At 43.1% G+C, this 144,179-nt stretch overlaps 1 protein-coding gene across 6 annotated transcripts; it reads right to left on the bottom strand.

The window, feature by feature from the left end:
* Positions 1-71,153: 71,153 nt before the first annotated feature.
* rad18 (RAD18 E3 ubiquitin protein ligase) lies at positions 71,154-141,377 on the bottom strand. 6 transcript variants are annotated; one of them, XM_021569200.3, is made up of 14 exons: positions 141,284-141,366; positions 141,128-141,190; positions 140,778-140,856; positions 140,567-140,628; positions 140,368-140,438; positions 133,736-134,112; positions 129,877-129,976; positions 128,305-128,492; positions 119,746-119,816; positions 119,491-119,551; positions 109,666-109,806; positions 102,504-102,669; positions 87,676-87,711; positions 71,154-71,503 (listed from the first exon to the last, which is right to left on the bottom strand). In XM_021569200.3, the coding sequence occupies exons 2-14, from the start codon at positions 141,176-141,178 to the stop codon at positions 71,404-71,406; spliced, it is 1,503 nt and encodes a 500-aa protein (XP_021424875.3). In that variant the 5' UTR covers positions 141,179-141,190; positions 141,284-141,366; the 3' UTR covers positions 71,154-71,403. The 6 variants fall into 6 exon arrangements, with proteins under 6 accessions (XP_021424875.3, XP_090061813.1, XP_036806250.2 ...); XM_090205688.1 differs by lacking the exon at positions 71,154-71,503 and adding an exon at positions 77,106-77,699; XM_090205687.1 differs by having other exon boundaries at positions 141,128-141,377.
* Positions 141,378-144,179: the final 2,802 nt, after the last annotated feature.

Genomic DNA, 144,179 nt, shown 5'->3' with positions numbered 1-144,179 from the left:
TGTATGTACATATATATTTAATATATGGGGGATTGGAAATGATGCAATTACATTGATTGAAAAAAATAATCTTTCTGCAATATTAAAGCTGATCCACCCCTTAAAAAAATGACTTAATAAAAAAATATTTATATCAAACGTTTTAGGGTCAAACGTTTTAGGGTCCAAACACATATTGGCTACATCCATAGGCATACAGGTATTTTTATCCTCCACTACACAATAAGCAAAAATATAGTTAGCTAGCTACATTACTTCAGCTGCATTGCATGGCAAATATCAGCAAGGCACGCTTACAAAATTGTACATGAATTTTGCAGTAAATGCTTTAGCTAGCTAGATTCTGTACATCCACTGTTTCACACGACGGCATTAAACAACACAAATTACAATGTCATACTCATGTCACAACACTCATAAAGCTAACTTGCTAAATAGCAATTTTCGTAAATGTACATGATGACAAAAACTATGCATAATCGCTTGCCTCTACATTAACTAACATATTCCTCTCAACTGTACATTTTTTTTGCATGATTCGTTCTGACTTTATAATTTCTTACATTTGCTTCCATCCTAGTATTTTTGTCAACCATCTTTGCTGAAGAATGTCTCCAGCGTTGGGTAGGATAGTGTCAAATTCGTCATGGGAACCACTCGATATGATTGGTCATCGCCCATCGGTCGCCGCTGGTGATTTGTATAAAGTTGGAAAACGCTAAACTTTTTCACCGCCTCCCAAGCCAAGTTTGCACCGCCCAACGCTCTCCCCGCCCACTCCAGTTCTCATCGCTTTCCTTCCATTGAAAATGAATGGGAAGCGGTGTTTCACTGCGCCGCACCTCGTACTAGTGTACATGAAGGGTCAGCCACTCAACGGAATGGGCCCGTCTGCATCCGAGTCCCCCGGACTGGAGGACTGACGTCTGAATTCTGAAAGACAACAAGTTTTGCATTTCATGTCACTCACGTCAGTTTGAAACATGTCAAAGGTTCAAGGGCTTGTTTTCCTAAATAGACAATTAATGGTGTAAATTGTAGAACAGAACAAAATTAGGAGATCCCCTTTGTAGTTCGCACATTTAAGTTGACTCTTAAAACAATTATTTTTCTGTAAAGTAATCATGTTTTCCACCCCCTCAAACATACATTTTTTCATTAACTCCATATAGCTCACATTTTTTAAGATTCTTAACCTACCGGTTTAGAGCGTTGGACCAGTAACCAAAAGGTTGCTCGTTCGAATCACAGAGCCACCTCGGTGACAAATCTGTCAATGTGTCCTTGAGCAAGGCACTTAACCCTAATTGCTCCTGTAAGTAGCTCTGGATAAGAGCATCTGCTAAATGACTAAAATGTAAATGTTCAAATGTTTATTATAGTAATAATAGTATAGTGGTAATGAATTATGGTGGACCTTACATAAACCCTCTACTTGGATCTCCCGACCTCACACCCCACTGTAGAATCCTCATTGAGTCTCCAGGCGTCAGAAGGTAGACTTCAAGAACACTTGACTGTGACATACAGTGCCTTCAGAAAGTATTCACACCCCTTCCCTTTTTCCTCATTTTGTTGTGTTACAACCTGCATTTAAAATGTATTTTAGATTTTGTGTCACTGATTTACACACAATACCCTATAATGCCAAAGTGGAATTCATAAAAAATGAAAAGCTGAAATGTCTTAAGTTGATAAGTATTCAACCCTTTTGTAATGGCAAGCCTAATTAAGTTCAGGAGTAAAAATGTGCTTAACAAGTCACATAATAAGTTGCATGGACTCACTCTGTGAAATAATAGTGTTTAACACTATTTTTAAATTACTACCACACCTCTGTACCCCACACATACAATTATCTGTAAGGTCCCTCAGTCGAGCAATACATTTCAAGCACAGATTCAACCACAAAGACCAGGGAGGTTTTCCAATGGTTCACAAAGATGGGCAGCTATTGGTAGATGGGTAAAAAAAAAAAAAAAAACATGGTTTGCGAAGTAAATCCAGCACAACACGTCACTGAGTACCACTCTTCATATTTTAAAGAACGTTGATGGGTGCACTTGTTATGGGTATGCTTGTCATCGGCAAGGACTGGGGAGATTTTAGGATAAAAAGACACAGAATAGAGCAAAATTCTAGAGGAAACGTGTTTCAGTCTGCTTTTCAACAGACAGTGGGAGATAAATGCACCTTTCAGCAGGAGAATTACCTAAAACACAAGGCCAAATTTACACTGGAGTTGCTTACCAAGAAGACATTGAATGTTCCTGATTGCCTAGTTACAGTTTTGAATTAAATCTGCTTGAAAATCTATGACAAAATCTATGACAAGACTAGCAATGATTAACAACCAATTTAATCATTTTTTAAAGAATAATGTGCAAATATTGTACAATTCAGGTGTGCAAAGCTTTTAGAGACTTACCTTGAAAGACTCTAACATGTATTAACTAATCAAGATTATTGTTTTTTTCCATTAATAAAAAAAATAGCATTTTTCTTTTCCTTTGACATTACAGAGTATTTTGTGTAAATTGTTGACAAAAAAATTACAATTGAATCCATTTTAATTCCAATTTGCAACACATCAAAATGTGGACTACTTTCTGAAGGCACTGTAAATCACTCCCAACATCTACATCCCACATCCCCCTAACCCATCCAAAGCTGATCCTCACTCCAGTCACTTCTCCATTCTCCCACAGATTCCAGGGGCTGTGGAATTCCCACTGGCCCTGATGATGAGGATAGTGATATATGTATCTATAGGCTATATGTACAGTGCATTCGGAAAGTATTCAGACCACTTCACTTTTTCCATATTTTGTTATGTTACAGCCTTATTCTGAAATTGATTAAATTCATTTTTTCCTCATGATTCTCTACACAACACCTCATAATGACAAAGCAAAAACAGATTTTTAGAATGTTTTGCGAATTTATTAAACATAAAAAAGAGAAATACCTTATTTACATAAGTATTCAGACCCTTTGCTATGAGGCTCGACATTTAGCTCAGATGCATTCTGTTTCCATTGATGATCCTTGAAATGTTTTTACAACTTGATTGGAGTCCACCTGGCGTAAAATCAATTGATTGGACATGATTTGGAAATGCAGATACCTGTCTATATAAGGTCCCACAGGTGACAGTGCATGTCTGAGCAAAAACCAAGCCATGAGGTCAAAGGAATTGTCAGTAGAGCTCCGAGACAGAATTGTGTCGAGGCACAGATCTGAGGTAGGGTACCAAAACATTTCGGCAGCATTGAAGGTTCCCAAGAACACAGTGGCCTCCATCATTCTTAAATGTAAGAAGTTTGTAACCACCAAGACTCTTCTTAGAGCTGGCACTCCCTGTATATAGTTATGTTATATTTTACTCGTTTTTGTTATTGTTATTCATTATTCACTGTGTATTTATTCCTCATCTCAGTATTTCAATTATTATTTAATTGTTTATCTTTAATTCTGCATTGTTGAAAACGAACCATAAGTAATGATTTCACTGTTAGTCTACACCTGTTGTTTACGAAGTATATGACAAATCACAGACAAAAGGATCACCGGTTGCATAAGCACACCCTGAGGCTCAGACTATTCTCTTCTCCTCCTCCACTCTGTTCTAGTGGAGGCAGCTGGGGTAATATGAGGCACATGGCCATTAGACACAGGTTACACTCTAACAGGGAGTGTACTGTGATTCTACCCTTTTGAACCACACTGGGACACCTTCCGTTTCCCCAATTATTTATGCAGGTACAAGCATTTGGCCTTGGGCACAAACCAACCAGCCCATTTAGCTCAAAGTAAGGGCTGGTATCAGTTGATTCTCTGATGAAGGCTGTGGGTGTCAGAGGTCTGCCAGCCCACTGATTTAGGAGTGGGTTAGCAAGCGAAGTGAAGTAACAGTCACATCAGTCCGGGACATATCCCACCCAGGCCTCAAAGAGCTATAAATTACAAGTGTCTAGGGCGGGTTGTTGGGACATGTAACATCCAGACACCTGGATAGTAGAACTAAGGCTTAGAGGCTACTGACCTGCCTGACCTCCCATCCTGCAGAGGTTTAGCTGGTCCTTTCAGAGAGTATCCCACTCAGACCAGGCTCCTTTCCCAGAGCTTCCTCATGACTCAGTCTGTTTGTAAAGTCAGGACCCCAGCCCTCTCTCTCCTAAACAATAGCAGGATTGGGCCTCCCACAGTGTCTGTGCGGTGCCTCTGGCAGAGGTGTTTATTTGGGCTAGCCCAGTCTGAGGGTCACAGCTTGGGCAAGGGTGGTCAACCCTGGTAAGTCCTCAGAGGAAAATGAAACAAAGTATGTCCAACAATATCCGTCTCTCATTCAAGAGGATATGTCCTGTTCGGAACACAATACAAGAAAGAGTGCTGCTGTACTGTAGTTGGATCCAGTGTTAACTGAACAACTGGTAATTCACCTTTTGTCTGTCTTCTTGATGAAAACAAACCATTATCATAATAGGTGGATGAGTCATGCATGCTTCTCCATTTTTTAGGAAGAGTAAAGATTGGAAGCAGTTAAAACACAGTGATTAAAGATGTGTTATTATCATCCACTTTACATTATAAGCCGAGACAATGTCAGACCGGAAAAAAAAAAAAATCTGAATTCACAAATCTAACTATTGTTTTTTTCTGCCCCCCATTAGTGTGACCAGAGAATACACAGAGGCATGCCTGTTCTCGTTTCAATAATATTCAAGAAACAGCACATGTAGGCCAGTCCCTTTCTTCTTGCAGCAGTGCTTCAGCTTCTTTATGGGTATTTTACTAACTTTGTTATATTATATTTAAAGGGGCAATCCACAGTTGAAAAAAATAACACAGACTGTACCCACCACTGTTTCAGTAAAAAGCTCAGGGATGGGGCTTGAAAAATGTAACCACTCTCAAATTCTTACAGAGCTATGGATGCAAGGACTGACCATCCCATGATATCAACATTATAGCTGAAACCATGTTTTTACGCTATACATTGTTTGTTTACATTTACTTTGTTAAAAAAAAGCGTATATTTTGGTTTCTGATGTGGTATGACAGTTGAACACAGCCCATGAGACATTTATAAGTTATATTCTCCAAGAATTAATGGATACATATCAAACACTTAAATGTCCAAAAGGGTCTGCAGCAACTGCAGACTGCCCCTTTAAAAAATATGTATACTTTTATTCTTAAGAAGAAAATATATATATTTGAGATTGAAAATGCATCCTTACAGTGTAAAATATCTAGAACTGAGCCTAAACAGACCCCTGCAATAAAGGTCTCATCTCCTGTCCTAAATCTTACCATTAACCAAACACCACTCATGTGTAGGACTAGGACCTATAGAGATGAGATGAAAGCACACATGATTCAGCCCCTGTTCCTAGCACTTGTTTAAACATCCTGCTTCATTGTCCAGACAATATGGATCTGCACGAGAGGGACATTTTATTGTCTAGTTACACCTAGAAAGTCAACCAGCCGACAAGCCGTCCCGTGGAAACCAGGTTACAACTGATGACTGTTCCTGTTTCTGCACTGCTGATGTCCCCTCGATTAACTGCACATGTCTCAGCAACTGGTCGTCTACCAGTCTAGGATCAACATTAGCCAGGGAACATGCTATCAAAACCTGGCAGGTCAATGTTGTTTGTCTTTATCGACAACCACACGCAGCTCTATTTGTCTGCTTCCACAATAATTCCTCAACTGAATTCTTTCCCATTGCCACTATGAGATTATACATTTAAATTAATGAATTAAATTAATTGTTTCCGTTAGAGCGACGTATACTCTCAAACTTTTACTTCAGAGAGATTGTAGTTTTTTTCCTGGAATGGACCGGCGATCAAAATTTAGAATCCATCCAGTGCAATAAAAAATTGAAAATCAATGAAGTGCGGGTTGACCTTGAAGCCAAAGCTGATGCAAGGACAGGCTGGGAGCTGGGAGGGAGATGCCAGAGCAATGAAGGGCTGTAATGCTGGCTAATGGACAGAGAGTGGGCCTGAGAGGGCTGGGGAGACCGGAAACTCCTGGCTGAGCCAAGGCCACTGTGGTCCTGATGGAGAGTGGAAGACTGGACACCCTTCTAAAGTCACAGAATACAGTGTCTGACTCACCACCAGTGGGTTGTCAATGTCACACTCACAGCAAACTGACAGGCAGCAGAGGGAAACGCACTGGGAACAACTGATGGAGATTTCACGTTCACTCACGTTTAATGATAAAAAACCAAGGTTTCTTAAATAGAAATAAATGGTTATGAAAATTAACCAGTCAAAAACATAATCATCATAGCAATAATTGCTATGTGTTGTTCATTGATGTGGAAAAAAAAAAAAGAATTATGATTACTGAATTTTGTTTACATTTTTCGGACTAATTTAGAGATTCCCGATTGGCTGACTGATCTCCTTGCTCTCACCTCAACTGAACTGAGATGGGGACCAATGTGATGCTGCAGTGTCCATGTAACCAAGGTAGGATTGCTCTCCATCACCTCTCAGGTAATGTAGAGAGGATGACAAGAAACGGGGTATTGGATTCAGACCTAACGAAGAAGTGTGTGTGTGTGTGCATGGGAGGATAATCATCCTTCCCAGAAGTATTATGATTTCCCTGACCATTACTTCCGATACAGCTGGTACCTGATCTTGGTTGGCTGTTGGCTATCCACTATTGACTGTGGTGTGAGGTTAGGAGTGTGTCTGGACTGGGGGGGTTATTTGGGGCTCTCATATTTCACACCAGAGGAACGGCTTACAAGGCCCTGATCTTTGCTGGGCCGGGGTTGCGCTTCTGGCTCTCATTTCAGATGTAGTTTATGTCAGACCACCTCTATCAGTCACAATGTCATAGTGACATTGTGTGACATAGGCGGCAGGGTAGCCTAGTGGTTAGAGCGTTGGACTAGTAACCGAAAGGCTGCAAGTTCAAATCCCCAAGCTGACAAGGTACAAATCTGTCGTTCTGCCCCTGAACAGGCAGTTATTGAAAATAAGAATTTGTTCTTAACTGACTTGTCTGATTAATTAAATAGTGATTAAATACCACAAGGAAGCTCATGGTCAGGAAAACAACTCCAGTCGTGTTTATTTTTGAGTAGATGGGAGTGATGTTGGTCACAATGTCAGTTAGTGTTAGTCACCCAGCAGTCGTATCCCAGCAGGCAACATTTGGTATGAGGCATCGTCATGGGGTAAAGACATTTCTCACTTCACTGACTTTGGAGGCAAAATCAAATAACAGAGAGAACATAAGAAACACAGTACACTCTATTCTCTCTTTTCAACCAAACTAAAAGCCATTGGATTGTTGACAGATTCTGATTGTTCAGCCATACCGTAGATGGATTGAATAGACTAAGACAGTGTTTCCAACCCTGGTCCTCGAGTACTCCCAACAGTACACATTTCTATTGTAACCCTGGACAAGCACACTTGATTCAACTTGTCAACTAATCATCAATCCTTTAATGAGTTGAATGAAGTGTGTTTGACAAGGGCTACAACGAAAATGTGTACTGTTGGGGGTACTCGAGGACAAGGGTTGGGAAACTCTGGACTAAGAGATAAGAGACAAATAGCCTCAGGATTGTTGATACATGTCAGATAAGGGGAAATATGAAGATGTATAGGCCCAAATAAAACATTTTTCTCTCCAGATTGTAATGTTATGAATGAGACTGAACAATAAAGCTGCATCCAAAAAAAGCTATTTCGAATAAACCATGGGCTCTTGTGGATTAATGATGTCTGCCTAGCATAGGTGAGAACAAAAGACAAGTGAGGGATTGTGGGGAGATTGTGGAAGCTTGCGTAACACTCATACAGTTGCAGAAAGTCATAGTGTGCAGGCTCTTTCTAGCTTTAAAGGGCAATTCCGCCACTTTTTACGCTCCAGCACCAAACCAGTGTCCACATATGTGAAAACAGCGTGCTAAAAAATATAAAAAGAAAGGTCCTAAAAAATGCTTCTCTATGACATCACAGGGTAGGATTAAAACTTAAAGAAAACCTGTAATGAGTTTCTAGCCAGAGGGAAGATATTTTCTTGCTCCCCACGTCACTGTGAATCTCATAGTGTTTGAAAATCCTTGTTTTTTTTAAAGTTTTAACTTTCGATGATGTCATCGGGTAGAACTTTCTAACTTTATATTTTTTTCAACAAAACTTGCAAATGCATCGTTTTCATATGTTGACACTAGTATTGTGCTGGAGATAATGAAAATGAAGTTGAAAAGTGGTGGAATTGCACTTTAAGAAAGTACCTTAGCTCCCAACCTCATGTGTCAGAAGTCATAAGAGTTTAATTATGTTATTGTTGGGCAGAGGGTGGGAATTACTCAAGTGAACTTTTGCCCCACTCATCCCCATCTCAGCACCAAAGAGCATGAAATCATAGTCTGGTAAATCTCATTTGCTTGAAACAAAACATAATCCTCTCAGATCATGAAATGTAGCTTTCCCATGTTTTATATATATTTCCACACTATGATGTTGGAATAATAAAGTGAATTTGTAAAAGTGATGTTAATGCCATTTTAGTGTAAGAGCTGTTTGAAAGACCACCTTACATTTCAGACTGTTTTTGTGGGATGGAGTTTTGGCCTGCCAGGTGACATGACCAATAAAAAAGAGAGATCCCAACCTAGTTTTTAAGTTTTCCCTTTTCCACTCAGACCACAGTCCTAGCTAAATTATTGCTTGAGGACTTGCTCTTTGCTAAGAAGCTATTTTTGTTTCTTTTTGACCATTTTAATTGAAAACAATCAGATTTCAATGTTACCCAGAATTTTGTTTATATTAAGAAAAACAGCTGCATTGGACCTTTAGCGAACAGGGTGAGGGTTAAAACTCACCCTGCTCTTTTGTTCACTATTGACTGGTTGTTGGTCAGCCTACAAACATTTGTCGGGATAGTTTGACTTTCTCACTTAATTCACAGTTTATAGGTGAGAGAAAATAATAATACACATTGCAAAACATTTTTTTTAAATTGCCTGCTGCTGAATGACCACATAGTGAGAGAGAATCAGTGGTTTATTACATGCCTGAAGCTGACTGAACCTCAAAGACAATGTTCTAGATGGACAGTCATCTGACTAGAGCACAACAGGGAAGGCAACTCCAGTCAGTCCATTTTCACCTCAGCTCCTCCTTCAAGCTTTACAAAGAGTCATGAGGTAATTGATTCTGGATAAGGAGAGGATACTTCAGGTGAAGAAGATAGCTGACGGTTTGGCACGTAGTCCCAGCCAAGGTGATGCTTTAAATTAGTCTGTATTTAATCCTTTACAGATTCTTCTCTTCATCTTCAGTTTCACCCCACATTCCTGGCTGGTTTACTAATCTCGTCTCGCTTCCCTCTCCTCCTATTATTACTCTGTTTCGTTTGTTTCTTCATTCCTTCTCTACACCGGGTCTCATCAGAGGCCATGTTTGTTATCGTACAGTACTTGTCTTGGTTGCTTAGCCCGTCGGTCACCATAGAAATAACCTCGATTGAGCGCCTCTCCAATTACTGGACACGATATCAGTTCAAGGAAGAGGGTCCCATCAAATAAAAATGCAATAAAGCGCATGCACTGATGTTAGAGATTAACAAATTAACTTTCTGTAATATCCTGCTTGGATGGAATACGGGTCAGGGACTCAAATAAAGTAATTGGAGGAATTAGCAGGAGAAAATGCTGATACTCTAGAGTCCCTCCTTTAATTTATCACTGAATTCCATCAAATACTATGAAAGTCAGCTATTGAGCTAACATCTGACGGAAATTAAAGTAAGAAAATATTGGCCATGAAATGAATATCTTATTGCTACTCATGTTGTACTGTACTGAACTGTGTGTGCTGTGTCACGATAATACTATTCCTGAAAGGTCCTAATATATGTTCCCTGCTGCATTGTGATCACCATTGCTAAGGTCAGATAAATAATTTCCAGTTACAACTCCTAGGTATCTAAGAGGTAACAAGTAAATTACCCCTGAGTCAATACATGTTAGCAATACATGTTAGGATCACCTTTGGCAGCGATTACAGCTGAGTCTTTCTGAGCAAGTCTCTAAGAGATTTGCACATCTGGATTGTAAAATATTTGCACATTATTCTTTAAAAAAAATTCAAGCTCTGTCAAGTTGGTTGTTGATCATTGCTAAACAGACATTTTCAAGTCTTGCCTTAGATTTTTAAGACGATTTAAGTCAAAACTGTAACTAGGCCACTCAGGAACTTTCAATGTTGTCTTGGTAAGCAACTCCAGTGTATATTTGGCTTTGTGTTTTAGGTAATTGTCCTGCTGTTAGGTGCATTTGTCTCTCAATGTCTGTTGGAAAGCAAACTGAATCAGGTTTTATCAAGGCACAAGGTGAGCCCCAAATGCAGACACAGGGGAGGCAGATGGTTGGAGTCTTACAATGTTTATTAATCCGAAGGGGTAGGCAAGAGAATGGTCGTGGACAGGCAAAAAGGTCAAAACCAGATCAGAGTTCAGGAGGTACAGACAGGCTCGTGGTCATAGCAGGCAGAATGGTCAGGCAGGTGGGTACAAAGTCCAGAAACAGGCAAGGGTCAAAACCGGGAGGATTAGAAAAAGGAGAATGCAAAAAGCAGGTAAATAGGAAAAATGCTAGTTGACTTGGAAACATACAAGACAAACTGGCACAGGGAGACAGGAAACACAGGGATAAATACACTGGGGAAAATAAGCGACACCTGTAGGAGATGGAGACAATCACAAGAGCAGGTGAAACAGATCAGGGGGTGACAGGTTTTCCTGGTTTTAATCCTAAAAACCTCACTAGGCATTGCCAATGACAAGCATAACCATAACATGATGCAGCCACCACCATGCTTGAAAATATGAACACAAAAAAGTGTCATTAATAACTTTACCATGCTTAAAAGAATATTAAATGTCTGCTTTTTTACCCATCTACCATTTTTGCGAGGCATTGGAAAGCCTCCCTGGTCTATGTGATGGAATCTGTGTTGAATTTCAGCTTTCAACTTTTCATGTTTAATTAATTTGTAAACATTTCTAAAAGCATAAGTCCACTTTGACATTATGGGCTATTGTGCCTAGGTCAGTGACACAAAATGTAAATGTAAATTATTTTAAATTCAGGCTATAACACAACAAAATGTGAAAAAAGTAAAGTGGTGGGAATACTTTCCGAAGGCACTGTAAGAGCTACAGTACAGTAGGTAGTATCTAAGAATCTAAGAGTTAGATATCTAAGAGCCCAGAGGAGATCTAAAAGTATATTTCAGTGTAATTGTGATTTTATAAAACAAATCTTTGTTCCTGTATCTGATTTGCGGCTTACCAGATCATTTTAATTCATTGTAGAATCTATCAAATGGATAAGATTATACTAGATTGGATAAGGTGTAGAGGGGTTCATGTTTTTTTTAAAGATGAAAAAAAAAGATTATACGAGATTAGATTATTTGGGATTAATTCCAGGCAAACCAAACGTAGTGGTTTACCTGAAACATAAAGCAAGCATTACCTTGAAAGTTAGTATTGTTGATAATAACTGAACTGTTAGAATACCTCACCAACATGTAGAAAACAGCTAAGCGTGGTGCATTGCATACTCAAATATGAAGGGTATTCAGTGTATCATCTACATTGATACTGTTTACACAATGGGGAATTGTTGTTAATGGACTTTCAGTGCAGAATTTGGCTTTATGTCATGCCAGGGTTACGAAGAGCACTTAATTAAATCAATTAGACTTGGTGTTCTTTAATTTCTCAGGCCCTATTTTTAATGGAATATCTGGTTTATAAGTGAGTTATCAAAAATTGTTTTGACACATACAGTGCCTTGCGAAAGTATTCGGGCCCCTTGAACTTTGCGACCATTTGCCACATTTCAGGCTTCAAACATAAAGATATAAAACTGTATTTTTTTGTGAAGAATCAACAACAAGTGGGACACAATCATGAAGTGGAACGACATTTATTGGATATTTCAAACTTTTTTAACAAATCAAAAACTGAGAAATTGGGCATGCAAAATTATTCAGCCCCTTTATTTTCAGTGCAGCAAACTCTCTCCAGAAGTTCAGTGAGGATCTCTGAATGATCCAATGTTGACCTAAATGACTAATGATGATAAATACAATCCACCTGTGTGTAATCAAGTCTCCGTATAAATGCACCTGCACTGTGATAGTCTCAGAGGTCCGTTAAAAGCGCAGAGAGCATCATGAAGAACAAGGAACACACCAGGCAGGTCCGAGATACTGTTGTGAAGAAGTTTAAAGTCGGATTTGGATACAAAAATATTTCCCAAGCTTTAAACATCCCAAGGAGCACTGTGCAAGCGATAATATTGAAATGGAAGGAGTATCAGACCACTGCAAATCTACCAAGACCTGGCCGTCCCTCTAAACTTTCAGCTCATACAAGGAGAAGACTGATCAGAGATGCAGCCAAGAGGCCCATGATCACTCTGGATGAACTGCCCGAATACTTTCGCAAGGCACTGTAAATAAGCATAAACAAGTGATATAGTAGTAAAGTGAAATTCACCTAAAGATGTGCGATAACCCTTGATAGAGAACATTATGGATCCCAATCAACTACATGCAATCTCTAGAGGACAAGATAGAACAGAACAAGTGTCAGACTCAGAACAAGGTCTATTACTGTAGTTTAAAAGTGGTTAACATAATACTGTGTGACAACTGGATGGATGGCAAAATCTCTCTTCCATTGATACTTGAATGACCAGGCAGAGGATAGGAAGTTCAAAACCAGTGTTAATATTCTGCCGACATAAAATACATCTCTGACATGGAAAGCAATGTCTTGAGAAATTGATGGAAAGAACAGATACATTTCTGTTCTGCAGGAAATTTGTTTTTCAAAACCTCCTGCTTTCTAACCCATGACATTTCCATTATATGGGAGAATTCAACATATTTCAAGACACACTACACATTTAATTATTTACAACAGTTGAGTCAAAATTTAATTGGGCTTGGCTTGAAAATGATAGCTTTCTAAAAATCACTAAAATGCTTAGAACAGTAATACCGCTCTTGAATTCACTACACTGCTAATCTGATAGAAATCAGGTTGTTGTCAAATAAAAATAAAAATTTGAATGTTATCTGTGATTAATGGAAACGTCTTGCTGCATAAAGGAATACAAGAAAGTGAGACATCTTTGGCATATTGGATTTCAGGCGTTAAATGTTTGCATTTAGAAAGACTTCATGCCAGTTCCGTTCATTTTGATGTTTTGTGCCAATGTGGTGCTGCTTGTCCTATTGAAATTTGCACATACCTGTACTTCATCCCATGTGGTTCAGATCATGGATATTATCCCTGCTATTCTCTCACACTGTGTGTTCTCTGTCCCATTCTGCCTGTGAGAATGGGATGATATAGCACTAGGATGACAAATGTCATCACCTGGCACCCTCAGTACAAATGAGAGAGGAGGATGGAATCTTTACCTATATACTCCCGTAGGAGATAAGAAAAGCATTTACGGTACATCATTAGAACCAGTCGTGATGGATGAAGAAGCTTCATTTCTGGAGCCATTACAGTGCTGTGTCTCTATACTGTTCCCTCCTCTCCTCAGTGGTGGTGGGGTCCTGAGGATGTCACAGTCTGACATCCTCCACACTCAGTAACCAGAGAGCCATGTCGACAGTCAGAGTACCCCTGCATAGTCGGCTAGTCTAGCACAGAGCTGGCTGCAGGTACGGAATACGCAGCCCCAGGGGCAGAGAGGGAGGTGATATGTATCCTATCAGAAAGAGACAGGGAGAGAGGGAGAGCAAGGGAGATAGACAGACAAAAAGAGTTGTGTGACACTAGAGAGTCCCTGAGGGAGAGAGAAAATGTGTATGTGTGTACGAGATAGAGAAAGAGAAAGATAGAGTTTTGTGTGAGTCCCAGTTTTGTGAGAGACCCACATATACCCACATTAACATGCTGCACATTTCCATAGAGGGGACCACTCCACAGGGTTGACACTCTTGCATAATCACCTCTATCCAGCCATGACTCACAGCAGGACCCAATCATGCAGTCTAGTCTGCACTCTGAGTAAATATCAATCCCACCAGACAGGGCAGGGGGGGGGGTTCTGTTTAGTATTTGTGTTTAAGGTGACTTTGGCACAGCTGCGCCAGGTCTGTCTATCTCCGTGGTGACGCAGCAGAGGGTGATTGACAGGGTGGTCCTAGCTCCCAGGCAATGGAGCTCATTTGATAGGTGCTAATGAGGGCCTTTTTAAGGATATGCCCTTTTTTTTCAACTTTTGCCTAAAATGACATACCCAAATCTAACTGCCTGTAGCTCAGGCCCTGAAGCAAGGATATGCATATTCTTGGTACCATTTGAAAGGAAACACTTTGAACTGTGTGGAAATGTGAAGGGAATGTAGGAGAATATAACAGAAAATATCTGGTTAAAGATAATACAAAGAAAAAAACAACCGTTCTTTTGTATTTTTTTGTACCATCTTTGAAATGCAAGAGAAAGTCCATAATGTATTATGCCAGCCCAGGTGCAATTTTGATTTTGTCCACTAGATGTCAGCAGTGTATGTGCAACGTTTTAGACTGATCCAATGAACCATTACATTTCTGTAAAAATGTTGTGTCAAGACTGCCCAAATGTGCCTAATATGTTTATTAATAACTTTTCATGTTCAAAATTATGCACTCTCCTCAAACAATAGCATGGTATTCTTTCACTGTAATAGCTACTATAAATTGGACAGCGCAGTTAGATTAACAAGAATTTAAGCTTTCTGCCAATATCAGATATGTCTATGTCCTGGGAAATGTTCTTGTTACTTACAACCTCATACTAATTGCATTAGCCTACGTTAGCTCAACCGTCCAGTGAAAGGGACACCAATCCTGAAGAAGTTTTAAAAAAACGTGGCCACAGAAATTACGTCAAATCGCGTTATATGTACAGTAGCCCTGCACTAATCATGTCAACATCTTACCTTCACAATCTTAGCTAGCAGTCATCATCATGAATCAAATCTAATGGGAAATCCTTTTTAATCCTTGCATATGAAGAGAAATAATGAAGAGAAAATATAGATAAAATGTATCGGTGTTCATCGGCCATTGGACAATTTGGAGATCGCAAATTCAACAATGAGTGGTTTGTAAGGAATCAGTGACAGTGGCTAACTGCAAGCATTGCAACAGGCAAGTCGGGAATAATACCTTTTGAACGGACATTCAACTCGGAATTGTAAATCTGGCATCTTCCTCTTTGATTACAAAATTTGCCCACCAAGGACCACCGCGACACTTTTCTGTTCAAGCACATCACAGCAACGTGAGTCCAAACATTTCTTATGCTGCTTCATACATTTTGTAGGATGCCAGAGAGATATGTATACTGCAGCTAAGAAAGTAATACTAAGCTCCCTAGTGGCACAGCGGTCTAAGGCACTGCATCTCAGTGCAAGAGCTGTCACAACAGTTCCTGGTTTGAATCCAGGCTGTATCACAGCCGACCGTGATTGCTAGTCCCATAAGGCGGCGCACAATTGCCCCAGCGTCGTCCGGGTTTGGCTGGGGTATGTCGTCATTGTAAATAAGAATTTGTTCTTAACTGACTTGCCTAGTTAAATAAAGGTTAAATACATTTTCAAAATTGTGTAGCCCATGTGCCTCACCCTAATAATTTAGTCTATTTTAATTGTAATTTTCACCAACGCGGGATTGTTAACACATCGTTTGTGGCCGGTGTGTGCTTGTTTGCAAACTTTTTGTGTGTAGCTTTGACAGTGCTAATGATAGTAGTACACTGTAAGAACGGCCAATGTTCTGAATTCTGTCACTGTGCATTTCAAAAGTGCTGAACAAATAGTTATATTGACTACGTCCGTCCTAGCTCCTCATTGATGTCTTAATCGAAATTAAGGATTGCCTCTTATCCACTCGTCGTCCCCTTATGCCACAGTTTGTACATCTCAATTGTTAGTAGAAACTACATTTGTTTAAGCAAGTCATCCATATTAGCTAGGTTTTTTTTAAAGGCAGTAAATGAGGCTGAATGAACTGTTTCACTGCCAGACAAGGCTCACTGAAAGCCAGGTGTAACAGTGGTAAGGTGTTGGGACTGTTGTTGGGACTCTGCTGTTGGGATAGCTTTATGTATAGCTGTTGGGATAGCTTTACCCCTCCTGTCTCAGCCTCCAGTATTTATGCTGCAGTAGTTTATGTGTCGGGGGGCTAGGGTCAGTTTGTTATATTTGGAATTATATTGTATTGTTATATTTGAAATATTTCTCCTGTCCTATTCGGTGTCCTGTGTCAATTTAAGTGTGCTCTCTCTAATTATCTCTTTCTCTCTTTCTTTCTCTCTCTCGGAGGACCTGAGCCCTAGGACCATGCCTCAGGACTACCTGACATGATGACTCCTTGCTGTCCCCAGTCCACCTGGCCGTGCTGCTGCTCCAGTTTCAACTGTTCTGCCTTATTATTATTGGACCATGCTGGTCATTTATGAACATTTGAACATCTTGGCCATGTTCTGTTATAATCTCCACCCGGCACAGCCAGAAGAGGACTGGCCACCCCACATAGCCTGGTTCCTCTCTAGGTTTCTCCCTAGCTTTTGGCCTTTCTAGGGAGTTTTTCCTAGCCACCGTGCTTCTACACCTGCATTGCTTGCTGTTTGGGGTTTTAGGCTGGGTTTCTGTACAGCACTTTGAGATATCAGCTGATGTACGAAGGGCTATATAAATACATTTGATGTAGGCCCTAACAGTTGGTGGGCACCGTTTGTCACCATTATAGTTATAGTGTAAATCATGTATTGTTTTGTGTTGTGTTGTGTAGTGGCTTTGCTGGCATTCATCCCACATTTTCTTTTTTGGGCCCCACCAAGATTTACATGCTAAAAACATGCTCCAAGCATTCCTCAGAGTTCTGATTGGAATATTGTTTGAATATTGGAACCTCCCACAAGAGGACAGATCCCAGTGTGCAACCTGCTTGGTGGAATGGATGATTTGTTCTGAAATATTCAGTGGAAAATGTGACGCAATGCCGAAGAGAGGGCCAAAGTTAAATATAACTATGTAAGCAAAGGGGAAGGAGATCACATAGTGAAGGTTTGGGGTCTGTGAATTACATGCTTTGAATGGGTCTGTGTTGATGCATCGGCATGTTGGTAGATGCATATGGTTCAGAGGATTTATGGATGTGACCACACCATATTATGTTATAGGTAGGAAGATATAGTAGTCATTTGCAGTTGGAAATTATACCTCTGCCACATGCATGACTGTCAGTAAATGCAGACTTGGGAATTCAATCTCCCCTGGGCCATCTCTTTCCCTCGTCTGGCATAAAATAATTATGGCAACCAATCCAGTAAATAACATGTTAAGGAGCCTAAGTGGTTGTGAACAATTACATAGTCACAACACACAGCATTATAAGAGCATGTCTTTGGTGAGCTGAGCAGCCTTCCAGTTAAACAGCTTCGACATTGTGAACATAATTTGCTGTCGCTACGGACCCATTTCATTTCCCAAACATTGGAATCATTAAAGACTCGATGTTCTGAACTGATTAACAATAGTTCTGATGGCTTCTTTTCTACCCTCATCTTATTATGCTCCTTTACAATCCCCATGACAACTGGGGGTGATTCAGAGAGGTCCTCAGCTTAGCGCTCAGCTATTCCAACAAGCAGAACAGACAAGCACGCCACTTGACAGATTTTTATTGCATCCATCTCACACTCATAAACCTTATTAAACCTCGACCTAATCACTATGTACATCTCAGTCTGACTATAGGAACATAGCAGTACACAAATTAATACTTTCACTCTGGACAGATGTGCATATAGGATCTGTGTTTCTCCAAATGAAGTTGTGGTTGCGTGATCTCCAAACCCTAGAGAGAAATGTGAACCTCAATGTTCCGTGCACTTGAATCATCTAGTAAATCTCCCCACACTGTTTAATAGCAGTGGAGAGGGATCAGCGCCGACTGCCCCTCAATACACAAAAGATAAACATAATAACATGTAAATGTAATTCTATATGGTCTGGAAGTCCTGTTGATACATTCCTGCCCTTTGAACCTATGGGAGGGTCTGTGTGTTCCTCTTTGAATGTAACGTAGACGCAGGGAGTTAGAAAGCAGGTGCAGTTAGTTAGTGAGTTTAATAACAATGAACATGGAACAATACAAAACAAGAGTTGCGTCTGACATGGAAACAAACAATACTACCTGATGACTGATAACAAAAGAATGCTGTATAAAGGGTAGGTAATCAAAGGAGTAATGAAGTCCAGGTATGACTGATAATGAGACACAGGTGTGAGAAATAAAGGTTGCCAGGTATGCGTAAAGATGGGTTGCCAGGACCAAACAGAAGTGAATGTGACAGTGGTGGCAATCCGCCTGCTCTTGGAGTCTCAAATGGGAATCGTTTCATATCTGTGTGCCTGAACAGCTCGTCCACCACAGGAGTTTCGGTCTGGCTCGGAGTCCATGGAGCCAGGGCTCCATGACCCAGAACACACTGGAATGGAGTCAACCCGGCGGAGGAGTGTTGCAATGAATTCTGGAAATATTCAGCCCGATGAAGGAATTGGGTCCACTCTCCCTGCCGGACCTGGCAGTGGCCCCTCAGGAACCTCCCCAGCTCCTGGTTCATCCTCTCCACCTGCCCATTAGACTGACACAGAACCCAAACCGGCTGTGCGCGTGCGCCATCGTGCATACATGTATTTTGTTCCCCACACCAAACGCGATCACGCAGGTTAAAATATCAAAACAAACTCTGAACCAATTATATTAAATTGGGGACAGGTCGAAAAGCATTAAACATTTATGGCAATTTAGCTAGCTAGCTTGCACTTGCTAGCTAATTTGTCCTATTTAGCTAGCGTGCTGTTGCTAGCTAATTTGTCCTGGGATATAAACATTGAGTTGATATTTTACCTGAAAGGCACAAGGTCCTCTACTCCGACAATTAATCCACACATAAATCGGTCAACCGGTCAGAAGAGGGGAGATCAATGACAAAGTCAATGGACAGATGAGACCAGGGACGCTGAGGCACGGGAAGGGGAAGGTGTTTTACCTGCTGGAGCATTCCAGGGGGATTTGGATTGAGCACATAAGGAACAGGAGATGACATAACGAGTGTTGTCCTGCGCCAAGGTAGGCCACCAATACTTTCCAGAGATAGACTGAATGGTGCGGGTGATACCTGGATGTCCAGCGACAACAGCTGTGTGCGCCCTGGTCAATAGCTAATCCCTTATCCCCGTGGGAAAGTACAATTGAAGTCGAAAGTTTAAATACACTTAGGTTGGAGTCATTAAAACTAGTTTTTCAACCACTCCACAAATTTCATGTTAACAAACTATAGTTTTGGCAAGTCGGTTAGGACATCTACTGTGTGCATAGCACAAGTAATTATTCCAACAAATGTTTACAGACAGATGATTTCACTTATAATTCACTGTATCCCAATTCCTGTGGGTCGGAAGTTTACATACACTAAGTTGACTGTGCCTTTAAACAACTTGGAAAATTTCAGAAAATGATGTCATGGCTTTAGAAGCTTCTGATAGGCTAATTGACATAATTTGAGTCAATTGGAGGTGTACCTGTGGATGTATTTCAAGGCCTACCTTCAAACTCAGTGCCTCTGCTTGACATCATGGGAATATCAAAATAAATCAGCCAATACCTCAGAAAATAATTGTAGACCTCCACAAGTCTGGTTCATCCTTGGGAGCAATTTCCAAACGCCTGAAGGTACCACATTCATCTGTACAAACAATAGTACGCAAGTAGGAACACCATGGGACCACGCAGCCGTCATACCGCTCAGGAAGGAGACTCATTCTGACATGTTCTGTCTGCGGGCAGAACTGAAAAACCGTGTGCAAGCAAGGAGGCCTACAAACCTGACCCAGCTACACCAGCTGTCAGGAGGAATGGGCCAATATTCACCCAAGTTATTGTGGAAAGCTTGTGGAAGGCTACCCGAAATGTTTCACCCAAGTTAAACAATTTAAAGGCAATGCTACCAAATACTAATTGAGTGTATGTAAACTTCTGACCCACTGGGAATGTGATGAAAGAAATAAAAACTGAAATAAATCATTCTCTCTACTATGATTCTGACATTTCAGGTTCTTAAAATTAAGTGGTGATCCTAACTGACCTAAGACGTAATTTGTACTAGGATTAAATGTCAGGAATTCTGAAAAACAAATGTTTTTTTTTATTTTTACCCCTTTTTCGTGGCGTCCAATTGTTGTAGTAGCTACTATCTTGTCTCATTGCTGCAACTCCCGTACTGGCTCGGGAGAGACGAAGGCTGAATGTCATGCGTCCTCCGATACATAACCTAACCAGCCGTACTGCTTCTTAACACAGCGCGCATCCAACCCGGAAGCCAGCCGCACCAATGTGTCGGAGGCTACACCGTGCACCTGGCAACCAATCCCTCCCTAACCCGGACAACGCTAGGCCAATTGTGCGTCGCCCCACGGACCTCCCGGTCGCAGCCGGTTACGACAGAGCCTGGGCGCGAACCCAGGGACTCTGATGGCACAGCTGGCGCTGCAGTACAGCGCCCTTAACCACTGCGCCACCCGGGAGGCCCTGAAAAACTAATTTAAATGTATTTTGCTAAGGTGTATATAAACTTCAGACTCAGGAGGACAAGTGATACAGTAGGTGCAGGTTCCCTCTCCCGGGCCTGGCAAATGTCCACATCTAAGTCCCAGAACACGGGGGCTACGACTCAAAAGGGTGGAATTATGGGTTTACTCAAGACAAGAACCTCTCCCGAATCATAAAGATGGGACAGGGCATCGGCTTTGATGTTTTTTGAACCTGGGCGATATGTCAGCTTGAAATTAAATCTGGTGAAGAAAAGGGCTCACCTGGCTTGGTGCGGGTTCAGTCACCTCGCTGTCCGTATGTATTCCAGGTTCCGATGGTCAGTGAGGATGAGAAATGGTCATCGGTGCACTCCAGCCAGTGCCTCCACTCCTCTAATGCCAACTTCTCCGTAAGATGCTCCCGGTCGTCAACATCATAGTTCCTTTCTGCAGGAGACAGCTTTTTTGAGTAATATGCACATGGATACAATTTCTGTGGATTACCTTTACGTTGGGACAGAACAGTCCTTACACCTACTTCTAATGCGTCCACCTCCACCATGAAGGGCAGCATAGGATCTGGATGTGTAAGCAATGGGGTGGAGGTGTAACAACCCTTCAGCAGTTGGAAGGCTTGAGGAGAGAAGTGAGAAGAGAGACGATCGAGCTAAAGTTCTTAATCAATCGGGGGTAGAAGTTGGAAAATGTCAAAAAACAGTGTAACCCCATTATAGTGGTTGGGACTGGCCATGACCTGACAACATCAACCTTCATCTCATCCATCATGACTACTTGCCCCACCAAGTATTCGTATTGACCAGATATTGTGCTGAAGGCCATCTTCCATTCATCCCCTTCCCGGATGCGGATCAAATTGTAGGCGCGCTGCTGATCCAACTTGGTGAAAAACCGAGCCCCGCAGAGTTGTTCAATCGCGGCCGGCACCAACGGGAGAGGGAAGTATATAGGAGATGTTGTACCCACTGTGACAATTTAAACCTACCCTAACCAGAAACCATGGATAGATGGCAGCATTAGCACAAAACTGAAACCCACCACATTTAACAATGGCAAGGTGACTGAATACCAACAGTGTAGTTATTTATTCCGTAAGGCAATCAAACAGGCAAAACATCAGCATAGAGAAAACCAGCCACGTCGCGAACACCGACGTCTTGCTTCCGGACAAGCTAAACACCTTCTTCGCCTCCTTTGAGGATAACCCAGTGCCACCGACGCGGCTCGCTACAAAGGACTGTGGGAACTCCTTCTCCGTGGCCGATGTTGAGTAAGACATTTAAGCGTGTTAACCCTCGCAAGGCTGCCAGCCCAGACTGCATTCCTAGCTGCACAGACCAGCTGGCTGGAGTGTTTTCGGACATATTCACTTCATGATGTTGACCATTGTTCCTGTAGCCAAAATCTCTAAGGTAACTGAACTAAATGACCTTCGGAGCACTCACTTCTGTCATCATGAAGTGCTTTGGGTGTCACGTTTTATCAAGGTGGGTGGAATCAGGCGCAGGGAGCAGGTTTCAGTGATTCGACAGTTTATTCTCCGGTCAACCCAACATACAGGGTGAATAATCCAACACAGGATCAAAAATAGACCGGAGAATAAAACACAAGTACTACACCAAATGACATGAATACAAAACAATCCCGCACAAAACAAGGGCGGGACAACCTACTACATATAAGGACGTTAATTAAACTAAAATACACACAGGTGAAACTAATAAGACAAAACCAACAGACAAACGAAAAAGGGATCGGTAGTGGCTAGTAGGACGGTGACGACGACCGCCGAGCACCGCCCGAACAGGCAGGAGAGCCAACTTCGGCGGAAGTCGTGACATTGGGAGACTAGTCAAGGAATATATCACCTCTACCTTACCTGATACCCTAGACCCACTTCAATTTGCTTACCGCCCCAAGACGATGCAATAGCCATCGCACTGCACACTTCCCTATCCCATCTGGACAAGAGGAATACCTATGTAAGAATGCTGTTCAGTGACTATAGCTCAGCATTCAACACCATAGTACCCTCAAAGCTCATCATTAAGCTTGGGGCCTTGGGTCTGAACCCCGCCCTGCACAACTGGGTCCTCGACTTCCTGATGGTCCTCTCCCAGGTGGTGAAGGTAGGAAACAGCACCTCCACTTTGCTGAAGTGGAGAAAGTGGAAAGCTTCAAGTTCCTTGGAGTACACATCACAGACAAACTGAAATGGTCCACCCACACAGACAGTGTAGTGAAGAAGGCGCAAAAGTGCCTATTCAACCTAAGGAGGCTGAAGAAATTGAGCTTGGCACCTAAAATCCTTACAAACTTTTACAGATGCACAACTGAGAGCATCCTGTCGGTCTGTATCACCGCCTTGTACGGCAAATGCACCACCCTCAAATGCAGGGCTCTCCAGAGGGTGGTGCGGTCTTCCCAACACATCACCGGGGGCAAACTACCCTCTGAGACACCTACAGCACCCAATGTCACAGGAAGGCCAAAAATATCATCAAGGACAACAACCACCGAGCCACTGCCTGTTCACCCCGCTATCATCCAGAAGTCGAGGTCAGTACAGATACATCAAAGCTGGGACTGAGAGACTGAAAAACAGCTTATATCTCAAGGCCATCAGACTGTTAAATAGCCATCAGTAGAACCTTAGAGGCTGCTGCCATATATACATACACTTGAAATCACTGGCCACTTTAATAATAATCTGAACGGTTACAACCTTATTGGATGCGCAAAACCCCAGCCGTGAGCATTTTTCAGTACTACACAAATTGGTTGAATTATTTATTTACTAGCTAACTAAATAATAACACAGAATACACATACCCACTTACAAGTCGAGTGCAGGACTGTGGCAGGACTGTCAGTGCTGACTCTCTATTCAGCTGGCAGGATTCTCCTTGCACATATTTACACAAACCGTTTCACATTGTAAACATAAGTAGGGAGAGGTGGCTTCCGTATGATTATCACATCACACTGTGGCAGTAGCACAATAGAGGTCCAATGATGCTGCCAGTGAACGTATTTTAGCATAGTCTCACTTTCTTGGGTCATAAAAATCATAAAATCATCCAGCTTTTTCCATTACTAGTCTATAAATAGCACTCGGTTTAAATTCCTATATTCAGACTATTGAAGAAAATAACTATTACTTTATAGTTTAAGTCTACAGATGACCCCAATTATACCTCTGTTTAATTAGCTCCTCGTAATGAAAATACTGCAAAAAATACCTCCATTTCGCCAACAAGAAGGCTAAAGACAAACTTTTGCATTCAATAGAATATTTCAGCTCGTCCAAACAATTGTGTTTTCGTAATGCCTGGAATTTTCTAAATCCACCTTTCCATCCTCAAGGAAGCAGAGGTACGTGCTGCCAGGGCTTCATGATGCCACCGTGGATAATCAAAGAGCCAGGGTGGAAATCAATCATCCACTGAGCAAGCTCCAGACATGCCAACATAAAACACCGTGCACTGGAGCACATATTTACAGATTTGTCCTGCTGGTGGTAACAGGCTGCTACATTCTACATGCCCCCCAGCCCCCCAAATTAGCATGGCAAACACAGATGTGCCATCAGGGTGACAATATCTACAATAGAATGCACACTCAAGTGCTAAAGAAAAAATATTAATGAAATAGCAAAATACATTTCACATACTGTAAATCTTGTTGTGTTTCAATCTACGATATTTTCAGGCTTTACTCTGTTTTTCTTCTCTTTGAAAGGTACATTGCACTTGTATTGGTGTAATGTACAAGTAACCAAAATAAAGGAAACATCAACATGTTGGTTCCCCTAGAGCCGCCAGAACAGCTTCAGTGTACATGGATTCTACAAGTGTCTGGTTATTTTTATGGAAAGCGCTGGCACTGCTCCAGAATCTCCCATAAGTGTTCAATTGGGTTGAGATCTGGTGACACACACACACACACACACACACACACACACACACACACACACACACTCACACACAGACACATTAAACCCCCTATGCTCCTTTGAGACCCCTCTTTCAAAGTCACTGAGATTTCTTCTAACCATGGTAGACAAAATAATGGGCAACTGGGCATTTTATACATGACCCTAAGGATACTGGGATGTTAATGCTTAATTAACCCAGGAACCACACCTGTGTAGAAACACCTGCTTTCAATATACTTTGTATCCCTCACTTACTCAAATGTTTCCTTTATTTTGTCAGGTAGTTGAATATGTAGTATTTCATTTTAATAAATGAAATAACATTGTGTTGGCATCAAATTACCTGATATAAAATAAAGTCACTGACATAATCTGATTACATAATTGCTATCCACTGAAGGTCCAGCTTACTTACACGGCAAATGATCCAGTGTTAAATCAACACTGCGAGCGTTTAAATGTAACACTGGGCCAGTATCTACAGCGCCTTGCGAAAGTATTCGGCCCCCTTGAACTTTGCGACCTTTTGCCACATTTCAGGCTTCAAACATAAAGATATAAAACTGTATTTTTTTGTGAAAAATCAACAACAAGTGGGACACAATCATGAAGTGGAACGACATTTATTGGATATTTCAAACTTTTTTAACAAATCAAAAACGGAAAAATTGGGCGTGCAAAATTATTCAGCCCCTTTACTTTCAGTGCAGCAAACTCTCTCCAGAAGTTCAGTGAGGATCTCTGAATGATCCAATGTTGACCTAAATGACTAATGATGATAAATACAATCCACCTGTGTGTAATCAAGTCTCCGTATAAATGCACCTGCACTGTGATAGTCTCAGAGGTCCGTTAAAAGCGCAGAGAGCATCATGAAGAACAAGGAACACACCAGGCAGGTCCGAGATACTGTTGTGAAGAAGTTTAAAGCCGGATTTGGATACAAAAATATTTCCCAAGCTTTAAACATCCCAAGGAGCACTGTGCAAGCGATAATATTGAATTGGAAGGAGTATCAGACCACTGCAAATCTACCAAGACCTGGCCGTCCCTCTAAACTTTCAGCTCATACAAGGAGAAGACTGATCAGAGATGCAGCCAAGAGGCCCATGATCACTCTGGATGAACTGCAGAGATCTACAGCTGAGGTGGGAGACTCTGTCCATAGGACAACAATCAGTTGTATATTGCACAAATCTGGCCTTTATGGAAGAGTGGCAAGAAGAAAGCCATTTCTTAAAGATATCCATAAAAAGTGTTGTTTAAAGTTTGCCACAAGCCACCTGGGAGACACACCAAACATGTGGAAGAAGGTGCTCTGGTCAGATGAAACCAAAATTGAACTTTTTGGCAACAATGCAAAACGTTATGTTTGGCGTAAAAGCAACACAGCTGAACACACCATCCCCACTGTCAAACATGGTGGTGGCAGCATCATGGTTTGGGCCTGCTTTTCTTCAGCAGGGACAGGGAAGATGGTTCAAATTGATGGGAAGATGGATGGAGCCAAATACAGGACCATTCTGGAAGAAAACCTGATGGAGTCTGCAAAAGACCTGAGACTGGGACGGAGATTTGTCTTCCAACAAGACAATGATCCAAAACATAAAGCAAAATCTACAATGGAATGGTTCAAAAATAAACATATCCAGGTGTTAGAATGGCCAAGTCAAAGTCCAGACCTGAATCCAATCGAGAATCTGTGGAAAGAACTGAAAACTGCTGTTCACAAATGCTCTCCATCCAACCTCACTGAGCTCGAGCTGTTTTGCAAGGAGGAATGGGAAAAAATGTCAGTCTCTCGATGTGCAAAACTGATAGAGACATACCCCGAGTGACTTACAGCTGTAATCGCAGCAAAAGGTGGCGCTACAAAGTATTAACTTAAGGGGGCTGAATTATTTTGCACGCCCAATTTTTCAGTTTTTGATTTGTTAAAAAAGTTTGAAATATCCAATAAATGTCGTTCCACTTCATGATTGTGTCCCACTTGTTGTTGATTCTTCACAAAAAAATACGGTTTTATATCTTTATGTTTGAAGCCTGAAATGTGGCAAAAGGTCGCAAAGTTCAAGGGGGCCGAATACTTTCGCAAGGCACTGTATATGGGTCCATGGGTTGAAATTCACATGGCATTTAATTAGTTCCCCCTCCACTGGCTCTCCTCCTCTGGTCTGCCTACCTGCCTCACTCCCAGAGATATATGATTAGTGCAACAAAAAACAACATGTTGGAGAGGAGAGTCCCCACTGTCTTCTATGGTTCTGTATGTACTAGTCTCTATAATGACCACCACAAAACATATACACTACCTGTATGTCATCTTTGACGGGCTCAGATGAGTCTATTGGTTGTCTTGGCCTAGAACATTTAATGATATGAATTCAACATTCTATATTGATGAAGGATTTCTGCTACATTCTAAAGATATAAAATATGAGAGTGAATACATTGATAGAGGAACTAGTTAATGAAACAAATACATGAAACGTGGGAAGAACGTGGGAAAAGTCCTGGGAAAATGTCCTATGATGCTGAAAGCTTAATTTAAAAGAAAAAGTTTTGCTGCTACAAGATGTACAGTGCATTCCGAAAGTATTCAGACCCCTTGACTTTTTCCACATTTTGTAACGTTTCAGCCTTATTCTAACATAGATACAAAAATAAAAATAAATATCATCAATCTACACACAATACCTCATAATAAAAAAGTAACAACAGGTTTTTAGAAATGTTTGGAAATGTATTTAAAATTAACAACAGAAATACATTATTTACATTACTGTCCAGCTTACTTACACGGCAAATGATCCAGTGTTAAATCAACACTGCGAGCGTTTAAATGTAACACTGGGCCAGTGTCTATATGGGTCCATGGGTTAAAATTCACATAGCATTTAATTAGTTCCCCCTCCACTGGCTCTCCTCCTCTGGTCTGCCTACCTGCCTCACTCCCAGAGATATATGATTAGTACAACAAAAAACAACATGTTGGAGAGGCACAGCCAGAAGAGGATTGGCCACCCCACATAGCCTGGTTCCTCTCTAGGTTTCTTCCTAGGTTTTGGCCTTTCTAGGGAGTTTTTCCTAGCCACCGTGCTTCTACACCTGCATTGCTTGCTGTTTGGGGTTTTAGGCTGGGTTTCTGTACAGCACTTTGAGATATCAGCTGATGTACGAAGGGCTATATAAATACATTTGATTTGATTTGATTTGATCCTCTGTGCTAGTGGCAGACTCCACTTAGCCAGCCTGCTCCCTGGCCTGCACCCTATTTCATTGTGGAGCTAGAGGAGTTAGAGCCCTGTCTATGTTGGTAGATAAGATGAGAGCACCCCTCCAGCTAGGATGCAGTCCGTCACTCCTCAGCAGGCCAGGCTTGGTCCTGTTTGTGGGTGAGTCCCAGAAAGAGTGCCAATTATCTACAAATTCTATCTTTTGGGAGGGGCAGAAAACAGTTTTCAACCAGCGAATGAGTTGTGAGACTCTGCTGTAGAGCTCATCACTCCCCCTAACTGGGAGGGGGCCAGAGACAATTACTCGATGCCGACACATCTTTCCAGCTGATTTACACGCTGACGCTATGTTGCGCTTGGTGACTTCTGACAGTTTCATCCTAACATCGCACTATCTTCAGATTAGCCTTAACGTCCGTAGCCCTGCCCCCTGGTAAACAGTGTATGATCGCTGGATGATTTGTTTTAAGTCTAATACTGCGGGTAATGGAGTCGCCAATGACTCGGGTTTTCAATTTGTCAGAGCTAATGGTGGGAAGCTTCGGAGTCTCAGACCCCGTAACGGGAGGAGTAGAGACAAGAGAAGGCTCAGCCTCAGACTCCGACTCTCTGCTTAATGGGGGAAAACGGTTGAATGTTTCTGTCGGCTGAATGAGCGACACCGGTTGAGCATTCCTACAGCATTTCCCTCCAGAAGCCATGAGAAAGTTGTCCGGCTGTGGGGACCATGCGAGGGGATTTATACTAATGTTACTATCTGTACTTACTGGTGGCACAGATGCTGTTTCATCCTTTCCTACACTGAAATTACCCTTGCCTAACGCTATCCTCGCCATATCGGCGATCGTTCTCCTGTATATTATGAGTACAGCGACTGCAATTAGAAGGCATCATGTTAATGTTACTACTTAGCTTCGGCTGTTGGAAGTCCTGACGAACCATGCCCAGATAAAGCGTCCGGAGTGAATAGGATGAATGAAAAAAAAGTTGAGTGAGGGAAAAACAAAAAATATAAACGGTAATTAAAAAGTAAAAAACGTAAAGCTGTCAGGTAGCAAAGTAAAGTTGGCAACAAAACGCACAGCCACACGTAAATAAGTCTCCAAGAGGTGTCAAAATACCCATAAAACCTAGCGGTCAGACAGGTGAAGCTGGTTGAGAGCATCCTGTTTCCATTGATCATCCTTGAGATGTTTCTACAACTTGATTGGAGTCCACCAGTGGCAAATTAAATTGATTTGACATGAGTTGGAAAGGCACACACCTATCTATAGAAGGTTCCAAAGTTGACAGTGCATGTCAGCACAAAAACCAAGCCATGAGGTCAAAGGAATTATCTGTAGAGCTCCTTAGACAGGATTGTGTCAAGGTAGAGGTCTGGGGAAGGGTACCAAAACATTTTTACAGCATTGAAGGTCGCAAAGAACACAGTGGCCTCCATCATTCTTAAATGGAATAAGTTTAGAATCACCAAGACTCTTCATAGAGCTGGCCGTCCGGCCAATCTGAGCAATTGGGGGAGAATGACCTTGGTCAGTGAGATGACCAAGAGCCCAATGGTCACTCTGACAGAGCTCCAAAGTTTCTCTGTGGAGATGGGAGAACCTTCCAGAAGGACAACCATCTCTGTAGCACTCCACCAATCAGGCCTTCATGGTAGAGTGGCCAGACGGAAGCCACTCCTCTGTAAAAGGCACACGACAGAGTGCTTAGGACCTCAGACTGGGGTGAAGGTTCACCTTCCAATAGGACAACAAACCTAAGCACACAGCCTAGACAACGCAGTCCTATCACCCAATCGAACATCTCTGGTTGGACTTGAAGATAGCTGTGCAGCGATGCTCCTCATCCAACCTGACAGAGTGTGAGAGGATCTGAAGAATGGGAGAAACTCCCCAAATACAGGTGTGCCAAGCTTGTAGTGTCATACCTAAGCAGACTCGAGGCTGTAATTGCTACCAAAGGAGCTTCAACAAAGTACTGAGTAAAGGGTCTAAATACATATGCAAATGTGATATTCTAAAAACCTGTTTTGTTTGGTAATTATGGGGTATTATTGTGTGTAGATTGATGAAGGAGAAAAAAATGATTTAATGCATTTTAGAATACGGCTGTAACATAACAAAATGTGGAAAAAAGTCAAGGGGTCTGAATACTTTCCGAATGCACTGTATGTTCTTGCATTTCTAGGAAAGTAGGCTCAATCAATACTTCTTAAGTGGCCAGTTCTAATGGTTAGTTGAACCTCACAAATGAATGCATTTGAAGAGCAGATCACCCAACCAATTGCATTGAGTCAGCAGATAGCATGGTCTGAATGTATAGCTAGGCTATATAAGGTGTGCAGTCAATACCTAAAAAGGCTCCCCTCTCCTAATCAAAATGCAGTATAGAAGGTCACAGTTTACTTTTGCTAGGCACAAAGCTTACATTAGATATGATTTACTTAAAACAGCAATGACTGGTGAGTGTCACCCACTTGATAATTTACATGTCCATGTAAGGTTTTATATTCGTCATCTGGCTTTCTTTGTTGCCATTGTCTAACAAAAACAGAACATGAATTAATTTGAAGTGTGATGATTGCAGGAATGAAAATAGACAGACGGGTCTAGGATGGAAAGGACGGTGGGTGCGCTTCCCTGCTTCCTCCAAATAAAACGATCATTATGTACAAAAGGAGGAAAAAGTAGAGTATGTTCAGATGTGTGAGCTAGGGAGAGCAGAGTGGGGAGGCTCAGAATGATCACCCCATGATGGCTGTCTCTGTTTATCAAAACGCTTCTCAGACACTCGCTCTCTCTCCACTTCCTAATTGAATTTCCTCTCCAACCGGAGAAGAAAAGATGAGCTGCACTGTATTTCATTATGCACTTAGGTAATATCTGTATTATCGAAGCAATACACATGCAGAGACCTCACCTGGCGTAACTGGTCCCACCAGAGACGAAACCTCGCTCATCGTCACTCAACGTCTAGGTTTACCTCTACTATACTCACATCCAACCATAACCTTGTCTGTACATTATGCCCTGAATCTATTCTACCACACCCTGAAATCTGCTCCTTTAATTCTCTGCTCCCAACACACTAGATTACCAGTTCTTATAGCCTTTACCCGTACCCTTATCCTACTCATCCTCTGTTCCTCTGGTGATGTAGAGGTTAACCCAGGCCCTATAGACCCCAGTACCACACCTATTCCCCAGGCGCTCTCATTTGTTGACTTCTGTAACTGTAAAAGCTTTGGTTTCATGCATGTTAACATCAGAAGCCTCCTCCCTAAGTTTGTTTAATTCACCACTTTAGCACACTCCGCCAACCCTGATGTCCTAGCCGTGTCTGAATACTGGCTTAGGAAGGTCACCAAAAATTCTTAAATTTCCATCGCCAAATACAACATTTTCCGCCAAGATAGAACTGCCAAAGGGGGCTGGGTCGCAACCTAATGCAGAGATAGTCGGCAGAGTTCTGTCATACTATCCAGGTCTGTGCCCAAAGAGTTTGAGCTTCTACTCTTAAAAATCCACATTTCCAGAAATATGTTTTTCACTGTTGCCGCTTGTTATAGACCCCCCCAACCTCCAGTTGTGCCCTGGACTGCATATGAGAATTGATTGCCCCACATTTATCTTTAGAGTTCATGCTGTTAGGTGACCTAAACTGGGATATGCTTAACACCCCGGCCGTCCTACAATCTAAGCTAGATGCCTTCAATCTCACACAAATTATCAAGGAACCTACCAGGTACAACCCCAAATCCGTAAACACGGGCATCCTCATAGATATAATCCTGACCAACCTGCCCTCTAAATACACCTCTGCTGTCTTCAACCTGGATCTCAGCCATCCCTGCCTCATTGCCTGCGTCTGTAATAGGTCCGCGGTCAAACGACCACCTCTCATCACTGTCAAATGCTCCCTAAAACACTTCAGAGAGCAGGCATTTCACATTGACCTGGCCCAAGTATCCTGGAAGGATATTGACCTCATCCCGTCAGTAGAGGATGCCTGGTTATTCTTTAAAAATGATTTAAATAAGCGCCCCATTCAAAAAATGTAGAACTAAGAACAGATATCGTCCTTGGTTCACTCCAGACTTGACTGCCCTTGACCAGCACAAAAACATCCTGTGGCGTACTGCATTAGCATCGAATAGCCCCCGCAATATGCAACTTTTCAGGGAAGTTAGGAAAGCAAAGGCTAGCTTTTTCAAACAGAAATTTGCATCCTGTAGCACAAATTCCAAAAAGTTTGGGACACTGTAAAGTCCATGGAGAACAAGACCACCTCCTCCCTGCTGCCCACTGCACTGACGCTAGGAAACACTGTCACCACAGGTAAATCCACGACAATCGAGAATTTCAATAAGTATTTTTCTACAGCTGGCCATGCTTTCCACCAGGCTACCCCTACTCCGGCCAGCAGCTCTGCACCACCCACAGCAACTTGCCCAAGCAGAAATGACCCGACACTCCCTCCCCCATTTCTCCTTCACCCAAATCCAGATAGCTGATGTTCTGAAAGAGCTGACCCCTACAAATCAACTGGGCTAGACAATCTGGACCCTCTCTTTCTAAAATGATCCGCCAAAATTGTTGCAACCCCTATTACCAGCATGTTTAACCCCTCTTTCGTAATGTCTGAGATCCCTAAAGATTGGAAAGCTGTGAAGGTCATCCCCCTCTTCAAAGGGGGAGACACTCTAGACCCAAACGGTTATAGACCTACAGTATACCCATCCTGCCCTGCCTTTCTAAAGTGTTCGAAAGCCAAGTTATCAAACAGATCACAGACCATTTCAAATCCAGCCGTACCTTCTCCGCTATGCAATCTGGTTTCTGAGCTGGTCATGGGTCCACCACCAAGGTCATAAACAACATCATAACCGCCATCAATAAAAGACAGTACTCTGCAGCCGTCTCTATCGACCTGGCCAAGGCTTTCAATCACCACATTCTTATTGGCAGACTCAACAGCCTTGGTTTCTCAAATGACTGCCTCGCCTGGTTCACCAACTACTTCTCAGATAGAGTTCAGTGTGTCAAATCGGAGGGCCTGTTGTCCTACGGGGGTGCCACAGGGTTCAATTCTCGGGCCGACTCTTTTCTCTGTATATATCAATGATGTTGCTCTTGCTGCGGGCGATTCCCTGATCCACCTCTACGCAGACGACACCATTCTATATACCTTTGGCCCGCCATTGGACACTGTGCTATCTAACCTCCAAACAAGCTTCAGTGCCATACAACACTCCTTCCATGGCTTCCAACTGCTCTTAAACGCTAGTAAAACTAAATTCATGCCTTTCAACCAATCGCTGCTCGCACCTGCCCGCCTGACTAGCATCACTACTCTGGATGGTTCTGACTTAGAATATGTGGACAACTACAAATACCTAAGTGTCTGGTTAAACTGTAAACTCTCCTTCCAGACTTACATTAAGCATCTCCAATCCAAAATTAAATCTGGAATCGGCTTCCTGTTTCACAACAAAGCCTCCTTCAATCTAGCTGCTAAACATACCCTTGTAAAACTGACTATCCTACCGATCCTTGACATCGGAGATGTCATTTACAAAAACCTCCAACACTCTACTCAGCAAATTAGATGTAGTCTATGACAGTGCCATCCGTTTTGTCACCAAAGCCCCATATACTACCCACCACTGCGACCTGTATGCTCTCATTGGCTGGCCCTCGCTTCATATTCGTCGCCAAACCCACTGGCTCCAGGACATCATATAAGTATTTGCTAGGTAAAGCCCTGCCTTATCTCAGCTCACTGGTCACCATAGCAACACCCACCCGTAGCATGCGCTCCAGCAGGTATATTTCACTGGTCATCCCCAAAACCATCTCCTGTTTTGGCGGCCTTTCCTTCCAGTTCTCTGCTGCCAATGACTGGAACGAAATGCAAAAATCACTGAAGCTGGAGACATATCTCCCTCACTAACTTTAAGCATCAGTTGTCAAAGCAGCTTAGCGATCACTGTACCTGTACACAGCCCGTCTGTAAATAGCCCGTCCAACTACCTCATCCCCATTTTGTTATTTATTTTTGCTATTTTGCACCCCAGTATCTCTATTTGCACATCCTCATCTGCACATCTATCACTCCAGTGTTAATGCTAAATTGTAATTATTTCACCACTATGACCTATTTATTGCTTTACCTACCTAATCTTACTACATTTGCACACACTGTATATATATTTTTCTATTGTGTTATTGACTGTATGTTTGTTTATCCCATGTGTAACTCTGTGTTGTTGTTTTTGTAAGCAGTAAAATAAATAACAATATACACAGGGGGGAGCTGGTACAGAGTCAATGTGCGGGGGCACCAGTTAGTTGAGGTAGTATGTACATTTAGGTAGAGTTAATTAAAGTGACTATGCATAGATGACAAACAGAGAGTGGCAGTGGTGTGAAGAGGGGAGGGGGGGGGGGCAATGTGAAAAGTCTGGGTAGCCATTTGACTAGATGTTCAGGAGTCTTATGGCTTGGGGGTAGAAGCTGTTTAGAAGCCTTTTGGTACTAGACTTGGCGCTCCGGATACCGCTTGCAGTGTGGTAGTAGAGAGAACAGTCTATGGCTGGGGTGGCTGGGGTCTTTGACCATTTTTAGGGCCTTCCTCTGACACCGCCTGGTGTAGAGGTCCTGGATGGCAGGCAGCTTAGCCCCAGTGATGTACTGGGCCGTACGCACTACCCTCTGTAGTGCCTTGAGGTCAGAGGCCGAGCAATTGCCGTACCAGGCAGTGATGCAACCAGTCAGGATGCTCTCGATTTTGCAGCTGTAGAACCTTTTTAGGATCTGACGACCCAAGCCAAATCTTTTTAGTCTCCTGAGTGAGGCTTTGTCGTGACCTCTTCACAACTGTCTTGGTGTGTTTGGACCATTCTAGTTTGTTGTTGATGTGGACACAAAGGAACTTGAAGCTCTCAACCTGCTCCTCTACAGCCCCGTCGATGAGATTGGGGGTGTGCTCGGTCCTCCAGCTACAAAGAACATAGATGAAAACTCTCTCGGTAGGTAATGTGGTCTGCAGCTTATCATGAGAAACTCTACCTCAGGCAAGCAATGGCTCAAAACTTCCTTAGATATCATGCACCAGCTGTTGTTTACAAAAATACATAGACCGCCGCCCCTTGTCTTACCAGACACTGCTGTTCTATCCTGCCGGTACATCGTATAACCAGCCAGCTGTATGTTGATATTGTCGTCGTTCAGCCATGACTCCGTGAAGCATAAGATGTTACAGTTTTTGTACATGTGTAATGTAGAATCCATTGGATTTCATATTTCATATTCAACATGTACATTCAATATGTAATGTCACCAGATATAGGGGCTCCCCTCAAAATTAATTATGATGAAAGTGGATGAAGGGATGATCGTGTTTGTAAAAGAAGGGTTGAAGATGCGTTAAAGGAGTTATTTTATCTGCCAATTAACCTCCTGTCTATTTCATTAGCAGGTGTCTCGCTTTGGTTCCCCAGACCCCTCCCCCCATCTTAGTTAATAAATGGGGATACCTAGTCAGTTGTACAACTGAATGCATTCAACTGAAATGTTTCTTCCGCATTTAACCCAATCCCTCGGAATTAGAGAGGTGCGGGGGGCTGCCTTAATTGACATTCACGTCATTGGCGCCTAGGCAACAGTGGGTTAACTGCCTTGCTCAAGGGCAGCATGACAGATTTTTACCTTGTTGGCTTTGGGATTAGATCCAACATCCTTTCAGTTAATGGCCCAACGCTCCTACCTGCCAGGCCACCTGCTGCCCGCTAACTAGCCATAGGAGGAGAAGGAGGGCTGACAGGGGGGCTGAGTTTAAGTTCTGGAGCAGAGAGGTTCAGTCTTTTTACTGCTCATGTTATCCATCTGAGTTTAGGGACAATGTCTGGCTTCATAATGTCTTCCTGAATCACCTCACTTCCAGCTGTCACATAGCCATTTATAAAGCTTATATCAGCAAAGAAAGTCTTTGAGGGACCCCTATCTATGGGAATCTGCTTATTAATCTATGTTGATGTGTTATTACGCAGTTGTTGTGCTAACAATAAGATAGATCTGGGATTGAGAATACAGGGGTTAAATATTTAATCACCAACTCTAATCATCAACTAGGCCTACTTTAAAGTTTAATCACCAACTGCAATCATCAACTACTTTAATAATCCAGTTTCTTGCTCCCTCGCTGTGCCAAGCAGCCAAAATGAAGTTTCTCTAATGAGGGGAAATAAGTCTTTCTTCTCTATCATTATCACTTCACCCAGTGAACATGGCAACAGTAGAATCGAGCAGAGCTTTGATCTGCTCAGGGGAAATGAGGGAACGCTTCCTGCTTTGTGGCTATTGGGAATCAAAGTCCATTACAGGCTGTCCAGTGGCTGATTGGAGAGGCACTCCAAACATCCCTGGCACTAGACTGCATTCAAAGGGAACAGAAACCATTCACAATGAAATTAACTTTTTGGTTGACATCAATGGTGGCTGTGAGTCAATTCTAAAGCATTTCTGCCAGTTACAAAACCCCTCTAATGAGCGAGACCACATCCCCACAGCATTATCCTGCCACCACCATGCTTCACCGTAGGGATGGTGCCAGGTTTCCTCCAGACGTGACACTTGGCATTCAGACCAAAGAGATCTTGGTTTCATCAGACCAGAGAATCTTGTTTCTCATGGTCTAATAGGCCTTTAGGAGCCTTTTGGCAAACTCCAAGTGGGCTGTCATAGGCCTTTTACTGAGGAGTGCCTCCGTCTGGCCACTCTACCATAAAGGCCTGATTAGTAGAGTGCTGCAGAGACGGTTGTCTTTCTGGAAGGTTTATTGAAGGTTCTCCCATCTCCACAGAGGAACTCTGTCAGAGTGAGCATCGGGTTCTTGGTCGACTCCCTGACCAAGTTCCTTCTCCCGTCGATTGCTCCGATTGGCTGGGCGGCTAGCTCTAGGAAGAGTCTTGGTGGTTCCAAACTTCTTCCATTTAAGAATGATGGAGACCGCTGTGTTCTTGGGAACCTTCAATGCTGCAGACATTTTTTGGTACCCTTCCCCAGATCTATGCCTCAACATAATCCTGTCTCTGTGCTCCACAGACTATTCCTTCAACCTTATGGCTTGGTTTTTTCTCTAACATGCACTGTAAATTGTGGGACCTTATATAGACAGGTGTGTGTGCCTTTTAAAATCATGTATAATCAATTGAATTTGCCACAGGTGGACTACAATCAAGTTGTAAAAACATCTCAAGGATGATCAATGGAAACAGGATCCACCAGAGCTCCTGTTTTATTTTAGAATAAGGCTATAACATAACAAAATGTGGAAAAAGTCAATGGGGTCTGAATACTTTCCAAATGCACTGTAGATTAGGAACAGAATAGGCCCCAGCACTGACCCCTGTGGGACACCACATGTGACTTTAGACTCTCCAATTGTAATTGATTGCTTCCTATTGGTGTCATGTATTGTCATGTTGTGTCCTGTTCCTGTTCTTTCTCTTCACCCTGTCTCCCTCTGCTGGTCGTATTAGGTTACCTTTTCTTCCCCTCTTTCCCCCAGCTGTTCCTTGTCTTCTCTAACTACCTCGTTCACCCCTTTTCCCACCTGTTCCCTTTTTCCCTCTGATTAGGTCTCTATATCTCTCTCTGTTTCTGCTTCTGTCTTTGTCGGATTCTCGTTTGTGTTACTCATGCCTGAACCAGACTATCGTCGTGTTTGCTGCAACCTTTTACACCTGTTGTTTTGGGCCATCCCTGGCTAGTTTGTCATAATCCTTCTATTAATTGGTCTAGTAATTCTATCCTCTCCTGGAACGTCTCTTGTCATGTGAAATGTTTAATGTCTGCTATCCCTCCTGTTTCCTCTGTCTCTTCTTCACAGGAGGAGCCTGGTGATTTGACAGGGGTGCCGGAGGAATATCACGATCTGCGCACGGTGTTCAGTCGGTCCAGGGACACCTCTCTTCCTCCACACCGGTCGTATGATTGTAGTATTGATCTCCTTCCGGGAACCACTCCCCCCCGGGGTAGACTATACTCTCTGTCGGCTCCCGAACGTAAGGCTCTCGAAGATTATTTGTCTGTAGCTCTTGCCGCCGGTACCATAGTCCCCTCCTCCTCTCCCGCCGGAGCGGGGTTTTTTTTTGTTAAGAAGAAGGACGGGTCCCTGCGCCCCTGCATAGATTATCGAGGGCTGAATGACATAACAGTGAAGAATCGTTATCCGCTTCCTCTTATGTCTTCAGCCTTCGAGATCCTGCAGGGAGCCAGGTTTTTCACTAAGTTGGACCTTCGTAACGCTTACCATCTCGTGCGCATCAGGGAGGGGGACGAGTGGAAGACGGCGTTTAACACTCCGTTAGGGCACTTTGAATACCGGGTTCTTCCTTTCGGCCTCGCTAACGCTCCAGCTGTCTTTCAGGCATTAGTCAATGATGTCCTGAGAGACATGCTGAACATCTTTGTTTTCGTTTACCTTGACGATATCCTGATTTTTTCACCGTCACTCCAGATTCATGTTCAGCACGTTCGACGTGTCCTCCAGCGCCTTTTAGAGAATTGTCTTTTTGTGAAGGCTGAGAAGTGCACTTTTCATGCCTCCTCCGTCACATTTCTCGGTTCTGTTATTTCCGCTGAAGGCATTAAGATGGATCCCGCTAAGGTCCAAGCTGTCATTGATTGGCCCGTCCCTAAGTCACGCGTCGAGCTGCAGCGCTTTCTCGGCTTCGCGAACTTCTATCGTCGTTTCATCCGTAATTTCGGTCAGGTGGCAGCTCCTCTCACAGCCCTTACTTCTGTCAAGACGTGCTTTAAGTGGTCCGTTTCCGCCCAGGGAGCTTTTGATCTCCTCAAGAATTGTTTTACATCCGCACCTATCCTTGTTACACCTGACGTCTCTAGACAGTTCGTTGTCGAGGTTGACGCGTCAGAGGTGGGCGTGGGAGCCATTCTTTCTCAGCGCTCCCTCTTTGACGACAAGGTCCACCCTTGCGCGTATTTTTCTCATCGCCTGTCGCCGTCGGAACGTAACTATGATGTGGGAAACCGCGAACTGCTCGCCATCCGCTTAGCCCTAGGCGAATGGCGACAGTGGTTGGAGGGGGCGACCGTTCCTTTTGTCGTTTGGACTGACCATAGGAACCTTGAGTACATCCGTTCTGCCAAACGACTTAATGCGCGTCAGGCGCGTTGGGCGCTGTTTTTCGCTCGTTTCGAGTTCGTGATTTCTTATCGTCCGGGCTCTAAGAACACCAAGCCTGATGCTTTATCTCGTCTCTTCAGTTCTTCAGTAGCCTCCACTGACCCCGAGGGGATTCTCCCTGAGGGGCGTGTTGTCGGGTTGACTGTCTGGGGAATTGAGAGGCAGGTAAAGCAAGCACTCACTCACACTCCGTCGCCGCGCGCTTGTCCTAGGAACCTTCTTTTCGTTCCCGTTCCTACTCGTCTGGCCGTTCTTCAGTGGGCTCACTCTGCCAAGTTAGCCGGCCACCCTGGCGTTCGGGGTACGCTTGCTTCCATTCGCCAGCGTTTTTGGTGGCCCACCCGGGAGCATGACACGCGTCGTTTCGTGGCTGCTTGTTCGGTCTGCGCGCAGACTAAGTCCGGTAACTCCCCTCCTGCCGGCCGTCTCAGGCCGCTTCCCATTCCCTCTCGACCGTGGTCTCACATCGCCTTAGATTTTGTCACCGGACTGCCTTCGTCAGCGGGGAAGACTGTTATTCTTACGGTTGTCGATAGGTTCTCTAAGGCGGCTCATTTCATTCCCCTTGCTAAGCTTCCTTCTGCTAAAGAGACGGCACAAATCATCATCGAGAATGTTTTCAGAATTCATGGCCTTCCGTCAGACGTCGTTTCGGACAGAGGTCCGCAATTCACGTCTCAATTTTGGAGGGAGTTTTGCCGTTTGATTGGGGCTTCCGTCAGTCTCTCTTCCGGCTTTCACCCCCAGTCTAACGGTCAAGCAGAACGGGCCAATCAGACTATTGGTCGCATCTTACGCAGTCTTTCTTTTCGCAACCCTGCGTCTTGGTCAGAACAACTCCCCTGGGCAGAATACGCCCACAACTCGCTTCCTTCGTCTGCGACCGGGCTATCTCCTTTTCAGAGTAGCCTCGGGTACCAGCCTCCGCTGTTCTCATCTCAGTTCGCCGAGTCCAGCGTCCCCTCCGCTCAGGCTTTTGTCCAACGTTGCGAGCGCACCTGGAAGAGGGTCAGGTCTGCACTTTGCCGTTATAGGGCGCAGACTGTGAGAGCTGCTAATAAGCGTAGAACTAAGAGTCCTAGATATTGTCGCGGTCAGAGAGTTTGGCTCTCCACTCAGAACCTTCCCCTTAAGACAGCTTCTCGCAAGTTGACCCCGCGGTTCATTGGTCCGTTCCGTATTTCTCAGATCATTAATCCTGTCGCAGTGCGACTTCTTCTTCCGCGATATCTTCGTCGCGTCCACCCGGTCTTCCATGTCTCCTGTGTTAAGCCCGTTCTTCGCGCCCCCGCTCGTCTTCCCCCCCCCCCCCCATCCTTGTCGAGGGCGCACCTATCTACAGGGTCTGTAAGATTTTGGACATGCGTCCTCGGGGCCGTGGTCACCAGTACCTAGTGGATTGGGAGGGGTACGGTCCTGAGGAAAGGAGTTGGGTTCCCTCTCGGGACGTGCTGGACCGTTCGCTGATCGATGATTTCCTCCGTTGCCGCCAGGTTTCCTCCTCGAGTGCGCCAGGAGGCGCTCGGTGAGTGGGGGGGTACTGTCATGTATTGTCATGTTGTGTCCTGTTCCTGTTCTTTCTCTTCACCCTGTCTCCCTCTGCTGGTCGTATTAGGTTACCTTTTCTTCCCCTCTTTCCCCCAGCTGTTCCTTGTCTTCTCTAACTACCTCGTTCACCCCTTTTCCCACCTGTTCCCTTTTTCCCTCTGATTAGGTCTCTATATCTCTCTCTGTTTCTGCTTCTGTCTTTGTCGGATTCTCGTTTGTGTTACTCATGCCTGAACCAGACTATCGTCGTGTTTGCTGCAACCTTGTCCTGTCCTGTCGGAATCTGCCTGTTCATCTAACCTTGTCCTGTCCTGTCGGAATCTGCCTGTCCATCTGAGCCTACGTGTGTTTCGTCATTAAAGAAACTCTGTTTTGTTAATTCGCTTTTGGGTCCTCATTCATGCACCTGACAATTGGTGAGGTAGGAGGAGAACAAGTTCAGAGCAGTTCAAGAGACAGCACTGTTCTTTCTGAGACACCCCAGGAGGATGTTGTGGTGTCAAGAGCAGCACTGTGATGTAAGAGGAGGAGGAGGCTAGGGAATCCAGAATCTGCATCCATCAGTAGGTCATTGGTAACTTTCAACAGAGCTGTTTCAGTGCAGTGCAAGGGCCAGAAGCCAGACAGGAAAACTTTGTACAGCTGATTGGAAGACACATGGGATTGGAGCTGGTTTGCAACCACTTTCTGCATCACTTTTGATTAGGAAGGGGAGGATGGAGATGGTGTCAAGAGTAGTAGGCTGAGGCCCAGTTCTCTGTGACATTTTATAGACTAATTTGCATACACCCACGCACACATTTATGAAGAAGCTTCACTTTCACACACAAGGAGCACAAAGAAGAATGAACATTGAGAGAGCATTAACATTGACTAAGGAACATTTTTTAAATAAGTCTAATAAATGAATTGGGACTGGAATTTATTAAAATAATGATTAAAGGTTAAATATGTTAAATGTTAAAGTTTGAAAGCATAGGGACTTGTATAAGGGAAGATGCTATTAAAGAGTGATTAGAGTAATATAGTAAAGGGATAACAATGTGTGATTAAAGTAATTTAGTGAAATAGTTAACAATGTTATAATGTTGTTTGCTTTAAGGTATGATTCATATAGACCAGGTATTCCAAACTGGGGTACGCGCAATGCTGTCGGGGGTACGCCCCAAAAAATGTGATTCACATTTAAAAAAAAATATATATACATGCTTTTTAAAATTCTTCACATCTTCAAACAGTCCATTTATATTTTGCAATGGGGCTACACATTTGGGTGAGGTATTTTTCTCGCCTGAGAAGCCTCGTTTCACTGCCCAAAATAAAATGAAACCATCTAGTGTTCAGCGAAATAACAACACAATGTCAAATACAGTTTGCCTAGTCAAATAATTAGCATCCAATCTCATTAACCGTTACTCTCTCGTGGGAATTCCACTAACGGTCCGTATGTAGCCAAACGCAGCTGCTGCTCATGTTGGTATCTGTACTAATGGAGCAAAAGATGTTACAGGGAGACATAGTGGAGTGGTAATGCGCGTGCAAGCAGTTGCTCCCACTTGGGTATACTGCAGCATCCACCGAGAGGCTCTTGCTGCCAAGGGAATGCCTGACAGCTGTCAGGACACTCCAGTGAAAATGGTCAACGTCAAAGCTCCTGAACTCTTGTGTATTTTCTGCACTATGCAATGATATTGGCAGCGACCATGTAACGCTTTTACAACATCTGTGCGCTGGTTATCAAGGGGCAACATATTGACACGTTTTTTTTAATTGAAAGATGAGCTTAATGTTTTCTTTACTGACCATCATTTTCACTTGTCTGACCACTTGCATGATGACGAGTTTCTCACACGACTGGTGATGTTTTTTCTCACCTGAATGATCTGAATCTAGGATTACAGGGGCTCTCCACAGCTATATTCAATGTGCGGGCCAAAATTGAGGCTATGATTAAGAAGTTGGAGTTCTTCTCTGTTCGCAATAGCAAGGACAATAGACGGGTCTTTCCATCATTGTATGATTTTTTTTGTGTGCAAATGAACTCAAGGTTACGGACAATGTCAAATGTGATAAAGTGAAGCACCTGAGTGAGTTGGATGTGTAATTACCTTCCTGAAACAAATGACACAAACAACTGGAATCGTTATCCCTTTCATGCCCTGCCTCCAGTCCACATACTGATATCTGAACAAGAGAAACTCATTGAAATTGCAACCAACGGTTTGGATTGGGCTGCGCTCAGAGTATTCTGCCTTGGCAAATCGCACTGTTAAGACAACCCACGTGGTTGCCCTTTGCAACCACGTACATATGTGAGAGTGGATTCTCGGCCCTCACTAGCATGAAAACTAAATACAGGCACAGACTGTGTGTGGAAAATGATTTAAGACTGAGACTCTCTCCAACACAACCCAACATTGCAGAGTTATGTGCATTCTTTCAAGCACACCCTTTTCATTAACGTGTGGTGAGTTATTCACCATTTTCGATGAACAAATAACGTTTTATATGTAAGATGGTTAAATAAAAAGCAAAATTATTGATTATTATTATATTATTATTTGTGGCCTGGTTCTATAAGAGCTCTTTATCACTTCCAACGAGCCAGGTTGTGACAAAAACTCACACTCATTCTTATGTTTAATAAATGTATCGTATAGTGTGTGTGTGGCTTACAATGGTGGCAAAAAACAACATTTGAGAGTGCGTTGACCCTGATGCTAGAGGGGGTACGCAGCTGGAGGTTTAATGTTTGAAGGGGTATGGGACTATAAAACGTTTGGGAACCACTGATATAGACTACGCTTGTTAAGCTCAGGGGACCAAGACGTTAGGGCCTGTAGGGGGTTGATAATGTAAGGTGATAATGTTGAAATGTTGTATTGATGAAATGTTGAAGTTGGTGGATGTTTAAGATGTAATGGGAGTGATACATTTGGTTGGAGTAAGATTGTAATTGAGTGGGGTAAGGAAGATGAATCTTTAAGAATGAATGTTTAAAAGTTAAGGTTAATAATAAGGCACATTAATAATGGATCTTAGCTTGATCTGGAAATCCCCAGGATAGAACGGTTAGGGGTGAAGGATGGAAATCCTGCTTAGGTGAGAAAAAGGTGGAGGTTAAGGCAGCTGAAAATGTACCTTTTTGAATGAGGGCCGCATTAGGTGTTAACCACTAGATGCATCATTAGGGTAGGCGTTAACCACAATGAGCTAGCAGAAAGGAAAATGGAGGGTATAAAAGGGCTATGATTTTTGGGAGAAAAAAATCTCTCTTGGAGCTTGCTAGAAGAACCTGTCGACTGCTGGAAGAAGATTTTTTCTGTAGAATATACTTTAAGCTAAAAAGGTACAGCAGAAATCTTCTTTGAGCATTATACTTAGATTTAGATTTGTATTATACTAAAGTCAAATTCTTGGGGGAATCCTTAAGGTTACCTCATTGATAGAAGTGTGAAGTTGTTAGTTTTAGATGCCATCTGAAGGACTGATCATCCTGAGGGGGGAGCACACAAAACAGTTTGTAGAGTTGTAGAAGGTAATAAACCGTATTTTTTGTTATTCAATATTGTGCTTCTCATAAAATTGTAACAGACAAAAAACATTTTATTGGCACACCCCAACATGGGTTTAATTAAGGGTGCTGAAATTTGTCTATCAAATAAATGTACTGTCAATTTTTGCTAATCATTGATTTGTGATTGATTTGTGATTGATTGGTTTGGGATTTTTATGCCTGTTTCTGGAATTTTGAATAATTGCTTTATTGTTCGGAAACCCTATGTCATCATACATGTCGTTTTACTCTAGGTTTCTTAAATAGGCTCTCCAGCTAATTTTCTTGGTAATTCATAAAATCAGGAACCCGAGTAGCTGGTGTAAAGGAACCTAATCTAAGACCCAACTATAGTTACTGAGTGCATTGGTATGAGTGGTATGGAGGTGTGTCTTTGGGCTAAAGCCAAACCAGAGGAGCGCGTCCCTCTCATGGTGTGCCGAGGTTGAAACTCTGGTCCGGACCATCCTGAGAAGGCGCTGGGTTTATAAGGTTCAGGGTGAGGGAGCGTAGGCACTTGACTTCTGGGATAGCACACGTTACTGTAAGGCCCTTACTGTTGAGCTTGAGGGACAGTCCATACCTGTAGACTAACTCAGTGGTATATCAAATCAAATCAAATCGTATTGGTCACATACACATGGTTAGCAGGTGTTAATGCGAGTGTAGTGAAATGCTTGTGCTTCTAGTTCCGACAGTAATGCAGTAATATCTAACAAGTAATCTAACAATTCCCCAACAGCTACCTAATACACACAAGTCTAAAGGGGTGAATGAGAATATGTACATATACTGTAAGCATATGGATAAGCGATGGCCGAGCGGCATAGGCAAAGTGCAATAGATGGCATAAGATACAGTATATACATGTGCTGTGAGTAATGTAAGATATGTAAACATGATTAAAGGGGCATTACTTAAAGTGGAATTGTTTAAAGTGACTAGTGATTGATTATTAAAGTGTCCAGTGATTGGGTCTCAATGTAGGCAGCAGCCTCTCTGAGTTAGATTTGCTGTTTAGGGGTCTGATGGCCTTGAGATAGAAGCTGTTTTTCAGTCTCTTGGTCACAACTTTGATGCACCTGTACTGACCTCGCCTTCTGGATGATAGCGGGGTGAACAGGCAGTGGCTCAGGTGGCTGTTGTCCTTGATGATCTTTTTTGCCTTCCTGTGACATCGGGTGCTGTAGGTGTCATGGAGGGCAGATAGTTTGCCCCCGTTGATGCGTTGTGCAGACCACACCACCCTCTGGTGCAGTTGCAGTACCAGGCTGTGATACAGCCTGACAGGATGCTCTCAATTGTGCATCTGTAAAAGTTTGTCAGGGTTTTCGGTGACAAGCCAAATTTCTTCAGCCTCCTGAAGTTGAAGAGGCACTGTTGCGCCTTCTTCACCACACTGTCTGTGTGGGTGGACCATTTCAGATTGTCTGTGATGTGTACGCCCAGGAACTTAAAACTTTCCACCTTCTCCACTGCTGTCCCTTCGATGTAGATAGAGGGGTGATCTCTCTGCTGTTTCCTGAAGTCCACGATCAACTCCTTTGTTTTGTTGACGTACAGTGAGAGGTTGTTGTCCTGACACCACACTCCGAGTGCCCTCACCTCCTCCCTGTAGGCTCTCTCGTCGTTGTTGGTGATCAGGCCCACTACTGTTGTGTCTTCTGCAAACTTGATGATTGAGTTGGAGGCGTGCATGGCCACGCAGTCGTGGGTGAACAGGGAGTACAGGAGAGGGCTGAGCACACACCCTTGTGGGGCCCCAGTGTTGAGCGTCAGCGAAGTGGAGATGTTGTTTCCTACCTTCACCACCTGGGGGCGGCCTGTCAGAAAGTCCAGGACCCAGTTGTACAGGGCGGGGTTGAGCCTCCAGCTTGATTATGAGTTTGGAGGGTACTATGGTGTTGAATGTTGAGCTGTAGTCAATGAACAGCATTCTTACATTGGCATTATTTTTGTCCAGATGGGATAGGACAGAGTGCAGTGTGATAGCAATTGCATCATCTGTGAACCTGTTGGAGCCGTATGCAAACTGAGGTGGGTCTAGGGTGGCCGGTAATATGATCGATGTCTAGCATCTCAAAGCACTTCTTGATGACAGCCAGCCAGCTGGTCTGCGCATCTCTGAGGACGCGGCTAGGGATGCCGCCTGGGCCAGCAGCCTTGCGAGGGTTAACACGTTTAAATGTTTTACTCACATCAACCACAGAGAAGACGAGGGCCCCCCTCGTCTCAGTCTTTGTTAGCAAGCCGCAACAGTGGCACTGTATTAACCTCAAAGCGGGCAAAGAAGGTGTTTAGTTTGTCTGGAAGCGTGACGTCGGTGTCCGTGAGGTGGCTGTTTTTGTTTTTGTTGTCTTCCACGGTTTCTGGTTAGGGTAGGTTTTAATAGTCACAGTGGGTACATCATCTCCAATGCACTTCTTTATAAACGCATTCACAGAGTCAGCGTATAGGTCAATGTTGTTCTCTGAGGCTGACCGGAACATATTCTATCAGATCTGTAGGGATTAATGAGGACTGATAACTGACCTGGTATTGGGTAGGCAGGGGTGAGTTTAATTGTTAATCCTGCAGAGGTGGTATTTTAGCTTTGACAATGGGCCTGTAGTTGGATAGGATGTGCTGGTCAAGGTTGGGCTTCTTCAGTAAGGGGGTGACTAAGACCTTGTGAGTAAGACCTTTAAACAGGTAAACATTCAAAAGGTCGCAGGACCAGATGTATTACCAGGACGTGCACTGCGAGCATTCACTGACCAACTGGCATGTATCTTCACTGACATTTTCAACCTCTCACAGTCCGAGTCTGTAATACCAACATATTTTAAGCAGACCACGATAGTGCCTGTGGCCAGGAACACTAAGATAACCTGCCTAAATGATTACCGACCCGTAGCACTCACGTCTGTAGCCATGAAGTGCTTTGAAAGGCTGGTCATGACTCACATCAACACCATTATCCCAGAAACGCTAGACCCACTCCAATTTGCATACTTCCCCAACAGATCCACAGATGATGCAATCTCTATTGCACTCCACACTGCCCTTTCCCATCTGGACAAAAGGAACACCTATGTGAGAATGCTATTCATTGACTAGAGCTCAGCATTCAATACCATAGTGCCCTCAAAGCTCATCAATAAGCTAAGGACCCTGGGACTAAACACCTCTCTCTGCAACTGGATCCTGGACTTCCTGACGGGCCGCCCCCAGGTGGTAAGGGTAGGTAACAACACATCCGCCACACTGATCCTCAACATCCTTAGGGATGTGTACTCCCTGTTCACTCATGATTACATCACAACAGTGGTAGGCCTGATCACCAACAACGATGAGACAGCCTATAGGAAGGAGGTCAGAGACCAGGCCGTGATCAAGACAAAGGAGATGATTGTGGACTACAGGAAAAAGAGGACCGAGCACGCCCCCATTGTCATCGACGGGGCTGCAGTGGAGCAGGTTGAGAGCTTCAAGTTCCTTGATGTCCGCATCACCAATAAACTAATATGGTCCAAGCACACCAAGACAGTCGTGAAGAGTGCACAACAAAACCTATTCCCCCTCAGGAGACTGAATATATTTGGCATGGGTCCTCAGATCCTCAAAAGGTTCTACAGCTGCACCATCAAGAGAATCCTGACTGGTTGCATCACTGCCTGGTATGGAAACTGCTCGGCCTCCGACCGCAAGGCACTACAGAGAATAGTGCGAACGGCCCAGTACATGACTGGGGCCAAGCCTCCTGCCATCCAGGACCTCTATACCAGGCGGTGTCAGAGGAAGGCCCTAAAAATTGTCAAAGACTCCAGCCACCCTAGTCATGGACTGTTCTCTCTGCTACCACATGGCAAGAGCCAAGTCTAGGTCCAAGAGGCTTCTGAACAGCTTCTACCCCCAAGCCATAAGACTCCTGAACATCTAATCAAATGGCTACCCATACCCCCCCCCCCCCCCCCCACCACCACCACTCTCTTTACACAGCTGCTACTCTATGTTGTTGTCATCTCTGCATAGTCACTTTAATAACTCTACCTAAATGTACATACTACCTCAACTAAACGGTGCCCCTGCACATTACCACCCTGTATATAGTCTCACTATTGTTGTTTTACTGATGCTTCTTAATTACTTCTTACTTTTATCTCTTATTCTTGTCTGTATTTCTTGAAATTGCATTGTTGGTTGGGGGCTCGTAAGTAAGCATTTCACTGTAAGGTTGTTGTATTCGGCGCATGTGACTAATAACATTTGATTTGACTGCAGCTGTTTTGAAGAGTGATTGTACCTCCCCGGTCAGCAGGGACTTGTTGATGAGAGTGGTGACAAACTGAAGCAAGCTAGAACAGGTTTTGAGTAGAGATGTAGGGATAGGGTCAAAGGAGCAAGTGGTGGCCTTCATTTTTTAAATCTGAGAAGCAATTGCACTGCTCAGATGAGGTTGCAGGAGGTCATGAGTTTGCAGGGTTGAGAAGGCGGTTGATAGTTGATAACAGGGTTCTGGGGTTATCTTTGTGTTGTCAATTGTGGTGTAGTAGAAGGCAGATTGTGCTGCTTTGAGGGCAGCAGAGTAGCTTGATTGGTGATCTTTATACAAGTAACTGGACAGTGAGGCTATCCACCCTCTAATGCCTCTCAAGTTTACAGCCATGAGTCTTCATTCTGCACAGTTCATCGGCAAAAACCAGGGTGAAGAATGTTGGAAAGTTACTTTTCGTGTTTTTTCGGGAGCAAGGATGTACAGCCTGCACTTATACAGATTGACCATGTCATCGAGGGCCAACTCAGACTCAAAGGTAGGATCGATGTGTTCCAGAAAGAGGGATGGGTTGAGTTTCCTTAGGTTGCGGAATTGAATGGTCCTCTTTGGGAGTTGGAGAGGTCAAAGACAGTGTCACAGCCTTGTGGACAGAGATGCCTAGCTCGATGACATCCAAGTCAGAGGGAGGGACAGTGATAATGAGGTCCAATGTGTGTCCACGTTTGTGGATGGGAACATTTACATGTTGCGCAAGGTTTAGTCAGTCCAGCAAGTTAAGTAAGTCAGCAGCCATAGAGTACGTGGGTGAGTCAACATGGATGTTAAAGTCTCCCAAAATTACAATGTTGGAGAGGATGGGGCATACAGAGGTTAATAGTTCTGAAAACTCAGGAATAAAATAAGTGCTTGTCTAGGGGGGTGGTAAACAAGGTTAACAGTGCGAGGATTTGGCTGTTTACATTTCAAAGCAAGGCACTTAAAATACAGAAAATCCGCATCAGTCAGTGGGTTTAAAATAAAGCAGTCACTGTATAAAACAGCAAGGCCTCCACCTCGGCCGTGGCTACGTGCGGAGCTGCCTCATTTAGGTGGTAAAAGTTCCCCTCTTTGTGCCATGTTTCAGTAAGGCAGATCATGTCAAAGTCATTGTCAGATTTAAAAAAAAAGGGAGATTTGTTTGTTAAGGTTTGAAGATTGTATAGTGCAGAACATGTGTAGGCGTTGGTGGATGTAGTAGTTTCATAGCAATAGTCTCATTGCATTTTGGTTGGTCACTGCGCTCTGTACGGACTGTAATGGCATGGAGTGGGTGACGTCAATTGCCTAAGGGTCAGCCTGCAGAAATGGGCAGTGTCCTTTATCATCCACTCCACTGGGCATGTTTTGTTTTGCTCTTATTGCGAGTGCACACAATAGACATTAGTTTGTTAATTAGTCTACCACCTACTTGTTTGCATGTTTTTCATTTCGGAGGAGTCCTTCTGTGTACTGAATGAAGGTTGCTGCCATTACTACATCTTTTGGTCCAGCCTTTGGTCCTGTAGATGGATATTTTAGCACATATTTTACTTCCTGCTTTGCGCCTATAGGTACACTCGCAATGGCCGCTAATCCACCCATTATGCCATCATTAGGGGCTCCTGAGTGGCGCAGCGGTCTAAGGCACTGCATTTCAGTGCTAGAAGCGTCACTACAGACACCCTGGTTCGATTCCAGGCTGAATCACAAACAGCGGTGATTGCGAGTCCCATAGGGTGGCGCGCAATTGGCCCAGCATCGTCCGGGTTTGGCCGGTGTAGGCCGTCATTGTAAATAAGAATTTGTTCTTAACTGACTTGCCTAGTTAAATAAAGGTTTAATGTAAATGTTTAAAAAATTGACATGAATAAGGATGCCCGTTCTATTCATTCTATTTCTATGGCAGCACATGCAGAGAGGAGAAAATTAGGTAAAAAAACAACTAAACAAAAATAATATTTGCTATTCAAACAATTATTACAGTGACCACTGTCATTTGGCTGGCCAATTACAATCATCCAAAATTACATGACTGTCGCAACACTAACTAGGAGTGTATCTCTATTGATGCAGCACTGACTTGCCACCCATAATGACTCTGACCGTTCCTTTGAAATTCCTCAGACTAAACATGACAACCAAACAGCACAACCACACTTATAATTAAAACTAAGTACAGGGACACGCATAGTCCAATTCAACAGCAACAAAAGAAATGCACAGAGCCCTAGGCATAGACACTATGACACCAGCTCTGTGCTCCCAACAAATAGTTTACTGCAGGGCTTCATTTGCATATTGCTACAAGCACTATTATGCTGCTGCAGTCATCCAGCACTGCATAAATTCACCTGGCCTTCCAATCTTTATTTGGCGATGCACAAGGCTGCAATATTTATATATATTCAAAGGCTCCGTGTTCATGCCTGTATGCGCAATGTTAAAGTGGAATCCTGCAGTGTTGATTAACCTTGCATATTTACCCTGTGCCTGACTAGATGAATGACCTGGGCTCTGATAGCACATCGCACAGGCTGCTAACATGCTAACATGAATACTGCATAGAAATGCTGTAGCAATCAAACATGAGAACTTTTCATCACTCTGTAGTCAGTACCACAGCGCACCGCACACATATATTCACCAGTCAGGCAGAGTGCGTCTGAAGTTAAGACAGGCTGTCAAACCTGCCCCTCAACTCAGAATGAAGTTATTACTGAGTTCCAGTTTGGTATTTCACTGCCTGTTTCATGTGTCACTCTGCTTATTGCAGCATTTGCAATATTCCTTAAAAACAAAAACGCAACTGAAAAAGGAGGCAAAGCAATACACCGTAATCTTTATTATTATAGTGAACCTATGCTAAAGCATTCACTGGGTGTTTTGGCAGTTAATACCTGGCGGCATTGCTTTAGAACAAAGAGGCAGAGGTAATTTGGCGGTTGGTGCTATGTCTTATTGGGAGACACTGAGTAGAGCTGGGCCGAGTTGAAGCACATGAACAATACTTTTTCCATCTTAATTTCCCCATAATGGACAGTTTCAGGCTAAGCTGTGGTGTGCTGTGTGAGAAGAAGAGCAGCCCAGCACTAAGACAGACTGGGGCACTAAGGCAGGGATTCAATATAACCTGTCATGCCAATGTTAATACAATGTCTATGTTTACAAAGTACTGGTTGAGCACAAAAACTTGCCACTTCTTATTCTGAGAAGTGGAAGCATCTACCTATGCGGGGAGTAGTGCTGTAGACTCTTACTTATAGTTTACATTTATTTAGCTTTGTGCGAGGGGGGAAAATCACACACAAAACATTGGCCACACAGGCACTCATGAATGACTAACCCTTTTCATTAAAACACATCCTTTCTTTCCTCATTCTTTCAGAAAAATTATACATGTTTTTTATTGAAAGCCAGGGGAGTGAAAGTGTCGTCTCAGGGGATCTCTACTCTGTCTGGCAGCGACAATAACACTCAGTGAATGCTTCCCAAAACCAGGAGGGGATCAGGAGCCACTCATCTCTGGCTTGTGGTTTCAGGAACAGAAGACATCCCTGCTCTTCTTCCAGCCAGGAATGACTGGCTTTCCAGCAGGGAGGGAAACAGGGAGAAAGTGAAGGATCAGTGTGCAGGGATCAGCACGTCACTTTGGTATTAGTCAGTGTCTGTGCCACAGTGAGGTGCTCCTGCCCAGTCCGTGCTCAGTGTCCAGTCAGTCAGTGGGCCCCTACTGTGACTGGGGCACCACCATCCCAAGGTCCTTCCTGGCTCAAGCTAAGCTCTGTTTTTAATTATGTTCAGGTCTCCAAAGTGCTTCTGCTTACTCATCTCTACACACAACATTGGCCAGCCTCCCCCTTACAGTTCTCTCTCTTTGCCTTTTTTTATTTCAGACCTTGAATACATATTGAATTAAACTAAATACATTTGAGAGCTGTTCACGCTGCTCGTTCCATGGGTAAGCGAATGCTCCTTTCACTGTCTCACCCAAGCATCTTTGACCTGTGTTTTGGCTTACTGCCCGCATACCTCCTGTATCCACAGCACTAACTTGCAAGTTGGTAATATCCCGCTAGTTTAGTAAAGTGCAGCCAGGATCCATACAGAGCGCAAGTTCTCCGCTTTCTCTCTGTTTATCATACAGGTGCATGTGTGATCAAGTGTGTGTGTGTTGCTTGTGTGTTTGCCATTTCACTGGTGGAGCTTGTTTTCAGGGGGGGGGGGGGGGGGGGGGTTGTGTTAGCGAACTCATTTTAGCTCACATCAAGCTCGTAGCACGGCTAATACTATACAGAAAAACGCTGCAAAGCTCAATGCAGAAGATTATTACGTATCAAGCACTACACTCCATAAACCACTATAAACTACTAAATACATTTTAAAAAAAGTTAGTTATCTGTCTTCTCTCAATCATGAATTTTCCATTGTTGCCCTTTCAGAAACATGGTTGACTGAAGAGACAACCATGCTTCATGACATGTCTCCTTATAATGCTGTTTACCACTGTAGAACATCAAGAGTGGGAGGAGAGTGTCCATTCATGTTCATAAACATTTTCAAATTTTTGTAAGAGAATAAGGGCACAAGGCGATACCCAAATGCAGACACAGGAGGCAGATGGTTGAGCTCAAATATTTATTATAACAAAAGGGGTAGGCAAAAGGCAGGTCAGAGTTCAAACAGTACCAGGCAATAGGCAGGCTCAAGGTCAGTGGCAGGCAGAGTGGCCAGGCAGGCAGGCAGGCTCAGAGCCAGGACAGGCAGGGGTTCAGTAACCAGGTCAGAGTCCAAACGGTACCAGACGATAGGCAGGTTCGAGGTCAGGGGCAGGCAGAGTGGTCAGGCAGACGGGCTCAGAGTCAGGACAGGCAAGGGTCAAAACCAGGAGGGCGAGAAAAGAGAGACTGGGAAAAGCAGGAGCTGAGACACAAAAATGCTGGTTGACTTGGCACAGAGAGACAGGAAACACAGATATATGGCATCCTACCTGGGCGCATACCTGGTTGACCGGGGTGTCGGCGGTGGAAGTTGGCGATGAGGGCTGGATCCAGGATGTCTCTAGCGAGAACCCAGCACCTCTCCTCCAGGTCGTAACCCTCCCTGTCAACCAGGTACTGGAAACCCCTGCCCCGTGGTCAAACACCCAGGAGGCCTTTTACCGGCTGGCCATCGATGACATGGGGAGGAGGGGTGGGCTTGGAGACGGTGTTGCCATCAGAAGGAAAGAGCCCAGTAACAAAGTCCAGAGAGATATAGGACCAGGGACGATGAGGGACAGGTAGTGGCTGAAGGAGGCCAGAAGGAGCTTTCTGTGGATTCTTGCTTTGAGCACACACAGTGCACGCGGCGACGAAGGCAGAGACGTCATGAACTATTGTGGGCTACCAGAAACGTTGTCAGACAAAGGCTAGGGTTCGACGGGAACCTGGATTACAGGTCAGCCTGGAGGAATGAGCCCATTCCAGGACCCGTTGTGCCTTGCAAACCAAGGTTTCAATACCCCAACCCACTGAAGCCGCAAGGCAGGAGGTAGGGAGAATGGTTTTGGAGACCGAGGGTGTGGCAGAGGAACTATATAGGCAGGAAAGAGCATCAGGCTTCACTTCCTTTCTGCCGGATTGAGCCGATGGGACAGGAAGTAACAGGGATCTTTTGGTCCTGGGCAGATCGCTGGAACTGGATGGCCTCCACTACAACATCAGAAGCATCAACCTCCAGCACAAATTGACGGGACGGTTCCGGATGGATGAGGATGGGTGCTGTGGTGAACCGATGCTTCAAGTCTACAAAGGCTCTGTCAACAGCTGGAGACCATATGAATGGTACTTTCGGAGAGGTGATTGCAGAGAGGGGGGCCGTCAGGGTGCTGTAGCCCAAAATGAAACAGCGGTAGAAGTTAGCAAACCCCAGGAAACATTGTAACTGCACCCTGGACGTAGGTTGAAGCCAATCTACCACTGCTTTCACATTTTCAGGATCTATTTGGACATTTCCGTCTGCGATGACATATCCCAGAATGGAGATTGTAGGGTGGTGGAACTCACACTTCTCAGCTTTCACAAACAACTAGTTCTCTAGGAGGCGCTGAAGGACTTGTATGACATGGAGAACGTGTTCTTGGGCAGACTGGTAAAAAACAGGATGTTGTCAAGGTAGCCGAACACAAACCGATTTAGCACGTTATCTACTTCACATACCCAAACCAGGTGGTAGGCATTCCGAAGGTCTAGCATGGAAAAAATGTTGGCCTCCTGGAGAGGTTCGAAAGCCGAGGAGAGGAGTGGTAGGGGTAACGATTCTATATTATCATATCATTAAGACCCTGGTAGTCAATGTACGGATGCAGGGTCTTAGAAAAACCCAGCGCAGGCAGGAGATGCAGACAGACGGATGCCTCCAGTAGCCAGAGAATCCTCAGTGTACTCCTCCATGGCCTTGGTCTCCGGGCTGGATAGAGAGTATAGCCGACCACGAGGTGGTGTGGTGCTGGGGAGGAGATCAATGGCACAATCATAAGGACGGTGCGGGAGAAGAGAAGTAGCACGTACCGTACTGAATACCTCCAGGAGGTCATGGTACTCAGTGGGAATGGCAGACATCTGAGGCTTTGCTTACGCCCTGAGGAGGGCGTCTCAGGGACGGCTGTGCCGCTTCAAGGCAATGGGAATGACGAAACAGGCTCCAGGTGGTCCAGTCAATAACAGGGTTGTGTTTTTGGAGCCAAGAACATTCCAGAGAAACAGGAACATGGGGTGAATCGATGAGGAGGAACCGTATGGTCTCACTGTGGTTTCCTGAAACCCGTATCTGAACGGGCACTGTGCTATGGGTGACTCTTCCAATTGAGCAGCTGTCCAGTGCATCCATGGGGACAGAGAGAGGTTGAGTGGGAATACCTAATTCAGAAACCATGGTAGCATCCATAAAACTTTCATCAGCCCCAGAGTCAATGAGCCCAGATAGACTTAGACTGGTCTCCCCACAGCAGAATCACAAATGATGGGAATTAGGGGACTCCCAGTCTAGCTCACCAGAGTACTTGTACCCACCAGAGAAGGTTTTCTTAACAGGGCAGGTGGCAATATAATGTCCCATACCTCCACAGTACAGACATCAGTTATAACTCAGCCTATGTGAGCGTTCCCCAACTGATAATCTAGCTCTTCCCAGTTGCATGGGCTCTGGAGTATCCAATCCATCAGTCGCCGATGATTCTCGAGAAACCTTGGGTGTTTTCGGCTCTCCTCGGAAATAAACACTTTGGGATTTCCGGATTCCTTAGGGCATGCGCCAGCATCAACAGATGATTGACTGTTCCCGAGGCCCAACCTCCTTTCACACTGGTGTTCTTGTAGGCGCCCATCAATTGTAATCGGAAGGGCAATAAGGGAATCGAGGTCTAGTGGTATTTCCCAAGCTGCGAGCTCATCCTTTATCTCCTCGACAGTCCATGGAGGAAGGTGTCAAACAGAGCCTCCGGATTCCAGGAACTCTCGGTGGCCAATCTACCACGTAGTCTGCCACACTAGGGAAGTTCTGACGTACCTGCAGTAGTTTTCGAGCCGGGCACTGGAGAATCAAAAACCTTCCTCACCTCTACCATAAATTCCTCCAGGCTATGGCACACAGCGAATTGCTGCTCCCACACAGACGTCGCCCAGGAGAGCGCCTTTCCGGACGTTAGCGTGATTAAATACGCTATCTTCGATTGGCCCGTTGGGAATGAAGAGGGCTGGAGTTCGAAAATCAGGGAGCACTTGGAAAGGAATGCCCGGCAGGTACCTGGATCACCTGCATAACGCTCCGGAGGAGGTCAGCGAGTTCTCGGGGAGCCGGGGTAGGTTGAACCAACCCACCACTAGTATATAGGTTAGTGGGTGGCTGGGAGGTCTCAGATGTGGCGTGCTGCCTATGATCTACTTCATGGATTTTCTCCATTATCGCCTTAAACCCTTGGTCGTGGCATTCCATCAGGGAACGAAGCCCTTCCAAAAGTTCCTGAAATAGCTCCTCATGCCTCCCAATGGTGGCTCCCTGCAGTGAGACAATGTGATGGAGCTGGTCCAAGTCTGTTGGGTCTGTCATGGCCAGTTCGTACTACAAGGGCACAAGGCGAGACCCAAATGCAGACATATGAGGTAGATGGTTGAGCTCCGATATTTATTATAACAAAAGGGGTAGGCAAAAGGCAGGTCAGGGACAGGCGAGAGTTCATAAACCAGGTCAGAGTCCAAACAGTACCATGTGATAGGCAGGAGTTGAGAGGAGCTGAGACACAAAAATGCTGGTTGACTTGACAAACAAGAGGAACTGGCACAGTGTCACGCCCTGGTCGAAGTATTTTGTGTTTATTTTTCATTTATTTGGTCAGGCCAGGGTATGGCATGGGTTTTTGTATGTGGTGTGTTGGGTTTGTAGCTTAGTGGGGTGTTCTAGTGAAGTCTATGGCTGTCTGAAGTGGTTCTCAATCAAAGGCAGGTGTTTATCGTTGTCTCTGATTGGGAACCATATTTAGGCAGCCATATTCTTTGGGTGTTTCGTGGGTGATTGTCCTTAGTGTCCGTATTCTGTGTTTATGTGCACGAGTATTAGGCTGTTTTGGTTTTGGTTACGTTTATTGTTTTGTAGTGTTTGTATTTAGATTCATGTTGCTTCAGTTTAATAAACATGGATCGCAATCTACACGCCGCATTTTGGTCCGACTCTCCTTCTACCGAAGAAAGCCGTTACAGAATCACCCACCACAACAGGACCAAGCGGCGTGGTGACAGGCAGGAGCAGCAGCAGCAGTGGGAGAGGCTGCACTACTTGGAGAAATGGACTTGGGAGTGCTTACCGGGGGGCTAGAGAGACCGGGCAGGCACCGTGTTATGCTGTGGTGCGCACGGTGTCTCCAGTGCGGGTGCATAGCCCGGTGCTGTACATTCCAGCTCAGCGTATCGGCCGGGCTAGAGTGAGCGTCGAGCCAAGTGCCATGAAGCCGGCTCTACGCATCTGGTCCCCAGTGCGTCTCCTTGGGCCGGCTTACATGGCACCAGCCTTGCGCACGGTGTCTCCGGTTCGCCTGCATAGCCCAGTGCGGGCTATTCCACCTCGCCGCACTGGCAGGGCAACCGGGACCATTCTACCGGGTAAGGTTGGGCAGGCTCGGTGCTCAAGAGCTCCAGTGTGCCTGCACGGTCCGGTCTACCCAGTACCACCTCCACACCCCAGCCCTCCGGTAGCAGCTCCCCGCACCAGGCTTCCTGTGCGTGTCCTCGGCCCAGTACCACCAGTGCCAGCACCACGCATCAGGCCAACAGTGCGCCTCGCCTGTCCAGCGCTGCCAGAGCCTTCCTCCTCTTCAGCGCTGCCGGAGTCTCTCGCCTATCTAGCGCTGTCAGAGCCTTCCTCCTCTACAGCGCTGCCGGAGTCTCCCGCCTGTTCAGCGCAGTTGGAGCCTTCCTCCTTTTCAGCGCTGCCGGAGTCTCCCGCCTGTTTAGCGCTGCCAGAGCCTTCCGCCTCTACAGTGCTGCCGGAGTCTCCCGCCTGTTCAGAACTGCCAGTCTGCATAGAGCTGCCAGTCTGCATAGAGCTGCCAGTCTGCAAGGCGCTGCCAGAGCTGCCAGTCTGCAAGGAGCCGCCAGAGCTGCCAGTCTGCAAGGAGCCGCCAGAGCTGCCAGTCTGCAAGGAGCAGCCAGAGCTGCCAGTCTGCATGGAGCTACCAGTCTGCAGGGAGCCGCCAGAGCTGCCAGTCTGCAGGATGCCGCCAGAGCTGCCAGTCTGCAAGGAGCCGCCAGAGCTGCCAGTCTGCAAGGAGCCGCCAGAGCTGCCAGTCTGCATGGAGCAGCCAGAGCCGCGAGTCAGCATGGCGCAGCCAGAGTCGCCAGTCAGCATGGAGCAGCCAGTCAGCATGGAGCAGCCAGAGCAGCCAGTCAGCATGGAGCAGCCAGAGCAGCCAGTCAGCATGGAGCAGCCAGAGCTGCCAGTCAGCATGGAGCAGCCAGACAGCATGGAGCAGCCAGAGCAGCCAGTCAGCCAGACTCTTCCAGATCTGCCAGTCAGCCAGACTCTTCCAGATCTGCCAGTCAGCCAGACTCTTCCAGATCTGCCAGTCAACCAGACTCTTCCAGATCCGCCAGTCAGCCAGGATCTGCCAGAACCACCAGCTAGCCAGGATCTGCCGGATCCAACTACCTGCCTGAGCTTCCTCTCAGTGCTGAGCTTCCTCTCAGTGCTGAGCTTCCTCTCAGTGCTGAGCTACACCACAGTCCCGAGCTACCCCACAGTCCCGAGCTACCCCTCAGTCCCGAGCTACCCCTCAGTCCCGAGCTGCCTCAGTCCCGAGCTGCCCCTCAGTCCCGAGCTGCCCCTCAGTCCAGTGGGGTTCTGGGTGAGGACTACTAGGCCATGGTCGGCGGCGAGGGTGGACTATCCAGGGACGCGAGGAGGAGGGACTAAGACTTTGATAGAGTGGGGTCCACGTCCCGCGCCGGAGCCGCCACCATGGACAGACGCCCACCCGGACCCTCCCCTACGGTTTTTGGTGTGCGTCCGGGAGTCCGCACCTTGGGGGGGGGGGGGGGGGGGGGGTTCTGTCACGCCCTGGTCGAAGTATTTTGTGTTTATTTTCATTTATTTGGTCAGGCCAGGGTGTGGCATGGGTTTTTGTATGTGGTGTGTTGGGTTTGTAGCTTAGTGGGGTGTTCTAGTGAAGTCTATGGCTGTCTGAAGTGGTTCTCAATCAGAGGCAGGTGTTTATCGTTGTCTCTGATTGGGAACCATATTTAGGCAGCCATATTCTTTGGGTGTTTCGTGGGTGATTGTCCTTAGTGTCCGTATTCTGTGTTTATGTGCACGAGTATTAGGCTGTTTTGGTTACGTTTATTGTTTTGTAGTGTTTGTATTTAGATTCATGTTGCTTCAGTTTAATAAACATGGATCGCAATCTACACGCCGCATTTTGGTCCGACTCTCCTTCTACCGAAGAAAGCCGTTACACACAGAGAGACAGGAAACACAGGGATAAATACACCGGGGATAATAAGCGACACCTGGAGAGGGTGGAGACAAGCACAAGGACAGGTAAACAGATCAGTGTGTGACAAAGAGAGGACCTGTCACGCCCTGACCATAGTTTACTTTGTATTTTCTATGTTTTGATTGGTCAGGGTGTGATCTGAGTGGGCATTCTATGTTTCATGTCTTGTTTGTCTATTTCTATGTTCAGCCTGATATGGTTCTCAGTCAGAGGCAGGTGTTCGTCATTGTCTCTGATTGGGAACCATATTTAGGTAGCCTGGGGTTCACTGTGTGTTTGTGGGTGATTGTTCCTGTCCTTAGTGTTAGTTTGCACCAGTTTAGGCTGTTTCGGTTTTATTTACATTTATTATTTTGCACTGTTTGTATTTAGATTCGTGTTGCTATAGTCACAATAAACATGGATCGTAATCTACACGCCGCATTTTGGTCCGACTCTCCTTCTCATAAAGAAAACCGTTACAGAATCACCCACCACCAACGGACCAAGCAGCGTGTCAACAGGCAGCAACAGCAGCGTAAAGAGGAATGGACATGGGAGGACGTTTTAGATGGCAAGGGCTGTTACACTTGGGAGGAGATACTGGCTGGAAGAGATCGCCTCCCATGGGAACAGGTGGAGGCACTTAGGAGAGCAGAGGCAGCCGGAGAGAGGAGCCGGCGATATGAGGGAACACGGCTGGCAAGGAAGCCCGAGAGGCAGCCCCAAAAATTTATTGGGGGGGGGCTAACAGGGAGTATGGCTACGCCAGGTAGGAGACCTGGGCAGACTCCCTGTGCTTACCGGGGGGCTAGAGAGACCGGACAGACACCGTGTTATGCAGTGGTGCGCACGGTGTCTCCAGTGCGGGTGCATAGCCCGGTGCGGTATATTCCAGCTCCGCGTGTCTGCCGGGCTAGATTGAGCGTCGAGCCTAATGCCATGAAGCCGGCTCTACGCAGCTGGTCCCCAGTGCGTCTCCTTGGGCCGGCTTACATGGCACCAGCCTTGCGCTCGGTGTCTCCGGTTCGCCTGCATAGCCCAGTGCGGGCTATTCCACCTCGCCGCACTGGCAGGGCGACCGTGAGCATTCAACCAGGTAAGGTTGGGCAGGCTCGGTGCTCAAGAGCTCCAGTGCGCCTGCACGGTCCGGTTTTTCCAGTACCACCTCCACACCCCAGCCCTCCGGTAGCAGCTCCCCGCACCAGGCTTCCTGTGCGTGTCCTCGGCCCAGTACCACCAGTGCCAGCACCACGCATCAGGCCTACAGTGCGCCTCGCCTGTCCAGCGCTGTCGGAGCCCTCCTCCTCTCCAGCGTTGTCGGAGTCTCCCGCCTGTTTAGCGCTGTTAGAGCCTTCCTTCTCTACAGCTCTGCCGGAGTCTCCCACCTGTTCAGAACTGCCAGTTAGCATAGAGCTGCCAGTTAGCATAGAGCTGCCAGTTAGCATAGAGCTGCCAGTTAGCATAGAGCTGCCAGTTAGCATAGAGCTGCCAGTCTGCAAGGAGCTGCCAGTCTGCATGGAGCTGCCAGTCTGCATAGAGCTGCCAGTCTGCATAGAGCTGCCAGTCTGCAAGGAGCTGCCAGTCTGCAAGGAGCTGCCAGTCTGCAAGGAGCTGCCAGTCTGCATAGAGCTGCCAGTCTGCAAGGAGCTGCCAGTCTGCAAGGAGCCGCCAGAGCTGCCTGTCTGCAGGATGCCGCCAAAGCTGCCAGTCTGCAAGGAGCCGCCAGAGCTGCCAGTCTGCAAGGAGCCGCCAGAGCTGCCAGTCAGCATGGAGCAGCCAGTCAGCATGGAGCAGCCAGGGCCGCCAGTCAGCATGGAGCAGCCAGGGCCGCCAGTCAGCATGGAGCAGCCAGGGCCGCCAGTCAGCATGGAGCAGCCAGTCAGCATGGAGCAGCCAGTCAGCATGGAGCAGCCAGAGCAGCCAGTCAGCATGGAGCAGCCAGAGCTGCCAGTCAGCATGGAGCAGCCAGTCAGCATGGAGCAGCCAGAGCTGCCAGTCAGCATGGAGCAGCCAGTCAGCATGGAGCAGCCAGAGCTGCCAGTCATCATGGAGCAGCCAGTCAGCATGGAGCAGCCAGAGCTGCCAGTCGACCAGACTCTCCCAGATCTGCCAGTCGACCAGACTCTTCCAGATCTGCCAGTCGACCAGACTCTTCCAGATCTGCCAGTCGACCAGACTCTTCCAGATCTGCCAGTCGTCCAGACTCTCTCAGATCTGCCAGTCGTCCAGATTCTCCCAGATCTGCCAGTCGACCAGATTCTCCCAGATCCGCCAGTCGACCAGATTCTCCCAGATCCGCCAGTCGACCAGATTCTCCCAGATCCGCCAGTCGACCAGATTCTCCCAGATCCGCCAGTCGACCAGATTCTTCCAGATCTGCTAGTCGACCAGGATCTGCTGAAACCGCCAGCCAGCCAGGTTCTGGTAGTTTCTACTACCTGCCTGGGCTTCCTCTCAGTGCTGAGCTTCTTCTCAGTGCTGAGCTTCCTCTCAGTGCTGAGCTACCCATCTGTCCCGAGTTACCTCTGTCCCGAGCTGTCCCTCTGTCCCATGTTATCATTGTGGTGGGTAACCTATTTAGGGACGTTTAGGAGGGGGATTAAAACTGTCATGGAGAGGGGTCCACGTCCAGCGCCAGAGCCGCCACCGCGGACAGATGCCCACCCAGACCCTCCCCTATAGGTTCAGGTTTTGCGGCCGGAGTCCGCACCTTGGGGGGGGGGGGTACTGTCACGCCCTGACCATAGTTTACTTTGTATTTTCTATGTTTTGATTGGTCAGGGTGTGATCTGAGTGGGCATTCTATGTTTCATGTCTTGTTTGTCTATTTCTATGTTCAGCCTGATATGGTTCTCAGTCAGAGGCAGGTGTTCGTCATTGTCTCTGATTGGGAACCATATTTAGGTAGCCTGGGGTTCACTGTGTGTTTGTGGGTGATTGTTCCTGTCCTTAGTGTTAGTTTGCACCAGTTTAGGCTGTTTCGGTTTTATTTACATTTATTATTTTGCACTGTTTGTATTTAGATTCGTGTTGCTATAGTCACAATAAACATGGATCGTAATCTACACGCCGCATTTTGGTCCGACTCTCCTTCTCATAAAGAAAACCGTTACAGGACCTCACACTTACATATGATAACATTGATGTTTAATCTCTTTTCCTAGAAATTCCCTCCTGTAAATGTTTTGGTGGTAAAAAAGTGATAATTGGATGCATCTACAGTCTCTGCCATCCAATTCTGTCATTGGTAGTTTCATTGATATCCTTGCACCTTGGATTTGATTAATAATGAAAATGTAAAGAATCTATTGGATTATTACAACATAAACTGATTTAAAAGTGAGAACCACTCTATGACATCTGACTTTTTGAATATTTTATACTCCAGCTATCTGCATCCCTTCATCTATAAGCCCACAAGACTGATCAGTTCATCTGCCACCCTTATTGATCATATTTTATACTCCAGCTATCTGCATCCCTTCATCTATAAGCCCACAAGACTGATCAGTTCATCTGCCACCCTTATTGATCATATTTTATACTCTAGCTATCTGTATCCCTTCATCTGTAAGCCCACAAGACTGATCAGTTCATCTGCCACCCTTATTGATCATATTTTAACCCATTTTTTGAATATTGTGGCTAATACAGGTATACTTTATATTGACATTTCTGACCACTTTCCAAAATTCCACTTCCCTTTGGCAGCTGGAAATGAACGGATGGGAATGATTAGTAGCATTACATGTAGAATATTTAACACAAGTAATTGTGAGCGCTTTTAAGATGTTGATTGATGATATTTCATTGGAAAATGTTTAGAATCAACCCATTGTGGAGCCTGCTTACCAGACTTTTCTCACATCTTTCAATTCTGTATTTCACCACTGCTTTCCCTTAGTAAACCACGTAAGACAGGAGCAGAAGGTTATGTAAACCTTGGTTTACAACCGGTCTCATAAACTCCTCAGTTTAAAAATAAAGTTGTATAAAAATGTCTCACAAATCCCTCTCCCCTGAATTCTGCAAATTACAAAAAGTATAAGAACAAATTTACTCACCTACTTCGGACATCCCCAAAAATACATATTCACTAACAAAATCTAAGAATCCTTAAATAATATAAAGTAATCTTGGAAAATCATCAATCAACTGTTGAATAAGAAAAGGGCATCTACAACTATCCCATCTCAATGTATTGTTAGAATTTTTTTTTTAAAAGAAAGGGGGAGTCTATATACAATGTGTGCAAAAGGCATGAGGAGGTAGGCGAATAATTACAATTTTGCAGATTAACACTGGAGTGATAAATGATCAGATGGTCATGTACAGGTAGAGATATTGGTGTGCAAAAGAGCAGAAAAGTAAATAAATAAAAACAGTATGGGAATGAGGTAGGTGAAAATGGGTGGGCTATTTACCAATAGACTATGTACATCTGCAGCGATCGGTTAGCTGCTCAGATAGCTGATGTTTGAAGTTGGTGAGGGAGATAAAAGTCTCCAACTTCAGCGATTTTTGCAGTTCGTTCCAGTCACAGGCAGCAGAGTACTGAAACGAAAGGCGGCCAAATGAGGTGTTGGCTTTAGGGATGATCAGTGAGATACACCTGCTGGAGCGAGTGCTACGGATGGGTGTTGCCATCGTGACCAGTGAACTGAGATAAGGCGGAGCTTTACCTAGCAAGGACTTGTAGATGACCTGGAGCCAGTGGGTCTGGCGATGAATATGTAGCGAGGGCCAGTCGACTAGAGCATACAAGTCGCAGTGGTGGGTGGTATAAGGTGCTTTAGTGACAAAACGGATGGCACTGTGATAGACTGCATCCAGTTTGCTGAGTAGAGTGTTGGAAGCCATTTTGTAGATGACATCGCCGAAGTCAAGGATCGGTAGGATAGTCAGTTTTACTAGGGTAAGCTTGGCGGCGTGAGTGAAGGAGGCTTTGTTGCGGAATAGAAAGCCGACTCTTGATTTGATTTTCGATTGGAGATGTTTGATATGAGTCTGGAAGGAGAGTTTGCAGTCTAGCCAGACACCTAGGTACTTATAGATGTCCACATATTCAAGGTCGGAACCATCCAGGGTGGTGATGCTAGTTGGGCATGCGGGTGCAGGCAGCGATCGGTTGAAAAGCATGCATTTGGTTTTACTAGCGTTTAAGAGCAGTTGGAGGCCGCGGAAGGAGTGTTGTATGGCATTGAAGCTCGTTTGGAGGTTAGATAGCACAGTGTCCAATGACGGGCCGAAGGTATATAGAATGGTGTCGTCTGCGTAGAGGTGGATCAGGGAATCGCCCGCAGCAAGAGCAACATCATTGATATATACAGAGAAAAGAGTCGGCCCGAGAATTGAACCCTGTGGCACCCCCATAGAGACTGCCAGAGGACCGGACAGCATGCCCTCCGATTTGACACACTGAACTCTGTCTGCAAAGTAATTGGTGAACCAGGCAAGGCAGTCATCCGAAAAACCGAGGCTATTGAGTCTGCCAATAAGAATATGGTGATTGACAGAGTCGAAAGCCTTGGCAAGGTCGATGAAGACGGCTGCACAGTACTGTCTTTTATCGATGGCGGTTATGATATCGTTTAGTACCTTGAGTGTGGCTGAGGTGCACCCGTGACCGGCTCGGAAACCAGATTGCACAGCAGAGAAGGTACGGTGGGATTCGAGATGGTCAGTGATCTGTTTGTTGACTTGGCTTTCGAAGACCTTAGATAGGCAGGGCAGGATGGATATAGGTCTGTAACAGTTTGGGTCCAGGGTGTCTCCCCCTTTGAAGAGGGGGATGACTGCGGCAGCTTTCCAATCCTTGGGGATCTCAGACGATATGAAAGACAGGTTGAACAGGCTGGTAATAGGGGTTGCGACAATGGCGGCGGATAGTTTCAGAAATAGAGGGTCCAGATTGTCAAGCCCAGCTGATTTGTACGGGTCCAGGTTTTGCAGCTCTTTCAGAACATCTGCTATCTGGATTTGGGTAAAGGAGAACCTGGAGAGGCTTGGGCGAGGAGCTGCGGGGGGGGCGGAGCTGTTGGCCGAGGTTGGAGTAGCCAGGCGGAAGGCATGTCCAGCCGTTGAGAAATGCTTATTGAAGTTTTCGATAATCATGGATTTATCAGTGGTGACCGTGTTACCTAGCCTCAGTGCAGTGGGCAGCTGGGAGGAGGCGCTCTTGTTCTCCATGGACTTCACAGTGTCCCAGAACTTTTTGGAGTTGGAGCTACAGGATGCAAACTTCTGCCTGAAGAAGCTGGCCTTAGCTTTCCTGACTGACTGCGTGTATTCGTTCCTGACTTCCCTGAACAGTTGCATATCACGGGGACTATTCGATGCTATTGCAGTCCGCCACAGGATGTTTTTGTGCTGGTCGAGGGCAGTCAGGTCTGGAGTGAACCAAGGGCTGTATCTGTTCTTAGTTCTGCATTTTTTGAACGGAGCATGCTTCCAGGATACCCGGGCCAGGTCGATTAGAAAGGCCTGCTCACAGAAGTGTTTTAGGGAGCGTTTGACAGTGATGAGGGGTGGTCGTTTGACTGCGGCTCCGTGGAGGATACAGGCAATGAGGCAGTGATCGCTGAGATCCTGGTTGAAGACAGTGGAGGTGTATTTGGAGGGCCAGTTGGTCAGGATGACGTCTATGAGGGTGCCCTTGTTTACAGAGTTAGGGTTGTACCTGGTGGGTTCCTTGATGATTTGTGTGAGATTGAGGGCATCTAGCTTAGATTGTAGGACTGCCGGGGTGTTAAGCATATCCCAGTTTAGGTCACCTAACAGAACAAACTCTGAAGCTAGATGGGGGGCGATCAATTCACAAATGGTGTCCAGGGCACAGCTGGGAGCTGAGGGGGGTCGGTAGCAGGCGGCAACAGTGAGAGACTTATTTCTGGAGAGAGTAATTTTCAAAATTAGTAGTTCGAACTGTTTGGGTATGGACCTGGAAAGTATGACATTACTTTGCAGGCTATCTCTGCAGTAGACTGCAACTCCTCCCCCTTTGGCAGTTCTATCTTGACGGAATAAGACCTATAGTGATCCTGATGTTATTTAATGTGAATTTAAAACGTTTTTGTGAATGTGGGTTCCTCTCTGTCAAAGAAAATAGAGAAAGGGAAATCCCTTAGATTACATTAAGGGACATTTCCCTTCTCTGCTTCAGTTTGATCTTCCTGATGTAATGGAGGTGATGGAGGTAATTGGTAACTTAAAGATATCAGCAGAAGGTCATGATGAGATTGGTGCCTCTTTGGTAAAATCAGTGTCTTCCTCGATTACTGAGCCTTTAATTGCCAAAGTTATCCCGCTCTATAAATCTGGGGATCCAAGATATTTTACAAATTATTGCCCAACATCTTTCCTACCATGTTTTACAAAAATCCTGGAAGAATTGGTGCAATGTTGAAACATTTAAATTCTCTGTATTCTATGTGAGCACCAAAATGGTTTTCGTAAAAACTACTCTACAGATATGGCTCTTTTACAAGCTGCGGATAAAATCTTTACAGCCCTGAACAACAATGAATACGCTCTTGGCATGTTTTTAGATTTAACCAAAGCGTTTGACACGGTTGATCATGAAATATTTATTTCTAAATTGCATTATTACAGTTTTCATGATTATACATATAATTGGCTTTATAGTTCTGTTTATGATAGAGAATAATTTGTTTATGTAAACAACTGTGCATCTACCAGGGCCAAGATATCCTGTGCTATTCCACTGGGTTCAATAATTGTACCTTTGTTATTCACCAATTAATGAAGCCAAATCAGGCATGACCAAATGTTCTGAATGGTTCCAGATAAACAAATTATCTTTGAATGTGAAAAAAATCTAACTTTATTGTATTCACAATAAAAAAATATTGAAAGAAAAAGAGCCAGAATCTCAATTGTTGGGAATGAAAAGTCACATCCACTAGATTTCTCTGAATTTTAATTGATGAAAAGTTATCCTGAAAAGATCATATTCAATTTGTATGCAGCAAAGTGATAAAATCTGTTGGTATAAGAAAGATACTATAGCTTAATTTACCAATATCTAATTTACTGTAATATTGTCTGGGCCAGTACCTCCTACCTACACAAATTACTCAACATACAAAATAAATTTGCAAGACTAGCCACCTCCTGGCTTCATCTGCACCTTTGTTTAAGAAACTCAATATCTTGTCTATTTACGACATTAATGTATGCCAATTATGCACTTTCATCTACAAATACTCATACCTACCTGACAGTTTACCTAAAACCTTCAATGGATTCTTCCAGGTTAACACTGAAATCCATCTATATAAAACAAGATACTGCGATAACCTTCACCCTTCCCACTGCCGCACCTCACATAGAGAATTTACTATCAGAAACAGAGGTACCATACTCTAGAATTTTTATCTTCACATTGCCAAAATATCATCATCCCTCAATAACTTCAAGCGAAGACTGGGGGTCAGCCTGATAAACCAAACTACTCAGTAATCTTCTCCATATAGCCTAACTCTCACAAACTCACATTTAAATATATATTTTTTCATGATTACTGATCAATTCATTTCTACATTTATAATTAGTAGGTTTTGTTATCTGTTTTTACAAACCTATTATAATTGACATAATGTTGTGCAAATTTTTACACAGGGACACTCAAAGTCAATCTTAAATGAATCATTGTTTATTGTCACTGTGCTGGAGGGTTTCAACAAACTTAATGCACCATAGTGAAAGTCTGTCAGAAGCTCTAACGGGGCAGTCCCGTTAGTTTCCTTATATACTGACAAGTTATATTTGTATTTAGCTTATTCATCATTTACAATTAATGTTTGCTTCATTCATGTGACGACCAATACTGGGTCATGCATGTGACAGACCAATACCTCAAGAGGCTTCTTCTCTCTAAGCTGAGACCTTGAAACTGAGATATCCCTTTCTCTAAACAAGGTTCTGGGTGTAATGCCAAATTGCAGTTACTGATAGTGAGGATTTGTTCAATCAGTCACTTGCATGAACACAGAAATTGGTTTTAGAAAAGCACAAGCAGAGAACATAGAAATTGGTAAATAGAAAAGCACCAACATTAAATTTTCCATCACAGTAAGAATTCACACCCCTGAGTCAATACAGATTAGAATCACCTTTAGCAGCGATTACAACTGTGAGTCTTCTGGGTAACTCTCTAAGAGCTTTTCACACCTGGATTGTACAATGTTTGCCCATTATTATTTTCAAAATTCTTCAAGCACTGTCAAGTATGATGTCGATCATTGCTAGACAACCATTTTCAAGTCCTGCCATAGATTTTCAAGCAGATTTAAGTCAAAACTGTAACTCAGCCACTCAGGAATATTCACTGTCTTCTTGGTAAGGAACTCCAGTGTAGGTTTGGCCTTGTGTTTTAGGTTATTATCTTGCTGAAAGGTGAATTCATCTTCCAGCGTGTGCTGGAAAGCAGACTGAACCAGCTTTTCCTTTAGCATTTTGCCTGTGCTGAGCTCCATTCTGTTTTTTTTAATCCTGAAAAACTCCCCAGTTCTTAACAATTAAAAGCATACCCATTACATGATGCAGTCACCACTATGCTTGAAAATATTGAGAGTGGTACTCAGTAATGTGTTGTATTGGATTTGCACCAAACATAACACTTTGTATTCAGGACAAAAGTGAATTGCTTCGCAAAATGGTTTGCAGTACCACTTTAGTGCCTTGCTGCAAACATGTTTTTGAATATTTTTATTCTGTACAGGCTTCCTTCTTTTCACTCTGTCAATTAAGTTATTATTGTGGAGTAACTACAATGTTGCTGATCCATCTTCAGTTTTCTCCTATCACAGCCATTAAACTCTGTAAGTGCTTAAAAATCACCATTGGCCTCATGGTGAAATCCCTGAGAGGTTTCCTTCCTCTCCGGCAACTGAGTTAGGAAGGATGCTTGTATATTTGTAGTGACTTGGTGTATTGTATAACTTCACCATGCTCAAAGGGATGTTCAATGTCTGCTTTTGTTTATTTTTTACCCATCTACCAATAGGTGCCCTTCTTTGATTGGCATTGGAAAACCTCCCTGGTCTTTGAGGTTGAATCTTTGTGTGAAATTCACTGCTTGACTGAGGGACCTTGCAGATAATTGTATGTGTGTGGTACAGAGATGGGGTAGTCATTCAAAAATCACGTTAACTACTATTATTGAACACAGAATGAGTCCATGCAATTTATGTGATTTGTTAAGCAAATCTTTACTCCTGAACTGATTTGGGCTTGCCGTAACAAAGGGGTTGAATACTATTTGACACATTTTTTATTAATTTGGAAAATGTTTTACAAACAAAATTCCACTTTGACATTATGGGGTATTGTGTGTAGATCAGTGACACAAAACCAACATTTCATCAATTTTAAATGCAGGCTGTAACACAACAACATTTGGAAAAAGTCAAGGAGTGTGAATACTTTCTGAAGGCACTGTATATTCTTATGGGAGCCAAATTGTTTATGTGATCATCAGAGGGGAAAAGAAAGCACATCCATGCTCCAGTCTCAGCTTTCATGAATGGGTTCATAATAGCTTACAGCCAAAGCGGTTCAAACACTAGAGCCAAATTCATAAGAAGAAAATACATTCAACATTGGCCTCAGAAACCACCAGAAACTAACCGCCAGAAGCTTCCGTTTTACCACAGAGAGCATTAGCTTCAATCTGTTCACCTCTACCTTTCCTGGCTGGCAAAGTACCAGGATGTTGTCTCTGGTTTTTAATCTGAATTTAGAGAATTGAAAACGGAATCTGAATGCATCTGAGAAGTTCAATATATTGAACTTTGATTAACTTGAAATTATGGTTTGTAAATTTGATACACAGACAATATAATCCAATATCTACCCTATTGAAATGTAATATATAAATATAGGATTTGAATATTCAATTCAGTTTTTAAATAACATTTAAATTGAACACAACATTCATTCAATTTCAAATCATGAAATTCAAGTTGTGCATTAGACAAAAATATTAGACAAAAATATTAGAATATTATAATCCTAATATAATATCCTAATACAAATTCAAAATGATACAATTAAAATACAATCTGTTGGCAATGAAATCACTCCATATAGAACTTCTAAGCACCTTAACCCAAACACTGAGTGCATGTATAGTAGTCTCTCATGACAGACTTAATATTAGCTGGCCTGTGCGCACACAAGATTTGGTTCTAGGTGCCAAGATCATATGTACTGTATAGAGACCGCGGAAGAGGCGACGTGAGAGGGTTTACGCCCATCAAAATATATCCACGATAAGCAGACCGCCTGCCATCCCGCTCAGCCTATGGCCTTATAATGAAGCACACAATGAGAGCACAGCATCTCTCACAGGGTCTTAGCATGCAAAGCCTCCTCTATTTGGTTTTTACTATATGTGAATTCTTCTGCATTAGGTGAATCTGTTTCAGCTACAGATGCCATTATCTACTTAATTCTAAAGCGGTGACTGCTAAGTGAGGGGAGAACTATGGGATGATTGGCAGGTTGTTATTGGATTGTGGAATAATAGACATGTTGAATCATAAGGAATCATAGAGATCCAATTATATAATTTCCATGTGTTTAATATGCTAAACTGACATTGTCAAGAATTTAAAAATTGTCAAGAATTTGATGACCAGTTGGTCAATATACACGTGACACAACTAAAAAGTACTGTAAAATGTGAAATATTTATTACAAAGTTAATATGTACACTTGACAGTACATGTCAAGAACAATTAGTGACTAGTCCATGAAAAAAAATGTAATTTCCTATAAAGATATCAATACTTAGAAAAAGACACATATGTATAAAATATATTGCATAACTTGCCATATCCTGAAAATGTGCTTAAAGAAAAGTAAAGGCGTTTAACAGAGTTCAGCTCAGATCTTTCCTGTTCTCTTCCCAGCATTCCTCCTCAGGTTTTCCGTGCTCGTTTTCCCACGACAAAGGGCAGAGCAGAGTCTTCCTCCCTGGAGCAGAAAGCCCGCTTCCCACTCGAGGCGTTCTCTGAAACTCTGGAGAGAGAAATTCTCATAAGTGAGTCTGGGGCTTTTGGTCATGTATCAAGCCCCAGATTAATGGAGCAGAAAGACCAAATCACATTATTAGAAAAAATGACAATTCATGACTTCTATGGAACAATTCTCTCACAGACAAATGGGCAGCAAAAGGTGTCTTTGTTTGCACTGATGAGTCCTGTCTTATGTGGCTGTTCCCTATACAGCCCTGACCAAATCACACCCAGGGCTGCTCTACCACAGATAGTTACAGCATAGCCATCTCTGCATGCATGGGGGGGGGGGGGGGAAATAATAGTAGAACATTTAGGTTATGTCTCCCATCCCTAAATGGTATCCCCACTAATGATATAGCTAGAATAAAACACTCCTTGACAACAGTGTGTTTCCAGGGAATTGGTACAGATATGTTGAAGTGTGAGGCATGGTGGTCTGGATGCAGTACAGGTCCTAATCTACTGTCCACTGTCACAGCATAAGGCTTATAACATAAAGGATTTCTCCCTGCTCTGTTCTCCGCTCACATTCCTCTGTGGCCACATGCCCACTAACACAGACAGAAGGTCAACATGTGGAGGTTAGGTCTCTGCAGGGGGCAGCAGGTCACCGACCGCTCTGCACTGTGGGGTACATGTAAGATATCACAACATGTAGAGCATTGGCCTGGCAGGGTGCTGCAGGTCAAAGGGCATAGTCTCAAGAAGAGCTATGGTGGCCCTTCAGGTCGTTCTCCTAGTATCTAGGCCAGTAATCCCCAGTGGGGTGACTGAAGTGTTATTTTGGAAATGTTGACACAAGGAATTGACTTTATCCATGACATCAAAGGAAATAGTAGTCTGAAACAAAAGGCTTTTGGGGAAAGGGGGATACCTAGTCAGTTGTACAACTGAATGCCTTCAACTGAAATCTGTCTTCCACATTTACACCCAACCCCTCTGAATCAGAGAGGTGCAGAGGGCTGCCTTAATCGTCATTTTGAAAGACTTATCTGTGCTCTAGCTCTGAATGAAATGCCCCACCTGACCTTCCACGGTCTGCTGATTTCCTCTCTGAAATGATAAAATCCCAGAGAATGCTTTCTCCTGAACTTTCCAACCTTTCTCCCTCTCTGTTCCCTCTACTGCTTATCGCCAGTGCGACGCACAGAATCCTGAGAAGTAGTCATATGTTCTTCTCCCTGATTTCTTTTTTCCCACAATTAATTAACACCAAGGGGTAAACAGGTTTTCGGGTTGTTAAAACCTTTTTGGGATAGGGGCCAGCATTTTCACATTTGGAGGAATAGCGTGCCCAGAGTGAACTGCCTCCTACTCTGTCCCAGATGCTAATATATGCTTATTATTATTAGTATTGGATAGAAAACACTCTGAAGTTTCTAAAACTGTTTGAATGATGTCTGTGAGTATAACATAACTCATATGGCAGGCGAAAACCTGAGAAAAATCCAACCAGGAAGTGGGATATCTGAGGTTTGTAGTTTTTCAAAGCTTGGCCTACCGAATACAGTGTCTATGGTGTCAAGTTGCACTTCCTAAGGCTTCCACTAAATGTCAACCATCTTTAGAAACTTGAATGAGGATTCTACTATAAAGGAGGGGCTCATGAGACCTGTTTGAGTCAGTGGTCTGGCAGAGTGTCTCAGGCTCGTGACGCGCACTCCCGGCAGATTTAGCTCTTGTTCCAGTGCTTTTCTTCAGACAAAGGAATTCTCCGGTTGGAACATTATTGAGGTTTTATGTTAAAAACATCCTAACGATTGATTCCATACATCGTTTGGCTTGTTTCTACGACCTGTAACGGAACTTTTCGAGTTGTCGCCTGGACGAAGTGCTCGCGCCTCATGAAGATGGATTACTGGGATGAACACGCTGACAACAAGAGGCTATTTGGACATAAATGATGGACTTTATGGAACAAATCAGTAATTTATTGTCGAACTGGGATTCCTGGGAGTGCCTTCTGATGAAGATCATCAAAGGTAAGTGAATATTTATAGTGTTATTTCTAACTTCTGTTGACTCCAAAATGGAGGATATTTCTCTGGCTGGATTGGGTTCTGAGCGCCGTTCTCAGATTATGCTTTTTCCATAAAGTTTTTTTGAAATCTGACACAGCGGTTGCATTAAGGAGAAGTCTATCTTTAATTCTGTGAGAACACTTTTATCAATGTTTATTATGAGTATTTCTGCAAAATCACCGGATGTTTTGGAATCAAAACATTACTGCACGTAAAGCGCCAATGTAAACTGAGATTTTTGGATATAAATATGCACATTATTGAACAAAACATACAAGTATTGTGTAACATGATGTCCTATGAGTGTCATCTGATGAAGATCATCAAAGGTTAGTGATTAATTTTATCTATATTTCTGCTTTTTGTGACTCCTATCTTTGGCTGGAAAAATGGCTGTGTTTTTTTGACTTGGCGGTGATCTAACATAATTATATGTTGTGCTTTCACTGTAAAGCATTTTTTAAATCGGGCATGATGGGTAGATTAACAAGAAGTTTCTTTCATTTGCTGTATTGGACTTGTTAATATGTGAAAGTTACATATTTCAAAAAATATTTTTGAATTTCGCGCGCTGCCTTCTCAGCGGAATGTTGTCGAGGGGTTCCGCTCGCAGAACGCCTGCGCTAGAAAGGTTAATCTGCCCAAATCATTTTCCACCATCTGTTTCATGTGGAATAACCTGAATAGACTGGATAAGTCAAATTAAATCAAATTGCATTGGTCACGAACACATATTTTGCAGATGTTTCCAGCTCAAACAGTGCAGTAATACCTAATACAAAACAATACACAGAAATCCCTGCAAATAAAAAGAAAGAAATGAAGAAACATCAGAATAGCGCTGAGACATAGGGAAATGAGTGGAGCAGAATAGAAGAATGCTCTGTGACCTGCGGTTCACTCTACCTCGGTTAGCGCATGGCCAACAAGTCACACAGATAATTATCACCCAGAGCTATGCGTGCAAAATTATTAGCCCCCTTAAGTTAATACTTTGTAGCGCCACCTTTTGCTGCGATTACAGCTGTAAGTCGCTTGGGGTATGTCTCTATCAGTTTTGCACATCGAGAGACTGAATTTTTCCCCATTCCTCCTTGCAAAACAGCTCGAGCTCAGTGAGGTTGGATGGAGAGCATTTGTGAACAGCAGTTTTCAGTTCTTTCCACAGATTCTCGATTGGATTCAGGTCTGGACTTTGACTTGGCCATTCTAACACCTGGATATGTTTATTTTTGAACCATTCCATTGTAGATTTTGCTTTATGTTTTGGATCATTGTCTTGTTGGAAGACAAATCTCCGTCCCAGTCTCAGGTCTTTTGCAGACTCCATCAGGTTTTCTTCCAGAATGGTCCTGTATTTGGCTCCATCCATCTTCCCATCAATTTTAACCATCTTCCCTGTCCCTGCTGAAGAAAAGCAGGCCCAAACCATGATGCTGCCACCACCATGTTTGACAGTGGGGATGGTGTGTTCAGGGTGATGAGCTGTTTACTCCAAACATAACATTTTGCAATGTTGCCAAAAAGTTCAATTTTGGTTTCATCTGACCAGAGCACCTTCTTCCACATGTTTGGTGTGTCTCCCAGGTGGCTTGTGGCAAACTTTAAACAACACTTTTTATGGATATCTTTAAGAAATGGCTTTCTTCTTGCCACTCTTCCATAAAGGCCAGATTTGTGCAATATACGACTGATTGTTGTCCTATGGACAGAGTCTCCCACCTCAGCTGTAGATCTCTGTAGTTCATCCAGAGTGATCATGGGCCTCTTGGCTGCATCTCTGATCAGTCTTCTCCTTGTATGAGCTGAAAGTTTAGAGGGACGGCCAGGTCTTGGTAGATTTGCAGTGGTCTGATACTCCTTCCATTTCAATATTATCGCTTGCACAGTGCTCCTTGGGATGTTTAAAGCTTGGGAAATCTTTTTGTATCCAAATCCGGCTTTAAACTTCTTCACAACAGTATCTCGGACCTGCCTGGTGTGTTCCTTGTTCTTCATGATGCTCTCTGCGCTTTTAACGGACCTCTGAGACTATCACAGTGCAGGTGCATTTATACGGAGACTTGATTACACACAGGTGGATTGTATTTATCATCATTAGTCATTTAGGTCAACATTGGATCATTCAGAGATCCTCACTGAACTTCTGGAGAGAGTTTGCTGCACTGAAAGTGAAGGGGCTGAATAATTTTGCACGCCCAATTTTTCAGTTTTTGATTTGTTAAAAAAGTTTGAAATATCCAATAAATGTCGTTCCACTTCATGATTGTGTCCCACTTGTTGTTGATTCTTCACAAAAAAATACAGTTTTATATCTTTATGTTTGAAGCCTGAAATGTGGCAAAAGGTCGCAAAGTTCAAGGGGGCCGAAAACTTTCGCAAGGCACTGTATATACTGTACTCTATATCATCTACTGCATCTTTATGTAATACATGTATCACTAGCCACTAACTATGCCACTTTGTTTACATACTCATCTTATATGTATATACTGCACTCAATACCATCTACTGTATCTTGCCTATGCTGCTCTGTACCATCACTCATTCATATATCTTTATGTACATATTCTTTATCCTCTTCCACTTGTGTCTATAAGGTAGTAGTTTTGGAATTGTTAGCTAGATTACTTGTTGGTTATTACTGCATTGTCGGAACTAGAAGCACAAGCATTTTGCTACGCTCGCATTAACATCTGCTAACCATGTGTATGTGACAAATAAAATTTGATTTGATGTCCTGGGATTTCCTATGATTTTCTATGTAGAAGAACCCATTACCTTCTAACAACTTGTGTAACTTATGAGCGTCATAGAGCAAAATCAGTTGCAACCCAATTCTGATATTTTTTCCACTATTTGGTCTTTTGAACAATCACACCAGTTACTTTCACATTGGCTCTATTTACAATTAGTTAAACAAATGTCACAATTTGGCTGCCTGTAAATGCAGCCAGAGTGGCTCAGATAAATATAAAGGGGTGGCATAGCTCTACATGTGTTCAGAGTTGGATGCAGCACCGTGGGTACCCTCGTATACCACGTTGATGTCTGACAATGATACTTAACTCACAATCCATAAAAAAGCCCTGCTGAAATTGAATCCGTTATGCCATTTAGGTCACAGCAACCGCACACTTTTGTTTGGTGGAAAAACTGTCTAGACAGATACACACACTCAAAACTACATTGCATTCGGAAAGCATTTAGACCCCTTCCCCTTTTCCACATTTTGTTATTCTGAAATGTATTAAATACACATTTTTCCTCATCAATCTACACACAATAACCCATAATACAAAGCGAAAACAGGTTTCTAGAACTGTTTCCAAAAATCTGAAATACCTTATTTACAGAAGTATTCGTACCCTTTGTTATTAGAATCAAAATTGAGCTCAGGTGCATCCATTTTCCACTGATCATCCATGAGATTTTTTCTACAACTTGATCGGAGTCCACCTGTGGTAAATTCAATTGATTGAACATGATTTGGAAAGGCACACACACCTATATAAGGTCCCACAGTTTACAGTGAAGGGTACCAAAAAATATCTGCAGCATTGAAGGACGCCAAGAACACAGTAGCCTCCATCATTCTTTTTATTACCCTGGACCAGATGGAAATAAAAGTGTGGAAAAGTGTGTGTGTGGGTGAAAACAAATAAAATATTAACAAAAAGGTTTGCTGTGTGCCTTCACTCCCCCCTGGGCCTGCTATTTCAACATAGCACCAATAACCTGTCTGTCTGTCTCCCTGCCTGTCTCCCGCTTTTCTGGCACTCTTTACCCTTTGTAGTGTATGAAATTAAACAATGTTTTGCGTGAACCTGCACAATGTTATTACAATACATTATTTTGATACATTGTAAAAAGAAAAATGAGGGGGGGAGGGACACAACAAATAAATAGTTTTGCATGTGTGGCTCCTTACCACAATCGATCAGTATGGCAAAAATAACCTCTGCTCAGAGGGACATAGAAATATGTTTTACAGAGAGAGAAGCTAGTGTGGAAGGAGTCTCTTCCACTTTGGAAGATGAAGAATTTTCTGTGTATGAGGATCATGTCTCTATCAATTCGGAGTCTGACAGTGACTTGGAAGAAGAGGATGAGATTGACCCTCAAGCCAGCCCCAGGACCAGCCCATCAGCAACCAGCTCATCAGCAGCCTGCAGCCTGCAGGAGGAGAAATATGTATGTCAAAAAATTGTGAAATTGAATGGTCTTCTTGACGAAGGAATGAGCCACCCTGCATGGCCGCCAATGTGATAAAGATGAAACCAGAGAAAAACACGAATGGCGGTTACTCATGGGCAGGACATAAAGTATTATTTTTAACTGTTCATCCCAGACACCATCCAGTAAATTATTCTGGACTGCACTAATTTGGAGGCAAGGCATGCTTTTTTGTGTGCAAACTTTGGGTTTTTACCCTTGCTGGTGTTTTCAGATCCAAATAGGGAATCCACAGAATCCCTGTGGGATGCAGAAACTGGCAGATAACTTTTCCGTGCACAATGTCTCTGGAAACCTTCCACATTATTTCCAGGATTATCTGCTTCGATAAATGAGACACCAGACCAGCTCGGCGGCAGAGAGACAAGCTAGCTGCAATCAGTGTGGGACAAGTGGGTGGACCGCCTTCCCCTGTTTTACAACCCTGGGCCCAACGTTACTGTTGATGAGCATCTTATGCTTTTTAGGGTCCGCTGCCCCTTCAGGCAGTACATACCGCAAAATATGGAATCAAGATCTGGGCTGCCTGTGATGCTGCTTAATCATAATCATATGTGTGGAACAGGCAAGTGTTTACAGGGAAGTCAGAAGGAGGAGTCCCTGAGAAGAACCAAGGGATGAGGTTTGCCTGAATGTGACACAGGGACCCAAGTGCCCACAACATCACATGATAACTTAATTACTTTGCACAAGCTGGGACAGGAGCTCCTCAAGAGGAAGCTGACGATGGTAGGAACAGTACAAAAAAAACAAGCCAGAGCTCCTACCTCAGCTGTTGAATACACGTAACCGGCCTATCAATTCCTCTAGGTTTGTCTTCACGGCCGACACGTCCCTAGTGTCCTACGTGCCAAAGAAAGGCAAAAATGTGGTACTTATGAGTACGCTGCATAGGGATGGGTTCATCTGTGTCCAGGAACATAAAAAAAACAGTAATCCATTATGATTTCAATGCCACAAAAGCAGAGGTGGACAATTTAGACAAGATGGTGGCAAAAGAAGAAACCTACGCTGGCCACTTGTGGTATTCTTCGACATCTCGTTTGTCATCTGGATGGCAATGAACCCATATTGGAACAGAGAGAAGCTCCAGACCTCAAATCCAGGGGAGGCAACATATCCCAAGGACCTCAGCTTCTGCAGTCATCGTGAGGATGATTCAAGAGAAGGATGCTGGTGCCCCATCCACTCAACCCACAGAACCAACAACAAGTAAGTGTGAGTGATGTTGTTGCATGTGTGTGTCTGAGTCTCCTACCTTGGCCTGCTGTAACTATATATGTGAATGAGATGTTAGTAAAATTCCAGAACTAAATGTTTTCATCATTCTGGATTACAGCCAGTAGAAACAAGAAGCGATGTGATGCAAAAATTCTAGCTTAATGCTTAGCGCATAGAATTAAAAAGGTTTTGTCAGATATTATTCATCCTAATCAGACAGGTTTTATACATGGACGATACATTGGAGATAATATAAGACAAATACTGGAAACAATAGAACACTATAAATATCTGGGAAACCAGGCCTTTTTTTCATAGCGGACTTTGAGAAGGCTTTTGATAAAGTATGACTGGGGTTTATATTTAAATGCCTGGAATATTTCAATTTTAGAGAATCTCTTATAAAATGGGTTAAAGTTATGTATAGTAACCCTAGGTGTAAAATAGTAAATAATGGCTGCATTTCAGAAAGTTTTAAACTGTCAAGAGGAGTAAAACAAGGTGGTCCATTATAGGCACTATAACTATTTATTATTGGCATCGACATGTTAGCTGTTACAATTAGATCCAACAATAATATTAAAGGATTAGAAATCCATGCCTTAAAAACAAAGGTGTCATTGTAAGCTGATGATTCATGTTTTCTTTTAAATCCACAAGTAGAATCCCTCCACAGCCTCATAGAGGATCTAGAAACTTTTTCTAACCTCTCTGGCTTAAAACCAAATTATGATAAACACCAGTCTCAACATCAACAGTGAAGAGGCGACACTGGGATGCTGGCCTTCTAGGCAGAGTTCCTCTGTCCAGTGTCTGTGTTCTTTCGCCCATCTTAATCTTCTCTTTTTATTGGCCAGTCTGAGATCTGTCTTTTTCTTTGCAACTCTGCCTAGAAGGCCAGCATCCAAGTGTCGCCTCTTCACCATTGATGTTGAGACTGGTGTTTTGCGGGTACTATTTGATGAAGCTGCCAGTTGAGGACTTGTGAGGCATCTGTTTCTCAAACTAGACACTCTAATGTACTTGTCCTTTTGCTCAGTTGCGCAACGGGACCTCCCACTCCTCTTTCTATTCTGGTTAGAACCAGTTTGCACTGTTCTGTGAAGGGAGTAGTACACAGCGTTGTACGAGATTTTCAGTTTCTTGGCAATTTCTCGCATGGAATAGCCTTCATTTCTCAGAACAAGAATAGACTGACGAGTTTCAGAAGAAAGGTCTTTGTTTCTGGCCATTTTAAGCCTGTAATCGAACCCACAAATGCTGATGCTCCAGATACTCAAGTAGTCTAAAGAAGGCCAGTTATATTGCTTTTTTAATCAGGACAACAGTTTTCAGCTGTGCTAACATAATTGCAAAAGGGTTTTCTAATGATCAATTAGCCTTGGATTAGCTAACACAGGAGTGATGGTTGCTGATAATGGGCCTCTGTACGCCTATGTAGATATTCCATTAAAGACCAGCCATTTCCAGATACAATAGTCAGTTACCACATTAACAATGTCTACACTGTATTTCTGATCAATTTGATGTTATTTTAATGGACAAAAATGTGCTTTTCTTTCAAAAACAAGGACATTTCTAAGTGACCCCAAACTTTTGAATGTTAATGTATATTTACCCCCAAAATATATGGGAAATATTGGAAATGATGCAGACAATTACGTTGATACAATATTAAAGATGATCCCTAAGAGAGAGAGAGAAAAAAGAAGCGCTGTGATGTGTGTGGACCCAAGAAGGACAGGAAGACACAGAACACATTCATCAAGTGCAAGAAATACATTTGGAACACACACAGTAAAACTCTGTCCCTCATGTGGTGTGTAGACCTGCCTTAATTTGTGTTCAATGGGGTTAATTTATAATTTCCATAAAATTCTGTATGTAAAAAATTTTTCTTCCAATTTGTTCAGTTCAAAGCAATAAGCATCAATAGTGATAAAAACCTTGTTTCTTTTATATTTGTTCAAGATAAACATGATTTATTCCATCCATGTCTTGATTATAATATATTTCTGTTCACCACAAAAAAATTGCGCTTTTATTGATAAATATGATCCAGCAGAGGTAAATGGCAACTATTAACCATGTATGCTGTCTATATTGCTTGTAATTAATATAGGTCAACATCTAAGAATGAAGTATTTTTACGTAAGCTGTTATGGCTGTATTGTTTTAAAAACCCAATAATGTTGTTGGTCCATCAGACCCGTGAACATTGGATAAATAACACAAACATAAACACCACACAAGGGTTAAAGCCTCAAAGGATAAGACGATCCAACTTTCAAAACAAGTCCTTTTTGGCTAGCCACAGTAGTCAACTAGTTAGCTAGGTAGCCGTTTAGCTTTCTAGCACATTCCCAAAAGTGGTTTGAAATGTGGCTTGAAATCCCCGATTCCATGTGCTTTTTGGCGGTTTATATTGCAGGAAAAAGAACTGATTAGAGTGGATTTGAGTCGCATTAAACTTCCAATGTGAACAATACTTTAGAGCGCATTTGTTTTTTCCTCCCAAAATGTGTAAAATGACTTGTTGTTTAACTTACTTTCACTGCACTTTGAAATGTTGGTGGGAGCCATTAGCATATTTGGGGGCATGGTCTAAAATATGTTGTATTTGTGCCAACTGTTAGTGGAAGTGTTGTACCAGTTTAAGTGGTTTTATCGCTATGTTGATTATTAAAACCTCTTGCGACGAGCAATCCCGGATCCGGGAGCGTAATCATAGCCTCAAACGAATTTGCATGACGCAGCGGACTTATATGCTTTTCCTATTCATGAAAATCGCAAATGAAATAAATATATTCAAACACAAGCTTAGCCTTTTGTTAACAACACTGTCATCTCAGATTTTCAAAATATGCGTTACAGCCAACGCTAGACAAGCATTTGTGTAAGTTTATCATGGCATAATGCTATGCTAGCTCTGCTGGCAGCAGGCAACATTTTCACGAAAATAAGAAAAGCGACCAAATTAAATAATTTACCTTTGAAGAACTTCGGATGCTTTCACTCAGGAGACTCCCAGTTAGATAGCAAATGTTCCTTTTTTCCAAAAATATTATTTTTGTAGGCGAAATAGCTCCCGTTTCTTCATCATGCTTGGCTGAGAAATCAACCGGAAAATGCTGCAACTATAACGCCAAACTTTTTTCAAAATTTGCTCCATAATATCGACAGAAACATGGCAAACGTTGTTTAGGATCCATCCTCAAGGTGTTTTTAACATATATATTTGATAATATATCCGTCGAGGCAATTGGTTTCTCATAAGAAGCGATTGGAAAAATGGCTACCTCAGAATTTTACGCGAGATTTTCTGCGGGAGACACCATGTGACCACATGCTATATATGGTCCCTTACGGCCATTCTTCAATGGAAATGCCTAATAAGACGTCACAATGCTGTAGACACCTTGGGGAATACGTGGAAAACGTAAGCTCATTCGTAGCTCATTCACAGCCATATAAGGAGTCATTGGCATGAGGCGGTTTAAAAAAATGCGGCACTTCCTGGTTGGATTTTTATCTGGGTTTCGCCTGTAACATCAGTTCTGTGGCACTCACAGACAATATCTTTGCAGTTTTGGAAACGTCAGTGTTTTCTTTCCAAAGCTGTCAATTATATGCATAGTCGAGCATCTTTTCGTGACAAAATATCTCGTTTAAAACGGGAACGTTTTTCATCCAAAAATTTTAATAGCGCCCCCTAATGCATAACTGGATAACCGATACCATCTGGGCCACACATTTCTGACAAAACCAAAGGTTACAGATAAGACTTTTACATGCTTTCAGAGGGAAACTCTCCCTGTCTTGCAATCATTACTTTACAATTAAGAACTAAATCATGGCTTCCTGCTCATGAGTTCACCAGTTGTTCCCAGCTCCAGCTCTCAGGGGGAGTTGTGAATGGCTGTATATAGAGCAGAGATGTGAGGCTGTGTATTCAGCCCAGCAGAGGAGGAATGACATCAGGAGCGTACGGTGGCAGCCATAGACATCACTGAAAGGTCATCGAGACAGAGATGAAGAGTGTGACCTTGATTATCCCCAAACACAATGACAGAGACACAACAAGAGAGGAGTCCAATTTATTGCCCTACCATGTTTGATATTCCAGTTGGCTCCCATTAAGGTGACTGAATGCGAACGACCCTTTGTTCTCCTACATTAAAGAGGCAAGGGGAAGCACACAAACAGAAAAGCTTCAAATGATGACAGCCTAACTAGCGTGCACAATGCACACACCAAGTAAGGCACAGGCTTTACATGCCAGCAGCATACCACCCTGCATCCCACTGCTGGCTTGCCTCTGAAGCTAAGCAGGTTTGGTCCTGGTCAGTCCCTGGATGGGAGACCAGATGCTTCTGGAAGTGGTGTTGGGAGGCCAGTAGAGGGCACTCGTCACTCTGGTCTAAGGCGATCCGAGGGCAGTGAAGGGGACATTGCCTTGCATAGGGTGCCGTCTTTTGGATGGGTGCTAGATGGGTGTCCTGACTCTCTGTGGTCATTAAAAAACGCTTGGCACTTATCATAAGATTATTAACCCTGGTGTAATTGCTAAATGGCCATGCAATAGGCATACAGTGCCTTGCTTAAGTATTCGGCCCCCTTGAACTTTGCGACCTTTTGCCACATTTCAGGCTTCAAACATAAAGATATAAAACTGTATTTTTTTGTGACGAATCAACAACAAGCGGGACACAATTATGAAGTGGAACAACATTTATTGGATATTTCAAACTTTTTTAACAAATCAAAAACCTAAAAATTGGGCGTGCAAAATTATTCAGCCCCCTTAAGTTAATACTTTGTAGCGCCACCTTTTGCTGCGATTACAGCTGTAAGTCGCTTGGGGTATTTCTCTATCAGTTTTGCACATCGAGAGACTGACATTTTTTTCCCATTCCTCCTTGCAAAACAGCTCGAGCTCAGTGAGGTTGGAGGTTTGAAATAGGTTTGAAATATCCAATAAATGTCGTTCCACTTCATGATTGTGTCCCACTTGTTGTTGATTCTTCACAAAAAAATACAGTTTTATATCTTTATGTTTGAAACCTGAAATGTGGCAAAAGGTCGCAAAGTTCAAGGGGGCCGAATACTTTCGCAAGGCACTGTATATCACTTATCAAGTTGATCTATGGTAAGAATTCTGCCACGAAAATCGTTGCTGTGCATCACCCAGGTGGGTGCTACACATTGGATGAGGTAAGTTTCCCAAGGGGTGCATGTTTTGGTTTTTGACCTAACACTACACAGCTGATTCAGCTGGGGACAAGGACAGAGTTTAGAAAACCCTGCCCTTCTATGTAAAGCGCTTTAAGTACCTCAGCTAGCAGAAAAGTGCTATGTAAATTCAATCAATTATTAACATGCTATAATTGGTTCTCCATATGAGAGTTGTTCCCTTCAGAGTCAACTCTCAGACTTGTACTTGCCATCCTCGACTTGTACTTGCCATCCTCGAGCGTTGACAAACAGCAGCACCATGAACACCTGGCAATGAGAGGGCTGTCCAAAAACTACTAGAGCGCTTCTGCACACTGATTGTACAACAAGCATTCACGTGACATGGACCAGGTTCCATAGCTGTTTTGAGGACAAGGGAATGCCCAGCGCTATATATCTGGGACTTAACGTAAATGTCTAATTTTCCCAAGTCCATTCATGGGAAATCATTACATTAGCACGGGCACCAACTGGGAAAAGTCATTCAATAGACGCTCCATTGTCAGTTAGGTGCTGTTTTCTTAAATAACTTTCCTCCCACTCTTGAGGGTATTCATTTAAAAGTAGTGTCACATTTGGGAGACAAGCAGGTCTGTGCAGAAAGTAAAATGTCAGGAAGACACACTTCAGTACTCCTGATCGTGGAAAGAATGGGTATGATGAGGTTTAAAGGGAGATGTGACCGCAGCTCATGGAAACTCCACTATGTAACGTCTGCAAAATAAATAGCCACTTGGTTTTGTGGCAACAAACGTGCATTATGAATGGGAGGATCCTTGGCAGGCATCGTCACGGCAGAGCTCCTGTCAAATCTCATGTGATGTGACAAAGTGTCAGGATTTCCGTTATGAAAACATGGCGGCGGACATCTGACCAGCAGCACTTAAATTGAATCGGATCCAAATACATTGGGTGAGTAACCTGATTAGGGCGTCCACACACGGTGCTCAGAATGACAGAAATCCCATTTAGATTATGGTCATTCATTTTAAGAGAACATGCAAGTCGATGTTAGAATAACTGTCCACATTTACTTTCCTTCAGCCAACAAGATGATTAAGGAAGAGCATAATCACTAGCCTATACATAGATGCTGCGTGAGTTTCACTTTACAGTATATGACTGGAGACAGCAGAATCTATTTGAATGTGAAAAATGACAGGGTAGCCTACTCTGCTGACAAACAAATCAATAAAAAAAACGGCATTGTCCATACACACTGTAAGTGGCCTACGAGAAGGGGAGACACAAATAGAATATGACGTCCATTTAAACTGGAGGTGGCAATGACCAAACAATAATAAAGAGTGAATATGCAGTGCACACTGATGCTCTCGGTTGGTGCAAATTGTTCCCTCAATTAAGTTGAGCATTTTTTAAATGTATTTCTGCATAGACAGGAGTAGGCTAATTGGGCTATATAATTCTGACAATTTCATTAAATCTACTATCCCCCATAGTAGAAAAGTTGGTCAGTTTGTTGAGAAAGAAATAGCCCAAACAGACTCTGGGACAGTGTGGGGAGATATATCCCAAATTCATACAACCAGTAGAGGCCTGCATAAAAATGTTTTTAAAGCAATGAATCTGATGCAACAGATCAGAAAGTTTAGCTTAAAATGTTGATAAGATATTATTTATTAACGTTATTATCGCTGCAATGTGCACAAGGCAGCAGGCTACATGCCAATGTACATTTGGCCAACAGACAACTAAAGGAAGTTGAAAACCAACAGAACATGAGAAAAATAGGGTACTGGTTTCAATGGCATTTGGAAGTCTTTGTAAAAACAATTGCCTCCACGGATATGGTCCAATTTGCTTAGGCTACTTTGAAGCAAGGAAAACATGCCTCAGTAAAATGTTCAATTAAGTAGTTAAATGCATACTGCCTCCAGCTCGTTGCAAAGTGGTGAAGCCTGCCTTCCGATGCATTTTAATGGGGAATGGGAAGCACGCCTCAATTACCAGTTGAGAAATAAAGATAATTTTTAAATCGTGGCCCAAAATGATTTTAATAAACTAATTAGCATTTAGAATTGTATGCAATGATTGGGTTTATTAAAGCGCTGTCTGACAGATTTTCTGCTCAAAGGCTCTGTATCTGTACGATGTGCGAATGTGATAAATAAGATACATAACGAATATAAACACCAGCCATGACATGGGAACCAGCTGTGCAACAGGACTGATCATTACTCTGAGGTGGAGGGTGAGACGGAGCTGCACCTTGCCTGACTACACTTCAAACAGTCATAGGCTGTAGGGGGAATAGGTTTATGATACAATGCTGTGAAAAAGTATTTGCTCCTTTTTGCATATTTTTGAAACTGAATGTTATCAGATCTTCAACCAAAACCCCTTATTACATACGGAATCTGAGTTTACAAATAACAATTATTTTTGAAAAAGCAATTGCCCCATTACACTCAATAACTGGTTGTGCCATCTTTAGCTGCAATGACTGCAACCAAATGCTTCCTGTAGTTATTGATCAGTCTCTCACATCGCTGTGGAGGAACTTTGGCCCACTCTTGCATGAGGAACTTCTTTAACTAAGCAACATTTGTGGGTTTTCAAGCATGAACTATGCGTTTCAAGTCCTGCCACAACATCTCAATTGGGATTAGGTCTTGACTTTGACTAGGCAATTCCAAAACTTCTAATTAGTTGCTTTCTAATCATTTTCATGTAGAAACACGCAAACATTGTGTGTTTTGGATCAATGTCTTGCTGCATGACCCAGCTGTGCTTCAGTTTCAGCTCACAGACAGATATCCTGACATTCTCCAGTAGAATTATCTGATACAGAGCATAATTCACAGTTCCTTCTATTAAGGCAAGTCATCCAGGTCCTGAGGCAGCAAAGCATCCCCAAACCATCACACTACCACCACCATGCTTGACCCTTGGTATAAGGTTCTTACTGTGGAATGCATTGTTTGGTGTTCTCCAGGCATAATGGAACCCATGTTGTCCAAAACGTTGACTCAAGTTCTCCAAAAAGCACATGGAAGCACCTGGATAATCATCAATACTCTTGTAATAATGTTATATGGACAGATGAGTCAAAATAATAACTTTTTGGACGATATGGGTCCCATTATGCCTTGTGAAAACCAAACCTGACATTAGCAGATTGTTAGTTGAAAAAGCATTAATCCGTGTCAAGTCAAGCAAGGCAGCTGTCCTAGCAGTTGCATCAGCAATTTCAGATCCAATCTGCCCATCAGTGAGGCCTACAATTACCCGCTATTGGCAATTTCCTCACATCAGCTAACTCCAAATGACAAAAACCCAGCTAGCAGAATTGAGCTGAAGACTGCCCGTCTCCAACAGATGTCCTGATGTGGCAACATGGTTTTAGCTGGACATGATGATGAGGCTGCATGTTTCCAAACATCAGTGTTGTGTGTGAAGGTCTCATTATTAAATTTGTCTGAAGAGCAGAATAACTTACTCATAGCATCTGTCAGCGAAGACGTCGGAGATGGAACTGAGAAAACAGAGAGGAGAAACTTGCTATTAATAGTGTTCAGAGCGTCAACCAGTCATCACAACAGAGCAGCACTTAAGTGGAACAGAGAAGAAAGAGATAGAGAGTTAAGCCTGGCTGCAGAATTGGCACCAGTCATTGAAACCAACACCATCAGGCTAAAAATAGGGCCATAACACTCCTGAGTCTGTCAATGATGTCCATCCTGTAGACAGGCTATCAACTCTCTTAGCTCAGCATGTATCACACATCTCATCAGCAGCCCTCCCTCGCCTCATAACTTATGTTGACAGAGCATATCTCTCACATCCAACTCTCCTACTTCGAAAGCACATTTGCATGCTGCTGCCACCCAGCTAAATGGTGGGAAGAACATGTGCAACAAACAGGATGCAGGTTTCTGACAGATTAAATATAGTAATGCAATACATCACACTGAGAGAAGAGTTTTCGAAAATCAACACCTGAAATAACTTATTTGGACTGAGACTTTTTTGTTTCACCTTTATTTAACCAGGTAGGCTAGTTGAGAACAAGTTGTCATTTACAACTGCGACCTGGCCATGATAAAGCAAAGCAGTGCGTCACAAACAACAACACAGTTACACATGGAATAAACAAACATACAGTCAATAACACAATAGAAAAGTCTATATACAGTGTGTGCAAATGAGGTAAGATAAGGGAGGTAAGGCAATAAATAGGCCATAGTGGCAAAATAATTACAATTGAGCAATTAAACACTGGTGAGATAGATGTGCAGAAGATGAATGTGCAAGTAGAGATAATGGGGTGCTTTTAAACAGTATGGGGATGAGGTAGTTGGGTGGGCTGATTTACAGATGGGCTATGTACAGGCGCAGTGATCTGTGAGCTGCTCTGATAGCTGGTGCTTAAAGTTAAAGAGGGAGATATGAGTCGCCAGCTTCAGTGATTTTTGCAATTCGTTCCAGTCATTGGCAGCAGAGAACTGGAAGGAAAGGTGGCCAAAGGAGGAATTGGCTTTGGGGGTGACCAGTGAAATATACTTATCAAAACATACAGATATCCATGTTGATATCAATGTGTATATGCCTGAATTGAAATCAATTCATATACTGTAGGTTCAGCCAAAAGAGGGCCCCGGACAGCACGTTCCTGTTCCTGGTCTGCGGGGTCCTAGAGTATGAGGACGAACCAGCATTCAGCACTGGGTCTGCAGTTCCCTATTGTAGCCGGCTGGTCTGTGCGATTTGGACTTAGGACTGGATTGGGCTGAAGAGGTGCTGGGGCAGAGGCTGAGCTCTGTGACTCAGTGGGCAGGGCTGGGGGATCAAGGCTCGAGGTTGGGTCAGCCTGTAAGATGATTGCTGAAATTTGTCTCTCTAATGAAAAGCCTACGGGAGCAATGAGCAGCAGCTCTGTGGAGAAAATGGTGGAAATTCGCAAGCTGGAGGCTGCATCCTAACGAGGCACAGCCAGCGACTCAGGAGTCCTGCCACAGGGAAGACCTCTGTAACAAGTCGCAAAATCAGTTGTGCTTCTGAAGGCCTTGGTGACTTTGGGGGATGATATGGGATTCAGAAAAAAAGCATGGGGCACACAACACACAAAAGAAAAGGTCAACCCCAAAAAATGCATTTCGGGAGAGTTAGCACTTTGCAGTCTTTCTAAGACCCACTCTGCTTAAGACCCGGCTCTGCTTATGGGCGTGGGGGGGGTCAATGACAAAAACAACACAATTGTGATTGTCAAAGTGGTATCAAAGATCAAGAAAAGGAAAGCACTTCACAGAGTAATTTTCTTCCTGGGTGGTTTCTTTGCCTTTTGGACAGAGGGGAAGAGAGAGAAAGAGGGGAGACAGACACAGAGATAAAGACAGAGAGAGCGAGAGAGAGAATACTGTCCCCCTGTCATACTATCCAGCGGAGTCGTTTGGACTATGCCCTAGCCCAGGGACAGAAAACACTAATACGGGACACATTTGACAAAAATGAATCTATACAAATAAACTCAGCAAAAAAAGAAACGTCCTCTCACTGTCAACTGAGTTTATTTTCAGCAAACTTAACATGTGTAAATATTTGTATGAACATAACATTCAATAACTGAGACAAACTGAACAAATTCCACAGACATGTGACTAACAGATGGAATAATGTAATAATGGAATAATGTATGTGGGCCACACGACACACAAACAAAAGAAAAGGTAAACCCAAGAAATGCATATTTCAGGAGAGTTAGCACCTTGCAGTCTTTGTAAGACCCACTCTCGGCTCTGCTTATGAGCGTGGGGGGGGGGGGGGGGTCAATGACAAAAAAAACACAATTGTGATTGTCAAAGTGGTTTCAAAGATTAGGAAAAGGAAAGCACTTCACTGAATAATTTTCTCCCTGGGTGGTTTCTCTGCCTTTTGGACAGAGAGGAAGAGAGAGAAAGGGAGGAGACAGACAGAGAAAGAGAGAGAACACTGTCCCCGTGATACTAACCAGCTGAGTCGTTTGGACTATGGCCCAGCCCAGGAATAGAAAACACTAATACGGGACCAATATGACAAAAATTAATCTATATAAATATATATATGCAGTACCAGTCCAAATGTTGGACACACCTACTCAATCAAGTGCTTTTCTTTATTTTTAACAGTTTCTGCATTGTAGAATAATAGTAAAGACATCAACACTATGAAACCACACATATAGAATCATGTAGTAACCAAAAAAGTGTTAAACAAATACAAATATATTTTAGGTTCTTCAAAGTAGCCACCCTTTGCCTTGATGACAACTTTGCACACTCTTGGCATTCTCTCATTCTCTCAACCAGATTCATCTGGAATGCTTTTCCAACAGTCTTGAATAAATTCCCACATATGCTGAACACTTGCTGGATGCTATTCCATCACCCTGCGGTCCAACTCATTCCAAACCATCTTAATTGGGTTGAAGTTGTGATTGTGGAGGCCAGGCCATCTGATGCAGCACCCTATCACTCTCCTTCTTGGTCAAATAGCCCTTACACAGCCTGGAGGTGTGCTATCCATTTTCCTGTTGGAAAACAAATGATAGTTCCACTAAGCACAAACCAGATGGGATGGTGTATCGCTGCAGAATGCTGTTGTAGCCCTGCTGCTGCCTTGAATTCTAAATAAATCACAGACGGTGTCACCAGCGAAGCACCCCCACACCATCATACCTCCTCCTCCATGCTTAATGGTGGGAACCACACATGCGGAGATCATCCGCTCACCTACTCTGCGTCTCACTAAGACACAGCGGTTGGAACCAAAAATCGCAAATTTGGAATCATCAGACCAAAGTACAGATTTCCACTGGTCTCATTTCCATTGCTTGTGTTTCTTGGTCCAAGCTAGTCTCTTCTTATTATTGGTATTTTTTTCTCTTCAGCAATTCGACCATGAAGGCCTCATTCACGCAGTCTCCTCTGAACAGTTGATGTTGAGATGTGTCTGTTACTCTGTGAAGCATTTATTTGGGCTGCAATGTGAGGTGCAGTTAATTGCTGATTTCTGAGGCTGGTAACTCTAATGAACTGATCCTCTGCAGCAGATGTAACTACGGGTCCTGCTTTCCTTTGGCGGTCCTCATGGGAGCCAGTTTCATCATAGCGCTTGATGGTTTTTGCGACTGCACTTCAAGAAACGTTCAACATACACACACACACACAAACACAGCGGGTACATGCATACAAGGGGGTACATACAGTGAGGGAAACAAGTATTTGATCCCCTGCTGATTTTGTACATTTGCCCACTGACAAAGAAATGATCAGTCTATAATTTTAATGGTAGGTTTATTTGAACAGTGCGAGACAGAATAACAACAAAAGAATCCAGAAAAACGCATGTCAAAAATGTTATAAATTGATTTGCATTTTAACGAGGGAAATAAGTATTTGACCCCCTCTCAATCAGAAAGATTTCTGGCTCTCAGGTGTCTTTTATACACGTAACGAGCTGAGATTAATAGCACACTCTTAAAGGGAGTGCTCCTAATCTCAGTTTGTTACCTGTATAAAAGACACCTGTCCACAGAAGCAATCAATCAATCAGATTCCAAACTCTACACCATGCCCAAGACCAAAGAGCTCTCCAAGGATGTCAGGTACAAGATTGTAGACCTACACAAGGCTGGAATGGGCTACAAGACCATCGTCAAGCAGCTTGGTGAGAAGGTGACAACAGTTGGTGCGATTATTCGCAAATGGAAGAAACACAAAATAACTGTCAATATCCCTTGGCCTGAGGCTCCATGCAAGATCTCACCTCGTGGAGTTGCAATGATTATGAGAACGGTGAGGAATCAGCCCAGAACTACACGGGAGGATCTTGTCAATGATCTCAAGGCAGCTGGGACCATAGTCACCAAGAAAACAATTGGCAACACACTACCCCGTGAAGGACTGAAATCCTGCAGCGCCCGCAAGGTCCCCCTGCTCAAGAAAGCACATATACATGCCCTTCTGAAGTTTGCTAATGAACATCTGAATGATTCAGAGGACAACTGGGTGAAAGTGTTGTGGTCAGATGAGACCAAAATGGAGCTCTTTGGCATCAACTCAACTCGCCGTGTTTGGAGGAGGAGGAATGCTGCCTAAGACCCCAAGAACACCATCCCCACCGTCAAACATGGAGGTGGAAACATTATGCTTTGGGGGTGTTTATCTGCTAAGGGGACAGGACTTCACCGCATCAAAGTGACGATGGACGGGGTCATGTACCGTCAAATCTTGGGTGAGTACCTCCTTATCTCAGCCAGGACATTGAAAATGGGTTGTGGATGGGTATTCCAGCATGACAATGACCCGAAACACAAGGCCAAGGCAACAAAGGAGTGGCTCAGGAAGATGCACATTAAGGTCCTGGAGTGGCCTAGCCAGTCTCCAGACTTTAATCCTATAGACAATCTGTGGAGGGAGCTGAAGGTTCGAGTTGCCAAACGTCAGCCTCGAAACCTTAATGACTTGGAGAAGATCTGCAAAGAGGAGTGGGACAAAATCCCTCCTGAGATGTGTGTAAACCTGGTGGCCAACCCCAAGAAACATCTGACCTCTATGATTGCCAACAAGGGTTTTGCAACCAAGTACTAAGTCATGTTTTGCAGAGGGGTCAAATACTTATTTCCCTCATTAAAATGCAAATAAATTGATAACATTTTCTGGATTTTTGTTGTTGTTATTCCGTCTCTCACTGTTCAAATAAATCTACCATTAAAATTATAGATGGATCATTTCTTTGTCAGTGGGCAAACGTACAAAATTAGCAGGGGATCAAATACTTTTTCCCCCTCACTGTACATACATACAGTCGTGGCCAAAAGTTTTGAGAATGTAAAAATGAATATTTGTGTCAAAGTCTGCTGCCTCAGTTTGTATGATGGCAATATGCATATACTCCAGAATGTTATGAAGAGTGATCAGAAGAATTGAAAAGTCCCTCTTTGCCATGCAAATGAACTGAATCACCCAAAAACATTTCCACTGCATTTCAGCCCTGCCACAAAAGGACCAGCTGACATCATGTCAGTGATTCTCTCATTAACACAGGTGTGAGTGTTGACGAGGACAAGGCTGGAGATCACTATGTCATGCTGATTGAGTTCGAATAACAGACTGGAAGTTTCAAAAGGAGGGTGGTGCTTGGAATCATTGTTCTTCCTCTGTCAATCATGGTTACCTGCAAGGAAACACGTGCCGTCATCATTGCTTTCCACAAAAAGGGCTTCACAGGCAAGGATATTGCTGCCAGTAAGATTGCACCTGAAATGTATTGGATCATCAATAACTTCAAGGAGAGTGGTTCAATTGTTGTGAAGAAGGATTCAGGGCACCCAAGAAAGTCCAGCAAGCACCAGGACCGTCTCCTGAAGTTGATTCAGCTGCGGAATCATGGCACCACCAGTACAGAGCTTGCTCAGGAATGGCAGCAGGCAGGTGTGAGTGCATCTGCATGCACAGGGAGGGGAAGACTTTTGGAGGATGGCCTGGAATCAAAAAGGGCAGCAAAGAAGCCAATTCTTTCCAGGAAAAACATCAGGGACAGACTGAAATTCTGCAAAAGGTACAGGGATTGGACTGCTGAGGACTGGGGTAAAGTCATTTTCTAGGATGAATCCCCTTTCCGATTGTTTGGGGAATCCGGAAAAAAGCTTGTCCGGAGAAGACAAGGTGAGCGCTACCATCAGTCCTGTGTCATGCCAATAGTAAAGCATCCTGAGACCATTCATGTGTGGGGTTGCTTCTCAGCCAAGAGAGTGGGCTCACTCACGACTCTGCCTAAGAACACAGCCATGAATAAAGAATGGTACCAACACAACCTCCGAGAGCAACTTCTCCCAACCATCCAGGAACAGTTTGGTGACGAACAAACAATGCCTTTTCCAGCATAATGGAGCACCTTGCCATAAGGCAAAAGTGATAACTAAGTGGCTCGGGGAACAAAACATTGATATTTTGGGGCCATGGCCAGGAAACTCCCCAGACCTTAATCCCATTGAGAACTTGTAGTCAATCCTCAAGAGGTGGGTGGACAAACAAATACCCAGAAATTCTGACAAATTCCAAGAATTTATTATGCAAGAATGGGCTGCCATCAGTCAGGATGTGGCCCAGAAGTTAATTGACAGCATGCCAGGGCGGATTGCAGAGGTCTTGAAAAAGAAAGGTCAACACTGCAAATATTGACTCTTTGCATCAACTTCATGTAATTGTCAATAAAAGCCTTTGACACATGAAATGCTTGTAATTATACCTCAGTATTCCATAGTAACATCTGACTAAAATATCTAAAGACACTGAAGCAGCAAACTTTGTAGAAATTAATATGTGTCATTCTCAAAACTTTTAGCCACGACTATACTGCATACATATGGGATACATGACACACACACACACACACACACACACACACACACACACACACACACACACACGTAGTCGGAAGTTTACATACTTAGGTTGGAGTCATTAAAACTCATTTTTCAACCACTCCACAAATATCTTGTTAACAAACTATAGTTTTGGCAAGTCAGTTAGGACATCTACTTTGTGCATGACACAAGCAATTTAACCAACAATTGTTTACAGACAGATTATTTCACTTATAACTCATTGTACCACAATTCCAGTGGGTTAGAGGTTTACATACACAACATTGACTGTGCATTTAAACAGCTTCTGATAGGCTAATTGACATAATTTGAGTGAATTGGAGGTGTACCTGTGGATGTATTTCAAGGCCTACCTTCAAAATCAGTGCCTTTTTGCTTGACATCATGGGAAAATCAAAATAAATCAGCCAAGACCTCAGAAAGACAAATGTAGACCTCCACAAGTCTGGTTCATCCTTGGGTGATATTTCTAAACACCTGAAGGTACCACGTTCATCTGTACAAACAATAGTACACTAGTATAAACACCATTGGACTACACAGCGTCATACTGCTCAGGAAGGAGACGCATTCTGTCTCCTAGAGATGAACGCACGTTGGTGTGAAAAGTGCAAATTAATCCCAAAACAACAGCAAAGGACCTTGTGAAGAAGCTAGAGGAAACAGGTACAAAATTATCTATATCCACAGTAAAACTGTATCGACATAACCTGAAAGGCCACTCAGCAAGAAGAAGCCACTGCTCTTCTAAATTATGCGGATATATTGAAGAAACATCTCAAGACATCAGTCAGGAAGTTAAAGCTTGGTCGCAAATGGGTCTTCCAAATGGACAATGACCCCAAGCATACTTCCAATGTTGTGGCAAAATGGCTTCAAAGTTAAGATATTGGAGTGGCCATCACAAAGCCCTGACATCAATCCTATAGAAAAGTTGAAAAAGCATGTGCAAGCAAGAAGGCTTACAAAGCTGACTCAGTTACACCAGCTCTGTCAGGAGGAATGGGCCAAAACTCACCCAACTTATTGTGGGAAGCTTGTGGAAGGCTACCCGAAAGTTTTGACCCAAGTTAAACCATTTAAAGGCAATGCTACCAAATACTAATTGAGTGTATGTAAACTTCTGACCCACTGGGAATGTGAGGAAAGAAATAAAAGCTGAAATAAATCACTCTACTATTATTCTGACATTTCACGTTCATAAAATAAAGTGGTGATCCCAACAGACCTAAGACAGAGTATTTTTCTTATGCTTAAATGTCAGGAATTGTGAAAAACTGAGTTTAAATGTATTTGGCTAAGGTTGGCTAAACTTGGCTAAACTTCCAACTTCAACTGTATATACACCTATTTTGGAGGGGGGGCTTTATTTAACTAGCCCAGTCGGTTAAGAACAAATTCTTATTTTCAATGACGGCCTAGGAACAGTGGGTTAACTGCCATGGGGATTCGGGGATTCGATCCTGCGGTTACTAGTTCAATGCTTTAGCCACTAGGCTACCTGCCGCCCCACCTGTTCTGAAAGGCCCCAGAGTCTGCAACACCTCAAAGCAAGGGGCACCACCAAGCAAGTGGCACATGAAGACCAACGAACTCTTAAAACAGGTCAGGGTCAATGTTTTGGAGAAGTACAGATCAGGGTTGGGTTATGAAAAAATATCCAAAACATCCCACGGAGCACCATTAAATCCATTATTAAAAAATGGAAAGAATATGGCACCACAACAAACCTGCCTAGAGAGGGCCACCCACCAAAACTCATGGACCAGGCAAGGAGGGCATTAATCAGAGAGGCAACAAAGAGACCAAAGATAACCCTGAAGGAGCTGCAAAGCTCCACAGCAGAGATTGGAATATCTGTCCACTGTACCACTTTAAGCCGTACACTCCACGGAGCTGGGCTTTACAGAAGAGTGGGCAGAAAAAAGCCATTGCTTTATTCTACCCCCTCCTTTTTCGAACATTCTGTTAAAAATCGCGCAACTTTTCAGCGTCCTGCTACTCATGCCAGGAATATAGTATATGCATATGATTAGTATGTGTGGATAGAAAACACTCTGAAGTTTCTAAAACTGGTTAAATCACAGCTGTGACTATAACAGAGCGTGTGTTTCATCGAAAAGCGCAAGAAAAACTGGTCACTGAAATCTGAAAAAAGTATCCATGCGCCCCTTTCATGGATTATTTAAAGGAAACCAAATGTAATATGGAGACGGATGCAATTCCTACAGCTTCCACACGATGTCGCCAAAAACGTCATTTTCATTGACAAAAATCCATTGAGACATTATCAATAGATCCGTGATTCCATCCAGCCTACCTCAATCGATTTTGGAAGATTGAAAAATGGACACTGTTTTCTTTTGTAGCTGCTATTGAATACAGATCGCCCAGTGATAAATTTGATCGCTTATTAACATTTACAAATACCTAAAGTTGGGTTATAAAAGTAGGTTGAAGTGTTTTGTCAAAGAATATAGGCAACTTATATAATTTTTAAACATGACGTTGCGTGTTGGAAGAGAGCTTTTTTCGTGATGCAGACAGGCTATACAAATGGATATTTTGGGCATTCATGGACGGATTTAATCGGGAAAAAGACCAATTTGTGATGTTTATGGGACATATAGGAGTGCCAACAAAGAATATCATCAAAGGTAATGAATGTTTTATATTTTATTTCTGCGTTTTTGTGTAGCGCCGGCTACGCTAATTATTTTGTTTACGTCGCCTTCAGGCATTTTGGGGTGTTGAATGCTATCAGATAATAGCTTCTCATGCTTTCGCCGAAAAGCATTTTAAAAATCTGACTTGTTGGCTAGATTCACAACGAGTGTAGCTTTAATTCAATACCCTACATGTATATTTTAATGAACGTTTGAGTTTTAACGAGTACATTTAGCATTTAGCGTAGCGCATTTGCATTTCCAGGTGCCTACTTGAGACGTCTGCGTCTCAAGTAGGAGCAAGAAGTTAAAGAAAAAAAAGAAAACACATTTGGTGTTTGCCAAAATGCATGTGGGAGACTCCCCAAACATATGGAAGAAGGTAGTCTGGTCAGATGAGACAAATATTTTGTTTTTTGGCCATCAAGGAAAAATCTATGTCTGGTTCAAACCCAATACTTCACATCACTCCGAGAACACCATCCCCAAAGTGAAGCATGGTGGTGGCAGCATCATGCTGTGGGAATGTTTTTTATCAGCAGGGACTGAGAAACTGGACAGAATTGAAGGAATGCTGGATGGCACTAAATACAAGGAAATTCTTGAGGGAGACTTGTATCAGTTTTCCACAGATTTGAGACTGGGACAGAGGTTCACCTTCCAGCAGGACAATGACACTAAGCATACTGCTAAAGCGACACTCGAGTGGTTTAAGGGGAAACATTTAAATGTCTTGGAATGGCCTAGTCAAAGCCCAGACCTCAATCCAATTGAGAATCTGTGGTATGACTTAAAGATTGCTGTACACCAGTGAAACCCATCCAACTTGAAGGAGCTAGAGCAGTTTTGCCTTGAAGAATGGGCAAAAATGCAAGTGGTTAGATGTGCCAAGCTTGTAGAGACATACCCCAAGAGACTTGCAGCTGTAATTGCTGCAAAAGGTGGCTCTACAAAGTATGGACTTTGGGGGGGGGGTGAGTAGTTACGCTCAAATTCAGTTTTGTGTCTTATTTCTTGTTTGTTTCATAATAAAAAATATTTTGCATCTTCAAAGTGGTAGGCATGTTGTGTAAACCAAATGATACAAACCCCCCCCAAAAATCAATTTTAATTCCAGGTTGTAAGGCAACAAAATAGGAAAAATGCCAAGGGGGGAGAATACTTTCACAAGCCACTATATTTATCTGACTATTCACAACAATTGTATTATTGTGTGCACGTAACCATACTTGTTGATCTACAAACCAAAATTCGGAGTAAACCACCCTCCGCTTAGCCTCTTTCTCTCTGCTGGTGACAAATTGCCAGGAGCATTGCAGGAAGTAAATGCAGGAAGTGTAACCCATTCATAACAGTGTAACCCATACCAGGCAGCCATTGCAATTGTTTTTATGAGGGTTATTTTATTTTCATGACGGTCTTCATTCATAACTGTTGGTTACAAGGTTATACGGTAATTGTGCCAGCCCTAACTGTGCCATCGCATTGCATGGGTTTTTTAAATAAATCCCTTACTTGGCATATCACATGGTCATCATATCAAGCAGCTAATTTTGGCCTGGATGAAATACAATAGCCGGGATGATGTGAGGTTTACTGAGTTCTTTATCCAAAAATAATAGCTGAAAGGGTGTGTCAAACTTGGCTGTGAAACAGAGGAATGGTAAGTGTGTGTGGTGCCAGGCATAATGAAATATGACCCGATTTGGCTTGAATCCCCTGAGATCAGTGTCTTGGGGCCACGGAGGGCCTGGGAGGCAGGTAAGGACAACCCAGGACAAGGAGCCCATCTAAATGGATTAAACTAGGCCTCTTTGAAGCTGGTTCTTTTCATTGGAAGGCTATTAATGTTAATAATGAAAAGCCCAGCGTGAATACTTCCTGGCCAGGGGAAAATGAACAAAAAATGATAACCTAACAGAGAGGAACCTCTAGCGAACTTCTGACTGAAAAAGAAAACACTCTTGCTTTGTAAAAACTACACAGCCCCTCTGAGTCTATTAAATTAATGAGTCGATATACTTGGAAAGACGACTAGCTAATTTGACGTTGCATAACTTTTACTGACTTTTTCAGTTTAATCTTTATACTGAAGTGAAATTGATCAGAAAAGTAAATCCTTGTCATACATTGTGTTGCCCATGCTGCACTCCATGGCTTAATCTACAGTGCTTCCGGAAAGCATTCAGATCCTTTGACTTTTTTTTTACATGTTGTTACGTTACAGCCTTAATCTAAAATGGATAAAATAATCTATCTACACACAATACCCCATAATGACAGAGCAAAAACAGGTTTTTCGAAATGTTAGCAAATGTATTAAACAGGGGGAAAAAACGTATTTACTAGTACTTTGTAGAACTTTGTCTAAGCTTAAGATTGCTATTTAAGTGAAAATGAATTCAGCCCTAAGTCGGCCTTTTTGAAAGTGAAGTTTGTAAGTTCTTCATGTAGCCTTATCAATATACACATAATGTATGTAGCCTACTCACTATTTCAGTGTTATTTTTGCAACATTTTCCTTTATATTATTATCTTCTCTTGAAAGTAAATCAATACATGTCAGGGGAGGGGAACTTAAAAATAAAATCAATAAAGCAAGTGGAGGCTGAATAAACTGCCATAGTGTGCAAAAGGAATGAGATTCACCAGAAATAACAACCGGAGAGAACCACAAAAAAGCAAACATCATTGGATCAATCTATCCTGAACAACTGAGTTGAGCAGCCCTGATTTATCCGATAATGAGCAGAATGCTGGAAGTAATGTTTCTCTCCTAAACATTAAATCAAAACCAAACAAGGACCTGCTTATAGTATGTCCCTCCATACGGCTGGCCTTTCACTTATGTAAGATTAGAAGACAGCATTAAATGTTCTCTTCAGAGATGCTCTAAATACCCAACACCTGTGGAGAGTGCAGCAAACCTTCTCAGGATTCTTCAACAACACGCCTCTATGCAAGTTCAATTCATTAAAGAGCTTTTCATCACTTTGCCTGGACAAAGATAATGTTTTATTACTGTGTGTGGAATAAAAAAATAATTTTGTGAAGAGCTCTTCTCCCAAAGAAGGTCTTTGAGGGCTGTATAGTCCCTTTGAAGTTCTCGACTGTGGAACAGGGAGCAAACGGAATAACCTAATTATTACACCATTGGGTAAAAAAGCTGATGCATTTTTGTGTTATCGCCTAACAGTAACATGACAGCCTACCACATAATGAGGGCTCTAATAGGCGCTGACAGGTGAGTAAATACAGACAGAAGAGATGGTACAAGCCGGAGGCCTCATCTCCCTCTGCTCAGTCTGGGGTTCACACTCACACAGAATCACAAGGTGACCTCCGGAAGCAGGAGTGAAAAACGGTAGCATTACAATCATATGAATGGAAACAGGAATACATTCGAAACAGAGTGACACCTGGTGAGAAGATTTCTATTTGATGACCAAAAGATGAATCTGCTCCAGCAGGTGTGAGGATTATTCAGTAATGGCTGACTCTCACCTGAAAGACCATGTAAATCCTGGATGGGATGGATAAAGGATGAGAAGGATATATGCAATCGATTTTTAGCAAGCCTTTTCTGAAAGAGGAAGCCAATATTTGTTCATATCTTCCTGGAAGTCCTAATAAAACACTTTTACAAGACATTTACATGCCTTAATGCGGACAAACAGAGAATAAATTGCCTCTGGAAGGTGAGAGCACTCCTCTTGGTGCCCCTCCAGGGGAAGACAAATGAAATGTCTATCTGCATAAAGAGTTAGGTAGGTAGGAGTGCCGTAGCAACTGGTGGGGCTAATGCCTGTCTGTTAGCTATTAGAGCAGGCTGCTGGAGCATGGAGCAGCTCTCCGTCTGACTGACTAACTGGCTCATTACTGGGGGGAGTGGGAGAGAGGTCTGACCAAGTGCTGCTCTGATGATAGCGCCGGCTAAGAGGCAATTTAAGTGGTGTGGTTCAGAGCATTGTCAGGTGTCCGAGTCCCCAGCTGGAAGCCGAGCCAGGCAGGCGGTGGCTTTATCAGAGGCAGGTGATGTGCACACACACACACACACACACACACACACACACACACACACACACACACACACACAGGGTTATAATTAATTATCACACCTGCCAGATTTCACACAGACACACTTCCAGCTCCATACAGGCAGAATGTGGGGCGACAGAAAAGCATATTTGCGTGAAGCTCTAGGGCCTCATATGAATAGGAGCAGGTCAATGGAACATCAGCCTCTGCCAAAAAAAAAAACTTGCTGTATAGAGCTCTAAATTGTGGTGGGAGTCTGGACATCTCATAGTGCTTATTTGATAAGGCCCTCTGGCACACAGCACACACAGGTCTGACACTCTGAACAAGGGAGCACACTATTAATTACATTCTGTAGCTGATGGCTCTACGAATCTGCATCCTTTGGGGTCCAGGTCGATATTCCAGACAAAAGCAGCACGTGTTCTATTAACAGCTGCCTGGCTCACGACCAGCTTCCTTGAAAAAATATATTTTCAAAACAATAATGTATATTGTTCCCATACTGTATATCAAAATATTTAATATATCAATATCTGTAAAAATAGAAATCTACTATAGAGTTTTTTTCCCCTTTGATCAGTTGGTAACTTGTCCCAACCCTGTTTTGATAAGAGCTTGGTACTGTTAGGTATCTGTGACTGATTTAGAATGTTATGTTTAACACGTAACTTTAGTCTTCAACTAGCCAACCTTGCGGTGTCTTTCTAAAGAAAAGGCAATTTAAACAATTCTGGGCTGAAGTGCAGGCAGGCTGTGGGGGTATGAATGCTAATAGAACTCTTTCCAGAGGCCCGCAACGAGCTGTGTGAGTCAGAACCAACTCAATACTCCCGCTGAGAGTCCGACTTTAGTTTCACACAGAGTTCCTCAGTAATACCACACACACACACCACACACCACACACACACACACACACACACACACACACACACACACACACACACACACACACACTACAGCTCTCCTGTTTTGAGAGCTGTGAAGCATTGAAACAGAGAAACCCCGGGAAGACAAGTCAAATGTCTGCTTGTTGAGGAGTGGAGAATCAAGTTCCCCCAAGGTACAGATCTCGAATCAGATCAAGAATACCCTTCCCCAATCCTAACCTTAACCATTAGTGGGTAAAATGCACAAATTCAGTGTCTAGGGGCAACTTCACCCTAATCAATTCTTCCGTCTCCTGGGCTCGCTCACCTGCTGATGGACACGTCACTGAGACAGCTGGGTGACCTGGAAATGACCTCTACAACAGAAGGCTGCTGCTCCTCAGAGGGCTCCTGTACTGGTGATGTCATCAATATGCAGAAGGCCTCTGAGTCACTGGGACTGGGATCCCTCTGTTCCTGTTCTGCTGCTTTATCTACAGAAAGGAATGGAAAAGAACATGGACAATACTAATGATCATGTCATAAAAAGACTGGTAGAAAATCAATCATTGGTGAAAATGAGCTGTCAAGAATCTATGTTGGAAAACTGTCCTTGACAACCATGTCTTTTAATCTGGATCTGTCCTGTTTTAACATTGTACACATGATGTGTGAGCAGGCTGCATGATAGAAATTGACATAGATGCTAAAGTCATCCATCTTATATTATAGATATTTCCCCAATGTAATGTCAAAATGCCTTTAACCACAAACAAACCACTGTGTCTTCTAGGCGGTGGGCAAAATATATGACCAGCAGTTAATGGTATTCTATGCATTATAAATATGATTACCTCTGCACATACTGACGTTTCATTCTGTGACGGGGGATTTCCATGTAAAGCAATGAAACGCTTGATTTGTCGACAGTTAAAACACCATGTGTGTTTTTTTCTTTTCAAGATGAAAGTAAACAGAATGCTAGGTAGTGCTAGGTACTAACAGCCAATACAGCACGGGCTGGAAGCTATAGCAAGCCTTGATTGGTCAATTGCCCTGCAATATCCCCAATAATTAGCATACTGTTAAGCTTCCCCAACTTAATGTTCACTCACTGATCACCGAGCTCCTCTTGCTTCACTCACTTTGATACTAGATCTTTCCTTTTATCGAAAATGAATAGGCTCCGTCATTTTGTTGGCAGCCATTGCTTTCAGTGGACTACAAGTGTGACCTTTTCCAAGACATTCAACACACTGAATCCCAAAAGAGCTTGTGGGTGTGTTGCATGTCAGCCAAAAAATATATACATAATAACTTATGCGACAAGTTATGGCACGTTTTATGCAATACATGTGTATCTTTTTTGGCTGACGTGCCAAAGATGAACCACACATGCAGAGGTAATAGTGTGTGTATTGACTTACAAAATGAATTGTACTCTGGGTCTGTAATTTATTCCCTGCACTACATCAGACAGCATGGGTATGGTGGTGTGCATGTTAACAAGCATCTTTAAAGGGGTATGACTAAAGACGTCAGCATGCTTCAGTTCGGCTGGGCCTAGCCGAACTCAGCAAGCCGAACCGAACAAGTGTACTCGTATACTCCCTTAAGAGCTTTGCTTGAAAAAAGAGAGAAAAAAAAACAGCAATAGTAGTACTGTTTGCCCTTTTTGAGAAGGCGTAACAACTATATACTTTCTCAAAATAGTCTGAATTAATTTAAGCTAACTCAAGAAACGGTCATTAATATTGACGTTCTTCAGCTGTGCCACCAGAGACTCTGGGTTCGCGCCCAGGCTCTGTCGTAACCGGCCGCGACCGGGAGGTCCGTGGGGCGACGCACAATTGGCCTAGCGTCGTCCGGGTTAGGGAGGGTTTGGCCAGTAGGGTATTTCCTTGTCTCATCGCGCACCAGCGACTCCCGTGGCGGGCCGGGCGCAGTGCGCACTTACCAGGGTTGCCAGGTGCACAGTGTTTCCTCCGACACATTGGTGCGGCTGGCTTCCGGGTTGGATGGCGCTGTGTTATGAAGCAGTGCGGCTTGGTTGGGTTGTGTATCGGAGGACGCATGACTTTCAACCTTCGTCTCTCCCGAGCCCGTACGGGAGTTGTAGCGATGAGACAAGATAGTAGCTACTAAACAATTGGATACCACGAAATTGGGGAGAAAAAGGGGTAAAAAAAAAAAAAAAAAGAATATTGACTTTCTTGCCAGAGTCTTAGTTGCGCAATATTACAAGATGTTTGGTGGACTATTTTTCAATAAAATGACAACGATTTTGAAGGAGTCCTACTGTTGACCAATCACCAATCACCACCGTAGACTTCGGCTCCGAACTTCGGCTTCCCTCCAGCAAAAAATGTTGTGTGCAAGAACAGCTGAAAAAAAACCTCACTGAAGTCCAAAACGAACAAAAACGCCACAAAATATCTTCATAATATATGCACGAACACTATAGAGTTCATGCATCTAACTTTTGGCTGGGAAGCATGCGGACACCTTAATGCCCACATTGAAACAACACTATAACAGAACACGTATCAGAGCCAATATGAGAGGGTTCAAATAAGCTGTCTCCACATTTTTTTATTTCACCTTTATTTAACCAGGTAGGCCAGTTGAGAACAAGTTCTCATTTACAACTGCGACCTGGCCAAGATAAAGCAAAGCAGTTCGACAAAAACAACAACACAGAGTTACACATGGGATAAACAAACATACAGTCAATAACATAATAGAAAAATCTATATACATTGTGTACAAATGTAGTAAGATTAGGGAGGTAAGGCAATAAATAGACAGTGGCAAACTGGAAAAAAAACTGGAATGATAGATGAAGATGATGATGAGAAAGTAGGGATACTGGGGTGCAAAAGAGCAAAAATAAATAACAATATAGGGATGAGGTAGTTGGGTGGGCTATTTACAGATGGGCTGTGTACATGTGCAGTGATCGGTAAGGTGCTCTGACAGCTGATGCTTAAAGTTAGTGAGGGAGATATAAGTCTCCAGCTTCAGGGATTTTTGCAATTCGTTCCAGTCACTGGCAGCAGAGAACTGGAATGAAAGGCGGCCAAAGAGGTGTTGGCTTTGGGGATGGCCAGTGAAATATACCTGCTGAAACGCGTGCTAAGGGTGGGTGTTGCTATGGTGACCAGTGAGCTGAGATAAGGCGGGGCTTTACTTAGCAAAAACTTATAGATGACTTGGAGACAGTGGGTTTGGCAACGAATATGAAGCGAGGGCCAGCCAACGAGAGCAAACATGTCGCAATGGTGGGTGGTATATGGGGCTTTGGTGATAAAACGAATGGCACTGTGATAGCAAATTGGATGTAGTCTGAGTAGAGTGTTGGAGGCTATTTTGAAAATGACATCGCCGAAGTCAAGGATCGGTAGGATAGTCAGTTTTGCAAGGGTATGTTTAGTAGCATGAAGTGAAGGAGGCTTTGTTGCGAAATAGGAACACCAATATTAGATTTAATTTTGGATTGGAGATGCTTAATGTGAGTCTGGAAGGAGAGTTTACAGTCTAGCCAGACACCTAGGTATTTGTAGGGCGGGTGCGGGCAGCGATCGGTTGAAGAGCATGCATTTAGTTTTACTAGCATTTAAGAGTAGCTGGAGGTCACGGAAGTAGTGTTGCATGGCATTGAAGCTCGTTGGGAGGTTTGTTAACACAGTGTCCAAAGAAGGGCCAGAAGTATACAGAATGGTGTCATCTGCGTAGAGGTGGATTAAAGAATCACCAGCAGCAAGAGCGACATCATTGATATATACAGTGAAAAGAATCAGCCCAGGAATTGGACCCAGTGGCACCCCCATAGAGACTGCCAGAGGTCCGGACAACAAGCCCTCCAATTTGACACACTGAACTCTATCAGAGAAGTAGTTGGTGAACCAGAAGTAGTTGGTGAATCATTTGAGAAACCAAGGCTGTTGAGTCTGCCGATAAGAATGTGGTGATTGACAGAGTCGAAAGCTTTGGCCAGGTCGATGAAGACGGCTGCACAGTACTGTCTTTTATCAATGGCGGTTATGATATAGTTTAAGACCTTGAACATGGCTGAGGTGTACCCATGACCAGCTCGGAAACCAGACTGCGGAGAAGGTACAGTGGGATTTGAAATGGTCAGTGATCTGTTTGTTAACTTGGCTTTTGAAGAATTTAGAAAAGGCAGGGCAGGATAGATATGGGTCTGTAACAGTTTGGGTCTAGTGTCTCCCCCATTGAAGAGGGGGATGACCGCGGCAGCTTTCCAATCTTTAGGAATCTCAGACAAAACAAAAAAAGAGTTTGAATAGTCTAGTAATAGGGGTTGCAACAATTGCAGCAGATAATTTTAGAAAGAGATGGTCCAGATTGTCTAGTCCAGTTGATTTGTAGGGGTCCAGATTTTGCAGCTCTTTCAGAACATCAACTATCTGGATTTGGGTGAAGGAGAAGCGGGGGGGGCTTGGGCAAGTTGCTTCGGGGGGTGCAGAGCTATTGGCTGGGGTAGGGGTAACCAGGTGGAAAGCATGGACAGCCGTAGAAAAATGCTTATTGAAATTTAAAATTTCTGTAGATTATCGGTGGTGACAGTGTTTCCTAGCCTCAGTGTAGTGTGCAGCTGGGAGGAGGTGTTCTTATTCTCCATGGACTTTACAGTGTCCCAAAACATTTTGAGATTTGTGCTACAGGATGCAAATTTCTGTTTGAAAAAGCTAGCCTTTGCTTTCCTAACTGACTGTGTATATTGGTTCCTAACTTCCCTGAAAAGTTGCATATCGCTGGGGCTATTCGATGTTAATGCAGTACGCCACAGGATGTTTTTGTGCTCGTCAAGGGTAGTCAAGTCTGGAGTGAACCAAAGACTATATCTGTTCTTAGTTCTACATTTTTTGAATGGGGCGCTTATTAAAGATGGAGAGAAAAGCACTTTTAAAGAGCAACCAAGCATCCTCTACTGAAGGGATGAGGTCAATATCCTTCCAGGATACCCGGGCCAGGTCGATTAGAAAGGCCTGCTCGCTGAAGTGTTTTAGGGTGCGTTTGACAGTGATGAGGGGTGGTCGTTTGACCATGGACCCATTACGGATGCAGGCAATGAGGCAGTGATCGCTGAGATCCTGGTTGAAGACAGCAGAGGTGTATTTAGAGGGCTATTTGGTCAGGATGATATCTATGAGGGTGCCCGTGGTTACAGATTTAGAGTTGTATCTGGTAGGTTCCTTGATAATTTGTGTGAGATTGAGGGCATCTAGTTTAGATTGTAGGACGGCCGGGGTGTTAAGCATATCCCAGTTTAGGTCACCAAATAGTAGGAACTCAGAAGACAAATGGGGAGCAGTCAATTCACATACGGTGTCCAGGGCACAGCTGGGGGCTGAGGGGGGTCTATAACAAGTGGCAACAGTGAAAAACGTATTTCTGGAAAGGTGGATTTTTAAAAGTAGAAGCTCGAACTGTTTGGGCACAGACCTGGATAGTATGACAGCCTGTAAAGTTCTATCTCTGCAGTAGATTGCAACTCCACCCCCTTTGGCAGTTCTATCTTGGCGGAAAATGTTGTAGTTGGGGATGGAAACTTCAGAATTTTTGGTGGCCTTCCTAAGCCAGGATTCAGACACAGCTAGGACATCAGGGTTGGCGGAGTGTGCTGAAGCAGTGAATAAAACAAACTTAGGGAGGAGGCTTCTGACGTTATCATGCATGAAACCAAGGCTTTTACGGTTACACAAGTCAACAAATGAGAGCACCTGGGGAATAGGTGTGGTATTGGGGGCTACAGGGCCTAGGTTAACCTCTACATCACCAGAGGAACAGAGGAGGAGTAGGATAAGGGTATGGCTAAAGGCTATAAGAACTGGTCGTCTAGTGCGCTGGGAACAGAGAATAAAAGGAGCAGATTTCTGGGCGTGGTAGAATAGAGTCAGGGCATAATGTACAGACGAGGGTATGGTAGGGTGTGTGTACAGTGGAGGTAATCCTCGGCATTGAGTGCCGATGAGAGAGATTGCATCTCTTGGGGCACCAGTTAACCCAGGTGAGGTCTCCGCATGTGTGGAGGGTGGGACAAAAGAGCTACCTAAGGCATGTTGAGCGGGACTGGGAGCTCTACAATGAAATAAAACAAAAAGTACTAACCGAGACAGCAGTTGACAAGGCATATTGACATTAGACAGAGGCATAAAGCAATCACGGGTGTTGATCGGGAGAGCTAAGACAGCAATGGATAAATGGCGATAAATAGGCAGAGAGGGTCAGTTAGGTACGTACAGGACCTGAGTTCGAGGCTGGGGCCGACAGACAAACAAAAAGAGGTACCGAGTTAGTGAATAGTCCAGCAGGCATCAGCTGTGTTTATCCGAGTGATCATATTTGTCCAATGAGCAGCAATAGGTGAGTCAGGGAGCCGTTCGGTAGTCACTACTACACTAAGGGAGTGTGCGACAACGGCGTTCAGAAAGCTAGCGGGCCGTGGCTAGCGGATGGGTCTTTGGCGACATCGCAATGGAAATGCCTGTTGAAACCACATTGGACAACTACGTTGGCAGACCAGTCGTGAGGGATCGTCGGGGCTCTGTGTCAACAATAAAGGGTCCAGGCCAATTGGCAAAAGAGGTATTGTAGCCCAATAAGTTAGCTGGTATATGGACCTAGCTCAAGGCTAGCCCAAGGTTAACTGGTGCTTGCTTCAGGACAGAGGCGTTAGCTAACAGTAGCCATGCGATTGCAGCTAGCTAGCTGGGATGATCCGAGGTAATGGTCCAGAGCTTGCGGCAGGAATCCGGTGATGTGGTAGAGAGAAGCAGTCCGATATGCTCTGGGTTGATATTGTGCTGTGCAGACTGGCAGGTATTGTCCGAGCTAAAGCTGGCTGGTGTCCTAGCTAAAGGTGAAGACTGCTAACCGTGGCTAACAAAGACTGATAGCTAGTAGCTAGTTAGCTGGCTAGCTACTGATGGAGGTTCCAGTTATAAGGAATAAAAATAGCAGATCTGTACCACATTGGGTGAGGCGGGTCGCAGGAAAGTATATTTAGTTTGTAGATAGAAAGCGAGATTAAAGTATATATGGGAAAAAAAATGACTTTTTACACGGGATAAGACAAAGACAAACACACGTCCAACTGCTACACCATCTTGGAATTTCACACAAGATGCAAAGGATAAAAAAAACATTTTGGGGAGAGAACAGCCTTGTGGCCATGCTGCTGGGTGTATAGCTGAACCCTGGCCCTGATCAACTGTGACCACCTGAAGAGGAGCCATCAGAGGTCTGGGGCTGAGTGACGATGTGAAGGTTGTGATAGCAAATCCCCCTGAACAGGAATACAGAGAGGATTCTTCATATAGAAACCGTCCCTGCTTCTCTCTCCTTTTGTAAATTGCTTATGGACTATGAGCTCTGCTGGGGAGGCTGGGGCTGTAAGATATTCCGTGGTGACGGTGCTAACCCGTTTAATCCCCTCAACATGTTAATGAGGGTTACGGTGGTACCTGCAGAGCTGGAGCCCGCTCTCCGGTCCTCCTCTACTCCCTCATCCCTCACTTTCTGTTTCATCTCCCTCTTGCTGGTCTTTTCCAGGCGACCCCGGACCTGGGCGATAAGGCGGGAGAACTCACTGTTATGCTGCTTCCCTGCAATACAGATGAGGAGAGGTAAGAATCCAGGCGAGGCATGCAGAGATCAGACATGCACATACACAGTAACACACGTAAGCAGACAGATCCTGTTTCTGAATGTTGCATAGAGGGAGAACTGCAGTTTGATTCCCTTTTATACAAAAACCCACATCCAAACACAGAGAAACAAGCATGGTTTAAGATCCAGATACATCAAGGCACCTATCATACAAACTCCCTCCTGCTTATTATATCATAACTAGAGGCACGCGCTCTGGAAGATAACCAATGTTAATGTAAGGTCTGGTGTGTTAGAATACAGGACCCCTCTCTGAGTACATTGTTGAGAACAGCCGTATATTCAGTTGCAGTGATGGTAAAGGACAGTGTGTCATGGGAGGTTTGTGAGGATGTTTTTGTTTTAAATAGCAGAAGAAAAAAGACCAGGGTTTTACTAATATGATAGACAGACGAGGGTGAGCTCCATAAAAAGGCCTCTCCGAGAGCTTATCAGCCTACACAGAAACAGTTAAATGATAAGAGATCAAATTAAACCGCAAGTTTCTGCTGGAAAAACAAACTCATTAAAACATTAGCTAAATCACAAATGAAAACCAATACGATTAAGGCAGACAAAGCTATTGGATCAAGTCAGCAGAAGACATTCAAGTTGAGTGCAGAAACAGACGGGTTCAATTCAGCCAAAAAAAATAAAAAAAAATACAAATAATACAATAATAGAACTGAGCACAAACTCCAGAGAATGTAAAACAAAGAGTATGAAATCACAATTTCCGGGCTTTTATTGCAAAACAATGGATCTGAGAGAAACAAAAAGCACATGCTATCCTAAAAATATTTATACTCAGACCTTATACCTGGATACAGATTTGACTGAAAAGATGTTTCATTCTAGGATTGGGTGACATGGCCAAAATATCATTTTATTTGTTTTTTGGCAGTATTTTTTGTTTCTGAATAATAAAAGTACTAAATATGCTTTATGAGTAGTTCATGACCCTAAGGTGGCAACACAAATACGTGATTTCAATGGGGCTTTCTCCATTCTGATTGTTTATACGTTTCAATCCAACAAACGAAAATAGCTAGCTAGCTAACATATTCATGTTTCGCCTATCCCAGTGTTGCCTATTTAGCGACTTTGTTACGCATTTTTCGGAGTTTTCAGGCGCCTCCAGCTCCTTTTATTTGGGAGTTTTGCCACAGAGAGTTTCTATGGTTTTGATAACATTGATCGACGTTGCCCACTCAATTCTAGCGATTAGCATTAGACAAACTAGCAAATCAAATCAAATTTTATTTGTCACATGCGCCGAATACAACAACCTTACAGTGAAATGCTTACTTGCAGGCCCTTAACCAACAATACAGTTAAGAAAAATAAGTGTAAAGTGAAAAATAGATAACTAAAAATGTTTCGTAAAAAGTAACAAATAATTAAACAGCAGGAGTAAAATAACAATAGCGAGGCTATATACAGGGGGTACCGGTTCAGAGTCAATGTGCAGGGGCACCGGTTAGTCGAGGTAATTGAGGTAATATGTACATGTAGGTAGAGTTAAAGTGACTATGCATAGATAATAAACAGAGAGTAGCAGCAGCATAAAGAGGGGGGAGGGGCAATGCAAATAGTCTGGGTAGCCCTTTGATTAGCTGTTCAGGAGTCTTATGGCTTGGGGGTAGAAGCTTTTAAGAAGCCTTTTGGACCTAAGACAGTAGTTTGCAGACAGTAAGATACACAAACTAATAATGTAGTTATAGAACGCTTGTAGAAAGCAGCATCGCTGTCACCAACGTCTTTCTGCATCTATCTGACCATGCAGACCAGACAGCAGAGTGAACTGCATGAAATTTGAGCAACTGGTTTTTCCTTGAGTGACAGGGGTCAGGGCATGGTGTGGGAAGTGGCATGCAGCAGGAGGAGAGGGAGAAAGACTACATGTAGCAAACGAAGTAAAGTATTAAACGGACATTACAAGCACTGGAATTGCGCATCACATTTAACAAACCCAACATTGAAATACCATTATAGAAGGCAAAGTAAAAACTCAAACCGGTCTGTGCGTCAAATACTGGTACATAGTAAAATAAGGTACTGTACAGCCCTATTTTATTATTGTGCAAATTAAACTCCTCATATCATGTGTCCTGTCAATACAACTTAGGCCCAAAGTAGTCCAGATTAAACACAGAACACACGCACCCGGGCCAGAATTCAATTACAACCGCCTGTAGGTAAGTGATTTCATTATGAGATTCCTTTCCTCTGACATGCCTGTTATAGCCGTGTAATGCAGGACATTGTGTTCTCTCAGCCTGAGCACAACTAACCTCCACTCACCTCTGATGATCTGACTATGCGACTACAGCAGATCATCTGGATAGATCCTTTGGAATCTGCTCAGAAGAATCTCATTCTGATCACTATCATATCTTGTACAGAAAACCAGTATATACAATCAAATAAATCCCTAAGACCAGACCAGAAATGAGTTCTCATTCTCCCATTAAAGGACATAGTAGATACTGTGAATCCTCATTTTCTGAAAGCACTTGACCCTGGCTGCAGCCGCTTAGGCCAGACTAGTGGCACCTAACATTCCAGCAGGTCCAATGTTTACAGTAAATTGAGTTGAGTTGTGTGTGTTTGTGGGGATGCTGGTGCTCTACAGCTGCATGGTCCTACTGCATGGTCCGCATTAGCCCTCCATTTCATGCCACCTTTCCCTGAACCCCAACTCAGCAGTACTGTTCTGTTTGCACATGTATTGTAAAGTAAACCCAAGGTGCCAGATTCCCCAACTCAGCTGCAGAACACTGATACATTTCACCGGTTTGCTTGCTTATCCGCAGACTTCACAAAGCAAGAACAAAAAAGGGCTATCATTGCGTTTTGGATTCCGAGGCATAAATATTTAAAACAAAATACACTCATTTTTCTTTTTACTCAGATTAGGCCTACAAGATCAGTGACTGAATCAGACTTCGTGACTTGGCTTTGACAGGTTTCCACCTTGAAGAGTCTCGAATGCGTACACTAAATGAAGGTCAAAGAACATACATGTTATTGAACATGTTCTGATGACATTGAATATTTAAATATTTTGGGAGGAATAAAAATAGAACTACACCATTCAGTTAGAGCAGTATTCAGAGCCAAGGTGAATGCTCACAATCCATGGGTTGATTACTCACCACATGGCTCATTTACATGTCAATACAAGACCCTGCACATGGCTATTTGTTGGGTTTGATATAACGACAAGCTTTTTAACGTTCATTCTGCATATTACATGAAGCAAATTATAGTTTAATTTAATTAATTTCCACCACTTGTTTGTTCTGTAGACAGGGGTGTTCTATGTAAAGAATGAATGCTAATTCGTACAATGCCTGCTACCAAAGTATTGTAGCTAAAGAAATCAGTTTCATATGCAGCCCCAGAGCGACAAACCACTTTCTTGGCTGTAGTTTGAGTCTGAGCTGTAATGAAGAAAGAACAGTTGCATGGAGAAATATAGATCATTATCAAACCAGTAATTTACATCTAAATGAGCTCAAGACCTGGTATCTGTTCCAAATATTATCTGTGTGACATACTGTCAGCAATTCTTGAAGACCCATACTGCTGCCTTGCTTGTTCCAGTAACTGACTTAAAGCGGAGGACATCTTCCTCAGTAGCACAAGGATTGTCTCCAGGAAATGCCATGTTTGATGTGACTCCAATCATGGCGTCACCTCCTTATAGGTAAACCGTCCGTCAACCACACAACGACAGCTCTATGGGCAACTTGAGCAAATGTCACCACTGATAAAATTTCACAACGACCTGCCTCCAAACATGGGTTCAGCTGCACAAAGAGAAAGAGAGAAAAAGGGAGCAGAGAAGAAAGAAGAGAAGATCATCATCACCATTATCTGGCCTTATTGTCTCAGGCTTTGATCCAGCTCAGGAGAGCAGCTTTCATGGACAACATCAAACAGATGTCTTTAATGGTGAAACTTCCAAAATACTACTTGATGGCAGGAGGGCAAATAGTCTTTAAGAGAATAGAAAAATAATGGGTGTGCAAAACTGTGGATTCATGGAGGCATACGAGATGTTACTTGATGGCAATAAGACCGAAATAAATTGGGGTTTAATCAGTTTGAGGTAAAATTGCGGCTTCTGGAAATCAGAATGACAGAAAGACAAGATGGTTGTCATAGTTGACAGAAAAAGGCAAGTGTTTTTTTCTAATACCTTATTAAACATTTTGGTCTCTAAACGAAAATGTTCTAGCAACAGTTCAATAAAAGATGGAACATGCTAGTAGATACCATCTGGCTTTTTGCAGGGCTTTTTGGCGCTCCCTTGTGTACTAAGCCGGTAATACTGTAAATCCTGGGATGAGAGAAGAACGGTATGACAGCCACTAGATGGCACTATATCACACCAGGGCTATAAGAACTGAACAGATGCACATGGGGCCATGAAATATGGTATGTGAAACTTATGTACATGTCCTTAGAAGCTGTGTGAATATCGTCACTGCAACCTTAGATGGCTGCACCAGACCAGTTGGTTGCACTATACATGTCATTAGCATCAGTGGCACCATAAGATACTAGAGCAATAACTATTGATCAAGTGGACTGTGTCTCGTGCAAATTAATGTTAGATTTAAATTATGCAGATGAATTTGTGAAATATTGTGAAAATAACGCTGAACATATTTCAAATATCTTAGAGACACAAGTTGACTGCAGGTATTTATTTAAGAGGCTACAAATATTAAAATGAATAGAAAAATTCAAAAGAAAAGGTTTAAATGGTATTGATGGTATTGACAAACCATACCGTGGCTATTTCCAAATACCCGGTATACGGTACAATGCACTCGGAAAGTATTCAGACCGCTTGAATTTATCAAAAGAAAATTGCATTACAGCTTTTTTGCACTCAATCTATACACAAAACCCCATAATGACAAAGCAAAAACATATTTTACACATATTTATTACGAATAAAAAAATGAAATTATTCCTTACATAAGTATTCAGACAATTTACTCAGTACTTTGTTGAAGCACCTTTGGCAGCGATTACAGCCTCAAGTCTTTTTGGGTATAATGCTATAAGCTTGGCACATCTGTATTTGGGGAGTTTCTCCCATTATTCTCTGCAGATCCTCTCAAGCTCTGTCAGGCTGGATGGGGAGCGTCGCTGAACAGCTATTTTCAAGTCTCTTCAGAGAGGTTTGATCGGATTCGGCACGACAATGGCTCTTCCCACCTAGGGGGGCTGAAACAGTTCTACAGTTTCACCATTGAGAGCATGACTGGCTGCAACACCGCTTGGTATGGCAACTGCTTGACCTACGACCACAAGGCACTAGAGGGTGGTGCGTATTGCCCAGTACATCACTGGGGTCGAGTTCCCTGCCATCCAGGACCTCTATACCAGGCGGTGTCAGAGCCCTAAAAATAGTAAAATACTCCAGCCACCCAATTCATAGACTGTTCTCTGCTACCGCACGGTAAGCGGTACCGATGCACCAAGTCTGGAACCAACAGGACCCCGAACAGTCTCTACCCCAAGCCATAAGACTGCTAAATAGTTATTTAAATAGTTAACCAAATAGCTACTCGGACTATCTGCATTGACACTTTTTGCACTAACTTTTATTACTGATAAAATGCGCTGCTGCTACTGTTTATTATCTGTCCATTTATTCCTAGTTATATGTACATATCTACCTCAATTACTTCTTACCCCTGGGACATTGCTATATACACGGTGTACCGAGTCAAAGTTATCGTTGTGTATTTATTATAGTGTGTTTTACTTTTCTATTGTTTCTCTATTTTCTTTCTCTCTGCATTATTGGAAAGAGCCAACAAGTAAGCATTTCACTGTTAGTCTACACCGGTTGTTTACAACGCATGTGACAAATACAATTTTATTTAGATTTGATTGCCTCAGTACAAATAAGTGGCTTATTATGCATCTCAGATGTTTGATGAATGAGAAACATATGCAGAGGAAAATAGTGTATGAGGTACATATGGTGTTATACACTGTATAGTGTATATGTTAAGAAGTGTGGAGCCACAATCATTTCAGTGTGCCCCTGGGAAGGCCCTGGGCTGACAGATTACTACCATAACCTGCCAAGGGCACAGGAGCAAGCTGCAGCTTACTTTTGAGGGAAAATAATAACACTGGTCTCCATTGACAGAGATCTGTTTGGTTTGGCATTGTTCGATGGTCCAGCTATTCAATAATACAACAGTAACACACTGAGGGTGGAAGGTACATTCATTAAGAGTGGCAATCTTTCTCACGTTTGGAAGCGATAGCGAGACTGCTTCAACCTACTGCATGTGGCCAGCACTCTGTGTTCCTGTGTATGCGTGTGTCTATATCTGTCTGTCTGTCTACTGTGTGTTAGTGTTGCACGGTATACCGGTACCAAGGTAATATCACGGTACTAAAACGTCATGATACCAACATTTTAGAATACCGTAGTACCGTTTAATATGATACTACCAAATATATTTTAGCTCAACCAAAGTAAAGATCCCGCTGACTCCTCTTATAAAATGTTAATACAGTTTTGTATATAAAATTCTGTTGAATATTTTTAAGCAAACTAGTCTCTGGTAAGTGTCGGTCCAATAATGTCCACTTCACTTTCATGTGCACATACCCTTTCCAGCCATAACTCACCTGCTTCTCTCCATCTGCTCTTCCTGCACATCTATTCCTCAATCAGTTTAAAAAAATAAACCATGTCACCGGCCATTTTAAATAAATTATGGGTCACTAAGTATTGGTTTGATAAACAACATTGTTCTGTCATGTTACCTAGCTAATAACCTGCTAACTTGACAGTAGTTCTAGGCAAATTTGATTGGCACAAGAAGAAAGGAAATGTGTCTGCTTCACTACTCATAACATGGGCTTCGAAAGGTACTGTAGGAATCATATAGGCTGAATGGATGCCTAAACCATATCAAAAATCTCTCTTTCTGGTGCTCCTTAAATTCTGTTTGGTGCCTAACGTTTTTAAAGTTGGGAGCAGCGTGTGTATGCGTTTGTTGGAGAGAGAATGGCGTGTGTGTTTATGAGAGAGAGGGAGACAGATTGTGTGAGGGAGGGACAGTCTGTGTGGCTCTGTTTACTGAAGAGTAAAGGTTTCATGCAGTGTTTTTCCCTTCCTGTCACAATGACATTCAGATCGTTATGAATATACAGTGCATTCGGAAAGTATTCAGACCCCTTGCATTTTTCCACATTTTGTTGTGTTACAGCCTAATTCTAAAATGGATTAAATTGTTTTTTCCCCCTCAATCTACCCACAATGACAAAGCAAAGTATTCAGACCCTTTACTCAGTACTTTGTTGAAGCACATTTGGCAGCGATTACAGCCTCGAGTCTTCTTGGGTATGACGCCACAAGCTTGACACACTTGCATTTGGGGAGTTTACCCCATTCTTCTCTGCAGATCCTCTCAAGCTCTGTCAGGTTGGATGAGGAGCATCACTGCACAGCTATTTTCAGGTCTCTCCAAAGAGGTTTGATCGGGTTTAAGTCTGGGCTCTGGCTGGGAAAGACTCAAAGACTCAAAGACATTCCGAGACTTGTCCCAAGGTCACTCCTGCGTTGTCTTGGCTGGATGCTTAGGGTCGTCGTCCTGTTGGAAGGTGAAACTTTGTCCCAGTCTGAGTTCCTGAGCGCTCTGGAGCAGATTTTCATCAATCTCTCTGTACTTTGCTCCGTTCATCTTTCCATTGATCCTGACTAGTCTCCCAGTCCCTGCAGCTGAAAAATATACACACATCATGATGCTGCCACCATGCTTCACCGTAGGGATGGTGCCAGGTTTCCTTCAGACATGACGCTTGGTATTCAGGCCAAAGAGTTCAATCTTGGTTTCATCAGACCAGAGAATATTGTTGTTTTCTCGTGGTCTGAGTACTTTAGGTGCAAACACCAAGAGGGCTGCCATGTGTCTTTTATGGAGAAGTGGCTTCCGTCTGGCCACTCTACCACACAGGCATGATTGGTGGAGTGCTGCAGAGATGGTTGTCCTTCTGGAAGGTTCTCCCATCTCCGCAGACGAACTCTGGAGCTCTGTCAGAATGACCATTGGGTTCTTGGTCACCTCCCTGACCAAGGCCCTTCTCCCTCCATTGCTCAGTTCAGTCAGGTCTAGGAAGAGTCTTGCTGGTTCCAAACTTCTTCCATTTAAGAATGATGGAGGCCACTGTGTTCTTGGGGACCTTCAATGCTGCCAACATTTTTTGGTACTCTTCCCCAGATCTGTGCCTCGACACAATCCTGTCTCGGTGCTCTACGGACAATTCCTTCAACCTCATGGCTTGGTTTTTGCTCTGACATGCACTGTTAACTGTGGGACCTTATATAGACAGTTGTGTGCCTTTCCAAATCATGTCCAACCAATTGAATTTACCACATGTGGACTCCAATCAAGTTGTAGAAACATCTCAAGGTGTTGTATTGAGTAGAAAACATTTTGTGTAGCACGTACATTAAGAAAACGGTAACAAGAGTCAGGGGACGGGGCGAACAGGACTCTAGGACACTAAATGTTTTCCCTGTGGTATCGCGATACTACTTGCGTGGGCCGACCCTGGCCTGACGGATCAGTTATCACAGCACACCAGCTATTTATAGAACACCCCTCTGTGAGGTGCCATTAATATTTCAATATCCCTCTTTCTCAAAGTTAGCTCCACCAAGCTCTTTCTAGTTCCTCCCACCTTTCATCCTCATCTTGCTATCACAGCACTTTAACTAACAAACTCTCTCTCTCCCTCTGTCCGGTAAAGCAAACACAATCTGGCTCAGTTTCCTCCTGCTGGGTAAAGTCTATTACTTTTCAGAGTTATTCCCTAAAGAGACACTGAAACACCCCAGCAAACCTAAATGGTTTCCCTCCTCTTCATGTCTGCTGCAGTGACAGTCCCTGATGCTTAATCACATCTCCAGCACATCTCCACTCCCTCAGGTGCACTTTCAAACAGCCCCTCCAGACAGAGACCTTCTCAGATATAGAGTAACACAGCTATCAGGGGAGCGTATGGTCTTCCTGGCGATTCTCTCCGCCGGAGTTGGTCCTTAGCCATACGAGGGCCTCCCCACATAATGAAGCAAGATCAACGATGCAAACCTGTTGCACTCCCACTATTTTGATCCAACCTGTGAATGTGAGAGCCACTCCTCTTCTCTTGGGTTGTGGCCTGATTCACTTCACAGCTCTCAGCCTTTTCTGCTAAACTGCTACAAGGACTAAAGTGAGTGCACCACTCTGGTGGAATGGACTGCAATGACTAAGCACTCTGAACTATTAACGCACACTACAGTGTTTCAGAATCTAAGACTGCACCAGTGCAAATGCAAACACAAGAGTGAGAATACACTCAGAGCCCAGTGATGCTGCTAAACTAAACTATTTCCATGCCAATCCCTCACCAGGAGTAATCATTCAGATTCACTGAGGAAAAAAACAGGGATCCACAGTCAACTGAGTCAATATCGCACACATCCATTGTAGACAATGATACACAACGCAGTGCTGAAGTCAATAGAGAAAAGGCTTTCAGAAAACAATTCTGAACTCCCACTGACAACAGATCAATGGTGGAAGTGCACCACAGAGATGACTTACTGTAAGTTGAATGCATCTCGTCGATCTTCTCCACACTTTGATTCTTTGAGAAGTCCATGACCTGCAACGCAGTTGGACAAACAAAAAAACATGTACTGTAGAGTGATCATTTGCATTTCAAGAACACACTAGACAAGGTTATTTGCAAGGGACAACGCCTTTTATTGAACATTATGTCATGTTGGGAACAACAAAAAGTATCCGGGGGTCCTGTGGCACAAGTCAGAGATGCTGTGATCAGGTATTGGTACGTACACGTTTGGTTTTCCCCTGAAGTTGGTTCCTGGCCTTCTCGTTGGCCTCCACTTCATTGGCAATGTCTTTGGCTGTTGACAGAGAATGAAAAGAGACCTTTATGACCCTCCGGATCACAAGCATGGCTTGTTATGTGAACTGTTGTTTTCAACACATTAAGGTCTCTGCCCCTGAGGCTACTGCTGAGGAAATGAAGCACACCCAGAGAAACAAAACAAAAAACAGGAAACGATCAAGTGGTTCAAACTTTTGCTTGTGATTTGCACACAGACACACACAAAGAAAGAAGTAGGCATAGCTCAGAGCACCACTTCATATCTAATAGTCTCAGCAAGGGCTGTTGGACTGGATGCTCTGTCTGCCGATCTTAAAGAGGTAAAGTAGTGTGTCGTTTACAGCCTTTACCCTCCGACATCTTATGCCCAACGACTAACTGAAAAGAGCTAAGAGGTAGGAGGACACACAGTTATACATCTAGCATGATCATGTATCAAGGTCACTTACTGAAAGTCTAATAGCATGTACAAGTAATATATAACCTAAAGATATCACAGAAGCATGACAAATGCCAAGGCAAAAAAATAATACTCGCTAGAGCAGAAATGATTTAAGTGTTGGTAACAGTAGATTCTCAAATCATGTGCTAGGCTCAGAACAGGCCTTGGTGTTTGATTAAAACCCTACATCTCAACAGAGATGGGGTGTGTTCTAGGGATGGGCATGGTTATAATATTCTTGAATGATTTCTAAATGAAATTCAAATATCCATGTGACATTGTGTCATACAAGGATACACCATGACATGTCACATTCATAAATTAATAAAACCAAATGTTTGAATGTATTTCTTCATGACGTGCAACAATCACAGATGTCTATGTTTTCCAAGTTGACATCACAGTAGAGTGCAATAGAGTTCAGTACAGTAGAGTACAGTTCAGTACAGTAGAGTACTGAACTGTACCCCCCCCCCCCCTGGGGTGCATGTTTTGGTTTTTGTCCTAGCTCCCAAGTCCAGAACAGACTATGGGAGGTGCACAGTACTTCACAGAGCCATGACCACATGGAACTCTATTCCACATAAAGTAACTCATGCCAGCAGTAAAATTAGATTAAAAAAAAATAAGATAAAAATACACCTTACGGAACAGCGGGGAGTGTGAAGCAACACAAACATAGACACATGCATACAAACGATGACATATGCAATATACACACATAGATTTTGTGTTATAGATAAGTGGTAGTAGAGTAGGGGCCTGAGGGCACACACTTAATATGTTGAGCAATCTGTTATGAATGTATTGTAATGTTTTTAATATGTATAACTGCCACCATTTTGCTGGACCCCAGGAAGAGTAGATGCTGCCTTGGCAGAAGCTAATGGGGATCCATAATAAATATAAATACTACACAGATGATTCAAATAACCAACTCATCATCAAGCTTGGATTATTTTAATCAGCTGTGTAGTGCTACGGCAAAAACCAAAACGTGCACCCAGGGGGTCCCAGGACCGAGAACAGTACTGACCTAAACTCTACTCTACTTTTCTTTACTGTACTGTAGTGCTATATGGTATTGTATTGTACTGTAATGTACATCGCACTCTAGCGTGAAACTGATGTTAAGTAATGATAGAGTAACTTCGATCGCCAATGACTGTTATGAATTGCGAAACAGGTCGTTCATAAATTTTGAGAGTTATCCTCAATTAATTCAGCGCATTTCAGCGGTAGGCATAGGCTCTCTCGAAAGAGCGCGCGTTCAGGACACACAGACGACACTCTCAGTAGGCTATAGCATTGTCGATTGATACAAACTTTGTAACGGCAGTCAAACAAAAGTAAAATTACCAAAGTAGTAAGTTTGCTAGATAACCTCCAACTAATGACAGAATATCTCCTATTTGTCAAAATTGAGTTGATGATTATACAGATAGCAGATCAGCTCATGAATAAGGGTCAGATGAAAAGAGGAAATGTTTTAAATATGAATGTATCTTAACGGAGACCAACTCTGTAAAAAAAATGACCATAGTGGCAGACGGCAGGGAGAGGTGAGGGAAGTGGTGATTGAAGGAAGATACCAGGCAGCCTATGGGTCATTAAGCCAGGGAGTACTTGGGGATAAAAGAGGAAAAGGCCTGCACAAAGGGGCAGAGAACGGAGAGGGAAGCATGTGTTGAAGAGTGTGAGGAGAGAAATATTTGTCTGATTACCCCCACTGTGCACCGAACCGGTTTGGCTGAGGACCTGCGTTTTAGGATTACCCCGGGAGAACGGAACAGACGAGACCAGATTGTGGACTGTGAAATGGTGAATTCCCCACTTTTCTCAAGTGTGTAAAACTCCCTAATAAACTTCCAATTTGCATTCTAGTTGTGCTCCTTGTGCGTGTTTGGTTATTGAACTTGGTGACGTGGAAAACCCACACCCTTGAACCTGCTACAATATCTACTCTCATACCATTTATTGATCACATATTCTCTACAGAAGCTCTCATAAGGGCAGCAATACGAGACACGAGTCAGGATTGGGATGGTAGGACAATAGCCTAGGCTATAAATAAAGCTATATAAAGGCTACTACGAGTGACACAGTGGTCTAAGAAACTGCATCGCAGTGCTAGCTGTACGACTAGAGATCCTGGTTCGACTCCAGGCTCTGTCACAGCCGGCCGCGACCGGGAAACCCATGGGGCAGCACACAATTGGCCCAGCGTCATCCAGGTTAGGGGAGAGTTTGGAAGGCCGCGATATTCTTGACCCATCGCACTCTAGCGACTCCTGTATCTGGCCGGGCGCAGTGCACCCTGACACAGTCGCCAGTGTACAGTGTTTCCTCCGACACATTAGTGCGGCTGGCTTCCGGGTTAAGCGGGCATTGTGTCAAGAAGCAGTGCGGCTCGGCTCGGTTGTGTTTCGGAGTACCCACGGCTCTCGACCTTCGCCTCTCCCGAGGCTGTACGGGAGTAGCAGCCATGGGACAAGACTGTAACTACCAATTGGAAACCACGATTGAGATTCAGTCCAAAAATATTACAGTGATTGATTATCTGAAAAGTCACAGGCTTTTGGTCGGGAGAAGGACAGGCTACTTAACGTGAGTTAAGAGCAAGCAGACTTGTATAACATGCTAGCAAAATCAATCACTGTAATCAGCTAATATATGAGCAAACTAGAATAAAAATCATTAGCACTGACCTCAACTTAGCTAACAATTCCCAAGCTTAATTGTTACCACATATCCAAACAGAGATTCAGTGAAAACAAAAATTTGACATTGATTAATTTATCTAGACGATTCCCCCACTCATCTTGCTGTCCCAGTCAAAACAGTGCTGAAATGATCATCTAGGTAAGCACACACGCAACTATTGCTTTAAATTAGCATAACAGTTGGATATAACTTTGGGAGACTCCGTATAAGCAAGAATTTGATACATGCCTTAAAATGCATTAGCCTAATATTTTCATAATTCAGTTGATCATTACTGAAGTGAGTTGTCTAGGCCCAATGACTGTTTCCTTGTCTCCTCACTCCGCTTCCGCCCACCTCCGCCACATTGTTCTCAACACCAGTTTCAATCAATATAGCACTGTTTTCTAGAAATCTAGCTTTTTTTCAGGTTCGGCTCATTTCATTTCTGTGATGTCAAACCAGGCATGGGCTCGGGCTTCAGCTCACCGGAATTGGGTCTGACCAGGATCACATTTCAAGTTCTGATGAGAACTCTAAACTGCATCTGGGTTTTGTGTGCAGTCCGGCAGTATCAATTATGTGCTTTGAATTTATACCGACTTTGTGTGACGTAAATACACTGGGCTAAAGATTTCCATGTGACAATCTGTTTGAATAATGTGCTATTTAATTTTTTCCAATCAGCTGCTGTGCTTGTGTATTTTGTGAAGTTGCACTCGTGCACATTGCGGAATATTTTTGTAATTTTCCGGGTCTTATCATCTTATGTCCCGGGATCCTGGTTACCGGTTTAAATCCCTAGTCAGTACAATACAGTACAGTACTGTAGAGTAGAGTTTAAATCAAACAAAACTTTATTGGTCGCATACAGTTGAAGTCGGAGGTTTACATACACTTATGTTGGCGTCATTTAAACTTGTTTTTCAACCACTCCACAAATTTCTTGTTAACAAACTATAGTTTTGGCAAGTCGGTTCAGACATGTTTTGTTTACAGACAGATTATTTCACTGTATCACAATTCTAGTGGGTCAGAAGTTTACATACATCAAGTTGACTGTGCCTTTAAACAGCTTGGAAAATGCCAGAAATGTATGTCATGGCTTTAGAAGCTTCTGATAGGCTAATTGACATAATTTGAGTCAATTGGAGGTGTACCTGTGGATGCGTTTCAAGGCCTAACTTCAAACTTAGTGCCTCTTTGCGTGACATCATGGGAAAATCAAAAACAAATCAGCCAAATACCCCAGAAGAAATTGTAGACCTCCACAAGTCTGTTTCATCCTTGGGAGCAATTTTCAAACGCCTGAAGGTAACACGTTCATCTGTACAAACAATAGTACGCAAGTATAAACACCATGGGACCACGCAGCTGTCATACCACTCAGGAAGGAAACGCGTTCTGTCTCCTAGAGATAAATGTACTTTGGTGCGAAAAGTGCAAATCAATCGCAGAACAGCAACAAAGGACCTTGTGAAGATGCTGGAGGAAACAGGTACAAAAGTATCTATATCCACAGTAAAACGAGTCCTATATTGAAAGGTCGCTCAGCAAGGAAGAAGCCACTGCTCCAAAACCGGCATAAAAAAGCCAGACTATGGTTTGCAACTCCACATGGGGACAAGATCATACTTTTTGGAGAAATGTCCTCTGGTCTGATGGATAGAACTGTTTGGCCATAATGACCATCGTTAAGTTTAGAGGAAAAGGGGGGAGGCTTGCAAGCCGAAGAACACCATCCCAACCGTGATGCATGGGGGTGGCAGCATCATGTTGTGGGTGTGCTTTTGCTGCAGGAGGGACTGGTGCAATTCACAAAATAGATGGCAACATGAGGAAGGAAAATGATATGGATATATTGAAGCAACATCTCAAGACATCAGTCAGGAAGTTAAAGCTTGGTCGCAAATGGGTCTTCCAAATGGACAATGACCCCAAGCACACTTCCAAAGTTGTGGCAAAATGGCTTAAGGACAACAAAGTTACGGTATTGGTGTGGCCATCACAAAGCCCTGACCTCAATCCTATAGAAAATGTGTGGGCAGAACTGAAAAAGCGTGTGCGAGCAAGGAGGTCTACAAACCTGACTCAGTTACACCAGCTCTGTCAGGAGGAAGGGGCTAAAATTCACCCAACTTCTGGTGGAAAGCTTGTGGAAGGCTACCCAAAACATTGTATTTGGCTAAGGTGTATGTAAACTTCTGTATGTAAACAACGGTACGTGTTTAGCAGATGTTATTGCGGGTGTAGCGAAATGATTGTGCTTCTAGTTCCGACAGTGCAGTAATATCTAACAAGTAATATGTAACAATTTCACAACATACCCAATACACACAAATCTAAGTAAAGGAATGGAATTAAGAATATATAAATATATTGATGTGCAATGTCAGAGCGACAGACTGAGATACAGTAGAATAGTATAAAATACAGTGTGGAAATATGAGATGAATAATGCAAAAATATCTAAACATTATTAAAGTGACATTATTAAATTTACATTAAAAAGTAACTAGAGTTCAATTTATTAAAGTGGCCAACGACTTCAAGTCTGTGTATATATGCAGCAGCCTCTCTGCGCTAGTGATGGCTATTTAACAGTCTGATGGTCTTGAGATTGAAAAACAGCTCATAAAGTTTTACAAGTATCAACAACAACAAAAAAAACACTATTCAGAGTTTGCTGCACGCACAAAACAAGTATTAGACAAAACATGGCTCTTGCTCCAGGAGGGGATCCTCTGGTGTTAGGCTACCAAGCGAAGCTTAATTTTGGAAGAAGCTACCCACTTAGCTAGATAGCTAACTAGCTACTAAATTAACAAACCAAATGCACAACTGCAGAGCATTTAGCACATTTTAGACAGTTAACGTAATAGTTATAAGATATCTAGATGGTAAACATTTAGTTGTGAATTCCATACTTCAACTAGCACGCTCCCGTAGCACATGCTGCACAACAGTGAGTGACTCACAAGGCTCTGGTCTCTCGTCATTGTGTGCTTGTTAACAAACACCACTCGGTGTTCATAGCTTCATAATGAAAAATTATGTTGTTAACTCCTAATGTATTGCACAAGTTGACTGCAGGTATTTTCTTAAAATGTAGCAACAAATATATTTATTTATTTAAAAACGTCAAATAAATAGTTTTAAATAGTATTGATGGTATTGATTAATCATACCGTGGTTATTTCCAAAATACCCCGGTAAACGGTATACCGCCCAAGCCTACAGTACAGAAGAGCACACTAGACTAGAGTACAATATAATTAACTATACTGTACTTAACTCTACCGTACCGCACTGTAGGGATGGGCATTTGAAATTATTTCACTATTCGAATAAGATCATGATTTCCAGATATACACACACACGTATTTACATATACAGTGCATTCGGAAAGTAGTTAGACCCCTTGACGTGGTGGCAGCATCCTGCCTTGGGGATGTTTTTCAGTGGTAGGGACTGGGAAACTAGTCAGGATTGAGGGAAAGATGAACGGAGCAAAGTACAGAGAGATCCTTGATGAAAACCTGCTCCAAAGTGCTCAGGACCTCAGACTGAGGCGAAGGTTCACCTTCCATCAGGACAACAACCCTAAGCACACAGCCAGGACAACGCAGGAGTCTGAATGTTCTTGAGTGACCCAGCAAGAGCCCGGACTTGAACCTGATCAAACATCTCTGGAGAGACCTGAAAGTAGCTGTGCAGCAACGCTTCCCATCTAACCTGACAGAGCTTGAGAGAATCTGCAGAGAAGAATTGGACAAACTCCCCAAACACAGGTATGCTAAGCTTGTAGCGTCAAACCCAGGAAGATTGGAGGCTGTAATCGCTGCCAAAAGGTGCTTCAACAAAGTACTGAGTAAAGGGTCTGAATACTTACTTTAAAATTATTTTTAATACATTTGCAAAAATTGCTATAAACTTATTATTTCTATGTCATTATGGGGAATTGTGTGTAGATTGATGAGGGGAAAAACAATTTAAACAATTTTAGAATAAGGCTGTAGCGTAACAAAATGTGGAAAAAGTCAAGAGGTCTGAAACCTTTCCGAAGGCACTGTATGTATTTAGATTTTGTGTAGGCCAGTCTCAAACTTGTATCTTCTCTTTGTGACAGATGGGGTTTAAACCCCTTCCAATTAATTTCCCTGTATTTATTTATCTGAATGTATTTTTCAAATCAAAATCAATCATTATTTATATAGCACATTTCAGACATGAATGCAACGCAATCTGTTTCACAGGAAAAAAAATAAATAAAAAAATGAAATATTTACTACAAACATAAGAGGATAAAAAAACACAAGACTAAAAAGGCAACCTAAGGAAAAGAAAAGATAAAAAGGCGTGTTATAAGATCTCTTTAAATATGTCCACTGTTTCGACCCCCCCTTAGGTTTTCTGGCAGGCTATTCCAGAGGCTGGGGGCATAGTAAGTAAAGGCTACCTCTCCATGCCTCTTGGTCCTAGGCTTTGGGATAGTTAAAAGGCCAGTGCCAGAGTATGTGAGGGACCTATTGGGTACATAACTCAAAAGCATGTCTGATTTATATTGGGGTGCACAATTGTGGATTGATTTAAAAACCAATAGAACAATCTTAAAATGTATTCTAAAACTCACTGGCACCCAGTGCAGAGACTTTTAAAATATGGTGTAATGTGTGCTCTCTGTCTGGTCTTGGTAAGTTCCTGTGCTGCAGAATTCTGAATGTTTTGCAGTTGACCAATGGCTTTCTTGGGTAGGCCAGAGAGGAGAGCATTACAGTAGTCAAGCCTGCTTGTAATAAAAGCAGAATGTCTCTGTATCAACCTGAGATAGAAACGTCCACACACGTATTTATTTAAAATGCATTAGGGTTATTATTATTGCTTGGATAACCTTATCTACTATTATGTATTGATTTATTTTCCTTCTTTATGCAGTGCTCACTGCACAGAAAGCCAAAATAATTTTCACTGAATCATCACTGTGAATCATTGTAATGTTTATATGTGTCAATTACTCCCTTAAGGGATGAGTTGTCAACTGGCGATTTGACACGAAAAAAAACATTTAATTAATTCAGTCAGTCTAAGGCTCTATGATTTTTTTAAACCGTCAAACAAAAGCTGTTGTGTATTTTTTTTGTAATGGATGTCAATCATGAATGACAGGTTCATGAATCGACAATGGCCAGAAAAGTCTAAAGCTTTCTAGCAGTTATACAATGATGGCTTTGAATGATGGAAAGTCAATTTATGGTGGCCAGAAAACTGCTCTGGCATTTACTGTCATAATTTTACCATAATCCATGGTTGACTCCCTGCCATCTTCATTATTCGACCACAGTGAAAATGGCACTCTCACCTGATTTCGGTTCCAGGGCGTCACACTGGGCATTGTAGAAGTGTACAAAGTCCTGGTGCCTCCTGACCAGCTGATCTTTGTTACCCTGGACAGAGAGGTGGCACTCCTTCAGCCTCCTCTTCAGCTCCTGCATGGACAGCAGTGTGTACACCAGCTTCCCCATCGGCCTCCTCTTAGCACCTAGGGAGCTGTGGAACATGAAGCCATAAGGAAAATCAGTTTATAACCGACTATAACATGGTCATTAGATATTAAGCCTACACAGTTATGAGCTCTGTAGTGAGACAGATATTCAGTGGTACTATTATTCCATGATGAACTACAGTGTGACGTGTTGTTGTTGCAGCTCTCAGACCTCTGGCTGGCCCAACAAGAGTCCATCATAGGGAGGGCACCACAGAGGAAGACAACATGAATGTTATAGTTAACCTAAGGCCTGATATACAGGGAGGGAGGGGGGCACTGTAAAAAAATATATATTAGAAGCCGGGAGTCACTCAGCTACCACTTGTCAGATCAGATGCATATAATTAGAGCCAGGCAACTTGGCAGCGGTGTACAGTATAAAGCTCTTTCCTATTGCTGACCTCCCTGTAAGGCCAATAAATCAATTGGGGTTTTAGCTGGGCTTTCCAAGTAATTATTTTTCGGTTCACTCTGTTCGGTCCCCTCTCCTACCACAAAAGCATAATGTAGACTAGACTTTCAAATAAGCTGCTTTTCAGATAGAAAGTCCATGACTAATTCAGGGCTGGATAAGGTTCTGCCCACATGGCATCTTTTCATCACCAAGCCACATTGAAAACTCTCCAGCTCCTATGCAGAGCTCTGTGGCAGGTCAAATGTGTTGAGGAGTATAGGAAATTCTGTAATCCATCACTCTGACATCAAGGTCCGCCACACATCAAGGGTTCCATGCTGTCACGCACACTTCCCTGCTTCTGACGGAGCCTCAGATATCACAAGCCTACATTAATCATAACGTGGAACCTTGCATTAGATTTAAGCAGAAAGGAATATTTTCAGGTTGTAGACATCAATTTCCTTAGAGGAATGAATAGTCTCCCCAAATATAAATCTAAACATGATATACAACACAGACAGAGACACATTCAAATATAAGTAAAATACCCCACCTAGAGCTAGCTTTACATCAGGGTTAATCTTGAGTGGCACAGCGGTCTAAGGCACTGCAACACAGTGCTAGAGGCGTCACTACACACCCGGGTTCGATCCCGGGCTGTATCACAACCGGCTGTGATCGGGAGTCCCATAAGGGACTGCCCAGCGCAGTCCGGGTTAGGGGAGAGTTTGGCCGGGGTAGGCCGTCATTGTAAATAAGAATTTGTTCTTAACTGACTTGCCTAGTTAAATAAAGGTTAAATAAAATAAATAAATAATACAAAATGTTATGAGAATTCTTTAAAGGGATAGTTCACTTTTTTAAATTTAAGTTTCAGCTTATTCTCTAACTTCATTAGTGTTGTTGTTTCAGGGAGGTCAAAAATAAGTTGAAACTTCCAAAAAGTTATCCACCTCTTGAACCCCTATGAGATGTGTGTCCACTAGTACCTCCTAAGGCTCTCCTTCTTCTCCCCTCGGGTCAGACAGGTGTCCAGGTGCTTGTTGATGAGCTGTTCAGAGATGCCCACAGAACACACAGGACACTCCACTGCAAAACACACACAGAAATAGGATTTAGAGACAAATACACACATAGAAAAGAAGAGACATTGACCATGTTTACATGCACTACAAAATATCCCGTTATTACTTGGGATGCTCAAGTATTCCATTTTTAAGTTGACGCATATAAACATCATATTCCGTTTACAATAACCCAAATAAGCTTGATTCCCTGTTTTGAGAAACCTGAATAAGATGCCTGGGATATGCTAATCTTAGACGGGACACTGTGGCAAGTAAACATCTCATCCAGTTTACTGTTTGCTTTTCTCGGTCTGCATAGGCTCAGTTTCACATAGTATCACCTTTGAAGTTCAGATGGGAACATGAATAATTAGAATAGTATCTGAAGTCTGGACACTGACTGTAGGCCGCCCATGTAACCTTATAATATTAACTCCTGCAGAATGAAATGTTTCTTGCAGTAAAATGACAGACCAAATGTTTGTCTCAGGAACAGGAATGGAAAAATATGATTTCATTTTTTGAGAAAATGTGAATGCACGCAATTTCTTTTCAGTGATATAAAAGCTGACAGTATTTCACTTTCAACCCTATAAAATAAGAATCCAAGACGAACGGAAATACAGTCAGAAACATGTTGGATCGTTTCACAGCTTTCATTTGCTTGAAACCGGTCAACAAAGTGATGTCATTTGAAAATGTTGCACGGAAATTGAAAAACATCTTCACTCCACGAGTGAAGGAGAAACAAAAGAGATTATTTTATCAATGTCTAGACTGTTGATGCATTCATTCAATCGATCTATAACATTCTGGTGAGCAAGTCATGTATCTATACTGAAAAAAAATATCAATGCAACATGCAACAATTTCAAAGATTTTACTGAGTTACAGTTCTCATAAGGAAATCTGTCAATTTATATAGATTCAATAGGCCCTAATCTATGGACTTCACATGAATGGGAATAAAGATATGCATCGGTTGGTTACAGATACCTTAAAAAAAAAAGGTAGGGACGTGGATCAGAAAAACAGTCAATGTCTGGTGTGAACACCATTTACGTCATGCAGCACATCTTCTTCGCATAGAGTTGATCAGGCTGTTGATTGTGGAATATTGTCCCACTCTTCTTCAATGGCTGTGCAAAGTCCCTGGATATTGGCAGGAACTGGAACATGCTGTCGTACACGTCAATCCAGAGCATCCTAAACATGCTCATTTCTGGTGAGTATGCAGGCCATGGAAGAACTGGAAATGTTTAGCTTCCAAGAATGGTTTACAGATCCTTGCGACATGGGGCCGTGAATTATCATGCTGAAACATGAGGTGATGGCGGCAAATGAATGGCATGACAATGGGCCCCAGGATCTTGTCAAATTGCCATCGATAAAATGCAATTGTGTTTGTTGTCCATAGATTATAACTGCCCATACCATAACTCCACCACCACGGGGTGCCTGCCCATACCATAACTCCACCACCACGGAGCACTCTGGTCACAATGTTGACATCAGAAAACCGCTCGCCCACACGTCTGCCATCTGCCGGGTACAGTTGAAACCGGGATTAATCCGTGAAGACCACACTTAAACCAGCGTGCCAGTGGCCATCGAAGGTGAAAATTTGCCCTCAATGCCAAACTGCAGTCATGTCAAGACCCTGGTGAAGACAACGAGGACGCAGATGAGCTTCCCTGAGACAGTTTCTGACAGCTTGTGCAAAACTTTTTTGGTCGTGCAAACCCACAGTTTCATCAGCTGTCTGGATGGCTGGTCTCAGACAATCCCACAGGTGAAGAAGCCGGATGTGGATGTCCTGGGCTGGCATGGTTACACGGGATCTGCGGTTGTGAGGCCTGTTGGACGTACTGCCAAATTCTCTAAAACAATGTTGGAGGTGGCTTATGGTAGAGAAATTAACATTAAATCATTGGCAACAGCTCTAGTGGACATTCCTGCAGTCGGCATACCAATTGCACTCTCCTTCAAAACTTGAGACCTCTGTGGCATTGTGTTGTGTGACAAAACTGCACATTTTAGAGTGGCCTTTTATTGTCCCCAGCACAAGGTGTACCTGTGTAGTGATCATGCTGTTTAATTGGTTTCTTGATATCCCACACCTGTCAGGTAGACAGATTATCTTGGCAAAGGACAATTGCTCACTAACAAGGATGTTAACACATTTTCACACAACATTTTAGAGAAACAAGCTTTTTGTGCATATGGAAAATGTTAGGGATCTTTTATTTTAGCTCAGGAAACATGGGATCAACACTTTACACTTTGTTTATATTTTTTGTTCAGTATAGTTATAGACAAATTGATTAACAAATAGCCTACCTAATATCGGAAACGATATGCAGAAAAATAAGTATATTCTGTTTTTTCATGGTTCAGCAGTGGTCGGTTGGTGCCGTTTAAGGCATTTTTAAGGCAATTTTTATTGTTTTTATGAGCATGGCCTATTACAGCATATTGGATGACTGTCATTCATATTCCATTTACCCGGCTTAATGTAACATCGATAGGTTTAGGCTAATAGATGATACTCTAATTTCCCCTATACCCATCATGAGGTTGCTACAACCTAGCCTATGAATGAATGTTTACAACGTAGATCAAGAGAAATTTGAGTAATCAAGGTGGCAGACAGTGACACATTCAATATCGCCTTGCACTCTTGCCTGCATCTAGCTGATCTAGGGTGTAGTCATTAGTCCAACAGTTGCAAACAAGAATTTATAATGAACAAATGCAGGTATGTTTATCTCCGTTCCGTTGCATAATTCCTTCTCGCAGCTACTCGCTCTCCTACTCTCACCTCTTCCATTCGCTTGTGGGCTTCAGTGCACAACAAATACATCAGCTATCTGTGACCAGGTGAAAAAACCTTTCCAAGCCAAACCTTCACATCATAACCGCTACACACATAGCCTACATTGTTGTCACCATATTAGCAGACGTCATACCCAACATAGCTACTAGAACTAAATCATTAGTAAACCCGCTACAATCATGCAGTACAGTGTACAGTCAGCAAGCAGATTAGCAGTTACACCGGCAGGCCCCGGTGGCAATAAATGATTAAAACCAAAAGCTACCAGAGTTGTATTTTTTCCACTTTCACTTAGCCAGCTAGCTAACATAGCATCCCTCTCGGTTTGCGCCTAACGGCTACACAAAGTGTATGCGCACCGCACATACAGATGGGTATTTCTCATTTCCTCTTCAGAAAGATGCAGGAAATACAAATCACTGATGAATTCTGTTCAGGTCTCATGATAAACGTGGACAAATTAATAAATGTTCAATACTTTTAGTTGATTCCCTACTAAATTCAATACATTTTTAAATATTGTTGAATTCCTTTTCATGTCTGGATTCCTTGATTCTGTCCGTGTTCTCCGTATTGCATATTTTATAGGGCCCTAATGCATGTAAACAGTTTATCCTGAATAAGACCTTAACCGGGATATGAGCTATTCGGAATACTGTGTGCATGTAAACGTGGTCATTGTGAAATGGCCACTGTTCCATGTAGCATTGAAATCATCCATCATTTTAAATTGACATGAATATTCTATGCAGCTAGTACAATGAAAAAAAGTACAACTAACATTGCTTTCCCATTTTAAGCATAGGCCCATATGCATTAGAAATACTGTGTTTTGGCAGCCAAGTCTTCCTCCAATTCTAAATGTTCTAGTGGAAAATATCATTAGTGTCTCCACACCACACACACAAGACTTCCTGGAGACTCCTTCCTGGAGACAGGCCTTACCTTTAACTACAGGCTTCATGTCCTGTGATGTGGACGGCGAGTCAGCCAGAGACGACAGCCCTGTCATGGAGATGTCCATCTTCTCAATCTTCACAGACACCAGCACCTGGGCCGGTATCTCCTCCTCCATGGGCTCCTCATTCACAGAGACCTGATGACCAGGGTCTACTTTCACAGTTTGTGTATGAAGTGATGGCGGGGCCTCTGTAGTGAGAGATGATGTGGAAGTGATTGGCCCCCTCTGGAAAAAGTGACTGAGGATGGAGCCATTCTTCTTGGGGCCCCTGGTCTGTCTGTGTGTTTTACACTTGACAGTAGAGGCTGGGGTCTCCGGGGATAATGGAGGCGAGTCGAATTGAGCTTTTGACAACTTCTGCCTGGGATAAGCAGGCGGGAGAAAAGAACATTAGAACTTTAGTGTGAGACTGAAGAAATACAATGAGTTGGTCACAACAGAGGAACAAGAGGACAGAGCTGACAAACCCTCCAGGTCTAAATAGTCTGATAAAATGCATTGACTATTCCACACAGATATGCACACCAACCAAAAATGACACACACACAGTGAGAGTGAAACAAACGCTCACTAAATTACTAAACAAAAACAGGCGCATGCAGACTCTCTAGAGAAGGAAAGGTTTGGGGCCCACTGGAAATAGGAGAGGGTTATCTGCCAATAAATGCTGCTGACAATAATGTGAGCCCCTTAACGTAAACTGCACATGTCCAATTATCTCGCACTTTCTTGCGGAGCGAGAACGAGTCGGCCAGTTGGCCACAATCTTGGAAATGTGGAAAGCAAACAAATAGAGCTGGTAGCTGCAGAGCCATTACTGGGCCATAAAGTGGAATCAATGAGGTGTGCAATGCTCTGCTTTCCATATTGAAACCCTTTTATTTGTCTTCGCTCTGAGCATTAGAGCAGGTTACAGCACACGCAAGGCAGCCAGCACCTTCACAGCACACACCATGCGGTGTAGGAAAGGCCATAAAACTCCCACTCGGACAGGTGCTCAGCTGCTCCCAGTACCTTACCCCCTGCCTCTATTAGTAAATATAAAGCCACAGGTAATATTATGTACATCCAGTCTAAATGAAATGCACTTAATGAAGAGGTGGCGGTCTGGTGGGCAGTAATATTTGACATGTATATACAGTATACTGTATATGCTCACTCCTTCAAATGCTCTCATGTCATCTGAAAAACACATCTAGTGGCAGTAACACTATCACGTAAAGCAGCCAGGGTATCAGGAGGGCATCTTGTGCTTTGAGGAGCCGAGGGCTCCACTCTCAGTGTTTACCCTCTATGATATTCTAATGAATAAAAACATTTTAAGCAAATTTTCTGCAATTCTACACATTCTGCAATGACTTATGCCATGTTAATAAGGATACCGGAGTGAGAGTGACTAACAAAATCAATGGAGGCTCCGTGAAGATCAGGGCCCCTGGGCACGTGCTCTGCATGCCCCGGGCTGTATTCAGCCATGATTACTACAAGTTTAGATAACTGGCTAGACTAACTTCGCAATCTAAAAAGTATTAGTTGACATGGCCAAGTAAGTGAATGGCAATGACTGACATAACAAGAGAAAAACTGCTGATGCACAACCAAATTTCGAAATTGCACATTGTGTATACTACTATTCTAACAGTAAATTAAGAGCCCGACTGGACATGTCACGCGATCCACCAATTACACTGACGTTTCTTTGGTTTCATGGAAAAATTCCAACATTTAGCCTAGGCTAATTTTTTATTTATTTAACCAGGTAGGCAAGTTGAGAACAAGTTCTCATTTACAATTGCGACCTGGCCAAGATAAAGCAAAGCAGTTCGACACATACAACAACATAGAGTTCCACCTGGAGTAAAACAAACATACAGTCAATAATACAGTAGAAAAATAAGTCTACATACAATGTGAGCAAATGAGGTGAGATAAGGAAGGTAAAGGCAAAAAGGCCATGGTGGCAAAGTAAATACAATATAGTAAGTAAAACACTGGAATGGTAGATTTGCAGTGGAAGAATGTGCAAAGTAGAGATAGAAATAATGGGGTGCAAAGGAGCTAAATAAATAAATAAATACAGTAGGGGGAGAGTTGTTAGTTGTTTGGGCTAAATTATAGATGGGCTATGTACAGGTGCAGTAATCTGTGAGCTGCTCTGACAGATGGTACTTAAAGCTAGTGAGAGAGATAAGTGTTTCCAGTTTCAGAGATTTTTGTAGTTCGTTCCAGTCATTGGCAGCAGAGAACTGGAAGGAAAGGAAGAATTGGTTTTGGGGGTGACCAGAGAGATATACCTGCTGGAGCGCGTGCTACAGGTGGGTGCTGCTATGGTGACGAGCGAGCTGAGATAAGGGGGGACTTTACCTAGCAGGGTCTTGTAGATGACCTGGAGCCAGTGGGTTTGGCGACGAGTATGAAGCGAGGGCCAGCCAACGAGAGCGTACAGGTCGCAGTGGTGGGTAGTATATGGGGCTTTGGTGACAAAACGGATGGCAATGTGATAGACTGCGTTCAATTTATTGAGTAGGGTATTGGAGGCTATTATAAGGCTAAGTATAAATACACACACGCAAACATTGTTTTTTCTAATGATATTAGATTGTTCATTTACCCCTTTACACCGAAGAAGTAGTGTTTATGTTTAAAAAGTATTGATTACCATGTAAGTTTCACTAATACTAAGCCCACCATGGTAGGTAGCAGATCAAAGTCAGAAATGAAAGAAGTCCCACCCTTATTCAATAGTAGAAATGCCTCTGTAGAAATGCCTCTACACAAACAGACTCCACACACTGCATGCTCCACCTAACCTCATTGCAAGCAATCTTTATGGAAATCATCAAAATCCCAATACTTGGGTTATGGGAGTCGATACAACAGCAAGCCACAAAACAAATAATAAGTATAGACTAAATGGGTACCTTTGTCATTCTTGTATGGCTTCTCTCATTCCAGCATTGGCACTGAGTCAGGAGTCAAACTTTGTAAATACTGCATATGACCAACCTGAATCTCACCTGGGTTGCCCCACTCAGATCCACTTAGTTACACTCATCCTGCATCTGCTGGACAAAACCCTGGAAGAGTCTGGGCTTTGTCATAATAAACAGCGCACCTCAGAGGGACATTGACTGACTGCCTATTGCCTTCTAATCGGAGTTACATCATAGACCTTTCCTCCACTATTCCATACATCACCCAGTAGGAACATCATTAGCCACACTTTTCAGAGGTTGAAAGATACTGAGGTTAATCTGCCAAAGTAGAGAATAGTGTAGTTAATAAAACATTAAATAATCTATTCTCTTTGTGCTTGATGACTATTCAGAGATTCTAAATTAATACAGGAAATGGAATAGATTGGAGTTAACTATATCTGTAATTAGATTAGAGAACCAATGAGTTATCTGTGTTATTGGCACAGTGGGCAGCAGTAATGCTCACCACAAGCACACACAGTTGCACAGACACACACACACACATCTATGTACCTCCATGGCCTTTAGGGAAGAGTGTCGATGTACTGCTTCCCCTATACGAGGTGTGATTTGGCATGTGTTGAGCCCAGGTCACGGAGGAAGGGATGACTTGGAGATAATCTAAGCCTACATGACAGTTTGAACTGATTGCCTGCCTGATTTACTATTCAGAGGCACAGAGCGCAGTTCCATTGTGAATAACAACGAAGAGAGGAGACCCATGGTTTGAGGCAAGAATAACCAGTTTCCCAGAGGAAAGGGCATCCTGATAGTTACTAAGAATCCAGGAGATCTGCTCCCTAAACAGGCTGTCACCAGCCACACACAGCGACCATTTACATTAAAAACAACATCCATATAGGGAGGGAAATACATTACTCTAAAGGCCAAAGGAAAGTATTCGATGCTGCTTGGTTTCTTGTTGTCATTTTGTTGACAACGCTATGCAACTGTCCAAACACAAAGTGGTAGAGAAATGGTCATAACAGCGGGCGTTAGATTAAACAGCTTATAATAAATAGCAGGCCAGGCCAGAAACGCCCCAACGGTGAGCGGGGGTCAGCGGCAGGCCTGGGAGAGAGGCCAGGATTTTGGGAGCTCATTGATCATGGATGAGCAGACCTGAAGTCACCAGAGGACCGGATAGAGTCAATACAGCCTCCTTAAAGCCGAGAGTCTAATTGCATTTCAACTGTCCCAGGATATTGATTCTAAAGTTGCCAGGCAGCTTCCTGCACACAGAGGAGAAAATGTTACCTACGACAAATAGCATCTCAAGCCCAAAGTATCAAAATAGCTCATAGTTTGCTTTTAGGGTCAGATACTTATGGCCTGCTATCAAGTATCTAGCCTAATAACAGCTTATTAAATAACTACATGATCAGTTAGATAGGCTACTCAGCAAAATGAACACATTTCAGAAAGGACAAAAAGTAGATGAGAGTCAAGACATACAGTACAAAGCAAGGACTATGCTATTTGATTGCATCTCAGACAGCAGGGAAATGAACAAATGGGTACTCTGTAAACATCCTGCTTTCTGAGGGTCCAGTCCCCCGTGGTGGTGTACCTCTCTTTCACATGCTCCCTGCTAGACAAACAGGAAATTAAAGGACAGAGGAGAGGGCAGCCACATAAGCCACTCTCTCCAAACCCGATGGCCATCTGAAATTCCTCGGTTCTAAATTAGAGCTTTCTGAGGGATGACGCCATTCAGATGATTGACGTGAGTGAGCAGCATGGTTTAAACATTGATAACAGCAGCACAGTGAGATCAAGTCTGCTGCCTGCAGCCTCAAATCCTGCCTGGGCAAAAATATAATGTTTTATGCTTACTCATAAAATACTCATAAAACAGTGGACTTATTTACTGGAAACATCCATGTGTGGAATTACTACAGAAGTTCAAATATATTTTATGTGATTGACTCAATATCATGCCATGGACATAGTCTTGTTGACAACAGCATTGCATTGTAGTGTAGTAAATAGGAAATGAGGCAATGCAAAAAAGAATATAGCTCAGGTACATTAAATAGAAATTCCCATTTGATTATAAAGGGAAATCCACAATGTAGAGGTTTATTAGTAGCAGGTAAGTAGTAAGATGTTAGATAAAAATGGTTTAAATGTTGTTTACCAGAGGGCAAATTATAATCTAGTCAATAACAGTAGCATCCCCTGACATGCATTCCTAATCTTTCACATTCATTTTTGTTTCCTGGTATTTTTATGATGTAAGCTCAAAACAACCTTGGCTTTTTTATGCTTACATCCTCTCCTGTGTTTGAGGGTATGTTTTTGGTGTACTGTAGTAAATATCCCTTCTGTCGTTTTCATTACTCCATTACTGCCATTCCCAAGGCCAAAGTATGCACAACATTGAATTGACTTGCTCTAACAGTGTTTCCTGCTACTATGGAGGGAAAAGGACATTGTTATCATTCCTTCCATTTTATCCTCAGGATTATCATTCTGAAATGACAACATTTAAAATGGCATCCTCAAACATCGGCACAAAATGTGTATTAAAAGGCAGTCCTCAAAACCAGTGTTACCCCAGTCGGTCCTGGGGCCCCCCTGGGTGCACTTTTTGGTTTAAGCCCTAGTACTACATAGCTGAATAAAATAAGAAACTCATTATTAAGCTTTATTTGAATCAGCTGTGTAGTGCTAGGACAAAAACCAAAACGTGCACCCACGGGGGCCCCAGGACCGAGTTTGGGAAACCCTGCTCAAAACAGCACTTGTGAATGGTTTTGTATACTGACTGTATAAATCATTAGGAACACCTTCTTAAATTTTGAGTTGCGCCCCCTTTTGCCCTCAGAACAGCCTCAATTTGTCAGGGTATGGACTCTACAAGGTGTCGAAAACATTCCACAGGGATGCTGGCCCATGTTGTCTCCAATGCTTCCCATAGTTGTGTCAAGTTGGCTGGATGTCCTTTGGTTGGTGGAACGTCGCTGACACACACAGGAAACTGTTGAGCGCAAAAAACCCAGCAGCGTTGCAGTTCTTGACAGACAAACCGAGGCACCTGGCACCTCCTACCATACCTCCTCTTCAAAGGCACTTAAATCTTTTGTCTTGCCCATTCACCCTCTAAATGGCACACATAAACAGTCCATGTCTCAATTATCTCAAAGCTTAAAAATCCTTTAACATGTCTCCTCCCCTTCATCTACATTGATTAAGTGGATTTAACAGGTAACATCAATAAGGATCATAGCTTCCAACTGGAATCACCAGGTATGTTTGTCATGGAAAGTTCCTAATGTTTTGTGCACTCAGTCTATATAAGTAATACACATGTATTTGCAAATAATATGCACTTTCAAGCCTTTGCTTAACATTTTTCTACACAGAAAGGAACCTGCCAGCTGGGCTTATGGTATCAGGCATACCCTCAGCCTTCAAACACTGAGCTTGGTGGCTTTTTCAAAATATACATTTTTGCGGTTTCTCTATAATGAAATGGCAGTTCATCTGTCATATAGGTAGGCACAGATGTGCTGTAAGGTGTCTAGTTGCCTGAGGAGATGCCTCTATATAATATAAGAACGAGAAATAGATACAGTATGTTTACATTTTTCTACCGGCGTATCATGTAATTATTTCATATACAATACAGGTACCTTGCAGTTTGAAAGTTTGTGACCAGGTCATCCAGTATCCGGTTGTTTCTTAGGTCCTGTTCTGTTGTAGGCTAAAATAGAGAAAAATACATGCCTGCCTGATTTTGACATATGGAAAGCTTAAACAGATTCAATTAAAAAGACAGCTTAATTGTCACAACGATGCAATGCATTCAGTACCATCAGGGATCATACTTACTGAATTACACACTGGACATTGCAACTTGTAGGACATAAATGTTCTTATGCACAAAGAGCAGACTGTAAATAGAAATGTACATAATCAGGTGTGATTATACTGTATTGTTAAGAGACAAGTGGTGCCATCTACACACCAGGCTATAGCTATAACATGGTCTTGAAAACTGACGCTGGATAGTTTGTCTGGGGACTATATCCGGTTAACTTACAGTTGTGAGAGCATTTTGTCATCACTGCGATACTCAGGAACTCAAAACAAATGGGACATCGAAGAAGGGTATCAACATTCTGCATACAGAAAGAATAGTGTCAGTTTGTTGTTCACACTACTGGATTAGCTAGCTGGCTATTATGCATCATGTTTTAAAAGGCAAAACAATAAAAGCAAGTTAGTTAGCTAACTTGCTGTCTGACGAATATTCTGTACTAACTAACGTTAGCTTGCTATCATGGAGTGTGGGCTATTTTGCGAAAATAGTAATTGTAAGAAATAGCTAGACTGTAGCTCGATGACGTCGCCGTTAGCTTGTCAATGAGGGAGTTTTGAACTAGCACTTACTTTGAGGCAAGTCAGATTTGGTGGTAAATCCGCTTCATTAAAATTGGCCATGGTGATAGTTCTCTATAAACAGTGGTTAGAAGAACGCATTTAGAAAGAAACTGGGGCTACTAGCTATGTTTCATTGTATAATACCGCGCAGATTTATTTTCATACCAAATGCACCCTTCCGGGAGGATCATGTCAATTCCTGTCTCGGTTTGCTCTTCGTGACCAATGGGCACACATAAATGTACGGGTTGGGCGGAGTAGCTCACAAACGTTTGGCCCGTTATTTTATACCACTGTCATTAGACAGAGAAAAGTTGCTATTGGTTTGACCACTGCTCCTGCCTGTACTTGTGTTCACTTCATGCATGGTTACTTATCTGTAAAGTGCTTGTCATCCAAATACTTGATATACAGAAGGTTTATGTTCCTATGGTTTGCTTCAGAAATTCCACATTACTAGAATAGAAGATAAGCCTCCTCTGTCCCATAGAGATCCTATTAAATTACTAACGGGGCTAATGCATACAAGCCTTAAAAGTTTCAGAATAGAAATATCAGCCATATTGGTTTGCCAAGAGGCACATAAGGGACTCTCAGACCATGAGAAACAAGATTATCTGGTCTGATGAAACAAAGATTGAACTCTTTGGCCTGAATGCCAAGTGTCACGTCTGGAGGAAACCTGGCACCATCCCTACGGTGAAGCATGGTGGTGGCAGCAACATTCTGTGGGGATATTTTTCAGCAGCAGGGACTGGGAGACTAGTCAGGATTGAGGGAAAGCTGAACAGAGCAAAGTACAGAGAGATCCTTGATGTAAACCTGCTCCAGAGTGCTCAGGACCTCAGACTGGGGTGAAGGTCCACCTTCCAACAGGACAATGACCCTAAGCATACAGCCAAGACGACGCAGGAGTGGCTTTGAGACAGGTCTCTGAATGTCCTTGAGTGGCCCAGATAGAGCCCGGACTTGAACCCGATCAAACGTCGCTGGAGAGACCTGAAAATAACGGTGCAGCGACACTCTCCATCCAACCTGACAGAGCTTGAGAGGATTTGCAGAGAAGAATGGGAGAAACTCCCCAAATACATGTGTGACAAGCTTGTAGCATCATACCCAAGAAATCTCAAGGCTGTAATCGCTGCCAAAGGAGCTTCAACAAAGTACTGAGTAAAGGGTCTTTATACTTGTGTGGTATTTAATTATTATAATTTTTTATTTATACATTTGCAAAAATGTCTTAACCTGTTTTTGCTTTGTTATTATTGAGTATTTAGAATGCACTGTATTTAATCTGTTACATGTGTCAAGTCTTGAAATCAGAGATAAACAAATGCACGTGGCATAATACAGTGGCAAGAACAAGTATGTGACACCCTTGGAATTACCTGGATTTCTACATAAATTGGTCAAAAAAATGTGATCTGATCTTCCTCTGTCACAACAATAGACAAACTCAGTCTACTTGAACCTTTCTTGTCTATATTGAATACTTCATTTAAACATTCACAGTGTAGGTTGGAACAAGTATGTGAACCCCTAGGCTAATTACTAATTGTTGACTTGCATAAAGCTGGAAAGGGTTACTGTCACGACTTCCGCCGAAGTCGGTTCCTCTCCTTGTTCGGGCGGCGTTTGGCGGTCGACGTCACCGACGTTCGGCGGTCGACGTCACTGGCTTTCTAGCCATCGCCAATCCACCTTTCATTTTTCCATTTGTCTTGTCTTGTTTTCCTACACACCTGGTTTCAATTCCCTCAGTAGTTAGAATTGTATACAACCCTCTGTTCCCCCCCATGTCTGTGTGTGGAATTGTTTTGTGTATGTGCACACTAGACTGGTTTGCGCTGGGTTATGTCAACCCATATTGTGTTTAGTGTTCTTAGTGCCGTGTGTTTTGTTTCCCGAAATAAAAGGCTCCTTTGGCTCCCCAACTTCTGCTCTCCTGCACCTGACTCCCTTACAGCCAGTTACGCATACGTAACAGTTACAAAAGTATCTCTAAAAGCGTTGACGTCCATCAGTCCACGATAAGACAAATTGTCTATAAATGGAGAAGGTTCAGCACTGTTGCTACTCTCCCTAGGTGTGGCTGTCCTGCAAAGATGACTGCAAGAGCACAGCGCAGAATGCTCAATGAGGTTAAGAAGAATCCTAGAGTGTCAGCTAAAGACTTACAGAAATCTCTGGAACATGCTAACATCTTTGTTGACGAGTCTACGATACGTGAAACACAAAACGAGAATGGTGTTCATGGGAGGACACCACGGAAGAAGCTACTGCTGTCCAAAAAAAGCATTGCTGCAAAATATTCTTTGGACAGATGAAACTAAAATGTAGTTGTTTGGAAGGAACACACAACACTATGTGTGGAGGAAACAAAGGCACAGCACGCCAACATCAAAATCTCATCCCAACTGTAAAATATGGTGGAGGTAGCATCATGGTTTGGGGCTGCTTTGCTGCCTCGGGGCCTGGACAGCTTGCTATCATCGACGGGAAAATAAATTCCCAAGTTTATCAGGATATTTTGCAGGAGAATGTTAGGCTATCTGTCCGCAAATTGAAGCTCAACAGAAGTTGGGTGATGCAACAGAACAACGACCCAAAACACAGAAGTAAATCAACAACAGAATGGTTTCAACAGAAGAAAATACACCTTCTGGAGTGGCCCAGTCAGAGTCCTGACCTCAACCCGATTGAGATGCTGTGGCATGACCTCGAGAGCAGTTCACACCAGACATCCCGAGCGTATTGCTGAACTGGAACAGTTTTGTAAAGAGGAATGGTACAAAATTCCTCCTGACCGATGTGCAGGTCTGATATGCAACTACAGAAAACATTTGGTTGAGGTTATTGCAGTCAAAGGAGGGTCAACCAGTAATTAAATCCAAGGGTTCATATACTTTTCCCACCCTGCACTGTGAATGTTTACATGGTGTGTTCAATAAAGACATGGAAACATATAATTGTTTGTGTGTTATTAGTTTTAGCAGACTGTGTTTGTCTATTGTTGTGACTTAGATGAAGATCAGATTACATTTTATGACCAATTTATGCA

Source organism: Oncorhynchus mykiss, chromosome 17 (assembly GCF_057628025.1).
Source record: "Oncorhynchus mykiss isolate SJ-2025 chromosome 17, ASM5762802v1, whole genome shotgun sequence".
Classification (NCBI taxonomy): domain Eukaryota; kingdom Metazoa; phylum Chordata; class Actinopteri; order Salmoniformes; family Salmonidae; genus Oncorhynchus; species Oncorhynchus mykiss.
Note: the sequence above shows the minus strand (reverse complement) of the source record. Positions and strands in the feature narration are given on the sequence as shown.

Bases quoted from the DNA above. Each gene is read 5' to 3' on its own strand.
- rad18 (XM_090205687.1), bottom strand. From the start codon at position 141,178: ATGGCCAATTTTAATGAAGCGGATTTACCACCAAATCTGACTTGCCTC. The intron at 129,977-133,735 runs GTAAGGCCTGTC...TGTGTTTTGCAG, and splicing joins CATGAAGCCTGTAGTTAAAG to TGGAGTGTCCTGTGTGTTCT. The intron at 102,670-109,665 runs GTACCACCGTAA...TCCTTTCTGTAG, and splicing joins AGCGGGCTCCAGCTCTGCAG to ATAAAGCAGCAGAACAGGAA.